This window comes from Taurulus bubalis (genome assembly GCF_910589615.1).
Source record: "Taurulus bubalis genome assembly, chromosome: 12".
NCBI classification, from domain to species: Eukaryota; Metazoa; Chordata; class Actinopteri; order Perciformes; family Cottidae; genus Taurulus; species Taurulus bubalis.
The window spans coordinates 18972457-19114425 of NC_136600.1; the positions used below are offsets into that span (position 1 = coordinate 18972457).

General features: G+C 40.5%; 16 protein-coding genes across 19 annotated transcripts; 8 read left to right on the top strand and 8 right to left on the bottom strand.

The window, feature by feature from the left end:
• Positions 1-1859: 1859 nt before the first annotated feature.
• On the bottom strand, positions 1860-6790 carry dbf4 (DBF4-CDC7 kinase regulatory subunit). The gene is made up of 13 exons (XM_079227305.1): positions 6721-6790; positions 6456-6565; positions 5994-6160; positions 5157-5339; positions 4992-5039; positions 4837-4906; positions 4671-4747; positions 4497-4542; positions 4368-4413; positions 4155-4280; positions 3538-3652; positions 2808-2920; positions 1860-2700 (listed from the first exon to the last, which is right to left on the bottom strand). Exons 2-13 carry the CDS (start codon positions 6514-6516, stop codon positions 1875-1877), a joined length of 1878 nt encoding a protein of 625 aa, XP_079083431.1. The 5' UTR covers positions 6517-6565; positions 6721-6790; the 3' UTR covers positions 1860-1874.
• A 988-nt stretch (positions 6791-7778) lies between these two features.
• slc25a40 (solute carrier family 25 member 40) lies at positions 7779-14949 on the top strand (the record flags this gene model as incomplete). The annotated part of the gene is made up of 9 exons (XM_079227057.1): positions 7779-7878; positions 10230-10289; positions 10380-10486; positions 10623-10690; positions 11031-11155; positions 11915-12198; positions 12345-12426; positions 13067-13147; positions 13232-14949. The coding sequence occupies 9 exons, from the start codon at positions 7779-7781 to the stop codon at positions 13363-13365; spliced, it is 1041 nt and encodes a 346-aa protein (XP_079083183.1). The 3' UTR covers positions 13366-14949.
• A 132-nt stretch (positions 14950-15081) lies between these two features.
• rundc3b (RUN domain containing 3b) lies at positions 15082-23296 on the bottom strand (the record flags this gene model as incomplete). Of its 3 annotated transcripts, none has more annotated exons than XM_079226956.1 (11): positions 15082-15257; positions 15336-15442; positions 16170-16316; positions 17452-17609; positions 17965-18139; positions 18397-18477; positions 18895-18984; positions 19118-19203; positions 19569-19702; positions 20193-20308; positions 23202-23296. In XM_079226956.1, 11 exons carry the CDS (start codon positions 23294-23296, stop codon positions 15112-15114), a joined length of 1335 nt encoding a protein of 444 aa, XP_079083082.1. In that variant the 3' UTR covers positions 15082-15111. The 3 variants fall into 3 exon arrangements, with proteins under 3 accessions (XP_079083082.1, XP_079083080.1, XP_079083081.1); XM_079226954.1 differs by having other exon boundaries at positions 15336-15457; XM_079226955.1 differs by having other exon boundaries at positions 15336-15444; positions 16166-16316.
• A 4109-nt stretch (positions 23297-27405) lies between these two features.
• On the top strand, positions 27406-45270 carry abcb4 (ATP-binding cassette, sub-family B (MDR/TAP), member 4; the record flags this gene model as incomplete). Its single annotated transcript, XM_079227306.1, has 27 exons — positions 27406-27470; positions 27630-27699; positions 28480-28639; positions 28726-28774; positions 28897-29088; positions 29507-29678; positions 29845-29969; positions 30526-30697; positions 30806-30919; positions 33546-33656; positions 33749-33874; positions 34181-34384; positions 34475-34645; positions 35141-35302; positions 35415-35603; positions 36581-36727; positions 36847-36951; positions 40252-40329; positions 40496-40579; positions 40747-40950; positions 41048-41148; positions 41283-41423; positions 42071-42227; positions 42331-42528; positions 43135-43341; positions 44027-44173; positions 44828-45270. The coding sequence occupies 27 exons, from the start codon at positions 27406-27408 to the stop codon at positions 45023-45025; spliced, it is 3849 nt and encodes a 1282-aa protein (XP_079083432.1). The 3' UTR covers positions 45026-45270.
• Positions 45271-45614: 344 nt separating this feature from the next.
• crot (carnitine O-octanoyltransferase) lies at positions 45615-54936 on the bottom strand. The gene is made up of 17 exons (XM_079227856.1): positions 54875-54936; positions 53877-54016; positions 52123-52247; positions 51847-52028; positions 51602-51726; positions 51371-51479; positions 50696-50789; positions 50432-50557; positions 50220-50321; positions 50015-50098; positions 49804-49911; positions 49574-49704; positions 49358-49481; positions 49174-49252; positions 48404-48497; positions 47646-47765; positions 45615-46846 (listed from the first exon to the last, which is right to left on the bottom strand). Exons 2-17 carry the CDS (start codon positions 53989-53991, stop codon positions 46726-46728), a joined length of 1839 nt encoding a protein of 612 aa, XP_079083982.1. The 5' UTR covers positions 53992-54016; positions 54875-54936; the 3' UTR covers positions 45615-46725.
• Positions 54937-55592: 656 nt separating this feature from the next.
• Positions 55593-57210, bottom strand: acbd7 (acyl-CoA binding domain containing 7). The gene is made up of 4 exons (XM_079227088.1): positions 57102-57210; positions 56298-56415; positions 56143-56205; positions 55593-56046 (listed from the first exon to the last, which is right to left on the bottom strand). Exons 1-4 carry the CDS (start codon positions 57111-57113, stop codon positions 55973-55975), a joined length of 267 nt encoding a protein of 88 aa, XP_079083214.1. The 5' UTR covers positions 57114-57210; the 3' UTR covers positions 55593-55972.
• Positions 57211-58079: 869 nt separating this feature from the next.
• rpp38 (ribonuclease P/MRP 38 subunit) lies at positions 58080-58937 on the top strand (the record flags this gene model as incomplete). The annotated part of the gene is made up of 1 exon (XM_079227307.1): positions 58080-58937. One exon carries the CDS (start codon positions 58080-58082, stop codon positions 58935-58937), a length of 858 nt encoding a protein of 285 aa, XP_079083433.1.
• A 4579-nt stretch (positions 58938-63516) lies between these two features.
• On the bottom strand, positions 63517-68257 carry nmt2 (N-myristoyltransferase 2; the record flags this gene model as incomplete). The annotated part of the gene is made up of 10 exons (XM_079227308.1): positions 63517-63705; positions 63794-63964; positions 64065-64173; positions 64301-64471; positions 64564-64680; positions 64770-64861; positions 65211-65329; positions 66106-66247; positions 67587-67704; positions 68148-68257. The coding sequence occupies 10 exons, from the start codon at positions 68255-68257 to the stop codon at positions 63517-63519; spliced, it is 1338 nt and encodes a 445-aa protein (XP_079083434.1).
• A 4109-nt stretch (positions 68258-72366) lies between these two features.
• On the bottom strand, positions 72367-88628 carry fam171a1 (family with sequence similarity 171 member A1; the record flags this gene model as incomplete). The annotated part of the gene is made up of 9 exons (XM_079227224.1): positions 72367-73926; positions 74253-74370; positions 75153-75267; positions 75545-75661; positions 78550-78726; positions 79358-79516; positions 81285-81377; positions 82111-82338; positions 88520-88628. 9 exons carry the CDS (start codon positions 88626-88628, stop codon positions 72367-72369), a joined length of 2676 nt encoding a protein of 891 aa, XP_079083350.1.
• A 2480-nt stretch (positions 88629-91108) lies between these two features.
• On the top strand, positions 91109-93507 carry LOC306744895 (H-2 class II histocompatibility antigen, A-U alpha chain-like). Its single transcript, XM_079227596.1, has 4 exons — positions 91109-91245; positions 91402-91665; positions 91754-92035; positions 92148-93507. The coding sequence occupies exons 1-4, from the start codon at positions 91188-91190 to the stop codon at positions 92267-92269; spliced, it is 726 nt and encodes a 241-aa protein (XP_079083722.1). The 5' UTR covers positions 91109-91187; the 3' UTR covers positions 92270-93507.
• Positions 93508-94270: 763 nt separating this feature from the next.
• Positions 94271-96818, top strand: LOC306744934 (H-2 class II histocompatibility antigen, E-S beta chain-like). Of its 2 annotated transcripts, XM_079227640.1 has the most exons (5): positions 94271-94328; positions 94567-94718; positions 95654-95935; positions 96049-96159; positions 96545-96818. In XM_079227640.1, exons 1-5 carry the CDS (start codon positions 94315-94317, stop codon positions 96568-96570), a joined length of 585 nt encoding a protein of 194 aa, XP_079083766.1. In that variant the 5' UTR covers positions 94271-94314; the 3' UTR covers positions 96571-96818. The 2 variants fall into 2 exon arrangements, with proteins under 2 accessions (XP_079083766.1, XP_079083765.1); XM_079227639.1 differs by lacking the exon at positions 94271-94328 and having other exon boundaries at positions 94471-94718.
• Positions 96819-99790: 2972 nt separating this feature from the next.
• On the top strand, positions 99791-100772 carry LOC306744330 (SPRY domain-containing SOCS box protein 4; the record flags this gene model as incomplete). The annotated part of the gene is made up of 2 exons (XM_079226948.1): positions 99791-100547; positions 100642-100772. Exons 1-2 carry the CDS (start codon positions 99806-99808, stop codon positions 100770-100772), a joined length of 873 nt encoding a protein of 290 aa, XP_079083074.1. The 5' UTR covers positions 99791-99805.
• Positions 100773-102052: 1280 nt separating this feature from the next.
• On the top strand, positions 102053-111976 carry msh5 (mutS homolog 5; the record flags this gene model as incomplete). Its single annotated transcript, XM_079227309.1, has 24 exons — positions 102053-102151; positions 102238-102361; positions 102493-102573; positions 102854-102907; positions 103038-103159; positions 103268-103377; positions 103689-103724; positions 104020-104102; positions 104217-104262; positions 105673-105811; positions 105937-105999; positions 106092-106220; positions 106316-106388; positions 106539-106648; positions 106793-106873; positions 106985-107072; positions 107174-107241; positions 107937-108055; positions 108284-108410; positions 109185-109334; positions 109632-109706; positions 111048-111194; positions 111467-111604; positions 111704-111976. 24 exons carry the CDS (start codon positions 102053-102055, stop codon positions 111974-111976), a joined length of 2535 nt encoding a protein of 844 aa, XP_079083435.1.
• A 10568-nt stretch (positions 111977-122544) lies between these two features.
• On the bottom strand, positions 122545-131522 carry l3mbtl1b (L3MBTL histone methyl-lysine binding protein 1b; the record flags this gene model as incomplete). Its single annotated transcript, XM_079226990.1, has 20 exons — positions 122545-123986; positions 125087-125149; positions 125388-125560; positions 125658-125722; positions 125826-125927; positions 126677-126871; positions 127401-127500; positions 127746-127860; positions 127944-128054; positions 128161-128246; positions 128489-128565; positions 128892-129043; positions 129137-129228; positions 129318-129453; positions 129544-129648; positions 129760-129854; positions 130164-130215; positions 130433-130749; positions 130895-131078; positions 131412-131522. 20 exons carry the CDS (start codon positions 131520-131522, stop codon positions 123858-123860), a joined length of 2460 nt encoding a protein of 819 aa, XP_079083116.1. The 3' UTR covers positions 122545-123857.
• A 2789-nt stretch (positions 131523-134311) lies between these two features.
• LOC306745207 (putative transmembrane protein 244) lies at positions 134312-135825 on the top strand. The gene is made up of 6 exons (XM_079227959.1): positions 134312-134347; positions 134682-134767; positions 135179-135252; positions 135340-135465; positions 135553-135597; positions 135695-135825. The coding sequence occupies exons 1-6, from the start codon at positions 134315-134317 to the stop codon at positions 135787-135789; spliced, it is 459 nt and encodes a 152-aa protein (XP_079084085.1). The 5' UTR covers positions 134312-134314; the 3' UTR covers positions 135790-135825.
• Positions 135826-136553: 728 nt separating this feature from the next.
• Positions 136554-138411, bottom strand: sgk2b (serum/glucocorticoid regulated kinase 2b; the record flags this gene model as incomplete). Its single annotated transcript, XM_079227958.1, is given in 10 exon segments — positions 136554-136729; positions 136824-136843; positions 136846-136962; positions 136965-137037; positions 137125-137156; positions 137159-137322; positions 137605-137717; positions 137968-138099; positions 138182-138250; positions 138337-138411. Coding segments are annotated over 10 exon segments (933 nt in total). The 3' UTR covers positions 136554-136591.
• Positions 138412-141969: the final 3558 nt, after the last annotated feature.

Here is a 141969-nt window from a genome sequence, read left to right on the forward strand (position 1 = left end):
GGGGGAGGGATGGATGGGAGGAGATGACCGGGGACACCTCCTTAAAACACATCAATATCCAGCGGCTCACTGCAGAAACGCCTAATGCATAAATATGAGCGCGCTCTGGAGTAGGGGTGGTGAAAAGCTGCGGGCCTTCCGCCGACTGGACCGATGGGTGGAAATCATCGCCCGCCTACTCCACCTTCCTCCTTGTTCAATTCCTTCAGGAGCACCATTCCTCTCCAAACCAGCTTGTTGTTATCATTAATTACTCGAGCATCGGTTAAAAAAAAACGATGAAATAAATATATTCCTAGTGTCTGGCGATATTGTTTTTGTGGATGTTTTTTATAATTGTTTTTCCCTATATGGCACAATTGATAATGTAATTCCTGTTTCCAGTTCTGACAAAACAACAATCAGAAACATGCAAGACATGTAACATGAAAATCATGAGCCGTTTCTCATCGACACTCCCATATTGCACATGTTTATCCTCAACAACCATTTAAACTGTTAACAGAGCAGCTTCAACAAAAACATTTAGTTTAGTTTAAAACTAGACCTACAAACCAGATGACTAAACCTGAAAGAAAAAAGATGAGCGTGTGAAAAGATAACGGATGGACGATTGTATGTATGAGGGAGGAACAGTTTGAGCACAACATCATAAAAACAGTAGCACATTATAATCTGGACAAGAAGAAAGAAAAGAAAGACAGTGGAAATTCAGTTCTGCCTTTTCCAGTTTATTTGCATGCTTGTACTTCAGAACACATTGTTGCGCAAGTCTTTTCCTTAAAACCACACAGACTCTCATTTGACCCAGTGCATCAATTTGAGAGCCGTGAGAGAACAAGGGCACTATGCTAATGCAAGAGAAACAAGGAGACGCTGAGAAGGCAGGAAAAGTGCACTTAGGAACAATCCTAAAATGTCACTAAAACATCAAGTATACCACACAGACGGTGCATATGCAACTATATGTTATACGTAAACAATCAGTTCTCTATGTCTGGAAGATTCAAACCACTGTTCTCCAGATTACTATTAATAAAACTGCCTTTTTTTAATAGGATGCTCCTTTTCCCTGCAACAGTATATACAGTGGAAACGACTGCATGTGCATTCACACAGTGAAAGTTAACACATTTTCAAGTGGCAATAAAAGTTCTCAAATTTGTGAGCATGTTTAAAATGCATCTGTGTAAAAAGTGGCCCCTTTAATAGTTTGCGATGGGACTTTATAGCGGTGGGATTCTTTATTTTCTGCAGCTGGCATTTTATTCCAGTGTTTTCTAGTGGAATTTTCTCTACTTAAAAATAGTTTGTATACAAACTAAATTTAAGAGTTAAAATTCAGAGGCTGAATTTGCTGTGCATTTGTTCCCATTTCTAATTTAAATAACAGAAGTTTTCAGTCTCATCTCAAAGGAATTGTAATTAAACAAGATAAATTAAAGAAATATTTTAAACGTTTACCAAGATGTGGATTGTTCTAAAAAGGGGTATAATTTAATATCAAAATGTCAATACATTTAGTATATTTTAGACACATTTTTACTCTTGGGAACAATATAGTCAAATACTAAACCAAAATACTTTGGCAGCAAAAGAAAATGTGCAAAATACAATTGTAACCCCACTGTAAAATATAATTATTCTGCTGGTTTACCTCTTTTTAAGTTGTATATCTTAAACAAGGCTAAATACCAAATCCACAGCTGCCCTACATCTGATAAGACATCTGATAAGAAAAAATAAAGATGACTCCGCTGCCTTCCGACTGACTGTTTAGTCAAATTGAAATCTAGTGGCTTGTACAGTCCATGGCACAGAACATGTTTCAAGTATTGGAAAAGGCAAGAATCACCCAGTTCATTTCTCCCGTACTAGTCCTCAAACCCCAGGAAGGCCACATCCATGTCATCAGTTGGCTGAAAAAGCTCCCAGAGTTTGAGCAAGGAGTTGTCTGGAATGTCACTCGGCTTTACGCTTTCGACCACTTTGTCCACTTTGTCCACTTTCCGTCTCTTGCGTTTATAAACTCTCACCCTCCTCTGTATTTTCCGGACCGGAGAGAAGCAGTGTGAAGGAAGACTTTCTTCTCGTCTTTCTGAGAGGTTGTTTCCAGTCATTTTGTCAACCAATGGGTTTCCATCCTGAACAACCTCAGACACTGAGGAATCTGGTTTCTTATCAGACACTTCTTGTTGATTTGTTATGGCGTTAAGACATTTTAAGGAACCTTCAATCTGAACGTTCACATTATGAAAGCAGGAGGTTGAGCTCTTCACGTCTTGAGTTGTTGTTTGCTCCACCTTGTTGAGCTGAGGAACTCTGGAGGCTAAACATTCACCTCTAGAGGGAGCTGTTTCCATCCTGGGCTCAGGAATTTCAGCCTGCCCAGCCTTTTGAGAGAAAGAAGTCAAAGATTTCTGTCTGCACATCCGTTTACGTGCAAGAGATTTGTGCTTGTATCGGTCTGAGTGAGTGTAATAGCTCTTCCTCTCCCTGGGAATCAGAGGAGTGGAACCAGGAACTGATCTGATTGTTAAAGTGTGTGTTGAGTCAGATCCCTCATGCCCATCGACAGTCTGATGCAGCTCTTCTTCTTCTTTAATAATCTCGGCTTCATCAAGATCTCCCTCGAGTCTTTGCACAGTATTCCCACATGGTCCAGGAGCAATCAGAACCGAGGAAACACTGCATTTTGGTCTAACAGGAATCAAAGAAAAGACTTTGTGAGTAGAGTGGAATAAAAGGATAAAAACATTAATTTACAGATATTTCTTTCCTGTGACCATATAATGTTGATTAGTTACCTTTTATTTGTTGTCTTGATGTGGAAGTTGCAGTGCAGAGTTGAAACCAGTTTGTCTACCACCAAGTATTCGTCACTCTTGCAGAAAGCCTTGTGACGTTCACTCTTTAGATGCTGAGTAAAAACAGAAGCATTAGATTAGATGCACTGGTTAGCACTGTTATAGTAACATCAACGGGTTTGTAAAAGACTACATATAGTCTGGAGGTTTTTTTTTGTATTTACTAGGTTGCCATACAACTTACATATCACTCTGTTCTATGTGTTAAAAACTGAGCATCAGCACTTATAAACTAGAACGTAATTATGTGTGCGAGGTTACCAGCTACTGAGTTGTTCATTAAAAATTATTTTATTTCACATGAAGCCAAAATAATGTCAAAACATATCTATTCTTTGACGATTAGGTATTCAATGGAGTGTATCACGGTACAGCACCTGCTGTTAGTTCAGAATGACGTTGCTTAAATTTATGCTACAACTTTTTTTTAACTGATACATTTAATTACGCTGTGACCCAAATGAATATTGTGGTTAGTTCAAATAAATAAGGGGAAATATAACAAAATGAAATAAGAAAGCCTTCTCCATATACGCATTCAAAAGAAAGACAACAAGGTAGTTGTGCTCATGAATGTTCATATTGGCCCTACTTTTTTCAAAGCCCAGCAGTATAAATTATTGTTATGGTATTGCATTGACAGTTTTCACTTTTACATGCAATAACTTACCATTGTGACATTCTCATATTTGAGCATACAGCATTCGCAGTAGCCGGCTCGTTTCTTGTCCTTGTTCTTTTTTCGGCCGTTTGCGAGCTCTTCACTGGCTGAGGCTTTTGCACCTCTGATCCCAGAGGACACAAACAAAACAAAACTAAGGTGAAAATGGTTTAGATGTTATGCATTTTGATTAATTTCATCCATTCAATCTTGATGGGTAGCTCCAGGGGTTCCAACTTAGAATTGTGCGGACAAGCACTGTTCAAACCCACAGTCAATTCTACTCGAAATCCCAAAATATCAAATTATACAGAAATGTGTGGAAACACAGTGTAGTAATTTATGGAAAAAACTATTCCTTTTAAACAGTATGGAAAAGTGTAGTTACTTTATTTTCCACAATGTGTCTTTTTCCACCACATTGTCTGAATTAAAAACAATGCAACACTATTAACAAAGAGCCAACGTTATTAACGGAACTTCAATAAACAACAATACTGTAAAAAATATAGATTACTGAAAAAAACGAGAAAAAAAAAACGTTTGCAATAGATCGTTTTTGTGAACGTGTGACATACTGTCCACATTAAATTAGCTCAAAGCAAAGCAGAGGAGAATCACGAAACCTGCGTGCCGGCTGTTTGTTTCCAGGAAGAACCTTGTCCTCGACACAGAAGGGACTACAGGGAGGAACGGTCTTCAGGTTGAACTCGGGCATGTTTGGCATCGTGAGGTAGATCGGTCGGTAATGTCTTCGAAAGGGAAAATAAACATCTCATAGTCAATAGATGTAAACAACTCAGAGACAGTGCAGTTTCTTTTAGTTTTCTGTCGCTTACCTGCTTGAATCCTCCACCTTGACAAAAGGTTTACCGATTCGCCCCCCTGGAACAAACATCATTCATAGTCAATCTAAAGTTGAGCATGCATTTAAATCAAAAACAAGGACTGGGTAATAACTACATTACCTTTACATTTCTGAAAGCTTTGCTTTGCTGCTGATTCAGCTTTGACCTATGAAGAATAAGCATTTAAAAACACAATTTTACAATGTTAAACAAATATTCTTTAAGATTACAAATCACAAAATGTCATTCAATCATTCCAAAAATTAATTTAAGAATGGAAACCTGTAAACCTACACTTGTTTTGACAGCAGTGGTAGCAGGACACTGGCTGCCGACAATCTTTTTCTTCTTCTTAACATATGCGATTATATCTGAAAGTGACATTATTTTAATTTATACATTCAAATTAAGAATTGGTTGTATCAGTTTGTTACATTATCCACCATTATTGACCGCATACCATCTATGTAGAGGATTTTCACACCCCACTCCAGAGCATTTGACAGGATCTTGTTCATTTTCACCCTCTCCTAAAAGCAAACAAATGTGTAAAAGCACAGAAAAGACACACAGTAGTTACAGTTCTTTACTAAACTCAGTCTTGAGTGAACAAACCTGCTCTTTCACAACTTTCTCCACCAAAGACCTCCCTCTGCTGGGAAACTGAAAGACAAAAAAATTAAATTAAAACAACGATCTAGAAAGGAAATTCACAGACTGGATGTGAAATAGACCCAACAACATGTCGGGACTACAGTGGATAAATGAAAGTGAACTCACTGTGTCTGTTTGGCCCAGAGACTTGCTTTTGACGCTGACCTGGTTTGATCGAGGGTGAGGTGAACTTGGGTCCGAGTCTGCGCTGGGAACAGGAGCGTCCTGCCTTATGCAATGCACATATCTAGCCTCCCTCTTGTTGGATACCAGATATTTAATTTCCTTACTGAAGAACTTTTCAACAGTCTGAGAGACAAACAAGAGAAAACAGGATACAGTTTTTTAAGAAAGCTTTGAGACTTGCAGAGTAACCGCTGTAAAAACGGTATATCATCAGTGATTTACAGTGTTGGGAATCAATCTAAATAAAAAATGTTGTACTAATCGAAATGTGTCCATGACAGAGTATTGAAATCTGGCAAGCACAAAAGCTGACATTAAATATCTTTTGAGTCTGATTTGTAATCTCATTTACTTAAATCAGATATTTGCTATGCCACTAATATTGTAAAATGTCAAACAATACCCAGCCCTTGTATCTTATTGCAATCATCATTAATAGCATCATAATGAATAAAAGATAAATGTTTTAAAATAAACAATAAGGAGGTATATACAAAGTTAAAATTAGTTAAAGGAAACCACACAAGAGCAACTAAAGACAAGATGTAAAATCATTGTTGTTGTGTAATAACAAACAAAAAAGTCAATCTAAATCAAATGCAGGCAAAAGTTGGGTAAATCCTGACAAAGTCAGCAGGGCTGAGAGGGGGTAATATAACACTACTTGTTGTGAATAACTCTGCAACTCCATGGCACAGGAGAGATGACAAAGATTCAAACCTTTCTGACAGACAAAAAATAACATAGGCAAAATGTGCTATGTTTTTTTTTTCTCACCCCTCCCAGGTCTATGATGTCATTCTCCAACATCTCCGCTATCCTGTTTGAGGGCAGATCCAGGTAAAAGACTTTCCCAGCAAAAGGTTTGGCTTGAGCAGAAGAGGACACACATGTTGGCTTCGCTTGGCTCAGCATCGCCTTGTCACCAACGCTCACCCCTTTTCCTACAGAGGAAACCAGGAAGGTCACAGGATGAGGGACAAAGGTGGACTAGTCCCCTGGTTTATATATCAGCTGAAGTGCTTGAATAAGTGGCCACTACTCAATATAATTGCCAATCACATGAAACCATTCATTTTAATTACTGATTGATCATCAATTGAATCGTTAATCCTGTCAAGTATCAAACGTTTAATGGGAGCTGATCAAGGTAACCCTAATAGTTTAACACTACGTGTCAAATTTAGCAAAGGTAAACTAGAAAACACGGAAACGAACTAAATAATAACATTGACGTACTTTGCCATTTGGGTCCTGTGTGTCTCTGGATGCGTTTCGGCTTCATTTGATTATCTTGCATTGAGAACAAATGTGTGTTTGTTTTGAAACAGGAAGTCTTTGTTTGTCCCCTGTATGTAAACAAAGGAAGGGTTATTTACAAATATAACCTAAAAGACCAACAGGGTCAGACAGCTATGCTAATATTACATGAGCAATGTACCTTTACACAATGTGCCTCAAGTTAACTTAGTGTTCCCAGTTTCTAAACGTAATTCTGACTCACCGTCTTCACGTGAACGTCAGTGCTCCGGAGGACTAAAGGACAGCTTGTTTTGCTCAACTTACGTTACAATATTTCGTAAACTGAACTTTATAATAATAATAATAACAAGGATACGTTCGCTACAATAAAGTATGCATTGACAGGATATTTTACACCTGTTTAGAGTCCGTTTACTTGGTCACTGCTTCACAAAAAGGTATATTTCCCGCTTTAAATCCAATGGCGGAGGAAGTCCATGTTGCCATGTTTGACACTTTCCCGTCACGTAACCACTGTCATATTTAAAAGTATTAAGTTACCAACTTAAACTCACATCCATTTTGTAATAATATAGAGTTCAGATTGATTTTCTTAATAAAAAAAAACACGTCCGTCTTTGGTAAATGCTTCTGTCGTCGTTTTTGTTTTTACGGAAACTCTTCATGCCTGGCAACATCAGAATTGAGTAAAACCTCCCTTTGAGTTTGAATGTGATGTTTCCGCATTACTGTAAACAGATTAAAATAGAACATTTTAAGTTAAAAATGTCGAAAATTCTTTTTGGTTTTATAATAACATGTGTAATTATTTTGTATATCATTTATTGCATTTTATGTAACATACAATTCTGAAATGTCCTAGAATATGCTCAGTTGAAACTAATACTGGCCTGTATACGACAATGTCAACATTTAGGCTAGCTAATGTTTTGTCGCGTGCCTGCTGGTTATACGAAGCAGCTAGACGAGGTTACACCCCCTAAACATACACGTGTTCCCGTTTATACCTATAGTATATTAACTGTCGTACTGTCAGGAAGCCTGAAGGTGATGTGCTTCTTACGAGAAGTCTTCGTTGATGCTGAGGCGCGTTAGCAGGTAAGAAGTCAGCTAAAGTAATTAGTTACCAGAGAGCTCTTTTCTCCATGTAATGTTACAACACCTTTTATATCGTCATAACGGACTACGTTTCAGTGACCGCTAATTAGCTACTTTGGCAAAAACGGTTCTTGTTGACATGCTAGCGTGCTTGTGATACATAAGATAAAACCAGTGTATTTGTTTTTGTAAGAATACAGTATGAGTGGTCCAAGTCCTGCTCCTGCTGCCTCGGATGGCATAACTCCACTCCAACAGATGGTGGCGTCCTGCTCCGGAGCGATCCTCACGTCTTTGTTTGGTGAGATACTAGAGACTATGTTTCAGTCATGTATAACCTTTGTATTTTTATTTTTTATTTTGGTTATAAGAAGGAAATGAGAAAGTATTTGCGTTACTACTAATCATTTAGTACATTTCTCATTTTCTTTCTTATAGACAGTCTCTGCTCTTTTCATGTCACTGTTTTATACTCCATTCATTCAGTACGTTACGAAACTGTAATATCTCAGTTGACATTTTATTAGATGTTAAAATTAATAAAATACAGTCTAATACAATACAAAACCGGTTTAGTGATGTTGACTGATGTTAATGGTAGTTTTTGGAGAAGACATGTCCCTAACTGAGCAAACACCTCTCTGAATAGTGCAACAGAATTCAGCAGTACCACAAACTACATCCTCCAAAATAACCACACAGTTGAAGCAACCCCGTTTCATTAAAGCCTTCAGGTGGGATTTATGTATTTATTTTTGCACAATTCAAACAATACAATTAAACAAGCATACCAGAGATGAATGGATATCACAGTGCAGTGATCACTAGCCTTATTTGAAGCCTGCACCTATATAATATTACAATTTTACAAAATTACAAACATAAACTGAAATATGCATAAGACAGACAACAAAAGAAAGAAAAGAAAAGAAAAGTTGTGTGTGTGTGCGTGCGTGTGTGCGTGTGTGTGTGTGTGTGTGTGTGTGTGTGTGTGTGTGTGTGTGCGCGCGCGCATGTGCATGTGTGCATGTGAAAGTAAGCATGGCTTGTGTTTGTTCAAGGATGTTGGATTATACCCCTGCGGTCATTCCTAAGCAATGGTGATAATAGCTAATAGTCCCCATGGGGGAAACAACTATAACTGTAGAGATAACAGCTGAAACAAGAAATACATGAACACTAATACATAAACAACTCTTACAAAATGGCAATTAGACTTTTTTTTAAGGCAATTTTTTCAACATTTTATTGAGGGAACTGTTTTTGTTAAGTGGGAAAAGTCATTCCATACTACATAAAGTACTTGCCCAAACTATATTACATTATGAAAGAAAGATACATTATACTGTAATAAAGAATAAGGAGACAGTTTGCAGAGACAAGATGTCTAACCCTCCTTATGATTCCAATAGATGATGGGTTTTCTGCTTTAAACAAAGGAATAACTTTGGCAATTTTTAAATATTCTGGCACAACACCTGTTTTCAAAGAAAAGGTGAAGATGTGAACAGGTGGCTGCAGTATTGACTGTTTCACCTGTTTGACAAGAAATGCAGAAATGTTGTCATGGCCAACTGAAGATGGTTTGAGATCGTCAATTATATCTGGGGGCATGGAATAAAATCCAGTATATTCCCATGGCAAGCCAGAATATCGTTAGCTAATTCCTGATCAATATTTAAAAGAATTCATCACATTTTTGAGCATTAAGGCTTGTCAAGAGAATTGTCACCATCCAAAAAGACTGAAGGAAACTCTTGGGTAGTCTTTTTTTCTTTGCAGCACCTGATTTATTACTTTCCACGTGTTTTTTAATATCTTTTGAACACTTACGAAATGTTTCACTGAAATATTTACTAATGGTATGGGTATAATTATTTCTACAGGATTTATAAGCACCGTGAGTAAGAGGAGTGGGAATTGAATGATATTTTCTGTACAGTTTATTTGTTTTCTTCAGTAGCTTCAGTAAATGTATTGTGAACCATCATTGAAACTAAGTCTAATAACACTCATAAACTTCTGATATGCCAAATCAGCGTTATTTTTCACATATAAATCAGTAAGGTCAGTAATCAATAAGGGTTGTTGTATTTGACTGCACTAGTTGTATCTACATGGGCATAATAATCTTCAAAATCTTAGACTTAAGGGACAGCTATCAAACAATACATTTTTGCATTTAAAAACTTTGTTGGAAAATTCAACCCAGAAAATAAACAATAAGTGAACATGAATGTGGTGAAAATAATCACGTGAATGTTGTAGGTTTTTTTTCTTTTCAAAGTTGCTGTTGCTGTATCAAACCTTCAGAAAGGGGTCGTGTACTACTTTGCATCAAGTTTAAAATTCATGAAAATATTACTGTGCTGAAATAAAGGAAACTTAAAAGGTTGCCTGGAATGTAGTAAACACCCCAGACATCAGTTTTGCTTCTGATAAAGTTGATGGTAGTGTGAAATACAGCTAAATGGGATTTGTTACAAAGGTCTAAAACACTCCTGCCATGCGGCATTGTACCTCACCTGGCAAACTGTAGGGACAGTGTAAAACACGTACGAGCATTGGTGTATTACAAATGCACAACATTTACATTTTTCAACATGTGTACAGTGTATCTAATTTCATCATGTTACATTTTCCTTTTTTTAGTTACACCATTGGATGTTGTGAAGATCAGACTGCAAGCACAGGAAAATCCCTTTCCCAAAGGTACTATGAATATAAACTGCGTCGGTCTAGTATTGTGTTTAATACAGTAAATAGTGAATGACTACATATATTTTTCCCAATATCTTTCAGGGAAAAGCTTTGTCTACTGCAATGGACTTATGGACCACATATGCGTGTGTGAAAACGGCAACACGAAGGCCTGGTACAAAGCCCCCAGTCACTTCAATGGCACAATGGTAGCCAGTTTACTACCCATCCCACCAATAACTCTTTACCAAAATACCAAATATAAAGGACAGAGGTCAAGGTCAGACAAGTGGCCTAGCTTGTTTGTCTTCCTACATTGACTTCACACTCTGTGTGTCTCTGCAGGACGCCTTCGTCAAGATAGTACGCCATGAAGGAATAAAGGCATTATGGAGCGGTCTACCTCCAACCCTGTAAGTGTGAAGGCTTCTGTGTCTCTTTTTATTCCCTTGTTGCACTTCATCCTTCCTGCTCTCCTCTTAGAGCCCAGCTATATAGAACATGTGGTTGGTCGACAGTCATTTAGCCTGTAGCGAAGTGAAGTTGTACCAATTAGTGGCAAACCACCCAAGGTTTTCTTGAGGGCTGATTACCAAAGATTGATTGATGTTGAATATCATCTTAATGACATTTTCTTTAATGAATCACATTGTTAATTAATTTATCGGTGTTGTTTTGTGGTTGACATTTTCCCAGCTTGGAATAATCTTGATTGAATAATATGTGGTTATTTTCCATATGTGTTATCTGCAGTGTGATGGCGGTCCCTGCTACAGTAATTTACTTCACGTGCTACGACCAGCTGTGTGCAGTGCTGAGGGTCAGGATGGGAGACTGGGCTCAGGAGGCTCCTCTTCTGGCAGGAGCGATCGCAAGAGGTGAGCTGACTGGTGTCGCATCAGGAGAACATTGCTGAATACAGCTCTCTGTCACACAATTGTTAACATAAATTACTGTTGATCGTCTGCAATCAATTATTGTTCAGAGAATAGAACGTGTCCCCTCTTTGTCAAATAGTCGTTTCTGTCTAGTCAACTAAGATTTCATTAGTTGATTTAGTTTTTTTTTTCAGGCTTTTTTTATGCTGAATTACTCATTTCCAAGAACTGTCTGAACGCTTCTCTGGTAAACACAATATGTAAACATCTATGGTAAAACGCAAAGTGCTTTTTAATGTGCTTTTTTCCCCAGTTTTACAGATCTGTTGATTTTAAATAAATCAATCGAAAAGTCGACAGAATCATATGAGTGTCAGTCGACAAAGGATTTATTTGGTCAAGGACAGCCCTAATATCTATATCAACTACTTGGTGAAAAGGTATCTTTTGAGTAATTAGAGTTCCTTTCACAATGGAGTATTTTAATAATGCTGGTGGTTTCATTTTCAAATACATTTTCTAGAGAGCAACCACCCATACTTTCTGCCCTAATACACTATATTTCACATCGACACAGCTGGATAGTAATTAAAAAAGAGATACACTCTTCTCTTCAATTAAAATGCTCCACCAACGTCTTCAATGGTATGATTTTTTTTCAATCCAGCAGCAAGTGAAGATGTGTCTTTTTCTCTCTGCTGTGTGTGTGTGTGTGTGTGTGTGTGTGTGTGTGTGTGTGTGTGTGTGTGTGTGTGTCAGTGGGTTCATCGACAATGATCAGCCCTCTGGAGCTGATCCGCACGAAGCTGCAGTCCCAGAAGCAGTCTTACAGGGAGCTGACTGACTGCATCCGCGCTGCAGTGCAGTCAGAAGGCTGGCTGTCTCTGTGGAGAGGTTTGGGGCCCACACTCCTCCGAGACGTTCCCTTTTCAGCCATGTACTGGTACAACTATGAGAAGAGCAAGAGCTGGCTGTGTGAACGATATAACACCAAAGAACCCACGTTAGCAGTTGCCTTCATATCTGGAGCGGTGTCTGGCTCTGTAAGTGCATCCGCCCCTCGTCTTCTCTCAAACTGCTCAGCATTCAGCCTTTCAGCCAGTAGAAACAGAACTCTGCACAAAATATCATAATTAATAAGTAAACATATTGTGATTGTATGATTTCTACATATTTCCATTTCTTTCAGATCGCGTCCACTGTAACGTTACCTTTTGATGTCGTGAAAACGAGAAGGCAGCTGGAGCTGGGAGAGTTACAAGCAAAGAACTGTAATTATGGCATTATTCTTTCTTGTTAAATTAATTCATAAATGCCTCTGAAGATTACAAATGTCATCAAAATGTCAGTGAATTCCCAACCAGGGCCACGTTTTACTCTAAATGGTACTTCTGCAGTTGTCAGGGCGTGCATTGAATTAAATTAAATATATTTAGTATAGCCTTTACAATCTGTACACATACCTCACATCGGTGCAGGAAAAACTCCCACAAAAAATCTTTTAACGGGAGAAAAAAGGAAGACAGAAGTGCAATAGATGTGATGTGTACAGAATGAGCAACATAACATAATTAGAACACATTCAATGCATATGACAGAGATTCATTGTCCATGAAAGGATTGTTGAGCTTGTGCTGCCTAAAATTGTGGCTGCATTTTTAGTCTTGGGTTAAAATACGTCAACATCGTGAAGCCCTAATGAAGATCTGGTTTACGTGGCACTGTCATACAGCGTGGAATAAGAAAAACTGTAATTGAAGGGATTAAATGAGTTCAAATCAACACACATCTGACAGGGCTGTGGAGCTTTGTCCGGACAGAAAGGTTGTCCTGACACTTCATCCGACGCGGTCCGTTTTTGAATGGATGTAATGTGTCCTTTGATGTTTACTGTTGTCTTCGTCTCATCAGTGTCCTACCAGGTCTCCTCCTCCACCTTCAGCGTGATGAGCAGGATCGTGGCGCAGGGCGGCTTTGGCGGACTGTTTGCAGGTAGATACTGTTGTGATATTTTCTGAGTCAGTATATTAGACCAACATGGCATGTAATCACTCTTATCGGTTGTCTCTCTGCTAGGTTTCCTCCCAAGGTTGATCAGAGTGGTCCCGGCCTGCGCCGTTATGATCAGCACTTATGAATTTGGCAAAGCCTTTTTCCGCAAACACAACCAGGAGAGGCTACGCGGGCCACTGCAGACCAGGAACACCTGATGGTTTGCTTCAGTCATTTCTCTCCAAACCAAACACAAGTACTGATAGACTATACCTGGAGGGAAAAGGGTAATGTTGCCAAATTAAATACACAAGCTAAAATTGACTTAGAAAATTTATTTCTACGAGATTTATATGAAATTACTTTTATTAATATTTATCATTTGATATTCTATGATTTCATCTTTACTGCTACAAATCCTGTGTGCACAACTGAAAAGAAATAATGTTTTGTCTCAGTGTTCAAATCCCATGCTTTCTGTTGCATTTAATTAACAGCCAGCGGATGGCAGCTACGGTTTTGTTAATAAGTGATTCTTCAGGTCCCGAATGTGTCTGTCTCTCTGGGATCATGGACAATAGAGATGTAACATTTATTTTATCAAGTCAGTGTATCCTCCCCCGACACCGATGGAGGATCTGGATGTTTTGGAACTTCCATGCCGATACCCCTGTTCCCTGTGAATATGTGTGTGACAGAGAGACGAAGCCACGAGTGTTTTTCAGTTTGACTGAAACGTGAACCTTTCGAAAATGTGACTTATTCAACATACATACCTACTCTTTGGAAATTATTTGTATTCATTGACTTCATACAAGCATTCTCACCACACTTGTTCATTGTGGACAAGAAACTCAAAGGTCACGAGGAAATTCTCACTGTTTTGGGTTAAGCGCAGTTTATTCAAAATGTCGAATAAAAAGGCAAACAAATCCAATAAAACATCTGCTCCGCATCTGTGCGAAGTCATGATTCAGTGTTGAGGTACACGGCTAGTCACCAATAATAATAAAGATTTTACTGATATCACGCAAAGCTGTTGTTTCTTATTCTCAAAAACTCTGTTGCAAGATTTTCTTTACTGGGTCGTAACCCAGGTCATAGTTCTGTGTTTTAGGAATGATCTTTGTGGTAACTAGCCATTAAAATACTGCATTTCAATAATGAATGTGACTAATAACAGGATTCTGTGTCTGATAAAGCTGAACTTTTAAGTAAACCTAGCAATAAAGTGTGAATAATAATCGTGGGGATTAATACCTGAGAACAAAACATATGACACTGCATTATGCACGACATTGACAACATAACCCTGACCTTGACACCTTACACAAAATGTGACAGCATTATGTAAAACATTTGATGACATAATATGACAAAAGTGAAAGTGCGTTAATACAAAATTAATCAGATTACTAGATTTAAAAAAAAAAAAGTTATATCAATGCAGTGGCAGAACATAATAAAAGACGAATAATAGAAGATGATTCATAGTGACAGGAGACTGATCGAGGCCATCAGTATTTTGTGTTTTCTCAGAACTCTGAACTGATCTACAGTCAGCATTGTGAGCATGCTAAGATCTCCTGGGAAACCTTAGTTCAGCTGACTTTTTACTCTAATTTATTTCCTAAAATCTTCCATAGATAAAAAAAAGTCAAAATAATGTAAACACATTGATGAAGTAACAGAAGGAGATCCTCTATAAAGAGTCAAAGGTTGTTTCGTCTGAACGGTACATTAATCTGACATTATTCAGTCTGATGGAGCTGCTTTTGAGTTTTAATACAATTCAAAGTACATGCTACACCTGATTCTCAACTTGTAAACCTGACTTCCATCTGTTAAAGCTCTGGGCTCCATATTCAGAAAATAAATGTCTCCAAATCAATATCACCTACATTTAGAAAAGTTCCTGGATTATCCGGCCCTGGAAAAGATCTGTGTGTTTAGCTCTCCGTTCATTAGGAGGGGGTGAAGCCTGGACTGCTGATCTCTGTCGCAGGACTGGCCAAACACTCGCTGGACTTCAGGCTGGCCAGAGACTTGTAGCTGGCGACTGAGGTCAGGGAGCCACACAGACCTCTTAGAGACGGAGTTTCCTCTTTACCTGAATGACAAGATACACGTGATCAATACTCGCATCACCCTTCTGGAGACCGACGCTCACTTGTAGGAGACAACGTACCTTGGTGATGCCAGTGTGTGCCGGTCGGCCTTCCCTCCAGACTCCGTGTGTGTGAGGGTTCAAGAGACGACTGGGAGAGACTCATGTCTGCAGACAGCTGCTCCAGACTCTGGAAACTCTTCCTGCAAACAAGGGACAGAGGATCAATAAACACAGAACTAGTACTAATACAACTAGTCAATCAATAGTACAAATTATAATAATTGATTATTGAGTTTAAGCAACTTAAAGAAAATTTTAAAAAATGGTGGTTGTTTGATGGTTCTTTTGAATCATGTTTAAGTTAAAGTTAGAATCATTATTTAACAACATTACTTGTGAAGCAGGAAGGAGAAATCCCATCACTTAAGATGTAAGTTTACTAACCTGCGCTCAACAAAATATAAACAGTGGGCTTCTTTTTACCTATTTATAAGAATTTGCTTTTAAATAATCTAATCTATTCAAATGCTAATACAAATTGTCTGAGCTACTGGACACCTACATTTCTGTGTCTGTCCGACTATCTATCTATCTATCTATCTATTATTCCATCCACCCACCCACTTATCCTTCTATCTATCTATCTATCTATCTATCTATCTATCTATCTATCTATCTATCCATTCATCCATCCATCCATCTAGTCCCTAACTGACGTGAAGATGGGACACCAGAAATTGCCAGTAGTTGATTAAGATAAATTATAAATGAGAAAACATCTCTATTCCATGTCTTTACAATAGCCAAAGTTGTTTGTGAACAATTAAATCATTAATTATATATAACTTGGATTGAGCCATAATGAAAGTAATAATTAGTTGTCAGCTGGAGGATGTAAACTCATCTACATACTCCTCCCACTGTCCCGTGCTCTTCCTGTACAGCAGCGTATCCAAGGCAACGGCGTTGGTATCCAAGGCGACAGGAGATGGCCACTGATTGGTCAGGTGGGCTGTTAACTCTTGCCTGGACTGCAAATCATTGTTCTTCAGCACCGTCCTGAAGACAATAGAAGTCCAGAGACAATTCATTAAATTAATAAACACTTCAAATAAAATAAAAAAGGAGTGAAGTCATTAAATGCAGTCTTTTATGGGACAAATAACATAAAAAGGCTTTGCCTGGTACCTACTCTGAAGCTTTTTATTTTTATCTACATTTTTATTCTTCATAAATTTGATAGACATGAATTTTTAGAGTTCTGCAAAAAGCTAAAAATAAAAACTAGAAAAGCTAGAAAAAGGTGTCACCATTACATATACATATTTGTCACATTAGCAAGTTTATTTGCAACTTATTTAATGCCCCAATACATATCTTGGTCACAATTATTTAATAACCAAATGTAAGGGAAGTGTTGGCGTGAAACAAAAATTGTAAAACAAAGAAATTCCTGCCTAAAACTGAATAGAATTTATGTTAAATTTGATTGTATTTGTATTAGTTGTTTTAAGCAGGCAATATAGTTTCATTGTAGCTTTAGCTTTTCTTAAAATATATTGTTTTTATTTAGTTTCAGCTTACAATGTTTTTCACTGTTTATTTTTGTTTTAGTTTCAAATTTAGCTTATGATAATAACCCTGCTCCAAACTGCCTTAGAAGCCCAAACTATTACCTGCATGTTTCACTCTGTAAATACTCTCTGACTCACTTTGTCATGCTCAAAGTTTCTCTGTGTGTAGTCACTGACTCTTGCTCTGTCGATGCTGCATGTCACTTTGCTTTTTGCATCTGAAAACATCCAATGACTCATCACAATGACTTGAGAGCGCAACTTCATTTTCAGAGATCGTGACACCAATCCTCTCGACGGACTTTGTGACTTACAGTAAATGAGTTAACCCACGGAGAAAGGGTAGTTTCACTGATTAGAACATACTGAGACACAACATTGATGCAGCCTTTCCTTTTGGCTAAAAACAGCAATTGATTCAACAACACACAGATAACAAACCACCTGCGACCTCCGGGCTTCTTGCTGTGTCCTGAATGTCAAACTCACAGCTGGATCTGCTTAAAAGTCCTCTCCACCTCACAGTCGGTAACCTCACATGCAGTGACACACACACACACACACACACACACACACGCACACACACACACACACACACACACGGAGCAGGATGAACTTACAGTTGGTCCTGCAGTTCCAGTACGATGTACTCAAGCTGCTCTTTCTCCAGTGTGTGGGAGAGGTGTGTGTCTGCTAGGCTCTGCTGAAGAGCTTTGTTATGAGACACAGCCTCTGACAGCTGGGCTTCTCGGAGGCAGACCAGCTCTTCCAGGTAACCCTGAGAAAAACACGCACACACCCACTCTGTTTTCCATTTGTGTGTCTAATGCCATTAAGGCACTGCTGTGTGAATACAAACCTAAGTTCTTTGTTTTTGGCTAAAGCTAAATAAATAACCGTAGAGGACCACTGTGGCAGCTCCATCATCTTGAATAACAGTTGATGCCAAAGAAGGAAGAAACATTACAGATGTTGTATAAGCAAGAAACCGTATTAGGCTGAATTTGTGTTTGCTAAAAATAAATGGCATTACACAGTTTGAGCCTGTAATGACATGGCATCATGGAAAATGTCACATTTGCATGTATTAACATCCAATTTTTTTATCCCAAAATAACTCGTATTAAACACACCTTCTGCTCCAAAGCCATTCGGTACTTCTGCTCAAAGCGTTTGCACTTGCTGACCAAGTTGCTCTGCTCTGTGAAGATGGAGGCCGCGGTGGCCATCTTGTCGGGGGTGCTGCTCTCACTGCCGCTGCTCCCCAGAGTCCTCATCTCCTCCTCGTCACTGCTGATGCTGTTAGCACTGCACAGGGAACCAGCGTGAGCCTCATACTACTAGTACACATCCAGCCGCAATAGGCCAAATATGACGAAAAAAAATATGTGCCCCCCCCCGGACCAAAGCTGGAGGCTTTCATAAAACTTTTACACTATTGTTCACAAATCCAACGCAAATAAAAATGTAAATAGAAGGATAATGTAAATCCCACTAAAAACGACCTTATTGACCCCTGCTTTAGAGTACACTGATGATGAACTGTGTGATTTGACCTCACATACTTCTGAATGTACTTCAAGTAAGGCGTGTAGTCGATCACAGCGGGGAAGCTGCCATCCAGACTCTCTCCTTTCAGGCAGAAGCTAAAAGAAAGGATGAAAAATCAAAGCACCACCTCCACTTAGACAAGATTTACAGCTTTAAAGTACTAGTAGTTAATTTCTGCTGACTCCGCGATTATTTGTGTCCAATTAAAGGCGTTTAAATAGTTATGCAAACATGTATTTTATATTTCTAATCAACTTTGATAACTTTTTTTTATAGCTGTCAGCGACCGCTTATCTGAAATTGATGTGAACGTCACAATAAAGAACATGATACTTGTTGAAAGACATTTTCCTTTTAAGCTTTTAGATCAACCTTAACATTTTTGAAATTGTTTCTTTACCGATGACACCAAAAATGCATTTCTAGCAGAGAAAGCTACACATGGACTGTGCAACTGGGGGACGAGCAGAACTGAAGAGTTACAGCAAGAATTAGCAGAATGTGATTCGTACCTGAAGTCAATGGTGTGGAGTCCAATGAGTGTGTCTGCTAATAGCCCCGCCTCCTCTCCCAGCATGATCGCTCCATCCTCGTAAAACCTCCTGCAGTCAACACATGAGCACATTATTAGTATTAATTCAACTCCTCTAGATCTAGTCAACTGGTGTGTGATAACTAAATGCTTCAGATTAATTGTAAGAATATCTAAATTATGCTGTAACGTGCTGGTGAGACCTTGTGATTTTTAAGTCCTTTAGTGCAGATGAGATGTATTCTGATAATCTCTTCTCCATCAGGACCACTCTGATCCATGCCCTGCCCTGCAGAGAGAAATAAGACACTTTTAGTTTTAGTTTTAGTTTGTGTGTGTGTGTGTGTGTGTGTGTGTGTGTGTGTGTGTGTGTGTGTGTGTGTGTGTGTGTGTGTGTGTGTGTGTGTGTGTGTGTGTGTGTGTGTGTGTGTGTTATTCTCCCCTACAGCCTGTGTGAGCTGATGTCAGGACACTTAGAAGATGCTTAGTGCTGTGTATATACTGAAATTGCTTATATGTTTCTAATTATGGCTAAATTACACATTTATTTAATCAAATGCTCCGTTTGACTTTCTGACATTTAGAGCTAAATGAAATTTTCTTCATTGCTGCCTCGGGAAATGAAATCCGTTCCCCAGAAGGTTTTATCCTCACTTTAGCTCTCGATGATCGCACATTCTCCATGCTCTCGATGCTTCGGATGCAATTATGAGGGACTTTGCTGCAGGCGGCTTTTAAGTAATCCCAGAAACTCCGTGGACTCTCATAGCCAAACCAAGTTGTCTGACCTGAGAGAAAGAAAAGACAGAAACAGAGGTTTTTACGAACTTGAATCTGCATTTATAATGCTCTGAATTGTTAAGATGCACAAAGCAAGTTCGTCCTTGTTACTCAACTGGAAGTGGATCATAGTTGAAAGTTTTTTTACCCATAAATTACATTTAAGTGATGTAAAATGTGCAAGAATTGAACTTAAATTAAGTTTATGGGGGTAAAAATGTAAAGAAAAGAGTTTAACTTTCTGGGAGTGGAGGCATCAAATATTGATCTTTAGCAGGTCAGTGTCTATTCTATAGTATAAGGATAATAAGAGTATACGGAGTCTGCTGCTCATTTCCTGCTGAGGACCGTTATCACAGATCAACCCTTTTTTTTTATCTCGCCCCATTTTCCTGTTGTGAGAAAAACTATATTTAAGTCGTAGTATAAATCCAACACATATGTGTATCAGTTAATTACCTGCATGTGGATGAGAAGAGGATTGCTTACGTTTTTTACCTTTGAGTCGATGACTGAGGATGTGCTCCAGGATGGAAACAAAGTTAACGAACTCTGGAGATGTGTCGTCTATTGTCTCAAAACAGGAGCGGTCCAGCAGCGTCTTCACTGAAAACCTGAGGCAAGACAAGATGCACACACTTTATTTGAGCCTGTAACTTAAAGGTCTATTTTTTCCAAAGCATGGAGCTTTACAGGGATTTAGCAATACCAAAAGGTCAAAAGACACCGCATTTCAGTTATAAACAACAAAAAGTCAGAATATCTTGGCCCCTGCTTTATGGAAGCGAGAATAAATGTATAATAATCTATCGAAATTGTTCTACACCGACATCCAAGTGTGTCCAAAATGACAAAATACTTTTTTTTGTATTGCTGTCTGATGCCCGACTGAATGATGTCAAAGACGAAGACACACTCTGACTACTAGTAATGCACATTTACCAAATGCACAAAACAACAAACAAACAAAAGAACATCAATCTTAATGGACATAAAACAACAAACGTAAAGTTGATTTTTTTTTTTACTATTGATTACTAAATGAGTCTGTCATTACAAGCGATTAGAAAAATAAACACACATGGCATCCACAGTTAAAATAAGGCTTTGATTAACATCCTGTGATGAAACAGGTCATGATGTGCTGCCCAGTGAGAGTCATGTGCACTGACGACTAATCTGGTTTCAACTGATGGGACAGGAAGACAGGAGAGGTAATGGACAAGGCTGCGTGCGCTTGTTGCTTAGCAGCAGGGTGACCACAGAGGGCGTGCCTCCAGTGAAAGACATTGAAAGTGGAGAGGTTTCATCTTATTTCCATGAATAGGGGCAGGTTTGAATCACATGCCATGTACATTAACTTTCAGACACTTTGAAAAGCAACCCTGCTCTACACAGCGATTAGTGAATGGTCCCTTCTGGGCTACAGTAGTGAGGTAGTGAGTTGGTAGATATAAAAGGCTCATTCAAATGTCACAAAAACACAACAATTCTTATTTAGGTAATAAGAAAACAAATGTACTCATTTAATATTACATTTCTGCCAATAGAGCCAGCTAAATGCTTTAATAGTACGAGTAACACGACACCTGTGTTTTTAAGTGAAATGTCTGCTGCTGTGCTTTTGTGGAGCTGCACAGACTTTTACTTTACTTCCCCCTGAGATGACAATCCTATTTCATTAATTCATGGGCGCTTAGATAGATAACACCATACAGGCTCTTCTAAAGCACTGCTGCTCTGCTCTTTAGCATTCAGTCTATAAAAACATTTCCTCAGTTCTTTACTGTGCATTCATCTACACAACAGCTTTTTACCACTGAAGCTGTGTTTTTGATGTTTACCTCCATGTTATTAAATGATGGAAGATGAACATCCCCGCTGTCCTGCATTGGTGCACTGAGTTTGATGACTTCAAAGATACTCTGCGTTTAATTCTAGACGGTACAATTAATTTTCTTTTCTGCATCTATAGAGAGCATGAGCTCTAAAAACAACCGGCATCTTTTCAATGGCAGGTGTTGACGGCTACTGCAGCAGCTAGACTCTGCTTTCCTCTCACACTCACTTCCAGCACCAATCTACACTTTTCTTTTCTTTTCTGCCATCACTTCTCTTCTCCCTCCTCCGCTTGTACCAATCAGCGAGTTGATGGCTGGTGAGGAGGTAGAAAGGACCCGAGTGGTCAGCAAGGAGCACCTGCGTTACTCTCCTTTTCCATCTGTTCCAAGTGACGTGAATGGATGGAGGCATACGCGTCAGGCACCGTTATGCCTGAACAATATATTTGTTCTTCTGTTAACTGAGCAACTGGAACAGGTGATGCATTACCAGTTTGTTGTACACTTTCTTGGTGCCAAATTAAATACTAAAACAATTAAACCTGCATATCTTTCCTTTTTCTCTGACCTTTTCTGCTCCTCTGTCTCAAACGCACCGCAGGGACTGTCAGTCAGAAACTGACATCTGCCAGCAGCTATGAGAGGACCACAAATCAATACTCGGAGCACTTTTCCCTTTAGCTGACAAAGAGAGGAGGAGAAACAGGTTTGTGCACACCTCAGCATCTGTCAGCCATGTTCCAAATGTATCAACCAAGCCTACTTTTCAGAAATCCATTGAGGAATTAATCACTTTAACTGGTGCAATATAAATACATTATAAATACTTTTATTCCGTCTGTATATATAATATTGCGATTGTGGATTCTTTCTTCTTTACTGTTTTTATTACTGTTTTTACTGTTTATTCAGATTACTTGTTTTTTATTTTACTATGCATCTCTTGTGTGCACTGCTGCTGTAATCCTGCAATTTCCCCACTGCAGGACTAATAAAGGATTATCTTATTTGACATCTAATGAATTTCAGGCAAAGAAGTTAAAACAAAAATGCACTTAATATCGATCTACTTGAATGATGTCCCTGGTAGTGTTAAGGGGAGTCCTAACTGGCTTTAAACCATCAATAAGAAAAATCGAAAAAGGTACATATTATATTTGCAGTTACACAAATTAAACAATTTCAAAGAAGAAGAAAAAAAATAGTTTTTAACAATTGTATGTGGTCCAACATTTGTACATTTGTATTGGGGTGGGGTTGTGATGGTGGAATTTGAACTCAAGACCTGAGCATTTCCAAAATGCTGGGCTTAATCCTACACTGCACTGGGTATTTAAAAGTGAAATGTGATTGTGCAGGATGCTGGTTGTGGGCGTGAATGAGTATTTGTGTTTGACTGAGTGAAGGAGATGCATCATGTAGCTTACAAAACACACGAAAGAGGCATTCAGCCGGGGTCAGTCAGCTGACATTTGAATGATGAGTGTTCTCTGATGATTGAATGCTTTTCATTCAGTGCAGATACAGAATTAATGTATTCTGTGTGCATTGGAAGTAATCTCTTCCAATCCGGATGGAGACCGGGTTTGCAGTCCTGTTCCCCAAGCTAAACCCGACATAATTATACGCATATGAAATTATGAATAAACAAATCTGCAATTCCCACCTGCACACCGTGAGCAGGTTCCTCCTCTCCACCACGGCGCTCCTGCCCGCTCCACGCCTGCGGACGACATGCAGCCCCACGCCAAGCGACGCCATCCCCGGCCCTTGTCCGGGCCGCTGCGAGCGGAGGTGGTGCGCAGTCCCCGCTCCGCTCGCGCTACCGCAGGGTAGGTTTGGGCCAGCGGTCTCCGTCAGCTTGGAGGAATACACTCAGCTGAAGGAGGGGCTGAAAACCACCCTAACCTGCAATGCGATAGGACTTCCTGTTGGGACTTTAAAAATAAAAGCTCATACGGCAGACCAGTGTCTGACTCCACATCAGTAATACAATACAAAACTTTAAAAAGAGTGTCATGTAATATAATAAAACATTAAGAATGCAGACAACTTAAAGACGTTCGGCTATGCCAGCATAACTGAAAACTGAAATTATTTTAAAAATGATATTACACAAATGAGCTGTCAGTGAATTCTGTTGTGTCACCATATTACAGTCCTGTGTTTTGATAAATAAATAAAAAAGTCACATTAGGATCATTGATTGTGACATTTAACTGCCTTTAAGTCATCTTGAAGGAGGGGCGCATCACCTAGAAGCCTAAAAAAAACAGTCAATTCTGTCTGGGTTCCCTCTAACATCAGTGTCAAACTTTCGGGGTCGGTTGTCATCAGTACGTAGTCAAAATAATTAACTAAATAGATTAGATATGAAAAAATATGCGATTGGATTATAGTTACATCTTAAAGGAGTACTTGAATAGATTATAGATTGTCTGTCAAATATACTTATATATATATTAAAAGAAGTGCAAATATAGAAACACACTATAGTGTACTGCAAATGCAGGGATCCTATGTTTGAATCCTTTCTGGATTCACTCACATTCGTTCAAGCGGAGCGGAATCACGTTCATTATCTCCAACAATAAGTCATAAGAATAACTCAGTAAAGGTCAATATATTTACAATGGTGTCATGTGTTTCCTTTAAAGACTTTTGACATTGACCTCACACCATAGAAAAAGCCACTCCTGTGGTTTGTTAGATTCACGTCTCTTCAAGTAGTGTTGTTGTTTTCAAATCTCACAATTAGGTAGATCCTCTCGGACATGGCACTCATATATATATATATAAATAGCAATATAACAGCATTGAAAATACTATTTTCAGTTGTTGTGTGTCTGTGGTTTGTTTGCACCACATCCTCATACACTTCACAGGAAAGTTAAGAGCAGGAGTATCACAGGATGAGATAACATGGGGTGAAGTCCATCTTAATTGTACTTTATAGACACTATGTCAGAGTTCAACAAGAGATTAAACCATGGATATACTATTCCTATTGTAGTCTGGTTGTTTTAAAAAAAAAAAGGCCACCACGGTTGCTGATGGTTTGGTTTAGAGGCGTTTCCAAACATTGGAACCCTTACAATGGCACAATTTCCAACACAAACAGAACACAGATACTTTCTCTGTCATACGACTATTTCCTAAACCATAGACAAAATATATCATACCATTCATCTGCATTCATTATCGCACGACCAAAACCAGCCCAGTCAGCGACACCTTCCCAGTAACCCTCCTGATGGTATTCGCCTGGTGCCTCAGTGACGGCGTCACTACGCCCCCAAGCGGTGGGATGTGTAACAAAACAAAGTAATAACAACTTGACTCCTACAATTATCCTCCTGAGACCCGGCAATGCATTTTTGTACACTGTAGTGCACATTATGTTTTTGCTAATTCCTTTCATACTACACATGCCACTCTATTGAGTCCTGATGTTCCTTAAAGAGGACAACCATAGCTTTAAAATTACATCACATGTGTGGGAATGTGGCATTGCCAACTTTCCTTGGCAGGTCTTTTCAAAATGGCAGCCTCCACAACAAGCACATTTTATGGAAAAAAGAAAGGTAAGCATTATGTTCATATGTAACATGTTTTTTAATGTTATATTTGGATTGTTTTTAGTAAGTACACATCTAAGGAGAAAGGGAGTGAGTTTTCAGAGCTGAGCTTATTTGTTGTCATAGGAAAAACAACTAATTTATGAATGTACACTGTAGTGCACGTCAGGACTTTGTACTTTTTTAGTAGAGAACTTCATGACAGAGGCAGAAAGCATCCTTAACCGAATCATTGAGGGAGATTCAGACCTTTTTATAACATGTTAATTGTACTAAATTGTAGAGTGTGCTTTGTATTTCTCTTAGGTTCATGCTGTGTTGGGCAGAATACAGATGATGGAACCCAAATAAGCCGTAGAGACTGCAGCCACAGCAGTACTTCCAGCAGCACGTTGACGAAGATCTGTCCTTAACGATGTGCTGTTGTACACTAGAGTGCACATGTCATGAAATTGTAATAAAGTAATGCTAAAAAGTGTGTTTTTTACCACCCCAACACTTAATTTATTAAAAAATATATATATATTTAGCATATTTGTTTTCCTGGGTCTCAGGAGGATATGATAATGCAACTCTATTCGGCGATGCCTGTGTCTTCTTTGTGGTTGTAATGGTGCGGCCCATTGCTCAATGAAGGTTACTCTACCTTTAGACAACATTGTGGCTTATGTAATGCAGTTATGTCCCTTGTTAAAGTGGCATATAGTGACAGTTATTTCACTTGTTAAGTGTCACATGACAGTAGGATGACAACAGAGGGTCGTCAAGCTCGGCCCTCATGCTACAACACAGACCACACACCTCATGCTTTCATTGTTGATCTTTGTTTCGGAGCTCCGTTTGAGTAAATTATGTATGTTTGTTACATCATCTGTTGTGTGGAAGTGGTTCTTGTTACGAAAATAAACTTTGGACTTCACCAGAAAGAAAGTGTGTGGGCTGTCGAACATTAACCAATCTATTTACATAATAAAAGTGCACACACAAAGCCTATTTCACAAAATAAACAAATAAAACACAACTGTGCTTGCACTCTCACCTTTAGGGGTCAATCTCAGAACAAGTGCTCACAGTTAAATGTGTTAAGGCCCAAGGAGTAGGATCCACTACATTTCCGGTCTGGACACAATATTCTCATTAGCAGCTAAACTGAGGATGTCCAAAATCACTGGGTATTGTCATAGAGCTGAGGAGGAGTTTGAAGGTTGTGTAATTAACCTTTTGGGTCTTGACTTTAATTCAATCATTGTTTACATTTGAGATGATATACATATATATGTAAATATCATATTTGATGATGTGTGGCGTACTATTTCTTGACCGGATGCAGTGACTTCGCAAGGTGGATAGAAGCACAAAACAGTCTATGAAACCATAACTTCGGTTTTAAGAAATAAATACAAATAATGAATGGTTTGTTAATTTGAAAACCTTTCTGTAATGTTTTTATATTTTTAAATCCAGCCATTATTGTAATTTAAATGAGAGAATAGCATTGCTTTATTATTAGAGTATTAATTCATTATAATTCATCCAGTTAAATTTGAAAACTGACAATATAATGTATATTGTTGAGATATTATTCAATTGAATTTTCTTTTTTTCATTTGACAGTCAGTCGTTGATTACAGACGTTGGCTACTTCAGTATATAAATCATAGCGCAAGTTAGACATTATTGTGATGTTCCGGGCTGGAAATTCTCTCTAACTGGACCTCGTTGATCATTAATTGAAAACGCCTGTTCTATATTATACTCTATTTGACAGGTTAGGTAGAGAGTGGTCCTACTTATCCTCTACTTCGCCAACAAAACGACCTTAAACTATTCCCCACAGCGCGTAAACCGTTCTTTCGGTGAAAGATACATTATGACAGGGAAACAATCTGCCGTTTACCGGTTTAAATCAATGATTTCCTAATTGGCCGTCAATTGTCAGCTGACAGCGGGAGGAGACAACCTTGACGCTATGTAAGGCTGGTCCGCGACAGAGTGACTGTCAGCCCCCGGGATAACGGTGTTCAGGAGGTCCGGAGTGGCGAGAGGGCGAGAGGCTCGTGCGTGTGTGACGTCGACTGACAGCTGGAGTGGGAGTGGTTGGGAGGGAAACATTAAGGTCTATTCCTGCGTTGACTTTTATATGTAAGATTTCCGCTGTAGGAGACAGTTTATACATCTTTGAATCCTGATGCTGCTTTTTGATGATTTAATCAGTTTGTTTTTTATTTAATCTCAGAGAGGATCATATAAGTAAGTTAGATTGAGACGTAAGTCTTTAGACAACAACCAGACATGGATGTGAAAGACGAAATGGACAAATTGCCTGCGGCCAAACACGAACAAAACGGACATTTAAGGTAGGCTTTAAATTCTCTCTTTCTCTGACTAAAACATCCAGAGCGATGTTTTTTTAAACGGCGTCAACCCATATGCTCAAACCTTAATTAACAGGTGAAACAGTTATTCTCTGGGGGGGTGGGGAAATAGTCATGCATCATGCTTTTTATATTCTACAGTAACAGCAAGGACAATGAAAAGGAGAAGGAAAAAAAGCCAACGTTGCCCATGGTTGGCCCCGTTGATGTGGTAAGCTCAGTCATCACTGTGATCTATTTCTGTCAGAAACACGTGTTAATGCAATGTAGTTATTCTTTTAAAGCAGTTAATGTAGCTTTATTTTATTATTTTGACAGTTATATTCTTTCTCCAGTTTCCCACCTTCATATATTTAATCAGAAAGGTTCCATCGAGATACAACATCTCTTCTGCCAGGGAGTCCTGGTCAAGATGGACAGCAACATAAAAAGTTGCATTTCCAAACAGAGAACAATAATATTTCAAAAAATTACACCGAAGACAGATTTACCTAGCTCTGTTTGGGTGATTGGAGCTATGAGCAGAATTGTCTTTGTAATATGTTAATTACTAACATGTATTGTGGCAATTTTAAATATTGCTGTCAACTGCAATTGAAATCGTATATTATGTTTGTTTGAAACAACAGAAAAAAAGCAGAAGCTGCATTGATATTTTAAATGTCTTTGAAATCAGCCTACAGGTTATAGCAAGTAAAGACTGATAACAAAAGTAATGCTGTATGGCTGTATGTGGTATGATCATGCATGTGAGCATCAAGGTTTGTGTGAGTTTGTGAAGTAAGAGGAGGAGAGGACGGGAGTGCGGCACATCCTCCTTTTGTTTGGGTTTGACTCCACTTGTCCCCTGCTGTGAGAATATAATAACTGCTTTCAAGTCCCCTGATTGCGTAATTCAAATTGTTTTACACCTCACAAATTATCAGGAGCAACAGATACTCATTTCTACTGTTCTGTCTTTCCTAAACCACACTCCTTTGTATGAGTGAAGTTTAGGTTTGCAAAAGGCTTGGACATTGTCATGATCCTGGCTGGGTTGGTCTGTGCCATCGCCAACGGAGTAACGCTTCCTCTCATGTGTGTTGTGTTTGGGGACATGACAGACAGCCTCGTACAGAGCTCCGGGACGGGACAAATCACCAACAACACCAGTGAGTTTCCAGTTGCATACATGGGGTGGTAGGATGATAAGACAAAACACCATTTACCAATGTTGTGTATTACCTTGTGTCTTTAGATGTCACCTACATACCAAGTAACAGCACCTTAGAGGAAGAAATGACAAAGTAAGACTTGATGTGATCAGCATAAACACAAAGTTGTTGTTGTCGGGTGAAGATACTTTACATTTTCTTCAAGTCTAAGCAGAAGTTTTAAAGTCTGTGTCACAGTACTTCTCTTATTCCAGATATGCCATTAGCTACTCCATATTGGGGTTTGTTGTGCTGGTGGTAGCCTACGGGCAGGTGGCCTTCTGGACCCTGTCGGCCGGGCGGCAGACAAAACGCATCCGCGCGTTGTTTTTCCACTGCATCATGCAGCAGGACATCAGCTGGTTCGATGTCACTGAAACAGGAGAGCTCAACACACGTCTCACAGAGTAGGTAACACACACGTAACACACTCTATTTCATATGCAGCCAAATTATTGTAAAGCACCTTTTTTTTATTAAAAATGCTCAAATATTTGATTTAACATTTGTTTTTTATGTAAGTGAAACATGACCATCAGATTTCCCAGAGCCCAAGTTGACATATTTAACAATTGAACCACACAATATGTTATATACTATCATAGAAGACATAGAAGAGTCAAATGGAAAAGATGGAAACAGTCCCCTTTTGGGATTTTATCCTTAAAAAAACTAAAACAATTAAATAACAATCAAACAATTAATGTTTATCAAAATTAAAACATTAAAGTCTTCACAGTTTTCCCATGACAACAGCAAAATGTTTTGTATTTCATTCCTAATACATGCATGTGGTGAACATTTTGATTATATTTGCATGCACAGTGATGTCTATAAGATCCAAGAAGGTATTGGTGACAAGTCCGGGAAGCTTATTCAGGCCATAAGCACCTTCCTCACAAGCTTCATCATCGGCTTCATCAAAGGCTGGAAACTCACTCTTGTCATCCTGGCTGTGAGCCCTGCACTTGCCATTTCAGCTGGAATTTTCTCGAAGGTAAATTTTTTCTCTGTCATCTTTGTGTTGCTCTTTTAAAGTTTACTTTCTCTTTGTGTTCATTCCATCTTTCTGCCGTTCTCTTGCTATCCATATGTCTTTCATAAGGACACAGCCCCCTGCAGGTATTGTTAACAACATTATGTCTGTCTCCTTGTCTGACTAGTTGCTTGCGACTTTCACTTCTAAAGAGCAGTCTGCATATGCCAAAGCTGGAGCTGTGGCATCAGAGGTCATCTCTGCTGTCAGGACAGTGTTTGCCTTCAGTGGTCAGAACAGAGAAATCAAGAGGTATGTACGATAGTATATATATATATATATATATATATATATATATATATATATATATATATATATATATATATATATATATATATATATAAAACACTTTATTTGCATTGCACATTTTATACAACAAGACAGAACTCCATGTGCTCCACAAAATATGTCAAATCCACATAAAACAGGTGTTTTAAACAATAGTAAAAAAGTAAAGATAGTATACGAATTATATTGTTTGTGGGGTATAGAACAGTATCAATATGAATATCAGTCTGGAATATCCCAATCAAAAGTGTTGCCCTTATATTTTAATGCTGAACTAATTTGATGGAAAGATATGAGACCACATCTATTGTTTTCTATTCAAGCAACACATCAATGCAGAGCAAATAAATCTTGGTTTATAACATCCAAGAAATAACCTCCATAAAAGCTGTAACAGGATAAAACCCATACAAAACCCCATGGAATTAGATTTGTGCTTTTGACTGATGCTGCTATGATGTCATTGTAATCTAATCTATATTTTAAATGTGCTTGTGTCTCTTCGTGTCTTGCACCACAGATATATTAAGAACTTGGAGGATGCAAAGAACATGGGAATAAAGAAGGCGACATATGCCAATTTTGCCTTTGGCATCAACTTCCTGATGATCTACCTGTCCTATGCTCTGGCCTTCTGGTACGGAAGTACACTCATCCTTAAGAATGAATACACCATTGGAACTGTACTCACTGTGAGTAGACATATTATGACACAACTTCTTTAAATCGCTTCCCTTTGAACATGAGGCAGACTCTGAAAAAGAGGTTGCTGTAGCTAACCCTGTTGTGTGTCTCTTCAGGTGTTCTTCGTTGTGCTTATTGGAGCGTTCACTGTGGGACAGGCCTCTCCTAACATCGAGACCTTTGCCAGTGCCCGAGGAGCTGCACATAAAGTGTACAGCATTATTGATCATGTAAGCGATGCTTTCTTCCCCAAAGCACACATGTTAAATATATGTTTTTTTAGCTATGTTTGCTTCTGGACACTTGTCAGTTTATATTACTCAACATGCATCATTGTAATCTGGCACTCTGGGGCGCTGCTTTGATGCAGCCAACAACTCGGAGTCAGATATGTTGGATTTTGCACTAATTGGAGCTCCTGCTGTCAGGTCATCTGGTTGATATTGCACAGCTTTGTCTCTCCCCATCCTGAACTAACTGTGAATGTACCATGAGGTTCAACAAGTTTTACAAATATTGTACCCATATCACACACTCGTATAGCAGCTTCATTGTCATGGCATGACTTTGATTATGGTAAATGGACTGTACTGTGCTTGAATAGCGCTTTTCTAGTCTCATGATGCATGAATAGCCTAGGGTTAAGTGTCTTGCCCAAGAACACAACGACATAGTCTAGCTAGCAGAACCAGGGATCGAACCCCCTGCTAGACCTCATCTTATACCATCAGTGGAAGTTTGAAATGGTCCATGTAGCTTCAGAAACATGCAGCATAACCAGTTTCTTTAACGTGAAACAGAAGTCACTGGCACTTTGCTTTAGCTCAGGGGTGTCAAACATACGGATCCGGCCCACCAGGGGGTCCAGTCCGGCCCGCGGGATAATTGTTAAAATTGCAGGAAAAAAAAAATGCTGATCCACTGATTGAAAAACGGGCATGCTATCCACTAACCCACAGTCACAATTGATTGCCACACTGACATTACTACAGACATTGCCCAACTGCGAGGGAATCTGCAGAGGAGAGCCCAGGCAGGTAAACAGTGGTCTGATGTCTGAATTTTTGGTCTTTATATTTCTAGTTTATGTAGAAAGACCTTAATATAGGGTTTATCATCCAAAAACCTTCACCAATGATTTAAACATAGAGACATATTGTCATTATGTATGCGTTATTATGCTGTGATCTTACTGGTCCGGCCCACTTGAGATCAGCTTGGGCAGCATGTGGCCCCTTGAGTTTGACACCCCTGCTTTAGCTTCTCTATTGTGACGTATTTTACAGTCAAATGGAATAGTGAGGTGTACAGTTCAATACCCGCCTTTCATTGGACAGCTAGTATTTGGGCTAAGAGTTTAGCACGATATGCAGCTACAGAGGACTGTTGGCTACTATTGAGAGGTGAATTTGGAAGAAATTCAATTAAAGCTTTGTATATTGTCAGCAACCCTGAGTGCAGGATGGGTCATCAAACATGTTCAACCGTAACAAGGGCTAAAGATGCTTCAGCTTTCGATGCCACTTCTAGAGTAGTTGCAAGAGTCATGTTGCAAAATAATCTGGGATGTATGTTTAAGGGGTCCCCTATGTTCCAGGGTCCTATATTCTTGATATACACATTATAAGAGATTGTTAAGGACTTTCTTCACACTTTGAATTGTAATTGAATGAATAGAGATGGATGTGTCAAATGCAGTTTGAATGAGGACAATCCATATATCTAATGTGGGTATATCAATGTCTCAAGAAATACGTCTGTAGGTTGCAAGCAGTAGGCTGCATGCTGTAGGTGGAGGATTTCAACATTTGTCCCACATAAATCGACATTGCTGAGGACATAAAGCCCTTAGAATAGTCTCATTAATGTGTTATATTAAGAAGATTATAAACTAGGGAGTATGGGAACATGACAACATAGATACACTCCCACGTTTAGTTTACAGTGTGCCTGTTTCTCAGCACAGATACAGGATATTCCATAGCTAGCTGAGTCCTACGGTCTGCTTAAACAAACAAACAGTTGAGAAACAACTTCAGGCAAAAAAAAACAAAAAAAAAATACAAAAACTCGAAAAGGCAGGGATCATCCAGAACAGGTTACCAGACTACCGCAGAGCTTGCATAGATATCATGCGTGCACCCACATCTACGGGCAATTTAGAGTCATAACAGAACTGAGGCTGCGTGTCTTTGGACTGTGGGAGGAAGCCAGAGAACCTGGAGAGAACACACGCTGACACGGGGAGAACATGCAAACTCCACACAGAAGGCTCGTATAGGGAATCAAACCATGGCCCCTCTTGCAGTGAGGTGATGGGCTCAGCACTGTGCAGCCCTTAGTTAATCTTAATATTATTGTTATGGTCCAAGTTCGAAACTGAGAAGACTGTGAATTCAAAGTCATGGCTCCTAAACTGTGAACTCTCTCCCTTTGGACTTAAGATCCATAGACACATTTTCATCTATATTTATTAATTACTTATATATTGTGTCCTTTATTGCAAAGAAATTTGTGATGTTTGATCTATCAAGGTGCTTTCTAGTTTCTAGTTTATACTGTCTAGTCTTAAATACAGAAGTGTGAGGCCTCAAAGAGGGACATAAAACAGTCTCATTCTTTGTTAAAACACAGAGCTCAACCTTTGAGGGAGAATACCGGTGTGCAGTGAAAATACAAAGAGCCGTGGGGAAAAAAAACAATCTTTCTAAATATGCTCACCCAAACATGGGGCGCTAGCAGCCTTCCTCCCATTGTCTGTTTGAGGTTGTGATAAGAATCAGGTTCTCTATCCAACTGTGGCCAAACCTGAGAGCTGAGTTTTTAGAATTAAAACTCATAAGATTGTCTCAACAGAAACCGACCATCGACAGCTATTCAGAGGCCGGCTTCAAGCCCGATTCCATTGCAGGAAACATCGAGTTCAAGAACATCGACTTCAGCTACCCCTCAAGGTCGAAGACTCAAGTATGTTCCTCTTCGACAGTTGTTTGAACTGTAAAACATATATCGTATTACTTCCACCTGTATCTCATAACCGACATTGTTATCATTTGTAGATATTACATAACTTGTCTCTGAGCGTGAAGAGTGGGCAGACCATTGCCTTGGTTGGGAGCAGCGGCTGTGGGAAAAGTACCACGATTCAGCTGCTGCAGAGGTTCTACGATCCTCAAGAAGGATCTGTGAGTGATATTTCTAAACAACTTCATTCAAAGGATTTATTCAGCAATTGCCACCATATCCACTCTGCTATAATTAAGGACTTGAAAGAGTACTCCACAAATTTAGCATTGCACTCCTATAACATTTTGTCATTTAATAAGAGCAGGTGTCACATAAAGATAAAGATCAAAGTAGTGCTTTTTTTCTTTCTTTTTTGCCTGTATTCACTGTGTCACTGCTAAGCTACTCCTCAGTTTTTTTCAAATACTCATGGCTGTGATTCAATTTTAATTAAGTGCTGTATATGTTTGACTCCTGCACTTTAGGTGACTATTGACGGTCACGACATCCGTTCGCTTAACGTCCGCTACCTGAGGGACATGATTGGAGTGGTGAGCCAGGAGCCCATCCTCTTTGCCACCACCATCGCTGAGAACATCAGATACGGCCGACTTGACGTGACGGAGCATGATATCACGCAAGCTGCCAAGGAGGCTAATGCTTACAACTTTATTATGGACTTTCCTGATGTATGATTGTATTTATAACTCCCTATCTTCTGTGCGTATCAAGAACTCTGTCCACCACCTGCTAATATTGATACTCTTATCGTTGAGCAGAAGTTTGAGACGATGGTCGGTGACCGAGGGACTCAAATGAGTGGAGGGCAGAAGCAGAGGATTGCGATTGCTCGAGCTCTAGTCCGAAACCCCAAAATCCTTCTGTTGGACGAAGCCACATCTGCCCTTGATGCTGAGAGTGAGACCATTGTGCAAGCTGCACTCGACAAGGTAGAAATATTCACAAACGCATTCTCTGTCTCATTCAGAAAAGCTTTAGCTTACTTTGCACTTTTACACTGACGCAGACATGTTTAAGAACTGCAGTCAAAACACTGACTTTCCCCACTAGCACCACCAGCTATTCAAATGAGACTTTATCAAGTAGTAGTGGTTTTCAATCACATACAAAACTAATGGCATTCCCATCAGCCTCAGCTGTACTTGTGTTTAGCCTCAGCATATGTTAGCATACTAACTTGCAAAAATAGGATGATCAACATGGCATCATCACTTTTGTATGTGAACATGCTAATGTTCGCGTTCAGCTCAAAGCACCACTGTGTCTGATGACATCCTCATTGAGCCGCAGACTGTGGACAAATCACTAAAAGATGAAATGTGTCAACTGCAAACGTATCTATCTTCATGAAATGTATGTACAATTCTAGCTCCTTCTTGTAAATGTAAGCTGAGAAAAAAAAACTGACACATCTTTTTGTGCAGGTCCGACAGGGTCGTACCACCATAATTGTTGCCCACCGCCTCTCAACCATCAGAAACGTGGACGTCATCGCTGGCTTTCAGGATGGGAAAGTTGTAGAGCTGGGGACTCACAGTCAACTAATGAAAGAACAGGGAATCTACCATACACTGGTCACCATGCAGGTAGACACGCATGAACACTTGACACACCATTTGGTTGTGCTTGAACTCAGAATGGTCATCTTGATATTGTTTTTTTCTGGGGTTCCCTCCCGTCTCTCTCTCTCTGCCGCAGACCTTTCAAAAGGTTAAGGATTTGGAGGGGACGGAGTCAGAGCATTCTGTGGACAAGAAGATCCCGTTGGCCAAGACCCTTTCTCAGTCCTCTATGCACAGGACGAAGTCCACAAAAAGCACCTCCTTCGCTGCCTCAGAGGGAGATGGAGAGCAGAAAGAAAACTTGAAGGGCGACGGGACAGAAGAGGTGAGCTGTAGTGCAACATCTCTGGGGTTTGAGTGGCTGGGTCAACATTGTCAACATGGTCTATGCAGGGAAAACAATAATATATACTCTCATTGTCCAACCCCACTACATGGAGTACATATATTGTTAGATGCCGAGAAGTCTTTTGACGGGAGCAAGTTAGATTTTAGATTTTTTGTACTTAATATTACAATGAGGGAGAAATGAGGGCTGTCCCCTCTCCCCTCTGTAATGTGTCCTTGCTATCAAATCTTTAGCTTTTTCTTTGCGTTGTCTCAGTAGTTATGATGGGATCTAAAGAGGGGCAGGGAGCATTTAGTCTTCTTAAATGCGGACAATTTATTATGATTTGTGAAAATCCTGCCAAATGGCTGTTCTGAAGGAGTATGGAGGGGCCTCTGGTTACAAACTGAACTTATCTGAAAGTTAACTTTTACCACTAAACACAAGGTTATCTCATATTCACAGTTTCTATTCAGGGTTGTAGTGTTGAACTGCACGGTGGTTCAATGGTGGTTCAAAGGAAAGTTAGTTCCTTTTCCAAACCACCCCGACCTTGGTTAGGATATTTCTTTTTCGACACTAGATAATTTGGAAAGATTACTAAGTGGCCAAAATATGGAGAGGAAAAATGGGACTTCCAGGATTACTCTTTCGTCTCTCCTTCTTAGTCCAGTCTGTTAACTTTGATAGTGACGCAGTCTGTAATCAGGTGAGGCAGATCTCATCCTGAGCAGATTGTATATTGTCTGTCCTTCTCCTGCCTCTGAACTATGTACACAATAACACAGTTGTAAAGATATTTGAATGGCTCTGTACTTTTTCCTCTGTTCCCTAACCGGCCTTTCCCTTGATCTTTCCCCACATTCCAACAGTTCCTTACTAAATTCAGTTCACCACAGTCTAACTTTGTTAATATCTTCCTGAGGAAAAAACAGTCGGAGATGTGGCTCAGCTCTTTCTCTCTCTTTCTGTAGAATGAAGATGTTCCCCTCATGTCGTTCCCTCAATTGCTGCACCTCAACCGTAACGAGTGGCCGTACATTTTGGTCGGGACCATCTGTGCAATCTTCAACGGAGCTATGCAACCATTGTTTGCTGTCATCTTCTCCAAGATCATCACTGTATGTATATACATGTATATTGTATCTGTGTAACACAAACGTTATTCTAAAGCTTCATTATGCAACATTTGTCAGATGTTGCAGAAAGCTAGAAATGATCTGTTTGTTTCTCCTCTCAGGTGTTTGCAGAACCCGATCAAGAGGTTATCAGGCAAAGATCTTCGTTCTTTTCTCTGATGTTTGTTGTTATTGGAGCTGTAACTTTCGTCACCATGTTTCTCCAGGTATGACCAATATATATTTATTTACGGGGGTGTTTATTGCCCTCAAAGGAACTTGATATTTTTGGAAATACACTAAGATGAGAAGATTCTACTCTCATGTCTATACTAGTGGTTCTCAAATGGGGGTCCGCGTACCCCTGGGGGTACGTGAGATTTTTTTTAAATCTATTTAAAATTAGCATCCATTCAAAAATCCTTATTACATACATATATGTATGTATATACATACATATATATATATATATGTATATGTGTATATATATATACACATATACATATATATATGTATGTATATACATATATATATGTGTGTGTATGTATGTATGTATGTATATACATACATACATACATACACACATATATATATATATATGTATGTATGTATGTATATATATATATGCATACATACACATATATATGTATGTATATATATATATATATATATATATATATATATATATATATATATATATATATATATATATATATATACATATAGCGAACTGAATGTGTCTCTGCGGCAAAAGAGACCAGCATGTTAAACCTGTATGACGAGGTGGGTCAAAGAGACCAGCATGTTAAACCTGTATGACGAGGTGGGACAAAGAGACCAGCATGTTTATGACGAAGTGGGTCAAAGAGACCAGCATGTTAATGACGAAGTGGGTCAAAGAGACCAGCATGTTAAACCTGTATGACAAGGTGGGTGGCTTCCTGAAGAAGGCAGAGCTGTGGAGAAGGTCCTGTGCAGAGGGAGATTTCACCTGCTTTCCTCAGGTGGAGGATTTTCTCTCTAGTGAGGATGTGGACAGAGCTCCAGTCAAGATGGTCATAGTGTGACATTTGACCAACTTGATTCAAGATTTTCACTCCTACTTTCCTGACATGGAGGATAAATCTGTACAGCTGGATTGGGTGAGGAACCCATTTATGTTGTCTGAAGCAAACGGAAGCAAGCTACCTGTCACTTATCAGGAAAAACTCCTGGAAGTGTCATCTGACCGTGGCCTCCAGATGAAGTTTGCCACATCCACACTCACACAGTTTTGGGTGTGTGTGAAGCAGGAGCACCCTGACCTGGGACGGAAAACTTTAGAGCAGCTACTACGCTTTGCCTCCACATGTTTATGTGAGACCTCCTAGGGGGTACTTGGCTGAAAACATATTTCACAGGGGATACACCATTGAATAAAGGTTGAGAACCACTGGTCTATACCAGTGGTTCTCAAATGGGGGTCCGCGTACCCCTGGGGGTACGTGAAGGTACTCCAGGGGGTACGTGAGATTTCTTTTAAATCTATTTAAAATTAGCATCCATTCAAAAATCCTTTAAAAATAGTTATTTGACAAAGATTCAATACAACATAAGTGTAAGTTCACAAACTGAATTTTATATTAAGCAGGCTATTTAATTTAATTATCCTAAAAACCTAGAGTCTCCCCCATATCAGGATGGTTTGACCCAACCTGGCACACGCCACCTGTCGTTACCCGTCTATCTATCACTGCCGCCTTAAAACTCAAACAAAGAAGTTGTGGTTGAAGCGTAGCATCAATGCTGCTAAAAACACGGAGGGACAAGTGCCAAAGAAGATTTTGTATGTCATTGTTTATGTTGTCATCGCCTTCTTCTGTGAAAACGGAATGAGCTGGAAATCCTGCAGCAACATCTGCACGGACGCAGCGGCCTCGATGACGGGCAGCAAGAGAGGATTCGTAGCGCGTATTAAAAAATAAAACCCTGACGTGAAGTGGACTCACTGTGTCATGCACAGGGATCGTGCATGACACAGTGAGCATTGGCGTGCAAGAAAATGAGCCCTGTGATACATGACGTTTTGAACGACAGTGTCAAAACAATCAACTTCATAAAGTCAAGACCACGCAATGCAGGCGTGTGTACGTATATATATATATATATATATATATATATATATATATATATATATATATATATATATATATATATATATATATATGTATATATATGTATATATACACACACATATATATATACACACATATACACATGTATGTATATACATACATACATATATATGTGTGTGTATGTATATACATACATACATACATACATACATACATACATACATATATATATATATATATATATATATATATATATATATGTGTGTGTGTGTGTATGTATGTATGTATGTATGTATGTATGTATATATAGCGAACTGAATGTGTCTCTGCGGCAAAAGAGACCAGCATGTTAAACCTGTATGACGAGGTGGGTCAAAGTGACCAGCATGTTAAACCTGTATGACGAAGTGGGTCAAAGAGACCAGCATGTTAAACCTGTATGACGAAGTGGGTCAAAGAGACCAGCATGTTAAACCTGTATGACAAGGTGGGTGGCTTCCTGAAGAAGGCAGAGCTGTGGAGAAGGTCCTCTGCAGAGGGAGATTTCACCTGCTTTCCTCAGATGGAGGATTTTCTCTCTAGTGAGGATGTGGACAGAGCTCCAGTCAAGTCGGTCATAGTGGGACATTTGACCAACTTGATTCAAGATTTTCACTCCTACTTTCCTGACATGGAGGATACATCTGTACAGCTGGACTGGGTGAGGAACCCATTTATGTTGTCTGAAGCAAACGGAAGCAAGCTACCTGTCACTTATCAGGAAAAACTCCTGGAAGTGTCATCTGACCGTGGCCTCCAGATGAAGTTTGCCACATCCACACTCACACAGTTTTGTGTGTGTGTGAAGCAGGAGCACCCTGACCTGGGACGGAAAACTTTGGAGCAGCTACTACGCTTTGCCTCCACATGTTTATGTGAGGCCTCCTTCTCTGCAATGACTTATCAAAACAAAGCGAAGAAGCAGACTGTGTCTGGAGAAGAGAGAAGAGCTTGATCACAGTAATGGCCTCCCTGCCACCAAGACTGACAAAGATCCTCAGTGAAGCACAAGTTTCTCACTAAAATGTAAATGCAAAAGCATTCAGTTCAATGCCATATTCATTCTTGACAGTTTAATAAATCCAACACTGACGACAAAGCGCTGTGTATTACTACTTTTTTTCTTTTTTTACCAAAAATGATTTGTGCTGGTTAGGGGGTACTTGGCTGAAAACATGTTTCACAGGGGGTACACCATTGAATAAAGGTTGAGAACCACTGGTCTATACAATACATTTTAAGGCATACAGTAAGCACCTGGTTAGTATATCTTAGATACAGAACTGTCTTCTGGCTTTTGCTATATGCCAGTTACTCACAAAGGCCAATGTCCATGTGTTCTTATTATGCCCTCTGTCCGTAAACCTTTAACAGGGCTTCTGTTTTGGTAAATCTGGAGAGATGCTGACCCTTAAACTGAGACGCGATGCCTTTAAGGCCATGATGAGACAGGTAAGTGTAACCTTGCCTCTCTTCTCTGCCGGGTTCTCTCCGGGACTAGGTTTGGCAACCTGTCCAGGGTGTACCCGGCCTTCGCCAAATGCCAGCTGGGTTAAAAGATAATGGATGGATTTATTTTCATGAAAAATTGAAAATGTCATTCCCTGTTTTCTTGTAGGACCTCGGCTGGTTTGACAACCCCAAAAACAGTGTTGGAGCGCTCACTACGAGACTGGCCACAGACGCAGCCCAAGTGCAAGGGGTAAGTTGCAACAGCGGGGACACACAAACAGACACACACACACAGACAAGACACATACACACACACCAAATGAACAAAGCTATTTGTCAAAGAATACAACAATGAATCGTCTGAGAAAATCAGTGTTCCAGTCGCTTACTTTGTTCCCATCTTTCACGCCTGCTCAGGCCACAGGAGTACGTATGGCCACGCTGGCCCAGAACGTAGCCAACATGGGCACCTCTGTGATCATCTCCTTTGTGTACGGCTGGCAGCTGACCTTGCTCGTCCTGGCTGTAGTGCCCTTCATGGCAGCGGCTGGAACTATAGAGATGCGGGCGCTTACCGGATACGCTGCTCAAGACAAGAAGGAGCTGGAGAAGGCTGGAAAGGTAGGAACTTAGTATGAGATGTGCCAAAGTAATGTGTTCATTCTTTATTGTTTGTGATAAACGGTAGATATAATGTTTGTATGGTTCGTCTTTACAGATTGCTACAGAGGCCATTGAAAATATCCGTACTGTCGTCTCTCTAAACAGAGAACCCAAGTTTGAGTCTTTGTATCAGCAAAACCTTGAAGCACCATACAAGTACGAGACATTAAACCACAGATCCATCTTCTCCGTGGGATATATGAACTCATATTATACATCTATTTTATTAAAATTGTATTTATTTGAATAGTGACCTCTCTGATGCCAGCTTTCTCTCACTTTCTGAACAGGAACTCTCAGAAAAACGCCCATGTGCATGGTTTATCCTTCTCCCTTACCCAGGCCATGATCTACTTTGCTTATGCAGGCTGTTTCCGCTTTGGAGCTTGGCTCATTGTGACAGGAAGGATGGATGCTGAGGGAGTATTCCTGTGAGTAAGCGGATAGCATGACTTTGACTTACAATTCAGTTTATGATAGAGAAGATGAACTCAACACGTAGGTTACTAAAGAGGAGACGCTTTTCTATATGGCTTTTAATCATAACCCTGGCCGGAAGTATGTGAGAGGCCACTGCGAATGAGTTGACTCCAAACCAAGAGGACGTAGTCACACAACACATCTTCAAAAGACACCCACACACGTGTTGTAATAACGCCAACACAACACAATTTTCTACCTGTTACATAAAGAGGAAATCCAAAGGTCACTTCTGAGCATACATAAAACCATAAAACACAGCAATATTAACTCATTTATACAACAGACATGCATTGTAAATCCTCAAATGTATATTTGATTCTTTCCAATATCCCAAGGTTTCCAAAGACACGCAGGCAGGCTGAATTATGGAAATGTATTGAGGAAAAGTATTTAAAGTGATGCACAAGACATCGTTAAATGTCTATTTGATTTAATTGTTCAATCCTAAAAAACAAAAGTTTAACAGTAAATATTTCATTCAATATCAGAGTGATGTAAATGAAAGTTAAGTTACAAAAATATAAGAGTCCATGAATCTTCCCTTAATACTCTGCTGACTAGGTATAACTAATAAGCTCTTGACTTTCTCTCCCAGTGTCATTTCCGCTATACTGTACGGTGCCATGGCTCTCGGAGAGGCAAACTCCTTCGCTCCAAACTATGCAAAGGCCAAAATCTCAGCTTCCCACCTCATGATGCTGCTGAACAAAGAGTCCGCCATCGACAATCTCTCACAGGAGGGGGAGTCACCAGTAGGTCACATAAAGCCTCACGCATCAAACACAGTTTATGGAGCAGCTTTTTACACACACGCTAACATATCACTCCTCTGTGTCATCTCTCATAAACCACCAGGACAAATTCGAGGGTAACGTGGACTTTGACAGAGTCTTTTTTAACTACCCGTCACGCCCTAATGTCCCCATCCTGCAAGGGCTGAATCTCAAGGTGAGCAAGGGAGAGACTTTGGCCTTGGTGGGGAGCAGCGGCTGTGGAAAGAGCACCACCATCCAGCTGCTGGAGAGGTTCTACGATCCCAGAGAGGGGAGAGTGGTGAGAAAATAAAACACACACACGCAATCTGTGGTTGAATAACACTTTCACCTACTGCCAGCTGGCTAATGGTTAGCTGTCCAATGTATTTATGGCTGCTTGACGGCACTTCTCTGACGAGACGGGGACCTTGAGACTGTATTAGTTCTGTGTAGCATGTGTGTTTATATAGTTACTGCACAAACCATTTTATGTTATCTTGATGGGATCCTTGTTTTTGCTGACTGTCTTCTGTGAAAGAAAACTATACTCATTGCTATGATGTAAAAAATAAATAATAATTATAATTATTTTCAAGTGATGTACAAGAGTTTTTAAAACTAAGACAGATAAATATTATCTCGGCCCTTTGTAACTTCCCATTTATGTTGTTTTCGGCAAGAGCAGGCAGCTATTTTAAAGAATTTTCAAAAAATCTCTAAAAACCCACAGCACATTACCTGCTCAGAATTAATCGTCACACAGACAAAGTTAGCAACTAGCTGTTGGAGTATTTAGCAGCCAAATAGAAAGATATTTTGCTCAGGAAAACAATTATTGGATGTTTTAGACATCAAATCCAATTTATGCTTTGCCAATAATTATTGCTAACATTTTCTTCTTCAGCTGCTCGACAATATAAATGCAAAACAGCTGAACATCCAGTGGTTGAGATCTCAAATAGGCATCGTATCCCAGGAGCCTGTGCTGTTCGACTGCACCTTGAGTGAAAACATCGCCTATGGAGACAACAGCCGCATCGCAACCATGGCGGAGATACAGGACGCTGCTAAAGCAGCCAACATTCACAGCTTCATCGATAGCCTGCCACAGGTAACTGCTGTGATGTTTCAGTAATGCTCTGTTCAGTAATGACATCGCCAGAAATAAAAGGCCAGTGGGATGTTTTTTTGGAGAACAGTTATAATCTTTACAACATCTCACAACAGCATCTACTGGAATACTCCAGATATGATGTCTGTCAGTGTGGTCAAGATTAAACCATAGCAAATAATTGCAATGCTATATTTGCTCAGGCTTAGAAATGTCTATCTTTCAATATTTCATTTCTTCCTCCTCCTCCATACAATCATGATTAACAGGATATGGTCTCTGGTGCTCACAGCATTGAAAAATGATATTTAAAAATCAAACAGTCACCTCTCTTTTCAGAATAAGTGTTCCTGTTGGTTTATTTATAAGGATCCATCATTTCTTAATAATTTCCAAGGAAGTATGCAAAATTGTACTTATTATAGATAAACTAATGTAGACACATTGTTCAAAATGGTACATTTATAATCAATCAATTACAATGAATTGCAAAAAGGGTTTTGAACAAAGTATTCAATCAGAATCAGAATCAGAATCAGAAAAACTTTATTTATCCCCGAGGGGTAAATAAAGTTTTTCACAATAATCACTGTTCACAGTGAGGTGTGCATTACAGCGTAAGCTTTTGTCATTATTTTTGGCAATATATCAATAATGTGCTCTCTCTCTCTGTTTGTATGAGTAGAAGTACGACACTCAGGCAGGTGATAAAGGAACTCAGCTGTCAGGTGGTCAGAAGCAGCGTATAGCCATCGCCCGAGCCATCCTCCGCAAACCCAAAGTGTTGCTCCTGGACGAGGCCACGTCCGCACTGGACACTGAGAGTGAGAAGGTGAGTGTTGGGGGAGGAGGGCTAAAGAAAGTCAGCAGTCGCTAAATAAATCCTCTCCATTAATGATACTAGCACCAGTAAGACCCATGAACAAGAAAATGACAAGACAAAAATGACAAAAAGAAGCTATTTTACTGAAATTTTACATAAATTAAAATTGTAATCGAAAAATGTGTTCAATGTGTTCGCTGATATTTATTTTTCCTCCATAAAATAATGTTATCAACTGACATTGATTCCAAAGAATAAAATAGAAATGCCCATAAAAATCAAACCAGAGATTAGAAACGTATATACTCTCACAGTTTAATAACAGTGTTGCCGTGAACACAAAGTTTACCGAGTGCTCACTGGAAATTTAGTGAAAATGAATCTAAATGGAAATGAATTCATGCATCCTCCCTCATCATAAGAGTCCATGTCAGTGGGGGTCCTGGGCCTTGTTGATGAAGCAGGAAGTACTTGTGAATGATGGCCCGTAGCCAGAGGGCTCGGCCGCAGTCTTTCCTGCCCGCCTCAGGGTCCTGGAGGCCCACAGCTCCTGCAGGGACGGCTGATTGCAGCCAATCACCTTCTCCGCAGAGCGAGTGATGCGCCGCAGTCTGCCCTATAAATGTACATGTGAGCTCAGTGTCGTCATTCTGCTCTTTCCAGGTGGTGCAGGAGGCGCTGGACGAGGCCAGTAAGGGCAGGACGTGTATCATTGTGGCTCATCGTCTGTCCACCATCCAAAATGCTGACCGCATCGCTGTTTTCAGTGAAGGAAGGGTGATCGAACTGGGGACACATGAACAGCTGCTGGCCCAAAAGGGAGTCTACCACATGCTGATCAACAAACAGATGGGCCATTAGAGGAAATAAGAGGACATAGAGAGCAATACTACACCTATTGTTTTACATTCCTTTGTTTCAAGAGGTATTCATGTTTCCATGCCCAGCTTCAGGGGCCTAACTGTTTTTAGAAATGTGACTCTGTAATATTTTAGCCACAGGATAATCTGTCTGACAGCTGTGCCTCTTTGAGTCTCACAGTTTAGTTATGATCAGATCAGCCAAGTCACCTTTTAGTCAAAAAGTTATACTGCTCATTAGTTGTCGCTTTTATGGACCTTTTTTTTACAGAAGATACTTTGACATGCAGGAGAAGCACAGGTTTTAATAGTTATGTTCTACAGTATATGTATTTGGACACATTTTGGACAGTTAATGCTTGAACAGTTTAACCCACAAATAATATGTAGGACCTACATTTGCAAGAATTACTAACCTTTTTTGTAAAATGTGCCTATATGCAATTATTAAAGTTTTATATTCAGTTATTGAAACATCACCTCATTTTAACATCAAACGGGTGGAAATCTTTCAACTTTGTCATAATGTTTGCTACATTTCTAAAATCACATACATTTAATGTTTTTGAAACAGAGACATTTGTTTATTTTGGATTTAATTTGCGTGTTTAAAGGAAGTACAATGGTATTGACATTTTGCAATTTCCAAAGCTTTAAATGCAGTGGAAATGTGGAAGAAAACATATCACAGTGTTTAAGGTTCTTTTATGGTTACAATAGTCATCCTAATATAAAGTAATGTGAACATTCAGCCATCTTTCACTTGACAGAGAACACAAACAAATAGGCAGCTGCATAGTGTGCAGCCCCTATAAGGTGCAGTGGCCAGGTATAAGGCAATAATCAGCAATTAACAAAGTACTGAAGTAATACAAAATAAGGTGCAGCACCTCAATAGATTGGAAGGCAATGCGAGTTAGATATTGTAGCTCCAGATTTGATTAGTTCAGGCATAGCCCTCCGAGCTGTGGGCCCATCTGGCTCCCCCTACAGCAGCTGAGGAAACGCTGCTCTTCAATACAAACTGCATTTTGAAGCATCTATTTCAATCGGAAAGTGGAAGCTTGCAAAACATGGCAGTAACGTTACTTCCAGCATAGCTAGCCAGTGGTAGCCGACTTTATTCAATGGATCCTAAAATAGATTCAAGATTCAAGATGTTTTTACTGTCATATGCATAGATAGCACACAGTTATTATATACAATTAAAAGCTTATTTAGCTGGGTCCTCCTAACACACAGAATCAGAATAAACTTAAGTATTAAGAAATAGTGATGGCAAATACGGCCGTCAAAGTTCACAACAACAGGTTGTCCTGTGATCTCTATTGCACTACACGCGTTACCCTGTAATTCAAATTAACTAATATACAGAGTCAGAATAACTAACAAAACAAACACCAAGAAATCAACTGATTTCTTAGGAAAATGTAATTTTTTTTTTCAATTTCAGTCCAACTTTAAGAGCTCAGGACTGTCACACATGTCTGTAGATTTTCACCAATCTAAAAGGCAAATTAATTCTATTTCACTTATACATAGTTTGTACGTGTTTAATTGGAATGCCTTTCATTTCATTTAACAGAAAAATCTAAGGTTGACAGTCAAAAGAAATTTAATAGATGCCCAAGCCAGTGGCTATCACTTCACAGTACCGATTCTGTACCTTTGCATTGATCTTTGCTGAAAACAAACACGACATCATAACTGAGATGTGGTGGCCAGGAGGAGCATCTCATGTAAGGAGCTACTGAAGTTGTTGAACAGTACCGCAGCATCCGTCTCACGGCAAGATTTCCACGCCGAGATGGAGACCACAATCCTGGAAGGAAAAAAAGACGTGTGGATATGATTGCAGTTTCTGAAACTGCAGGGAAGTTCTACACAATTTCAAACTTGAAATTAACTTCAAGAAAATCAACAACGAAAAAAAGAAGCTTTGATTTTGGCTTGACCAGCAGCCAATTGTAAATTAACCCTTTGTTTGTATCTGCCCAAAGGATGTAACATTTTGTAGTTACAATTCAACGGGAACCAACGAGAACATACTTTTTGGCTGGTTACACATGCCAGTCTATAGATTAATTTATAGTCTACATATAAATTAACAAATTGAGCTGTTCGGGCAGGATGCACCGTGGCGAGCTCCGGGTGTGTGTATTTGGTGATGTGTATGTCGCTCCCAGGGGGAATTAAAGAGCAGGTAGGAAGCAGACAAATGAGTATTGAAAACGTTTCAATTCAGAATCTACACGTTAACTGATTTACTTTTTTGATCAGCCTTTATAGAAACCACCAATCAAACTATTTAAAACAAACAACAGCGGATAATGATCGGAATTTAAATTGAATAGATATAGCGCTTCAAAAATGTGGCACCAATTAGAGAGTCAATGGAGCACTGCAGTGAAAGGAAGCGTCTCTTATATGTCACGCCATTTTGTGTGTTTATTTCTATTTTTTTATAATTAGTTAGTTAATGAGTGTCGGGCTACCAAAAGCAAAATCAACAAGAAAGCTAAGATCCCAACATTGAATTTTCAACATCATAAATCATGACAGTTGGAGCCACAGATTTTCAAAAGAAGAAAGAGCATTCTGGAAACATGCTGTCTGCCCACCTGTTATCTCTGATACGATAAAAGAAGCCATAGCCATGCTGCACCATGGGAGCCACAGCCCCCAGAACTGTAGTGTAGCCCACCAGACTGGTCGACAGCACAAAGTTACCACCACCACCACTGCAGGAAAAGACACAACTCAGTTACAGGGAGACAGAAAGAACTCCCTAACAATTTACAATCTAATGCAATGTCTTGAGTCTGCTTCATAATTTCTGTATTGCAGTTCAGTTCATCAAACAGAACATTTATCAGAATGTAAAATCCAGAAGTATTTTCTAACCATCCCGTAAAATCTCAAATCTTTCACCACTATCAGATTTGAAAAGGTTAGTAAGAGAACAAATCTGATGAGAAGAATAACCATGAAATGAAAAAAAAACAAAGAAATAAAGGATATTAAAGATCAACATATCGGGATGATTGATTCAATATGCATCCCATTGATGCCACTCACTTCTCCACATTGAGGCATAGAGCTTATTAATTAAACATTGATATCAGATCAGTACTCGGTCTCGGGCGATACCTAAAGTCAAACAATAGTATTCAGAAATAAAGGGATTTCCATACTAAATCAACAATGATGACAGTAGATGAACACATTTACAATAAAATACATGCTTTAGTTACACCTGTGCTTTTCCTGCTATGACAATTTAACTGTATACTTTGAAAAAGGTACTCTAACACCCACATGCACACAAGGATACAACCAGTATGGACAAAAAAACATTGATTAGCTTTGAAGACAGTACCTCCTTTTATAGACGGGGTCCATGAAGAGTTCTGGAGTGGGTCGTCCCTCCTCTTTGGCAATCAGATACAGCCCGAGAAGATGCCGGTCAAAACCTGGTAACGATGTCATAAAATGACAAGTTAGAGCATCTTTAGCTTCTGTGCTTAGAGCGTTTCATAATGAAATAGAATATTTTAGCAGTGTACAATTATGAGCGGGATTTAAATAAAATCCTTTGCATTTGATTGAACCGTTAAATAGACCACACACCTCCCAATAGTCTCTATAGGTTGTAAATTGATTCATGGATGGATGTCATGAGATAAATGGTTGACATTTGTTGGTACTAGCTTACATAAATAAACTTTATATTGGGTTTTACAGGAAGATTATTAAATTTTGATATAAAAATACAAAGACATGTATTATTTTGTAAAACTCATTCCACATATTGTTAGATATCCTTTAGATATCCTTTCGGTCCCACAATGTGTTGAATACAGTTTCTTCTATATTTATATAATTATTTATAATATTCTAAATCATGCATTGTTTATATCCATGTTTGCTTTCGGGCAATCTTCTTCTTCTTTACTGGCTTTTTGGTAAATTATTCAATTTGCTTTGGAAAAGCAGAAAAACAATGCCAAGATGTAAATGGTGCAATCCGAATGCTAGCTTCAAAATGCATCTCTCATCTTCCACTTTGTTTTAGAGAGTGTTTGTATTTTATGGGAACAGTGAAATATAGGAATATCACACAAGTACATATTTGTAAAGTGAGCCAACCTTTTCCTTCCTGGGCTTCAGCCATCAGTTGGTTGTGTTTAAGTATGGCGAGCAGCATGGTTTTCCTCTTGGTATCGATCTGGCAGAAGAATGTTTATGTAACATGTCAAAGAAGAAAAGACTGCTTCCACCTCCATACTGTGTGATTTTTCCACAGTGCAGGGACAGACATGCACACACTCACATCACATGTGGGGTCCATCATGGCGTTACACCAGGTCACAGCCTCCTGGGTGCAGGGTCGCATCGTCTCCGTCCTGCCGTGGTAGAACGTGCGAGTCATTGCAGTCTCATAACAACTTCCTGGCCTGTGAGGAGAAAGAAGAGACAGTCGGGGCCATTCACCTCACATACTTCAAACATCTGTAAATGCATTGCCATATTTAAAACCAGTCTGTACCTTTTGTGCATTTTCTGGTAGGCCAACTGCTTTGCTAGTTGAACAAAGGTGTCTGGATGCAACTTCTTTTGTTTGATGGCTGCTTTTCCAAATGCTGTGAAGGCGTAACACACCATCTGCAGGTCCTGTGTCTATAAAACCAGCGACAGAGTGGACACCAACACAGCTGTAACTATGGACATTTTGCATCAGGCCTTTTTTCTGTAGTTAAATGTTAAATACTGGCTCACCGACTCAAGGTATTGCTGTTTGGCGTCGCGGATGTCACTCTGGACTTTTCCATCGACAGTAAACACCAGCTCTTCAGGACGGGGTACGAGTCTGACTGCGTCTGAGCCCTACAAAGTATAGACATGTGTGAAAAGTGGACGGATACATTCAAATGAATCAAACAAGAACTATTCAAATGTATGTAGAGAATAAATAGGAGTCAATGTTTACCTTCCATTTGCCTTCTGTAACTTTGATTTGCTGGTCCAGATACCAACTCATAGAAACCAGTACCATGCCATCATATGGTGCATGCTGCAAAACAATCTCAGTAAGATTTTTTTGCTTTTGGACAGGAACTTTCCCAGATGAGCAGCATGACCATCTTGATTACAAAAAACGTGTCATACAGGCTGGCGAAAAATGATAAACTCACATCAGAAGAGGTTCCAAAAGTGCCATTTGCGAACGAGAGGGAATTGTACGATTTGTCACCCCAGCGGATGGTGGGATTGCCTGTAAGGGCTTCCAAGGTCAACTGTGTTCAGAATTTCAAAGTCACATAATCAGACACTCAACTCTTTTCTTTTTGAAAACAATAATCTATGTTATGAAATCTTTAGTTATTAAACTTTGTGCAGCGCATACATTTGTGTAGTTCTCTGGAGTGGAGTAGGGCTTCGTTTCATCCAGAGATAAGGCGAACAGGCTGCTCTGGATGGTCTCCAGGATGGTGGCATTGTGTGGATCAATGTTAATTAGATGCTCCCTGGCCTGCAGAGAGAGTAAATGCTGACAGGACTGAAAGTATCCACAAGTATGCTTTTGTGTTATGAGAACTTTTTCACGAATGTGTTTTAGAACTTATTTCCCAAGATGACCACCAAAGTCTCCAAACTTGAGGACCCTTACCAGCGCCCAACGAGTCCTCTCCTCTGAGGTAAGAGCAGCCACTCCGTCTCCCTCTGGCTCTCCCTCACAGCACTCTTTCACATAGCTGAGCTGCCTGTGCGCACATACACAAACAGCAAAGCCCAAGAAGGAGAAAACAAGTTAACTCATTTTTCTTTGAGATCATAGATTACACTAATAGTAAAGTTGAAAGATGGACTAACCAATGAAAAATAATTAACATATTTAAGTGAATATTTAATTAACCTGTTCTTAACAATTTAATTTAAAAAATGGGTTATTTCTATCAGTCAAGTCCTGTGGTGCCGCAACAGGTGTTTTTCTTTAAAACTGTCACTTGATTATTCTATATTTTATAGGACAGCTAAAGATGCTGTGCTTTGTGATTATTGTGGTTAAAATATGTTCTTGCCTCTCTCTCACATCCCTGTTGGGAGGAGCTAAGACACAAGATAAGAGACATGAGGTGCCATGCTACTCAAATGGAGAGAAAGAGAAAGAAACTTATTTGGGATTATTAATGGAATGTCATTTTTTCAAACTGGGTGGTACAATGTAAAACGTTCCTCTACGTTTTCAAAAGTTAAACTCACAATGTGAGCAGGACTTGGCATAACCCTTAAACAGGAAGCTTATTATTTTGAGTGGTGTGTGTACTTGTGTGTATGTCACGACCTCAGTAGTTCTGGAGGAGTGAGGATTTGTCCATCACAGACTGCGTCAAATGTGAAGATCCTTCCACGACATAATACTACCAAATGGGTGGGGCATGGACCCTCACGCTCTGTGGCACAGCATAACATGTACACAACGATGATCTGTCAGCCGAGAAAGTGTGCTAAAGTGTATACAGGGTAAGGTACAGGGTACAGGGAAGATCAAAGATAAGAACCAAGATTATTCTACCTGTCTTGAAGTAGTTACGAATGGTATCCTTCTTTACTCCAGGTATTTTGCAGGTGCTGAACAGCATTTTGAACTGGTCCATATCTAATGGTAGTTTGCCAGATTTCTGGGGAGGCAGCCTTTCCCTAAAATATGCAAGCAAAAGAAAAAACAACACATCACATATATATCTGACTTCTTGTAAAAAGGAGAGGAGCTTCTACTTAACGCACCACAAAAACAGCGCTTGTAAAGAGGTGTCTTACGTGCGGATGAGGTTCCAGTACTGTAGTGTATGCCATGTGCTAATACTGGCCCTCTGCAGTTGAGTTCCCTCTTCAGGGGGCCAGCAGTGCTCCAGGTAGGGCCCCGGACCACCAAAGTTCACATTCAGCTGAGAGGGAATGCGGACCTCCAGATATGCAGAGTCTAACCACCATTCTTCCAGCTAAATAATACAAAATAAAAAAGTAAAACATCCACGACTCCATGATCGATGGCTTGTAACACCAAAACAAGGCACTAAACGCTCCATTACACACCCAGTTCTTCTTGGTCTTGGCTCTTTGCAGAAGTTTCTGGTGCAGCTCTTTGCCAACACCCTCTTGAAATTTCCTCACAATGTCCACTGTAGCCTTAAACTCTTCATCAAATGCAAATGGCTGAACTGATGAAAAACATGGCAATTCAAAAAATGTCAAGAAAGAGCACCAGTTGTGAACATTACGCATATTATGTTGTAAAAGCTGTGGATTTAATTCAGCTAGAAAAATATGTAAAAAATGCTTACATATACAGTTAAAATGAAAACACACAACAATACAAACACAGCATACACAACCAACATAAAACTTGTGTATGCCATTACAATATTAAAAGTTAAAGAACAAATTAGATTAGAAAGAATGAAGGTGTTCTGGGGAGAAGAAGGGTTGCACCGAGGACACAGATAAATCCCCAAAATGTATGTGATGAATATAGATGAATGCCATAGCATAAATTTATCAGCAATGAGCAATAAAGGTCATGTTGAATTTCCTTGAATTACCGTATTTCATCTTGGAAAGAGCTCATTGCAGGGTGGAATATGGACTCCAAAAATGTAAAATGAAAGTATGCTTCAAAAATAATCCGAGGCACACTGTAGCATTTATGCAAAATTAAAATGCTGGTATTTTATATGGCAATGTGTATTTAAAATGACCAACGCCTTGCGACCAACACGTCAGCAGTAGCTTGCACACCTACAGTATGTTGTGTTAGGCCCAATTGGAGTGTCCCCCTTAGGCCTCAAGCCCTGATCTCTCTGGACTTTACTGTTGTCACCTGTTAAATGGTTGAGTGTGAGAGGCTGTGAGGGCTTGAAATGGTGTAAATATGAATGGGACAGCACTTTGCTGCAACATATCACGTTGCCTTGCCTAACGTCAACAAACTATTGTGGGTATTTATTTTATACTTTATGTCTTCCAGGCTCTTTCCTCACGGGATGAGAGGTCATTTAAAATGATCTATTTACTAATTTTTGTCAAAACAGCTTCAATAACAAAACAAAATGTTTGATGAATAAATCTGTGTAATATATATATATATATATATATATATATATATATATATATATATATATATATATATATATATATATATATATACATACATACATACATACATATATATATATATATATAGTATCTGCTTGCATTTCTCTGATTTCATGTGTTTTTATATCCCATCTTTAATACTTAATGTTTTTGAGTAAATTTACTTTGCCGTCTTCTTTGTTTACCTTTTTTTACGTCTCCATGCTTCCACTGGTAACTGTGTGTTAACCTTACATTGCTATGAATTATGGGTAATTCCATTGAGCAAAGTCTGCATCTAATGTTGACTTACAAAAAGGGTTCAAAAAGGGTTCATAATGTCTCCCAGTGTCCTCAAACACTCGACAATTTGACAGTGGGACAGAACTAAACCCTCACGGACTTTGGGGGAACGCGCCTCAAAGTCCGTGAGTCCGTAAGAGTGGAGATTGGGATTGGGCCGTGCACTAATGAGTAGAGTGGGAAGGTGGTTCTGTTTTTGACCAATGTGCAAGCCAATTGGCCAAAAACAGGGAAGTGATACGTCATCAATAGAAAAAAAGAAAGGAGGGGAAGAGAAAATAAAGGAAAGGAAAGGGAATGAAAAAAAAAGTACAGTATTTTCTTGAGTAACGCTAAATATTTGCAGTTTTCATATTTACAAAATCTTAAACAGAACTTGTTACTCGTCTGGTTGTTCGAAGTTACTATCCTACCTGCATTCAGGTACTTTGAAAGGCTCATCTCTAATGACGGGACAGGCAAAGGTGGCAGGCTGCTTTGGTACTGGAACGTCCGCTCTGCCAGAGACTCTGACAAGTTATTATCCATTTTTTCTTCCTGGATAGAGTTCAGACTGGAAACACAAAAACATTGTCCTGAATCAGATGTTTCAGATGTAACATAGACAGGAAAATTAAAACCAAAAAGCAGTCAATTTATGTTCTATGGAACTATTTATTCTTAAGAGAAAAACTAATGTTTCTTTGAAAACATTGACAATAATTACCATGTAAATTGTGCAATTGGCCAATATTTGTTGTGTCCATATATCTACATACTTATATATATGTAGTAATTATTTGTTAAGGCCATTCATACAGATTTACACTAATTCATACATCTAACAGTCACCGATCAGAGTATTGCTCAATCTAGTCTGGTCCACACGTGACCCCCGAGACCGACTCAGGGGTCACGTGAGACCTTCTCAGGGGTCATGTGTGGACCAGCCTATCAGACTAGATGCATACACACTGGACAGGAGTTGTGAACGTCACTTTCACCACAGTCTGTTTAGCATTTAGCATTCACGGTTACCAGTAGTTATCCCTCTGACTGTTACAACAGTTGTATTGTGGAAGATTAAGTCGCTTTAGGCTGTGTTGCTCCCGTGATCTGCACCGACGCGAAGTAACGTTGAGTCTTAAACGCCACACTCCACACTTGCACAGGACTCAAACATTGTTGTTGTAACTTGGCTTAAAGCGCCCACAACCTAACGTCACGTACCTGCTTGCTGAAAGTTGATTTCAGAGTTTTAACGAGCATACGGCGGAGACGAACTTAACTGTTTCTAGTCAGCTAGCGTTAATAGTGGCGAAGCTCTGCTTGTCAACAACAATGTTGGACATGCAATTTCACGTTAAATAGGGTCAACTTGATGTAAAAACGATGTTCCTAGCTTTCCAACGCAGTGCATCGAAATGCTAACCTTATTAATGACGTGTTGACTTGAGCTTCCTGCCTCCACGCGCAGGTATTGTTGTCCGTAGCCCCGCTACCTTTACCCCACTTCACCCCCACGGCACTGTCCCGGAACACCGAAGACCGCACTGCGCATGCGCGGCAAGTGCGGGTGCTACATTTCATATCTGTAAAAGAGGTGAGGCGAACGACCGGAATGGAGACAATGACACTTTAAACTAAAACACTAAGTGTACATTTATAATTATTGGGAAATATTGATGAAAATAATTAATATTGATGAAAAATAATTAAGGTGCAGAAGCTCTCAACAGCAAAGCAAAACAATTATACAGCCATTAATATGGACATCCTTGACCTTTGGTCTCTTTTTTTCATGGTTTGGACTAAACCCAATCAAGCAGAATCCTAAAGAATATCTTAAAAAGTCTTAAAACAATCTCATGTACCCACATTGAAACAGGTTCGCTTGCTGAAATCATTCCTCCTGTTCTTACAGGTCATACAGTCTACTGTTCTGAGCTGCCAGTTTATTAGGTAACCTTCGCTAAAAAATAATGGTGCGATATAATAGCCCTGACAAAGCATATCTTCATTAAGGTTGTAATGTTCAGTTTTTGTTGAGACTGTTTCAGAGATGTGTTGAATCAAATGATAATTTTGGAGGCCATAGTTTGTGTTGCTTGTTGAATTGTATTTATAATTAACAACAAAACAAAAACATTATACAGAGGTTTTATTTCCATGTTTGACAGCATTCAGTTTGTTTTCTTCAGGAATCAAGCTACATATCATAGTGCATGTGTATACTGTATATTACTGTGCACATGGGGATTACAAGAATAAACTACATACATGAGATTAATATTATAAATTATTAGAAAATTATATATTTTTAACCTTAAAATGATACATGTTACTATTCTATATAAAAAAGGACAAATAAATCACAGCACATTTTGAATTACACATAATCCTGCATAATTATGGCCTCCGACATCAGAAGGATACTTGTTATAGAGATAACAACATTTCTTCAGTTATTGAGTTAGTAGACATTTGCTCATTTTTGCATTAATTTTGCCTCTTCAGTTGATTGCAAGCCTTACATGCCATATGTACTGATGAGTTCCTTTGCAAGTGTAATGTAGGCTGACATGGCATCGTCCTTGGATATTCCTGAAAGAATACAATATTTGCGTTAAAAACACCAGTATTAAATTGTTGCTTTTTTGGGGTTACTTTTTACATCTACACACATTTAAAAATTGTTACCATTTCTGGAGTTCCAGGCATCCCACTTGGCTTTTCCTTTCAAATCCATCATTCCCGGTCTATCTACAATTGTGATGGCACACAGTTGACACACATGTTTAGTATTCAGGGAACATTGCATGTAAAGGATTCTGTGTTTCTGCTGCAAGTCATACCGGTGTTAATATCTCCAGCTACTGCCTGCTTATAAAGTCCATACAGGTCCAGCAGCTCCTGGTCCGTAGGCCTCGTCTTCACCTTCTTCACATCCTCTGCCATCTTCTGAAACTCTGCCTGCAGATATTATGAAGTCATTCCCTGTATTTCTGATAAATTATCAGCACATATATCCATGTATTCTGCTCTTTGCCAAGTCTGACAAATAAAACAATTTAATATATGTAGTGCAGCAGAAGTGTGTAGTAATCACAGAATATAAGAGTGTGCATATTAATCAGTGATAAACGACACTGAATAAGAAATCTCAGCATAGTATTCTAGTCATGCTGCAGAGCTCGGGAGACCTATTGTTGCACAAGTTGGAGATAAACAATGGGCTTTTATTCAAGACTCTAGGGCTTTTGTCCCTGAATAATCTACTTTACAAAAGATCTAGGGCATAGCAGTACAGATATTTAGAAACACTTCACACAATTGACAAAAACCTGAAAACCCCTAAAGTCACAGTGTAGATAGTTAGATTATTAAATTATGTTAAATGCAACAAACATCAACCTCTAACTCTTAAGTATTGGTCGAATATTTGTACATCTTCTCAAATAAATTGGAGCCAGATCCTGTAAAGCCTACTACTACTAATAATTTCTTGTTTAGTCATACCATACTGTCAAAGATGGATGACCCGACATTCAGCACATGACATAAATGTCCTGTCGTTACAACCGTTATTCATTTCATAGCGATAATGCATCTCCAGTATACTTCCACTGAAATGGAGAGAAGAGCAGTAAATATTTTACCAGATTAGACATTTTCGCAGATGCAGCAGCGCAGTTCAGATGAATGTATTAATCCTTTCGGCTGGATGTCTCTGATTACAGCACAGCTGATCAATGCATAATCGCCGAGGAGAGGCCTGCAGAGGAGGGCATATAGCTGCGGAGGAGCTGATTGGCTGCATGCCATCCTCACACACGCGCGCGCGCGCACACACACACACACACACACACACACACACACACACACACACACACACGCACACGCACACACACAATAGAGAGAGAGAGAGAGAGAGAGAAAATTAGCAATAATAATAATACATTAAAAAAAGGAAATACTTAAAAGAATAACAATAAAGATACTTCTGTTTTTATTGAGTCCCTTGTCATTGTCGTGAATGTCGCACTGCCGTGGACGCTGGTCGGCGCTATGGATGTTTTGTTTAAATAAAGTTAGTTCCATTCAAACAAAATGGCGGCGCCCTGTGGTCCACCCGTGTTGTTGGCCTGATGGTGTGAACGGAGCAATATAACACTTGTGCCGCATTTGTAATCAGGTAAAGGAACTAAATGCCCTTCTTTGTCAATCTGTTGATGTATTTATAAGAAGAGTTAAACGTTAAACTTATTCTCCTTCCTTCAGAGAAATGGGTCATTCAACTTGAAATAATGCACGTTATTGCCTACAACCACACTCATAACAATGGGCCAATATTATATAAATTCTAAGTCTGTCTTTATTTTATTGAGAATTATTATGTGCACTGCCCAGCTCAAGCCTTATTATTTTGGCTGGACTGGTATTGATGGAAGACTTTGAATCTACTCCAGAAACATTTTGGATGCTAATTCATTAACTTTGTTTCTTAAAGTGAGGAAGAAGTTAATTGTATAGTTTGGTTTTGGTGTGTCTGTAATTTCTTCTTATATATACACACACACACACTTAACGTGTTTCTCATTTACTACATGCTTTCATGTCTTCATTTCAGAGGAGGTATGGCCGCTGCAGGAAAGCCAGTTAAAAAGGAAATCAAAAAGTACATTCCAGTCAAGACCTCCTTCACTTCACCATTCACTCCAAAATGGGGCCCACTTCCACAAGAAGACATGCAGTTCATCCTGAAAACCTTAAAGGATAAGCTGGTTTCCACTGGTTTGGAGAAGAAGGAGGTGAAAGTGTTTCGCCCATGGAGGAAGAAGAAAAACAAGAAACCTGCTGCCACATCAGAACTTGTTGCCCAGGTGAGCCAGGATGGACAGGTCCAGGATTCTCCCAAAACAGTGAGCCAGGATGGGCAGGTCCAGGATTTTCCCAAAAATGGCTGGACAGATGTGGCAGCTAGGAGGCAACTGGCCATTGGCGTCAACGAGGTCACTAAAGCTCTGGAGAGGAACGAGCTCAAACTGTTGCTTGTGTGCAAGTCTGTGAAGCCGCCACACATGACGGATCATCTGATCGCACTGAGTGCAACGAGAGGGGTGCCGGCCTGCCAGGTGCCTCGGCTGAGCCAGTGTGTGTCGGAGCCCCTGGGCCTGAAAAGTGTCCTCGCTCTGGGATTCAGACAGTGCGCCTCCAAAGAAGACGAGTTGTTCACTGACGCTGTTGAGGCCATAACACTCCGAGTGCCTTCAGTAGATGTTGTATGGCTGCAAGGTGCAGCACCCAGAGTAACACCTGAAGACCACGTTGACATGGAGGAAGTCGACGAGAAGAGGGGCCAGAAAAGGAAACTGGAGAGTGAATCTGAGGAAGTCACAGAGTCTGCGTCCTCCTGCACTCTGCAACCGCTAAAAGTGAAAAAAATTGTTGCTAACCCTGCAAAAAACAGACAAAAGTCAAAGCCAGTCAAATAAAACAGAGACTCTGTCTAGATAATAAAAAGTGCATTCCTATGTTTTTACTTGTATTTCACCTCCAGACCCTGAAGTTGGGATCTGATGCTTTAGCGCATTCACATAAAACTACTCACTGTTTTTAGATTTGTGAAAGCCCTTTTCAAACATTCTGGGCAGCCATTGGTTTGTAATCGTATTTACGAAGATGTGAAACTTGCTTGAGTTAATTTCAGTGAACTAGAGCTGAAACACGTAAATTCTGTTTTCAGCTTCTCCAACATGAGGATCTGCAGCTTCTTTTTTTTTCTTTTGAAAGTTTATTAAATGTCTTTGGAGTTTTGGACTGTTATACATACAAAACAATTAAGTTGAAGACGTCACCATGCGTATGTTGAACACTTTTAATTTTTCTTATTTTATAGACAACTATGCAATTTGACAGAATAGATTATGAATATAATTGTAGATTGCAGCCCGTCAACTCTTTCATTATTTGTTTGAATGGTCAACTTCTTTGAAAGCAAGTAATTCTGTTTCCATACTTCATTGAAATGAATGGACACCAGTAGCAATGTGGGGGGAAATAATTGATGGTGTGCTTTGGAGGATGGCCAGATGTTTACATGACTTGGAATACATTGATTTAAAATGTGTAAGGACCCTGGTATGATCCTTTTAAATTGACGGTTTTCTAATAAACATTTAATTGGCCAGAAACTGAAATCAATTAAATTGATATTTCATATTTCTGAAAATGATGTGAGACTATGTATTTTTAGTAATATAACAAACATTTCAGACTCCAACATTTAAAAACTAAATTAGGCCAGAGTTCCCATTGCCCCCCGACATGTTAAAAAGAAGTGCATTACTCATGGAGCTTTTTTAAAGTGAGTTTATTCAAACAAATATCCATGCTGGTATAGCCGACGTGTGTGTTTAAACAGATTGTTATTTGCATGGGGGTCATGTCTAAATGATGCTGGTACAATTTCTTCAGCTTTTTCACAGCTTACAATGGATTTGAATAAAAATATTGTTCTTCAGTTAGAGAAAGCTGTATGTCGTTTCAAAAGTACACTCCCCACCCCAAAATCTTAATTAAAAAACAAAACCTTTTAAATAAGGCAGGTACTTCGGGTGGAGTTGTCACTGAAGGGGGTGGCTAGTAACATCAATGCTAAAAATGATCACAGCAGCAAAACTGACATGCTCAAAGTTCATTCAAACAGCTGCAGGCAACACTTCTGTGACACAACCAACATCCATGAGGCACACTGTTGACTCAATAACCCAGTTTGTGTTAAACGCCGGTAACATTGGTCTTTGTCAATGTAACTCAATTAACCGTTCAATGGTAACAAAAAATAATCTTTGAGCCCTGAAGCGCGGACTCCATTGGTCGTCCTTTCTTGCTAATATATATATATAAAGGGATAAGAGGGAAATAACATTACATACAGAAAAAGTACAACAAATGGCAGCAGCCTTTACCGCTCGAGTTATGCAGAGCCAGATGAACAGGAGCATCAAACAAAGTAACAAACTCAGGGCAAGACAACAATTCAAAAGCATTTTAACCTTTGAGTACACCAGCAGCTCCACCACAGAACGAGTGGTGTGACAACAGCTTTTCATCAAAGATCTTCATCTTACTGGTAAATGACAAATACTCCAAACCCTCAAATCTGTTATTTAACAGGGAAATACTGGAAAGAAAAAGAGGAATTATGTCTTTAGACATTTTGCAAAGTACAATTATAAATACCAGGACCGTTCAAATCATTTTCATTTAGCTGCACAACACTAAAAAAAGACCCACAGTATATTTTTCAGACACACAAATACAGTATCATAAAAAAAAATCCAGATAAGTCAATAAAAATGGACCTCAGGAAAAGCTCAAACTTCAAATGTATGCGGATACTGATAGACTTGTTTATTCAGCCACTGTGTCCTGAAAACATGCTGTTAAATTATTACAAAGACACTTTGAATTTTATACTCAAGTTTTATTTAACAGAGTTTGACTAACATCCTTCACATCCTACTGCAGGCGAGGGAAATTATGGTTATGTTATATTAAGAGAAAGTGTTTTATTTCTGGTCAATCAGTTGCTTTTTTAGGACACCTCATTCACTGCTTTGTAAAAGTATTAGGTCGTAGTTTCTCTGAGTGGCAATGAATACATTGACAAAAGACAACTGACCTGCTTTAAACAAGATTAATGAGATTTTTGTTTTTACTTTTAAGCAAGTAAGCAATTTGTATGTTATAAAACTGTCTCTAGACAGAAACCAAGAATATTTAGATATATCATTTATTCTAATCAAATCTAAATCAGACATTACACAATGGGTATTCGTTGTTGTTTCCTCGGCGTTGATGCTGTAACTCTCACTGCCCATCCTTACTTTTTTCCACTAGTGTAACCTTTGCTTATTTAACAGCCGTAGTACCTGAACACACCGTTCACATGCAGAGAACCCTGAGCTGCATGAGTCCATCAGTGAATATAACCAAACATGTGGTGTAGATGTTCTATTCAAATTCTACTCTAGAAATAACTTTATAACATGAAAACCGCTCACGTCCTTCGTGAAAACCAAGGCTGTACCGCAACCCGTTTGTTTTGAAATCTGACCCTTTCAAAGAAAAAAGGACCCGTTTGCTTTTTACGGAACTCAAAAATTGTGCTTCATTGATGCAATACATTCTTCATCAAAAACCACTTTAAACCCACGTTATCTGAACAAACTCAGTGACATCTACACTACCTATGAGGAAAATACTTTGGATCAGCCCTCCCAAACCCCAAACTCACACTACAGGAATAAATATGATCTGGCTTTAAATGTACAGGTAACTGTATATTTGAATAAAAAAACAAAACAATGCACCAGTTGGATGAGTCCTCCCATGAAGAGACAGTTTTTGTGTATATGTTTCATTTGACAGTGTTTGTGTGTGTGAAAAGTTACAATATTTTTCTTTTAAATGCTTGAGGGAGAAAATGTTTTTATACGTCAGCTATCACAGAAACATGTTCTTAGCATTTCTAAATTCTACTGAGGCCCAAAAACAGCCAGCAGAGAAACATCTGACCACAACGATATGAGAGGGAGATGGAAATAAGATCTCTTTAAATACATTGAAGACCCTCTTATACTGCAGTTGCAGTGGGGACACCAAAACGTATATATTGGTATTGTGGTCATGTTTACTTGATTATCATTTACATAGATCAATGTCAGTGAAATTAAATGACATGCCAGTCCCTTGTAACGAGGGGTCCGCTCAGGAAGAAGAACTAAACAAAACACACAATGTCAAGGCATCCTCTTTTATGTCAAACTGGTATGTCTTAAACGTGAGGGTGCATGTCAGGAGCGTTGTACTGTATGAGTATCTCAGGCATAGCATGACTTCACATTCAGGATGTTGATGATTTAAGAGTTTTCACCTCCGGGTGAACTGAGAATGTTCTTGAACCGTCTCCCAGTCTCCAGGTTAGTTTAACTGTTGTAGTTCTCATTGTCTAGCTCGGGCTACCTGTATGTCCAGGTAAGGAATAGCCAGAGGCCGCTAACGACCTTTTGATCAGTGTTTGTGGAGCAGCCATGAAGAGACCTGCTACTGAAGGACGAGGCCAACCTGAAACGCAGAGGGAACTTGTTGTTAAATGAGTTTTGACAAAAAGACGATGCTCTTTCAAAATAGATAGCGGAGGAAAATTCCATCTGAAATCTCTATATATTTTTTGTTATTTAATATCCACTACTGATGTTATTACATGCGATAGTTCATTCGGTGTTCACATGCTGCCAAAGAACCTCCAATTTAGAAACTATTGAAGGTTTTTCTTTTCACGTAGGGAGGGACTTTACACACAAACCTAATGAAGAATTTACAAATAACTGGTGGCAAATGAACAATATTCATTCTGCAATACTGCCAATATCATTACCTCTCAAATAGTCTCCTTTTTGCCTCACTTTGTCCCACTTATTACACAATACTACTATCCCACCGACTACAGCATTTTAGTAATTAAGTTGCAGAGGTTATACCATTTCAAGTTTCCTATAAAAACACTTTTTTAAATATAGACAATTTACACTGCCAATAATGTCTACAACATAAATCTCGGGAAAAAAAAAAGATCTTTATTGGATCTTAACACCAGATTGAATTGATTGTTCGCTCAGACAAATCATTCTGCTGACCTTATCAGGGTCCATAGGGGGACATTTCCAGTTGTAGAGGTAATACTGCAGATTTCCATCTCCTATGCCAAACTTGAGCTTCTCCAGGAACACCTTATTCTCCATTAGATCCAAGGCATTGAACACATCAAAACCTTTCTGTAAAACACACAGAGGAAGCAACGAAATAAATATCATGATGAATCATACTGTAGCAAGAAAGTTTAACTATAAACACTGTTGCTGATTTATATATTTAAGGCCCTGGATTGTGCCCTTTTTCATGAATTTGCAGTTCTGGAAGCGTCCTTCTTTTATCCTAAATTTGAAGTGAACTAATAGTACCATAGAAAAAGTGTGTTATTGGTAGTGGCATGTGTTTTACAACAATCTACAAATAGTGTAACTTTACCAGCTTGGCCAGGATCAGTGCATCATTCATAAGGTCCAGTAGTGGGGTTTGTGTGTGAACGTTGTAAAAAGAGTAAGCAGCCTTCAGGCTCCTATGGAGAGGGTGATGCATCACAGTCGAGGGCAGAGTGTAGAAACTAGTGAAATCTGTCAGTACACCACCGGCACCCTGAGAAGACAAAGACACAACAACTGTTAACCGATCAAAGAATCAACAGACCCTCAGTATCTTGAGGATAGAAACTCATTCCAGTTACCTCTACTACAAATGTATCAATTATGTTGTCCTGGGGGAAGAACCAGTGAGCCACTTCCTCTTCTCCCATAGAAGGTGCAAGCTGGAAACGTCGGAGGAATTTCTGTAGCAGTTCAGTGACCTGGCGGATGTCACGCCTCTCCATCGGCCGCAAACCTGGGGTCTTAGTGCTCTATATGGGGTAAAGAGAGCAAGAGGAAAAGTGGAAATAAGTTCCTAGCATTAATAGGAATTGTAATGAAAGGTGCAGGGCTGGCAGGTTTACTGTTTACATCTGGTAGTCTGTAGAGTTTCATGGTTCTTTGCAGGGTCATGTTCCTGCTCAGGTGGGAGAATTTAACTTCAACAAGTTTTCTGGGGTTCAAAGAACGATGCCAATACCTGACACAGACAGAGAAAAGAGAAAAAAAGAAAAGCATAAGAGAAAAAGAGTGAATGAGTATTGGGTTTTAATTACTTTCTGACACTGTGTTTGATGCGTTTCATGTCTGAATACTGCATAGCATACCTGCATGTGGACACAGGTTTAGGCAGTACTACTCCTGCTGTGTATACAGCCTGAAATATTCCTTCTATGTTCACCCTCCGTGTGATCTCTCTGATTAGCACCGGAGCGACGCGCTTTGAGCGCAGCTTCTTATGAACACACAGGAAGTTGATTTCAACCATCCTCTTCAGTCTAGAACAGCAGAAAGAAAGAAGATGTGCATTACAGTGAAGTAAGTGCATTACAGTGCATTAAAATGTTTATGATCAGTAATGAATGCTCACGTGTCGTAGATGCGTATATCTGCAGGGATGGCACTGATGAAACCAACAAGCTTCTTATTTGAGGACACTCTCACCCCACAATGCCACTGTGGTAACCAGCCGGGTGGACGCAGAGCCCTGAGAGGGAGGAGGCGGTGAGTGGGAGAGCAGTTGACTAAACATCAGAAAAGTAATAATCAAGAACCACATCAGACCTGAAAGCTTACCATTTGAGAAAGTTTGGTGAATAATCAAATCTGAACATGTTGTCGTCATCCTCCACATAGTTTTCATTTAACAATGTGTACAACTCCTTCAGCTGAAAAAGACACAGCAAACAATTAATTTTGTGTATCATTTCTATAAATTGTATTTTATCATTGCAATGATTTGTCAATTAAAATCGACCATAAGAAAATTAATTGGCAACTATTTATTCAAGCAAAAATGGAAAACATTTCCCACTTGGTCTTATTATAATTACATTTTAGACATTTTAGTGCGGACAAAATAACACATTTTATAAGTCATCTGGTGCTATCTACAATATTGTAATGGCCATTTTTCATGTCTATTGACCTTTTCTAGACAACTTCCAAATTTACAAACAACTTAATCAAGAAAATAATCAGCAGGTGTTTAGTGTCTGAGTCAAACACAGTACTTACTACATCTGCATTGCTGAGATCCAGAGTATCCCACATAAAGCCTTGAGGTAAGGAATATGGCTCTTGTCTAATGTTGTCTTTGTCTTCTTCTATGGGCCCATGACTCGTCACCACTTCATCTGTAAAAAAATAAATAAAAAGACCAATGGATTTCCATGACCTTTCACCAAATTTCCATGACCAAACATTTTGTGAAATCTCGGTGTATACATGAAAAAGTGAGAAAATGTAGTATTTAAACTAACAATGAGAATTCCAAAGCATACAGTGTACCTTAAATGACACAAATGAATGAGAGACAATAGTTTGATTAAATGAATAAACATTTATAGATATACTCAGCGTATGCCTGCTTATACTCAGCGTCTTTCTTTTAAAAGCATATTCATTATTTCAAACTCAGCATAAATGAACGACATGAACATATGAATATTACACATTCTCATGACTTTTCCAAAACTTTTGGGAAACAGGTTAATCTCATACCACTAAGCAGGTCCAGTGAGCATTCCTGGACCCCCACTGAACTTAACACCTTACATGCTTTTTGGACACGGGCTTTGAGCAGCACAGACTGTGACGAAATAAAACCAATAGATGGCACTGGTGCACAGGCACAGTGTTCAAGGATGATGATGATGATAAATGGAGTCTCTGCTAACAGCTGAAGTAACACTGTTCAAGTTAGGGAAGCAAATTAAGCAATTTCCGTAATTATCAACAGGCCAACCTGATGATTAATATGAAGTCAATCATTGGAGAGGTACCAAATGCATTAATTTTCTCAATAAATGCTCGGACATGGACTATTTTTGCAGCACAATTAAAATAAATGTGATATAAATCAAATAAACAATGCTCTTGCTCACGCTGTCTAAGTTACATAGGTACTTACTTAGCTTCGGCACAGGCTGGGTGTCCCAGAACTGGTACTTGTGCTTGGCTGCCTCATCAATGCTCTTTGCTGGACCCTGGCAGGACAGCAGCTCCATGGCTCTTTGGATGTCCTGCAGCTTCTGAATGGGCAAGCCAGGGTTCTACATGAACACAAAAAAACAAAGACAGTGGGATTTAAGTATAAAGAAAACATAAATTAACTTTTTCCTGCATGTGTGACATGACATGCAGCAACATGGAACACAGTTGCTATAAATGATTGAATCCCCTAAATAATTAAAATGAAGCCATAAAGACAACAGATGGCATGTATGAGATGTATAACACTTTCAAATAAAAACCCTGCCCTTGACAGGGGATGTGCTCGACACCTTTGACTGTTCACACCAGACTATTGGTAACTGATAAATACAGGATCATCACTGCTCACAAAACATCAATGTACACAACTGTAATTCAGCGCATGTCCCTGTCAAACACTGATATTGTTAGTACGTTTACATGCACACTAGTAAACCTGTAAGTTTTATCATCATCATAATGGATATGGCGTTTACACGGAACATGAGAAGCCAGGTTAATCGAATCCCAGTCAGCAAAATCCAGGTCTGTGAAAGGGAAGGCATTTGATGTATTCATGGTAAATTGTAGCGACTACTCATTTTTTGGGGCAAAATCTGAAATTTCATGAATGAAACTTTAACTCTGCGGAATTTGTCCCTTGTGCCCAGAATTTTAAGTATTTTGTGTGCGTGTGCGTGTGTGTGTGTGTGTGGACCCAGATGTGTCTTGTGAATGTATTTAAACCTCTCAGCTACTCTTTATCATTTTCCAATCTATTTACCTGGTCTGTTGATTTTCTTCATCTTCAATTAAAGAGAGGAGCAACTATTTAAATTAATCGTTTACAATACTGTCAGACTTTCATTTCAGTGTGCATTACATTGTTTAACATCATGTTTTAGGTTTTAGCCTCTCAAGCACCTGCCCACATGACAAACAGTGATTAAATACTTGTAGAAGGTGTTAAATGTGCAACAATATCCCAGGTTTGTATTAGAGTGCTCAAGGAAGAAAACAGTATTTTGGGTTCTCATAACTGGGATATGGGCGTATTCAATGTGTACATGGACAAGACATAACTGGAATTAGTAATGTCTCAGCATTTAAGGGATGCTTTTACTAAAGAAGTCACGACCACATTCAAATTAGGGTTACCCCAGTAGCTGTATGATTTCTATAGACCATTAACACAGTCTAGCCCCAGGTTGGATAACCCCAATTGATACATTCACACTTCTGGCAAACAAACAGGGTTGGGTTGCTAGTGTGCAGAAAGCCTTGTCTGCGTTTCCACTCAACTAGTCCTCGCACCCTGTTCACCGTCAGCCTGGCAGGTGACTCCACCAGGTTAGTGGGTGATGGTTTGGGATTTGCCATGAAAGGGTCTGTGCACATTTCACTGGGTCATCTTCGCACCTTTATCTCCTGAGAGTCAGAAGCCGAGTCGGATTTGGCTCCCCCCGAGCTTGGCTTCTCTTTCTTCCTCTTCTGCTTCTTCTTCTTCCTCTTGGCCCCCAGGTCTCCCCCTGGACTCCTGGACGGACATGGACACAAAGACACGCCATTAAACGGGGGGGTACTTTGCTCGACGAAACTAGCCGACACGCGCAGCCCTAGCGGCCGTTAGCTAACGTTAGCTACCATAGCAACGAATGACAGCTGAGCTAGCCGACCGATGGCTAACTAACGGTTCCTCTGAGCTGTCACCGTGTCGTCCAGTCAGTCGCTGGCTGAGAGGAGGAATTTGTGTTTTGAGGAGAGACGCGCTTACAACAACTAAAATATCAACACCACATTTAAGTCATCTCCTCTCCTGTGGTTACTGGCTGGAAATGACGGCCTGGCTGTGTTTGAGTCGGCCAACGTTAGCTAGCTTGCCGTGCCCGAGCGAGCACACACACACAAACAGGCAGCGCACAGACGGGCTGAAATAACGTTCCTGCGTCTCCCCTACCGGAGCGGACAGGCCGCCCTCACCCTTGCATATGCTCGTTCTCCTCCTCGTTGTCCCCGTCTATCCCGCAGGTGTCCTGGTCGTCCAGCTCCAGGCTCTGCTGACTGGCCGCGGATTCACTGTCCTCCGCCATCATACAAATGTTTAAAAAAAAATTGTCAGCCACAGTATATGATAGAGATCACGGGCAACGGCGAGAGATGGAAACACAAAGAAAGTGCCGAAGGAAACCGCACCGCCTAGAGGCCGATGGAGGGAAGACTGAACTAAACTATACAGATTTACGTGGAAACGATCCAGTTTAACTGTCATCTCGTTTTTTTTCTTCTTCTTTCAGTCTGTGGTCATTTGATTCAACGCAACTTCATGAAGCAATATGCACCACGTGAGCTTAAACATAAATCTACAAGACAGGATCATAACATCAGATAATAAAACCTGTCTTAGATGTTTTATTTTAATGGTTCAAATTCCCAAACAAATTGATACTAATCAAATTACACAAAACTACTGATAAAGTGAATATAAGGTTGGTTTCAGGGACACAGGACATTTGCTTGCTTTACGCCGATGGTATTCCAGCTTTGCAAGGATAACAGATTTATATCCATTTAATCTTTTCTTAAATAATGGGGGGAAAAAACAAGGCAAATGTGTTTTGCTCACCATAGCATTACCAATGTACCTTTTTCAAAACTTAAGACCATGGTTACGTGGTATGAAGTATAACATACTCAATATAATTGTATTAAAACAATGGGACATAAGTTACTTTAACAAAACGTAGAAACTACTTCAAGAAGGCATCTTCTCTGCCTATATCAACAAAATTCATGAAAAAAGATTGTCATTTTAGCATTAACTATTATTTATAATATTCTTTAATATAATGTATTGTAAGATCAAGGCCTTTAGTGAATAATATAGAAAAGTGTGATATTGCCAGCACTCGATTCTTGACAATCTTCTCTTTGGAGGAGGGTCCCTCAGGAAAACAACATTTTATTGATAACATGACAAATTGAGGAGATTTAAACTGCAATTGACTTCTTTCATGTTTGTTCAGTCATACAAAACACAGATATACAAACACACAAATCATTCCAGTTTGGCGGTTTATTCAGAATAATAGGCTTCAAATATAATGCACGCAACCAAGTTACACACTCAGGATGCTGTAATGCAACTCCACCCTCCATCTGGATGTTGGTGTGGGATACGAAGAGAGAAGAGGCCATTCACAACACCAACTCGCACATCATTTTGACCAGGTAGAGGAAAGGAAAGAACTATACACACACTGTAATATGATTGTATGACTATATGAGCCTTGAGTGGATGTATGTTGATTATTTGTCAGCGCTCCCTCATGGACACACCATCTGACACCACCACCACCACCACCACCCAGGCGCACATAAAGTCATTTGAGAGAAACATTCACCCTCTAAAAACAAAAATAAAAAAAAATGCACTTAAATGACCTGCGGTTTAGCTTCACATCCAATCACACACTTAGCTTTATCTAGCCCCTACTACACTCAAACTTTCTGTAAATCCTGAACTGCTTACAAAGACAGATTGGTGCCTTGCTGATTACTGTCGAGGATTTTATGATTGCAGCAGCTGGTAGACATTTCCAGAGATGTCTGCAGTGTAGCTTGTAATACGCTAGTGTTGAGCAAAGTTTACTGCATGCTTTCTTTCACAAGTGGGAGAGAAAGGGAGGGCTGAGGTAGAGGAGAAAAGATGAAGGCAAAAGAAGGTGAGAAATAAATAAGGTAACTGTTCAACAAATTCGATGTAGATACAGGTTGTTCAAAAGGCACTTGGAACATGAGGAAATGGTAAAAAAAAAAATAAAAATAAAAAATTGTGTAAGTGTAAGGTGAAACAGCATGCAAAAATAGTTTGGTTTCAGGAAAAAGCAGGCTTGTTTCTGTATCTCCAACAATAAGGCAGGTGAAGAAGAAAATCCCATAACATATTAAATACAATAAAAACAGCCTATTTTTAGGGTAAAATACTTCATGTTGGCAATTTTAAATCATAGTGATAAAAATGACAAAAAAGGCAAGCAGCCGTATAAAAGTGATGCATAGCCTTAAGAGCAAAAATAGGTCAGTCAGTGGTTTAACAATTACAAAACCATTCATATTATTACACCTCACAACTCTTTTGGGTGGAACTACACTTTTGTAGTGGTATTACATCCTTTCCCACCAGCATAGTGGTGTCACATCATCTGTTGCAGTGCGGATAGTGGTTTAATTTCTTCAGTCCAAAACACGTCACCCCCGCTGTAGCTCATGGAGACAGCCAAACAGCCTTCTGACGGACTAGACTCATTCTAGCAACATACTTAAAACCATTCAAACTACAGGATTCACATGTTTATGTCGGGCCTGATTCTTGTGCAGAAATACGCTGAAACACCTTTACGGACTGCAAAAAGAGTAGAATCACTTGCAGTATTTTGCACAGCTGCGACACAATCTTAAAAAGTAGGGTTGTAATCTAACTTTAAAGTATAGTGTGTTCTTTACAGTCAGAGGGCTGAGGCCAATATGGCTCGAGAAAAAAAGGATCCTGTAGTTTTTAAAATTTGTGAGAACCTCCCATCATTTGTTTCTACAACAGTTCCTTTCTGGTTACAAGGCTATATATAAAAAAGGCATACATTTGTTGTGCATAAAATATTGAAATTTCTATTTGTCTCCCTCAGGTAATGTGTACATCATTCCTGATGAGTGGTCTGTTTATGCAAAGCGTCGTGAGGATGGCAAAGTGGAGTACAACAGTGGTAATTTCATAATCATGGATCCCCAGTGCTGAAATGTTTCATCAGTGCTCTATTCAGAAAAACAAAGGCTCTTAATTTAAAATGGTGATATCCTTCACGTTATGCTCTGGGAAGCGGGGGACGTCATGGTTAAAGGATAGGTTCACATTTGTATCCGTCTCACAACACTGACATGCCCTACAATCTACAACATTTGAGTTGCTGTCATTGTTCCTTCTGTCTTCACTGGCAGCAACAAGATCCCGTTCTAAAGTGATTTTAATATAAAAGATGGGGAAAAAAATTCAAGGTCCTTTTTTTGCATTTGCAGTGTATCCATGCATGTTCAGACAACTATAATTGGATTACTTTGACACCAAAGAAAACTTGAACACGTGATGATTCTCAAGAGTTAAAAGGAGAATCTTTTTGCTATGATTTCTAAGTGATTTCATGGATCCTTTATTCACAATGGACATTGGAAATAACGAGATGTTACTACAATTAGATTACAATTTAGATTTCTGACTCAAATTGCGTCAGTTTACCAGTTTTAGAGATTTTAGGTATTTGTTTGTATATACGCTAGTTATTTATGTTTTATGCTTGTATTGTTGCTAGAATCCTTTTTGGACTCCATCCATCCATCCATCCATTATCAGCCGCTTATCCGGGGTCGGGTCCCGGTGGCAGCAGGTTCAGCAGGCCGACCCAGGCTTCCCTCTCACCCGCAACACTTTCTAGCTCATTCTGGGGGACCCCGAGGCGTTCCAAGGCCAGCCAGGAGATAAAATCCCTCCAGCGTGTCCTCGGTCTTCCCCGGGGTCTCCTACCAGTTGGACGTGCCTGGAAAACCTCAAATGGGAGGCGTCCAGGAGGCATCCTGACTAGATGCCCGAACCACCTCAGCTGACTCCTTTCGACACGAAGGAGCAGCGACTCGACTCCAAGCTCCCTCCTGATGTCCGGGCTCCTTACCCTATCTCTAAGGGTGAGCCCGGCCACCCTACGGAGGAAGCTCATTTTAGCCGCTTGTATCCGAGATCTCGTTCTTTCGGTCACGACCCAGAGTTCGTGACCATAGGTGAGGGTTGGAATATAGACCGACCAGTAAATGGAACTACTTGTCAACTGTATATTTCTCATGCTTTTAATAGTTGTAGTTTAGAATCTTGTTAGTCCTTTTAGTTGTAGTTTAGAATCTTGTTCATGAATCTTGTTAGATTGTTAGTCCTTTTTGGACTAACAATCTAAAAATAGTTTGTATTTCTTGATTTGACGAATTCAGACTGCTAAAGCAAAAGGAAAGAATAATGACTGTGGATTTCTTGCTTTAGGAAGGCCAGTATTCACAGGAGAAACAATTACACCAACCAAAAATACTTTCAATGTACATAAGGGCATGTGAGCATTTTATTAAGAAAAGATGAGGTCCTATCCTTGAAGTGGTCATCTGTGGATCATTTCATGTTGAAGGCCAGCAGGGGTCGCTCCTCTCTCTTCTGCCAAGGACTCTTCTTCTCCTCCTCCTCTCCATCCTCGTGTGCTGCATCATCATCAGGAGAGACTGACAGCAGCGCATGATCAGTCCTGAACGTCTCTCCCTCTGGTGTTGGCAAGGGAGGAGGAGAATCAGGGGATGAAGAGGAAAGTGAGGGCGGTTCTTCTTGTATTTGTACCCCTTCCACATCCCCCTGGCCCTGATCCCCTCTCTGACCCTCTGCTTTGGCTGACAGGATCGGTCCTGTTTTACTGTCCTGTGGGCTGCACTGTGGCGACTCCTCCTCGCTGCCTCCCCCTTCCAGATCATCCACATACACCAGCTGAGTGTAGGCCATGGCTGGAGCTGGGCCCTTCGACCTGTAAACCTCTCTTTCCTCCCGCCCTCCGTCTCTTCCCTTGCGGCCCGCTCTTGGCTCGTTCAGGTCCACGCCGGAGTCCAGACTGGCATCGTTGCTGTTGCTGTTGCCGCGCCTCCCGCCACGCCTCCCACCACTGCTACTACCTTGCGGACCTCCTCCATTTGGCGTGTTGCTGTGACAACCTGCCCGCTGGAGATCGATGTAAGAGTGGCGAATATGAGCATTGGAGCGTCCGTCAAGTGAGACAAACCAGGCTCGTGGGTGAGTCAGAGGCTTCCCTCCTCTTAGCTCCATTAAAGTCTTTTCAGCCCACAAGGTGTCCTCAATGTTTATTTCCACTAGACCCGTTTCCCCAAGAGCTGCTGGGATAGACAGAGACTGTGACAGGCCGAGCCGTTCCCCGTCACCCTGCTGGGTGGGACATGGGGCACAGTTCGTGGAAGTTTGCCCCAGGGGCTGCTGGGAATGTGAGGCATTGAGCTCAGCCTGGATGGTCTCCAAGTCACTCTGCTGGTCAGTCTGCAGCAGGAGGGCTTGACCAGACAGAGGGTGCTCCCCTGGCAGGCGCATGTAGTGTGCCGGGATCACCAGCGTGGGACGCACCCTCGGGTAGCCTTCTCCTCCACTCAGCAGGTCCACAGAGCCGCAGCAGAGCAGCTGGCCCGGCCGGGAGAGCAACGGGGGACTGGGACGCTCCAGGTGGTCCACGGAGCGGGACAGAAGGTAGTCGGGAGCTCTGCACTCGCATCCCTCCCCTCTACTGGGGGAGTGAGGAGGAGAAGAAGGGGAGACGCAATCAACAATCCCGACACCGCTCAGATGGTTAGCCGACACCTGACCGTGATTGGCGGATGCATCTGAAATCGGATTGCTGGATGAGCAGACGGAGGTATATGATTGACGGTAGCCTCCGTCGGTTCCGCATGAGAGGGCAGCCTTTAGTTGGAACGTCTCCACAGACTGCAGGTAGTCTCTGCTGCGAGGCGTCAGATTGCAAAGAGATGAGCCGTGGTGGCTGTTGCCGAGAGAGGAGCGGCTGTGTTTGCTGTGATGGATTAGGCTGTGCTGGCGATTGTCTTGGTGCTCATATGAGGAAGGCTTCAGCATTGGCGTGGTCATGTCGGGCTCAGTCGCTGTAGAAACAAGTTCCAGCTGCACCTAAGGGGTGCATCATATACAATTGTAACACACTTTTTAAATATACTTGATGTAAAGTAAGATATGTAGCAGACACCAACCAAGGAAAACATCTTATCTGGTAAAGTAATCGTATCACAGATAAAATACAAGGGCATTTTTAAAACACTATCAATTCTTCGTAGTTTGAGAAATATTTTTTTTCTGCCCACCACAGGAATGTTTGATGAAGGATTCCCTTCTAGGCTGGGCAGAGGTGACACAGGGAACCAGTATTTCCTCTGATGTTCACTACAACAGTGCATGTTGGACTAGCGATTGAACCGTTCTCTGTAAGTTTAACCGACCTCGTTGCTGATGAGGTTCAGGTGGGACATGGAGGTCGCTTGGTCCCTCTTACTGCCGTCCAGACCGGAGGACAGTGTGAGCTTGCGGTGAGACCCTCGAGGCTTCAAACAACGACGCCTGTGCAACACAGAGACACAACAGAGATTATGATCAATCAGAAGAATCCGTTTGACTTTAAATTCTTTTCATCTGAACAAATAAACCCAGGCACTGAAATTGGATAATTTGTACTCTGCTTTGTTAACATTACATTTGCTAGTCACTACATATCTTCTGCTTCAATCAAACCAGCTTATGTCACATGACCTGCTATGAATAACTTTCAATATGAATTTTGAGCAACTGAAGATTGGTTAAATGGACAAAGAGGAGGAGCCACATGCTGAACAATATAACGTTTTAACAGCTCATTGTGTTCATTTTACAAAACTACACTAGTACATTTAGAGGCTAAATGTTGGCGATAGGACAGATAGTTTTCAGACGTGTCACTGGATGCTGAAGGGATGCAAAAGGACGTTTCTTAGCTGAAGGAAATGTATTTCGTACTGATCAGAGACTAAAATAACTTTACCTCTAGTTAATGTTAAATTAAATGTGTCATACAAGCAACATTAGTGTTCATGGCATTATAAAAGATAAAGACAATAATGCGTATTATATATTTAGTATACACTGGACAAAGTCAAGTACAAAACTTGTAAAGCATGTATTAATGAATTAGTCAGCTATTGTGCATTCACATGGTCCACACAGCCAGCCAGAAGAAATGACTTGTATTATTGTACAATTTTGACACTGTTAAAATGTTTCCTTTGTTTCCTCGTTTTTGGAGACACATCTGGCAACTGGCAACTTCTGACAGGCTTTAATGTTGCTGTGGAAAGTGTTTCACACACCTGCAGTAGTACAACAGGAGGCAGAGCAGGCAGAGCAGGATGAGAGCCATGCCTCCCAGTATAGCCAACAGGAACACTGTGTGGTACGTGCTGATGTCCTTCGCAAACACTGGACCTGTTGGTCAGACCAGAGGTCATGAAGAACATTATTTTTTTATGAAACAGCTTTTGCTCACTGTAAAAACAAAACAGTTTTATTATTATGTATTTTTACCAACCACAACATTTACGCCGGTATTGTTTTTCACCTTGTAAAGCCTCAGACATACTTTCTGCACACGCGGTTTTATTTATACTACAGTTGAGGGCCCGTGACTGTTTGGCATTTCACGCAAGTGCATTTTTTGATCCACAAAATCTGTTTTGTAATCGGTGTCACAGCAATTTCTCACCTGAATGTAGAGGGGACATGGCGGCCACCCAATATCCCAGCTGAGGAGCAATGTAGGTCAGACTGAGCTGGTTGCCGTCCCGCTGCACGTGACCCCAACTGCTCTTTATCCATGCACCTTCACACACACACACACGGCTTGAAATTTAATTTTCCAACAATTATGTTGTATAAGAAACAAGTGTGCCCGTTCACAGAGTGCATTAGAGGCCAAGTGACACCTCATAGGCTTGCAGAAACCTCTCACAAACAAAGCAGCACTCAAGTTTAAGCTATTTATGTTTAAAAAGAAAAATGTGTTACTGTGACAGAAGTACGATCAATCAACAGCAGGATTCACCAAGTTAAATGCAAGACCTTCCAATAATTTTTTAACACCACATATAATGCAATTTAACTAGAGTATGAGAGTATAATTGGAAAGCAGTAGGGGCAATATGGCCAATAACTAATTATTTATAATGTAATTTCTCAGCAATGACTAGCTGTATTTAACATGAACTCCTAATGTATTTAACATTAACTCCAATTAATCAAATTAAAACATTGTCAACAAGCATAACAAATATGGATAACCTTTTTTCTAACGAGGAGCTTCCGGACTACTGTAACTAGCAGTAGTGACGTGTTGAATGTTTGCAGGTCTGATGGTATCGATAGAAACGAAAACCTTTTTTCTAAACTCAGATTGCTAAGCAGTGTGAGAGGAGTGTATTTTGGCAGTACTTAACTCTCCCACATGGAGGCAGCATGCTCAGTCAAATGTCACTGAGAGACTGAATAGGAGCACAATACCAGCTCCAGCAGTGTCAGGACCAAAAAACACACACAATAAAGCCAGAGTCACTGATTGATTGGCTCACAGTAACTCTGCTCCAAGAGGAAACATTCAGTCGTGCCTTCACGCTTCCCCTCCTTTGGGTCGCAGGGCTTACATGGTGAACCACTTTGTTTATTTCCAGTTATACAACATCAAGTGGTCAGGAATCTGAATCGATCTTTTGGAGGGAGGAAATAAAAAACAGGAAAGGAGAAGAAAACAAAGAGAGGAAACAAGAGCGAACAAAAAGGAGGAATGGAGGAAGAGATGAGGGAAAGGGCACAAGAAATAGAGGCAAAGAGAAACGAGAGAGGCTGTGACTCAGCAACACACACACACACACACACACACACACACACACACACACACACACACACACACACACACACACACACACACACACACACACACAGTCTGTTTCCACAGGGGAGTCCTCTCTCTCTGTATGACTGACCTGTCATAGCGACATTTAAGGACTCTGTTCCCACGCCTCAATGCAATACACTGCACTGAAACATTTACAGAATAATGTCAATACAGCTAGTCTATTACTGCAGCTTCTCGCCCACTCATGCTAAGTCCACAGAGCTGACGCGAGGGTCTTTTTGTAGTCTGCTCATCTGAGGAAGCTGATTTGCATCATCAAACTCCTCTCAGGGTGAAGGTGCGTCTGTTTACGAATGAAACACGCAAACTGGTGAACTTGATCTGTTTGTGCATGACATAATTTGCCTCACATGTTATACAAGACAAACAGGTTTTTGTGTGCGTCTTCCATGGGCACACTCTGTAAACACAACTAAACTGCTTTACTTCTTTGTGAGGGAGCTTTTATCCGCCTGAAGTATTCTTCCAACCAGGCAGAAGAAAACTATGTGTCAGTTTTCTGTCCTCAGTTTAACACACATATATAGATACATAACTGCGCACATACTTAATCAGTTCTCTCTATGTTGTGTTACTTATTTGGTGGGTTGCTAAGGAACACAAGATGTAGCCCGGAGAGAGGGGTCCGGGATGGAAATACTCGCTGCTACAGGCTGTGCGTAGGCTATGTGTGTGTGTGTGTGTGTGTGTGTGTGTGTGTGTGTGTGTGTGTGTGTGTGTGTGTTTTTTCTCAGCTTTTATCAAAGCCCTTTTTATAAGCTCTGGATGTTGATACTTTGAGCACTTTAAACAAAGCCTTATCATCTTTAAAACCATCACAGTGTAAAGATCGTTCAGATTTTCATCATTTATTGGGTCAATTAAAATGTTCCTTGCTTAGCAAGAATTTGCGGGTCTCATTACACATGCAGTTAGGAATAAAACAAGTTTAGGACATTAGATGTATTTAATGTCAGTGATCAAAGTGTATTTCTGCTGTAGCAAAATGGCCAAAATAAACTCAGTTATCGCAGGTTTAATAGATTATTCAGTTTCACTACCATGCGATTAATCGACAAAATGTTTTAGCTCAAATCACCCAGTACATTTCATTTCACCAGAAAAATGTTAATAGGTCCGGACAGAGCACAAGCATAATGTACAGTAGATCTGGAAATGTGATCCTAATGTACACAGAGAAGGATGTTTTGTTTTGCAGACACATCTGACTCAACTGATGATCTAATCACCATCTTTCAGCTCTGCCTGTCCAAGAAGAACTGGGTGTGTCACATTGCGGGACGTCTGACAACACACACTCAAGACTGCTGAGATAAACAAAAGGGTACAGAGAGGCTTGAAGGGTCTCTGCTGTAGGAGCCAGCACCGCAGAGCTCTTTGTTTAGCTCAAGATTTAACTGAGCTCCAGCAGATTATATATCCACGGTCCAATCTTGTGATGTGTGGCAATATTTGTGTTTTGATTTGCAGACTAATGTGGAGCCGCATGTTGGTAATATTGTCATGGACTTATGAATAAATTCATTCATCACTCAGATATGCAACTTCAAAAGGTTGTGACCTCGCTGCACTGTTTGGATATGCACATGGTTTGAGTTAATGCTTCTTTTCGGATAATTTCCTAAATCATTCAATCATGGAAGTGTACCTCATTTACATAGAAGTGATTATATAACAGCACTGCACTTTTAAAAGGGTTATTTTTCAGATAACTTAGCGGAAGGTACTAACGTGGATATGTAGATGAGAAGACTTTATGCTGAGAGTCGGAAAGAGCTTTGTTGTTACTCAGTACATACCCAAGCGTGGGTCAAATCTCCAAGCAGGGATGTGATCATTTTCCTTCAGGCCACTGTCAGCCGGGAGGGGGACGGAGACTGTGATTGGCTCATTCACCTGCAGCTCCACTCCGTCGCTGGCCAATAAGTGAACAGAGATGGCTGCCACAGGAGTCAACTCAAACCTCTTCTCTGTCCCTGTGAGGGAAGCAGAAGAGTATAAGAGAGGAAAATGCCGTAAAAATGAGAGTGGGTGGGAGGAAGGTGCACGGGAGGGGGAGGGCGAGCAGAGAAAGGAGTCAACATGAAAAGGCATAGATAAAGGAGAGTTGTCAGAGAAAGGACAGACAGGAAATAAAACAAAACAAAGGGAAAGACAGGAAAGAAGGAAACCGGATGGAGAGTGAAAAAGCTGAGAGGGTGGAAAGTGTCACAAAGCACAAGTATGCTTGTGTTTCCTGGAGGGAAAAGGTACGTGCTGTGGCGAGGGGGAGCTTTTGAGGGGCATTCAAGCTGAAGGACACACAAAATCATACAACACACACACACACACACACACACACACACACACACACACACACACACGAGACTGCCTAAAAGCATGCAGGCTTGTGTTAGACAGAGAGCACACACAGGGGTTATTGTGTTTCAGGAGGTCAGATAGAGAGGCCTCTCTGGGGTAAAGTCTCTCTCATGTACCACTGCTTCTTCTGTTCTCTTCACTCCCCACACCCTCTCATCAGCTTTCTCCTCTGTCATCTGTGCCCGACTCTCCTTGGCCCTATTTCTTACAGGCGAGTCTATTACCAGCCGCCAGTTCGAGCCTCACCTGTGCCGTTGCCGCTGAGGACCTGCAGGTGGGGAAAGTGCTGGATGTGCGAGGGGGAGCTGGCCACGGTGAGCAGAGCAGTTAGGTTGGCGTAAGATGTGTTGGAAGGAAGACTCAGCGCTCTGCGCGGGAAATGAACACTGGGCTGAGGCCTGAAACCTTGAGGAGTGACAGACAGAGATGTCAGAAAACATGAACATGTTGAATTAATATCTAGTGTGGTTTAAGTTTCAGTTTTAGACACATTTCAAAAAGCTTTTGAAAAGAGTATTCTGGCATATTGCCCTTACTTCTGTCGTAGATGGTTGGGATATTGGGTAATGACACTTGCAGACACTAGCCCTGCCGTTATTTGGCACAGTGCCAGTGATTTAACACCGTGGCTCACAACCCATGTGATCATGCATCAGGATGACGTACGGCACAATAATCAAGGAACTGTTCATCATAACTTTTTGTATTTGTGAATAAACAAATCTGGTCTTTTAATTTACAAAATATGATTTTACAAGGCAAACATTTCTAGAAGAATTAAATGTTCAGACAAAGGCAAAGTTATAAATTATGTAATTTAAGCATTTTTGTTCAATCTGTAAAAATGGAAAATGGAAATTAAACATTAAAATATGGGAATAAATCAGAGAAGAATTAAACTACTACGGTTCCCGAATTAAATTAAATTAAGAAATCTGGAAAACAATTACATTAGGTTTTTTTTCCTGGCAGCAGGAGTCCATCTTGCACACGGATGTTGTTTCAAGATGTTTTACAAGTCAATTCTCTACTCCTCGTTTTCTCCTAATGCCTTTTTAGAAATGTAGCCATCAAATTAGGTTTAATGGGGGCAACTCTGCATCAATACAGTAGAGTTAAGGCCTCGCTCGACTTTTTCCTCTCGGCCAGTGTGATGCTTCTTTCTTATATTTTTCTGTGCAATTAATAGCTGCCTTTTCATTTCTCCCCCTCCAGTCTCTGCCAGCCATTAACAAATTATACTAAACAGTGAAAACTTCATTTAGCTGGACTCAGCAAGGTGATGTCATTGTGGTTCGACCGTAGCGGGTGCACATTCCTGAGCAGTGAGATAAACATCCAGCTGTATATGAGAGTTCACTGTGTTTCTAGTTGTACTCAACATGAAATTTGGCTCTGTAGTATGTACATCTTTGAACTTTTTTCAGTCGGAGGCTTGGTCTTGAAGTTCAGGTGTGAGTGTTATTTCCATTCTGAGAGTCTGTTTTGTGAAAGGAAATGACCCCGTTTCTGTTCTCTGTGCGTTCCTTTCCTCAACTCTTCTTGTCTTTTTCCCCTCCACTTTCCTCTCACCTCATCTGTTCCTCCTTCTGTTGGACACTGCTCTGCCCATCCCCCCCTTCTCCCCTATTCTCTCCAACTGCTCCACCCACAACCCCATTTTCCAGCCCGTACTGTATCATCCTCCTCCTCCTCTTCCCCCCTTTTATTCTCTTTCCTCGTGCCACATGCCAAGGTTTATCCCTCCCCTGGCACACAAGTTCACAACATTGTGACAAACAGTGTGTCGGACAGAGGGCAGAAAACTCCACTCCACTTTGACGCGTGCTGTGGACACTGTGTACTCTAGACATGTTAATGCCGTCTGTAAATTTATGAGTCTGTGAAGGTTTTTTTTTTTTTAGTAGGACGAAACAGCTGACACATTAAATGACTCCCTTGTTGGTCAGTCACACAAAAGACCCAGCACACAAAGAGGCTGTATTGATTCTGCCTGAGTGAGAAAGCCTTATCTAATATAATTACACACACCGTAACAAAGAGGCCGACTAACAAAGACAGACTCATGATTTATATTTGTGCATGGAGGATCTTTAAAATGTATAATTAAAGACACACACACACACACACACACACACACACACACACACACACACACACACACTTACTTTACCTTGTACGCCTGAAACAATCTCCACAACATCTTCATACACCATCAGAGTGGCAGCTCTTTCTGGTAGCAGGTCCAGGCTGATTGATGAAAAGACTGGAAAACAAATGAACTTTACTACAAGTGTACATACTACATTAATGGACAGAATAAATACACAATCAGACAAACAAAACAAACTGCAGCAATCTACCTGGCCACTTTAATGATCACTATCAGGCATAACAAGTCATTAAACCATCTTTATAAATCTTTAATAGTCTTGCTTTCCATCCCGTCTGCTGTACAGGACACAAGTCTGACCCAGCAAACTGCCCTTCTTTCTTCTTCCTTCCTTCCTTCCTTTCACTCCTCCATTGTTCAGAGCTGGTAAGCGTGATAATCCAATTGGCCGTCGTTCCGTTGGCTCATAATAGCTCCCCCCCTCTCTAGTCCACCTCCTCACTGCAACACACTCATATACGTACTTTACTACCTCCTCTTGGGAGGTGTTCTGTGTGTAAGTGTGTGTGTTAGTGAAAGGGAAGCTTAAGCAGCCCCCTCGCTGGGTTTGGGCATCTATTGTAATAAATTAGTAATGGAGCACTCCACTCAGCATTAGCTCTCACACCTGGCATAAAATCACACTATTTCTTTTCCACACTAACATACACACATCAAATTGGCTGCACACATGGAGATCAATAATCTACAAGCAAACACACTCTGAATCTAAATGTGGGTATTCAATAATATCTATCATGCATTTGTTCAAAAATATCTCACGCGCACACGCACACACACACACACACACACACACACACACACACACAGACACACAGACACTTACCAGGTAATCTGGAGGGAGTCCAGGGCACAGAGTTTGGCACATATCCCTGTTTGGTTGCGGTGACGACCAACGGTGTCCCAAGGCGGTAGGGGAAGCGCAGGTAGGTGTTGCCGTCAGGTGATGAGGTTTCCGTGGTTACAGAAGTGTGGTTGGCGAAGAGCTGTATTGCGGCTCCTCCCAGGGGCTGGTGAGTGCTGGCATCGCTCAGGTGAACCTTCAGAGTCACCTCTGTGGACAAACGGAGTGTTTACTGAGCCGTGTATGCGTATATACACGAGTGTTGGTGTGGACAGACGAGTGGCATTCAGACTTAAAAACACAGAGGCGGTATAATCACTGCCGTCTCAAAGAGTCGTCTCTCTTTAACTGGGTTTGTTTCAGTGCCAGGCGCCTTGTCTTCAATCCATAACCCGGCCAATTGCAAAGAGATGGCCATTTCCTGGACTTCTGCCAATGTCACTTCCCCTCTAAAACAATGGACCATTTCCCTCTCTCAAAGAAGCCTTAACCACAGGGAGAAAACAACGGTATATATAAACACCCTGTGTAAACATGAAGACGAATTAAAGACACTCGACACACACTGCCTGTTGATGATAAACTAAAACTCACTACACACTAAAAGCGCCTATATACTGAAAACTAACAGTTCACAGCATGTGGATCTAATTAATTAAAAGGTCTTCCGATCCCATCTATAGACAAAATGATAAATTGAATATAAAATCGATTAGATCAGTGGCTTATTCAATAATGAAAATAATCATTTGATGCAGCCCTAAAATAAAACCTGCAACATCTATTTGTGCTGCTCTCTCGTTGTGAAAATGTAGCAAAACAATAAACAGGTTATTGCCATAGTGCCGGTAATCTGCCGTTACATAACACATAACAGTTAGGTGGGACACAGGAGATGCTGTTGCATGGATGCTACTGTGGATCAGGGATTGATGTTATTAAGGGTAACGTTTTGTTACAATTATTGAAGCATTCGTTTGTGCTTCACTTTAATGTTGCAGCTGATAAGGTGGGGCTAATTTGAATTACTTTCATATACTGATGAGTAGCTTATCCCTCTGGGGATCAATAAAGTACAATCCATAGAAATGTATGTTCTTATCTGAAAGATGGCGTCAACGACTCTGGAAAAATTATATTTGAATTCAACACACAAAACACAACACAACACAGAAAGCTAGCGGGCCGTGTGGAGATATTTGCTAAATTTGACCAAAGGTGTATTGGATAAACATAGCTGACTGCACCTTTGATCTATAATATACATTATATGTTATATATTTAGTATTATTAATATAAAATCTGCAAAGTAACTATGTAGTAACTAAAATTATCAAATAAATGGATGGATGTAAAAAGTTATCTATATATACACACACACATAAATAGTAGAAATAAGTGAAATTATGTATTAAGTGGTAGGAAATGTTAATATTCAAATAATGTGCAAGGAATTCAAAACGGTACAGTACTTGAGTAAATGTACTTAGTTACTTTCCCCAACTGCCGAACAAGGTATGCCCACATATATTTACCACAGAGAGGCAGGTCAAACTGAGGTTAATTATACCACAAGCTGGAAAACAAATTTCAGTTTTATATTCCAAAAGGTACAATAAAATCAAATTTGGTATAAAAACACTATAATTGAAAATCTACACAAAACCACAACCTATCTCTCCGTCTTTGCAAACACAACCGCCTAAACCCTGTTTGATCATTGGCTGCTGGTTGACCCACGGTGACCTTTCAATTTAGGCTGAAAGGGTTTCTCCCTTCACCTAAACATGCCCACCTCCCCCATACTCACTGCAACTGAATTTCATCGTAACTCTTTCTTGTAACCCCACCCTCCGTGACACACACACACACACATACACACACACACACATACACACACATACATACACACACACACACACACACACACACACACACACCCCCCCCTGGCTAGACTGATCCCCCTGCCCCCACTCAGAGATCCTGCGGTCAGCGAGGAACTACTATGACAGATCTTGTGAGAGTTCAGCCTGAGTGCAGCAGGCTCAACCTAAAAACAGAGCGCTGCACCAAATGATACCTTTGCATGGGTGGGAGTTAGGAGGTTCGGCAGAGCAACGTGTCAATTTCAAACCATACGCATCATTACCCTGAGAGGTCTAGTGTGACTATCTGCTCTGTGGCTGCTTTCTGGCCCTTCACTTCATTCCTCTCTGTTATTACATTTGCACTGTCACGGCTAGAGGACTAGAAAACAAAAAGACGTCTGAAAGAAACTTCCCATTGCATTAAGAATTGGTGTGCGTGTGCGTGTGTGAGTGTGTGTGCGTGCACAGAGAGAGATCATGACCTCACTTCCTGTCCCACTCCCAGTGATATGTTGTTAGGGGTACCAGCTGTGCTCACTTTAAAAAAAACTCCCCTGGGAGACTCCAGATTGACAAATGCAACAGTCCCCCTCCCAATCCTCATCCAATAAATCACTACTGCGATGACATCATTGTTAAACAAGCTAGGAGTCTTCTCTCTGCTCCAACACACAGGAGGGAAGATGATGTTTGACCTGAAGAATGACAGAAGACCTTGATTCTGCAGATAAACCAGCACCTTTATAACTGTCCCTCTGTGTATTGACTCCTTATCCGAGTGTGTCGAGTACCATATGGAGGGTACAGGCATCAAAGAGAGTTTTGCCTGACCAACGCTGTGATCTCAGACCAATTATCCCAGACAGCAGCAGCCAAAGCAGCATGGTGGTTGAGTGTGTCTGAATGCAAGTAGAAAGATAGGAACCCAAGAGGAGAAAACGGGGAAGACAGAGTGGAAGAGAGAGTGTGTGTGTGTGTGTGTGTGTGTGTGTGTGTGTGTGTGTGTGTGTGTGTGTGTGTGTGTGTGTGTGTGCGTGTTTTTCAGCCCACTAAAACTTGAATTAATGTGCATTTGGGGCATTAATCAGAGGTTACAGGGCGGCGAAGCGTTTCTACACCATAAAAGTGAGGTGTGATAAACTGGAAATGCCTGGTATGGCTGGCATCCGTGGGGTGTGTGAGGGGGTTTGGTGTTCGTCCAAACAGAGGAGGGGGGAAGCAGATGCTTTCTGCACACGAGGCTGATTTGAAAGCTTGTCCACAACATCCAGTAGAACCACGCCGCAGCTCAGTGGACTGACTTTTCACAAGTTACTGGAGTTCCAAGTGGTGTCAATGGGAAAAACTAAATTATTTTGTTTGTAATTATTCTGTTTTTGATGTGGATTTTCAGTAAGCACATTAGAAAAAAAAAACTTCAGGGGAAATATTCTGAAAGATTTTTAAGCTTTTAAGCTTGAGGTTAAAAAGATGGATAACAAACAAAAGCCAAATGCGACAAGTACAACTTAGTTTGTGAGTCAAATGTTACTGAATAGACCAACATTTGAGGCTGATAGAATTAAAGAAGGCTACAGTCTCCTCATTACACGTTCATATAGTTGTTATATTTTAATACAAATGTAAAATGCCATATTTTCATATATCATATGTTTTCCACCATTTAAGGGTTAACTGGCACTTTTTAAAATTACTTCATCTCCACACCCCTATTCCTTTTCATCTTTAATGACTTAATGGCATCCAACTGGAGAAAATGCTCAACAATGTCAAATGGGTTTGGGTTAGAGAAGGTAAAATCTTCAACAAACCACAGTGATATACTCAGAAGAGTGAGAAGACGGTAAGTGCAAACATATTTATCACGATCTGAAGCAGGAGCGCATGGTTGATTACGAGAATAGTCACATATTACATTAGTATTTTATCATAAATGTATCCTTAAAAAAAAAGCAGTGCAGTTAAGGATTAAAGTATATGAAAACTACACCAATGCATGTCAACAATGTGTAGTGTGATTATAGATGTAAAAACTTGATCAACCACAGCAAAAAAAAACAACACATGAACTGAAGCTAATTGTTTACCGTTCAGAAAAAAACAACAAACATCTGATTCTCAGTGTGGTGGTTTTCTAAAACAAGAAATAATTAGGCCTCTTAAAAACTTATGGGAACGAAATGAAGAATACACAAAAGGTCAACGCAATTAAGAATGAATCATCAACAGGGACAACGGGAAACATGTCACAACATGTGGAAATGAAGAAAGATGCGCGCGCGCGCGCGGACACACACACACACGCACACACACACGCACGCACACGCACACACACACACACACACACACACACACACACAGTGAACTGCAGCTCTGCCACTATAAGTAAAGAAAAGGGCTATCAATAGGTGTTCAGTGTGCTATTTGACCTCATCTGGATTAAAAGTGAGATTAGATAGCGACAGTCGATCCCATTAACTCAGCAGGGGACGCAGCAATTAGGCAACATTATCATGTCTGTGGCTGGAGAGCACATGGACTTCATCTTACTACAGTACATATTCCCATCCACATAATGCATTATACGCCATTAACGTTTCTGCTCTTTGGCTCAGTGGGTCATTGTCTCCCCTCCCTAAACCCTACGCTTTCTCATGACCTGGTGTATCTTCCCCAAAAGGGATCTACTGTTGGCACTCACACCAGCATCTCATGATTACAATCAAGTTTGGAAAGCTGGTGACAATACGATTGGATTGGTCTACTTCCTGAAAACCCTCGTCCAGCTTCAGCCAATGTTTGTCTGCTAGAGATGCAATGCCATGCCTATTATGGGCAGCAGTAATGCGAGTGAGATCTATATCTGCGGGGAGATTGTCTGTCTGGCTCCACTCATCTATGTTGTCTGCTGGACAGACCAGGAGAAGTCCTCAGTATCGACCTGAGCATAACCTCCCCCGGGACAATTGAAGGTCAATCTGAGACAGTGAACACCAGAGAAGGAGAGTGAGAAAGAAAGAGAAAACAGAGAGCAGAGAGAGGCCTGGACAGACTTTACCTTGTTCTCTACCAGAGCTTGTTGTTGTGAATTTAGCTAATTGTCATGATCCAGAAAATGTCCGATGACAATCTTTGAAGGAGAACTACTTAAAAAACTGATGACCTGATAATGAATATAAAATATCCAAAAGGGACTTGATAGTTTTGAGATTACTTTTTTAAAAGCATTACTGATTTACAGCATCAGTTACTGAATGTTTACATTCATACTTGTACTGTAAAGTAAACAGTCGTAGTGAGAAGACCAAATGTAGGCCTAACAAAAAAGACAATGTGTACGATGTTTGCATGCAAGAGATAAAAGTGATGGATAAAAACAGATGTGGCTCCACTTTAGAAGATAATATGACAGGGAAGCTTTGAAGTTCGTGACTGAATGAGCCCCTAACAGATTATTGTGATTCATGCCGGCTTTAAAACTTTGAATGGCTCTGCTGTTGTAAGTGACAGGATTCCTTGAGAATACACTGCTATCTGCAGACACTAGACACTTTACAAACTACACTTATGCCTTTAAACACATTTTTATTATTCTTTTTTTTATTTTTATCAAAACACTAGTTATGCTTGGTATATATTTATCACTTAGCAGGGCAGATTATTTTCTTTTCTTTCTAAGTTTGTCTATAAAATGTCAAGGAATATTAAAATAATAATCAGTTATATATCAAATCCTCACATTGGAAAAGCTAGGGCCAGAGAAGGTTTGGCATTTTAGCTTTAACTATTAATCAATTATCAATATTGTTGATTCAGAATTCTTAAATATAAACAAACATAATGTTATGTATAGTCAGCTGTCATGCTTTGGGGGTTTTGTTGGTTGGGTAAAACAAGTCATCTTGGGCTCTGGGAAATTGTGATTTTCCACAATTTCACAACCGATTATTTGAATAATCAAGGAAATAATCATAAGTTGCAGCTCCAGCACAAAGACCAAGTGTAATGTTTAAGCTTGTTGGACACCTGAACCAGGTGGATGGTTGCAGTCACTGACCCAAACCTAATTAGCACACAGACACAGCAGAACAGCCACCTCCTTCCACAAAGTGCAAAGTTCAAACAGTGCAAGCCCTTTAAGGTCTACCACATGGTCCATTATGTGGTCCATCCTCCCAGATAGACGCTCACAAAGAGAAAGAGGGTTCTCTGAAACGCAAAAATGACAAATGCAGCAGCTGGACTCACTCCTCTGCTGCCTTATTCTGGACAATACGAGGGCATGTTGACAGTCACTGACAAAGTAGTGCACTAGATATGACTGCACCACAATGAAAACAAATGATGTATTATAAAAACCCAGATAACAAACATGTCAGAGAAGTTTTCGTGCTTTCCTTCAGCCTCCAGCTAACTTGCTAAAGCTAAGTTCAGGTCACATCAGCACCCAGGCTGGTTAGCAGCAACATTACCCCCCAACATGTCCGGATAACTAGGCACTAAACGCATTAAAGCACTTTTACCCTCCGTGGCTGCGCCCTCCGGTGACGTTTTGGCGTCCGCGCTCGAGCCGAGGAGTCCCACCAGGAAGAGGACCGCCGCAGCGGCTCGTCTCCGGTCCGCAGCCCGCATCGTTGCAGATGTGAGTATCAAAACAAAAAAACAAAAAAAAGTAGAAGCCAAATCTTTTTTTTTTCCAACTCACTGAGCGGCCACATCGGCGCACACTGGGTTTATTCCGCAGAGTGAGCGACTCTCCATGTTTAGCAGCATCAGCCTGTGAATCCGTGCTTCCCCCGAGCCGTCGTGCATCCCTCGGCCCGTGTGCCGCTCCGTCGGGTTTTGCTTTTTTCATCGACTGGTCAGAGAGGAAGACAGCCCCCTTTCCTCTGAGCCACATGCCCGAGAACAGCACCAACAAGCGGCTCCTTCCTCTCACTTGTGCGGACCTCCAGCGCCACCTGCCACACAAAGAATGGACAGTTTATTCCATCTTTTTTTTTTTTTTGCTGCTCAGGGTCATTTTGTTATTACATTCTCCTAATGTTGGGTTTAAAATGATGGAGCCCAAAACTGACGACGTGTAGTCAAATATTTAACTAAATGATTCAATAGATAATAGTGTTAGTCAGATAACTAAAGCGGGGAATTAAGAACAAAAATATAGAGCTTTATATATTTTATGTATAGCATTCATTTCCATTAATCAGTTGATAAAATCAATTCAAACTTTATTATTTCACAAATTTAATCTTTTCACGCTATACGTATTCATTTAATTAGTAATACTATGTATTGATGTATTCGGTTTTATTTTTGATTTGTCAGATAATCTTTTATTAAATAATGTAATAAAAAAATAGAATATATCATGAAAACTCCAAACTAACATAATGTAAAACACTTATAATAAAATAATAATGTTATCAGACCAAGTCCAAAGTACAACTAAATGTATCAATAAATAATATTTTAAGAAAAATAAAGCTTTAAAAATAATTTCTTAATTTGTCCTTCACCACTAATCATCAGTGTATAGTATAAATCAAATCTTTTTTACATTTACTTTTCTTTTTATATTTTATTTATTTAATTTGTTATATATTTATAATATTATTTATGGTGTATTTGTTGTAACCAGCACTTTTTTTCACATTTATCATGACACCCAATTTTCCATCAAGCACTTTACAAAACACTGCATTCTGGGAAATATGCTGATCTTGTTCCTTTACAAATGTAATGCAACACAGGTGTTTTCAATCACCTTGTTGATTAGACCTCTACTTAGGTGGAAGTTGGGTGGAGCTTTATGAGAAGAACTCAAATCAGACCATTTAAGTGAAAACACCTGTGTGGGCGTAGAATACAAAGGGGCTCTTATTTCATTCAGATCATTAGCATTTCAAATCAAAGGACTGTAAGTCAGGAGAAGTTATGTTTTTAAGTTCTTAAAAGGTTCTAAAAGTTAAAACTACAAAGCTGATTTTTCTTGAAATTAATCAAACGTGTGCACCACATTTCTGTGATGTTTTTTAGTTTGCTAGCTCTTATTCTTCCCAAAACATTTACAAAAACCATAGCATCTTTAAATGAGAAGTCATAGCCTGGTTTCAAGCGTGTTGCAAACAATATTAAATCAGTCACACATGCTCAAACATCTGGTCCACATGCCCTCGCTCTGTGCTTCGTCTCACTCTGCACATGAACTGCTTTAATTATTAGTTCCCTTCTGTGGTTTTTGCTTGTGACATTTATGTTTGTTGCACAAACATGCAGCCTGCTCCTCCTGCTCTCATCTAAGGACCTCTTGCTCCATCTGCAGCCCAAAAAATAAACTGCTAGCGAGAAGTAGGTATGAAAAGGTTACCTGTTTCTATGTAAATTATTCGGCAGGTTGAATTTTGAACCTTTTCATTATTAATTAAAGGAAACAAACAGCTTAAATGAAATCCTCAATTCTTGTAAAAAAGAAAACAAGATTTTTGTTTTGGTTATCACTTTGGCCCTGTCTTGTTTGTATCTTTCAGGGGTGTCTTAATTTGTTTGTTTTTACTGAAGAGTAACCCAACCACCACCTCTCCTAACAGCTGCAGGTGTTCTTTGAGAAAACAATACAACCTTCAATACTTAGGGTAACTTTGGGTTTGTGACACCACACATCTTTGCGTCACACAATTGTACACATTTCTTTTTTGATTTCTCACTATTGTTTTTTCTTTTGAGATATACTAATTTAACGTCTTCTGATTTCTAAAATCTATTCAAATGAATAAACCATTGCTCATAACATTTGTAATATATGTGCATTGTGCAATCTATAATGAAGGATTGTGAATACATTTTACATCACAATCCAAAAAGGTTGGGAATGAAATATCTGCACGACTTATGTGGGCAACACTGTCTTTTCACAACTGCTGCCAAATTTAGAAATAATCTCTCTCCTGCTAAACCGGTTAGACTGGTGGTTCACATGAACATTAATATAACAAGGAAGTATCATAACAGCACTAGTAGTGCTTCCAATAACTCGTGAATACTTCGATGCAGGTCCGTGATGACTTTCCTTTAACCTTCAGTTTCCCTGTTTTGCGTATGATCTGGTCCTGTACATATGAAGTGCAGCTTGGCGAGATATAAAAGTATTTTTTCCAGACTACTCCACCGGTGAAGACCGGCAGCTCAGACATGAAGCGCTCAGCTCTCATAATCCTGATGATCAACAGATTCTGTGCCTTTTCGCAAAGTAAGAATGAGTTTCACATTTAATACTTGGTTTTCGTAGCATTAATAAGCTACTTATGGAAACCAAGACAAGATCAAATAGAAGCTTCTTGCTGTAAATCTATGTCCTTATAGGTTTATACATGTTTAATTTTCTGTATATTTCTACTGTTTCCAGTTCCCCATGAAGTTCTCTATGTTGTGGGCTGCTTTGAAAATGGGACAACTGAAGCTCAGTTTGAGTTTGATGCAGAGGAGCTTCTATATGTGGACTTTGACAGAGATGAGGTTGTTTACAGTATACCCAGATTTCTTAGTGACGACCCAAGCAAAGTTTTTAAGAATTACAAAGTATTTCGAAATGCTAAGAACAACAAGCAGGTGTGTGTAACAATTGTTAAAACCTTCAACGTGGTGGAGAAACATCCACCAGAAGAAATGGGTATGTTAACCTCAACATTTCTCTCTGTAGTGATGTGATTTTGTGTTTTTGATATGATTTTTAAAAATGCTCCTTTGACCCACTAAAGACCCCCCTGAGAGCACCCTCTACCCTTCAGAAGAAGTTCAGCTGGAAGTTGAAAACATCCTCATCTGCTTTGTGAATCATTTCTACCCACCTGAGATCAAAGTCAGCTGGACCAGAAATGGCCGTCTGGTGTCGGAGGGGGTGTCACTCAGTCGATATTATGTCAATAATGACCAAACCTTCCACCAGTTCACAACCCTGACCTTCACACCAAAGGAGGGAGATATTTACAGCTGTACCGTTGAACACTTGGCTTTAGGCAGGCCTAAAACAAAGATCTGGGGTAATTGTTTTCATCTAGTGAAGCCACTTAAATATTAAAGTATTACAATGATTTGTTGTTAAATACTTTTTTTTGCGTCTGCAATGATGCTTTTTTTTACTTTCCCCCACAGAACCTGACTTCAGTCATCTAAGTCCTGGACCAGATGTTTACTGTGGATTGGGCCTGACTCTGGGCTTGTTGGGAGTCGCAGCTGGAACATTTTTTATGGTTAAGGGACATCATAGACAATAATTTAGAAGATAACCATGAGAATATACACATGCAATCTATGATGAAGGTGCACATGCATTTTACACAAACTCATTTTCAAAATGAAATGCTGAATTCATAAGCCATAAAACACACCTACTCCACTATGTACACTCAAACCAAAACGATCAATATTTAAGACATTACTGAATGTCAGGAAGGGCTTTGGATTTACACATTGTATGCAAAAAGGTCTTCTAGTCTTAACCTTTATAAAACAGACCGATTTTTAGGCCTCTGCTCGAAAATTGCATACCCAAACTAAAAAGGGTGTATCTCTATTTGAATAATTTTGGTGTTATAATAAAATGCTACAGATGTGATATTTTTTTAAGATGTGTAAGTCTATATGTTACTGGTTACGAGTAAATGAAGATGACACACAGCAAAAATGAAAAGGTTTTAGGTTCGCTTAAAAAAAAGGGCAGTTGTAAGGTCTAAACCTCTCCCAAATCATAGCACAATCTTTGAATATTCTCTCTGCAAAGTTTGACTTTGATAAAGTGAAGCAGAACAAAATTAGAGAGGGTTTAGTACAGAGAGAATTCAGGCGAATGCCCATTTCAGACGAATGCAAATGCCCATTTTCTCCAAAATGGGCATTTGGGCACATTTGGAGACATCTGTGCCATTGGATTTTTCTCATATACCAAATCATATATTTCACTTGTATATTACTTATTGTGTTAAATACATTCAAATACAGCTGTTTTGGTTATGTTGTTTAATATGTTTTATTATTATTTACAGTTTTAAATAACAATCTTTCAGTTTTTATTTAACTTCTTTGGAATACATTTATTGGCATTTTTGTTTGCCTTGTCGTTGTCGTTGATTTAAACATTATCGCGTAACATGCTGTCTGTTGTCTCACTGTTATCTCTAACTTTATTAAACTGAGGTTTCATTTATACACTAACTTTTCTTGACCATAAAATAACCTTCATTTAATCAGGTAATCATATTCAAGATCTCTTTTGCAAGAACGCCCGATATGATATGATGTGGAAATGATGTAATGAGGCTGACTTTGCAGGAGACCTTTTATAAACACAAATGACAGAAAGTAGTTCCCTTCTTGTTGCTAGTGAAGACCAGCTTACTTTTTCATATGTAGTACACAGTAATGAGGACGATATTTATCTCCTGTAATGAAACGCAATGCACGATGATAAACTGCATCTAATTGTTTAAGATATGAGAATTAAATATATATTCAACTGACAATATGGTTGACTGTAATCATTTTCCTGTCCTCAAGTAAAAAGCAGTGATGAAGATAAACCAAGTTCACTTTCTTTAAGAATTGTACAACTTTGAGGTGCTATATTTCAGAGGGAAATATTCTACTTCACTACTACTACTACTTTAATGGGGCAGCTTTGGTTACTGTTTACAGATTACATTTCCCTTATAAAACAGTATATAAAGGTACTTAAACTAATCTTCTCCTCCACAAGCTATAACATTAAAATGCCATGTAAAATATGACTGGCCATTCTGCTGCATAATAACTACTTTGACTTTTGATCATTTAAATATTGTTTTCTGATAAGACTTATTTGTTCTCAAGTAACATCTTAAATGCAGATCTTATACTTGTCATGATGTATTTTGTATTGCAGCATTATGGCAATATCTGAACCACTGGCAACATGTTAAAATGCTAAACATTAATACATGTTTTGTGCTTACTGCTGTCTTCTTAGCACTCACTGAGTTAGTTCAGATATAGGTTAGATTTTTGATTGTGTTTAGATTTTTTGAACGTTCATGCAGTTAACCACTAAAAGTGCTGTTAGCTGCTTTAATTCAAGATTAAATGAAAATTAGTTAGTTTATCCACCAATGCTGAGTCAGAATACTGGACACGTGTGTTGCCACACCTGTTTACATGAATGGTGCACAGCACTTTTACTTCCTCATGTTTTCAGTGCGAGATAAATTCACTTCGTCTAATTTGTCTTTTCCCCATATGTAATCATGCGTGTTCACAGCTTCTTTTCTTTGCTGTTTCTGCTCCTTTTATGTTCAAGAGCTGGTAAGTAACCTAACATTAAAATAGAAGCTGTTATTGTTTATTTGTGTTGCTGTTCACAACAGCACTATTACCTATCAACGTGTGTGAGAATTTCTCCATTAGCTAATACTTGTTGGCTTCATGTTACAGAAGCTATCTTTGGTCATGGTTTGTGTCGGTGCCAGTATAGTTCTTTAGATGACGTCATTTATTTGGAGCAGTACTACATCAACAAGATGCTTCTGCTCCAATACAACAGCACTTTGGGAAACTTTACCGGCTACACAAAGACAGCAATAGATATTGCAGATCGCTTCAACAAAAGACCTACTTTCATGAGCAAAATGAAAAGGAAAGAGGAGAAATGCAAAAACCTCATCCCATTCACATTGGATCTCCTTTCAAAACCAGGTGACTTTGTGTTTTGAAACTCTGGTAAGGCTTTCGATGACAGCCTGCAAATTATGGTGTAGTTGTTTAGTATATGTGTGGTATCAATAAAATACTTACTGGGCACATATAGCAGGACAAATACAAGTGAAAAATCTATATATAATAAGGGGTTAACAACTTTTTAAGAGGGAGAAATAAACTAGTGTGCACTAAGTGCATGCAAGTATTTTCTAAATTACTGATTACTTTTTAATCCATTTAATAATTATGAGATAAAGTAACGAACTGAATTGATGTATATTGGGAAAATTACAGTATATGGAATAGTTCATCATATACATGTTTTTACCAGCTTTCTTTAAAAAAAAACATTCATCAGGTGTCTTCCCCAGGGTGTCGAGCTGAAAATATTCATGGGTGCTTTTTAAAGAAAGTTGGCAAAAACATGGACATGATGAACTATTCCGTAAACTGTAATCTGGCCAATACAGTTAGTTACTTTATCCCATAATTATGAAATAGGTATGCAGTAATTTCTGTAACTAAGGAACCGATCTATCTTATGTACACTGGCACCCACATACCCAGTGTACATAAATCGTCATGTGATTTGTTTTCAGGCTTGCTCGTATGGCCGGGAATCTTTTGAAAACGATGCTGAAACGCCTGTGTGGACGTATACCGTTTTTGTTTTAAAACCCCGGTTTTAAATGGAAACGTATTAGTTTGGATTTAGCCTTAGTCTGTCTTCCGCCCTAGGCTTTTTTCTTCTGCCTCCCATTGATAACCATGAAGTATTTAATTGGAATATTATATGAACAACATATTTACACGATAATTTGTGGGCTGTTATCTTAAGTATTACCAAAACCCTTAGCATTTTTGGTGCTGTATAAGTGACAGTTATGCTGTTTCACGCCAACGTGTTTGTCTATTGCTTGTCTTTCCCCAAGTGGAGCCCTCCGTCAAGCTGAGGTCAGTTGATGCAGCAGGCAGTAAACATCCAGGCCTGCTGATCTGCAGTGTGTACGGCTTTTATCCCAAACAAATCAGAGTGACTTGGCAGAAGAACGGGAACAATGTGACATCTGATGTGACATCCACTGAAGAGCTGTCCAATGGGAATTGGCTCTACCAGATTCACTCATATCTGGAATTTACACCCGGACCTGGAGAGAAAATCACTTGCATGGTGGAGCATGCCAGCCTCACAGGGCCCAAGCTTTATGAGTGGGGTAAGAGAGTGACAGGAGGAGTTCTCATCAATAAAAACCTAACAGAGACAGTAGACGACTTCATATTCAGTTTTTAAATCTAATATAATGTTTTTGAAAATGTTTGTTTTCAGACCCAGCAAATAAGTCACAGAGGAACAAAATTGCTCTCGGGACAGCAGGGCTGCTGCTGGGTCTGGTGTTTTTAGTTACTGGACTGATTTACTACAAGAAGAACAATGCTGGTGAGAGACAAGATCAAATGAACCAAAAAAGGACACAGTGCTACAGTGTTAGCAGCTGAGTCAAAGAGATTGTGGAGATAAATAGTATCTAAAGACTACAAAGACATAAACAGAACATTCTGCTTTTGATGCCACTGTAACATTGCATCACTGTTGCCTGACGCGCAACACATAGACATCCCTGCATTGATGCATTTCTGTCAGAAAAGATTCATAATTTCATCATCTTTTAAATTGTAGAGCATGAAAGTCAACACCAACAGTAATTATTTTCACAAAACCCATCAGAGTTCATGTAGAGCCTCTAGTTTTCAACACTTTGCAACACCAAATTATTATGACTCAAAATCAATGAGTGACTTTCTTTTTCTTTTTCTTATTCTAGGCCGAGTATTGGTGCCAACAAGTTAAGGCGGACTGCCACTTTGGCTGAAACATATGTTATACAAGCCAAAATGTAAAATAATCCAACGGTGGAAATCTCACCAAAATGGCAGAGGATTGAATAAATAAGAAGGTGTGAAGTCCCACAGTACAGGAGGGTGATATGATGTGTACGATATATAGAGGAATACTTTGTGTTGAATGGGTAAATCTATTAAAAGTAAGCTTTTAATGAAGTTTGAGGAAATAGTATATAAAGAATAAAAAATATCTTGTCAAAATCTTCTTTTGAACTGTACACATTGTCATAATTTAAGAGAACGTACTTGCTGTGCTGATGCATACTACAAGATAAAGAACAGTTTCCAGGTGAGAACCAAGATTAAATTAAATCAAATGAATCTAACAAATGATAAATAACGATTGCCCCGAGCTTCTTAATTTCGGAACAGGACAAACAACAATGACGTTGCCAACGAGTTAACATAGGTTATGGTAGTTTGCATTTAACAGCTGTCCTGTTAGTTTGTTTAAAACTATCTGCGTCAATAAACTGTTCTACAGGTTTTAAACACGAAACAGACATCTGAAGTCAGAGAGGCCTGTGGGGTTTTGTACGAGGACCATTATAAAATCCAATCTTTATGCACAGATATCCTTAAATGACTTACTCTTTGTCATGTTAACATTTAAAAAAAAATTGTTATATTCATCAAAACCCCAAAAGCACTGTTACAAACTTACTGTACATGACTCACTTCCCTTGCATGAAAGTAGGTCAGGCTTGTAGGCAATGGAGCCCTCAGTCATGGCTGTAGCCCTCAACAAGGTTGAAGGCTACAGCCAGACTGAGGTCAGCAATGCCCACTGCTGAAGTGCCCACAAGCTTGACCTACTTTCATTGCTTAAAAGTATGTCAGAATTGAGGGCATTGCGGCCCTCAGTCATGGCTCTAGCCCTCAACAAGGCTGAACAGATTGGACACACTAACCTTGTTTACTACTCACACAAAATAAAGAGAGGGAAAAGGATTGGGAGTAGGAATCGGAAAAGCAACGCAAAAGAAAAGCAACAAAAACTGACTTGACACATGCTGCATGGGTTGTCTTCTGCTAGGTCACACTACAGGGGACTGGTTTACTTTCTTACTGCCCAGTTAAGTTACCATCCTTATTGTGTTCATGTAATGTGGTTTGTATGTATATATACATATATGTATATGTATATATATATGTGTATATATATATTTGATCAATCACAACTTTGTTTTATGCATGTGTTATTGGAAATGTATACACATGCTAAGTTTAACAAACAGATTCGTTCTAAGTTTTTTCTTGTATTTTAAATGTTCTCTTAGGTACCAACATAATGTACAAAAATAGCCTACAGGATTTATCAATAATAAATCGAGAATAATATCATTATTAACATATGCATTCTAACCACCACAACTAAAGCTATTTATCTATCTATATATATATATATATATACGTATATATATATATATATATATATATATATATATATATGCATACATACATATATATATATATATATATATATATATATATATATATATATATATATACGTATATATATATATATACATATATATATATATACGTATATATATATATATACATATATATATACGTATATATGTACGTATACATATATATATATATATATACACATATATGCCATTTTAGTCATTTTGTCCATGTTTTCTCGACGACAGCGTCCAGGGTTTAAATCTCCCATATCCCCGTTCCTCTTTATGCGCATGCGCACTCTGTAATAATGAGTCGATTTGGCTTCTATTTTATTTTCCTCTTCTTGCTAATCAAAAGCCCGAGTTTGATCCTTTTCTTGTGTTTCGCCATTTATGTTTACATTCATTACAGAACGCGATAAAGAAAAAAGAAAAAAAAAGATAATTTGAGGGGGAAAATAGATACGAATTGATACCAGCTCGTGTTACAAGACGGCGGATGTACAGCGTTATCACCGTGGTTTCTTTTCAGTTTACAAACACGTCACGAGATATCTCGTCCTTGTCACTGCGGCTCTGCCTGGCGTCAGTCTGAAGTGATGGACTGTGCTGTTCCCGTCTCGGAGGTCGGACCAAAAAACTCAACCAAAACACCGGAGAGGGCGTCGCGGTTACATTACCGAGCCGCGATAAGAGGCGAGATGCGCGATAAGAGGCCGCTATAAACACACAGATACAGAGGATGTCTGCAAACAGCCTGCGCTCAACGACCAGAGAGCGATTCTGCAAAACAGCCGGTAAGATTTAGAGACACTGTTTGATTTTAATGACCTGCTGCAACAGGTGAAATAACCTAAGACACCTTAAATGTGTGCACGTGGAGACTTCCTATCTTCTGTTACTAATCCACTTATTTATTTGCTCCACTTCATGGAGTTCTAACACACCATATATGTATATCTAACTTTATTCTACTTTACATCGGCCAGTGGTGAAAAGTGAGAACATTTTGATACTTATTGATTTCAAGAGATTCAATATTTTATTTCATATGTATACTCCAAATACACTACATTTCAGTGGAAAAGATGGTTCCTTTAACTCCACTGCATTTATTTGACAGATTGGCCAATGTGTGAGAATATACTTTTTTTTTTACACAAATGCAAAATTTCAAAACCCTAAACAGTGTATAAAATATCTGCTGGCCCAACTACAACATTAAAAGATTAAAAGCCAATGCATCAGTGATGATTAACCAATCAGTTAATACATTATAACTCTGACAGAGACCATGTTCCCTGAACAGGGAGTGTTTTTGATTTAGTACTTAAAGTCAATTTAGCACTTCCATACTCAATTGCCATTTTAAATACTTAATGTATTTTCCAAGTGTATCCTACTTTTAATTCAGTAAAGGATTTGCATACTTCACCCACTACTGAATGTACCTTATTCTACTATAATTACCTATTATGCTGTCTTCTATTGTGCATTATTCCACCATACTTGTATTAATAAACAATTGATTCATTCATTATTAAATTATCTTTTCTTTTTAGGATAAAAGGTCAAACTTCTATGTAACTTTACCAACTAAAAGTCACATTTTATTTTTCTAGGGTACTATTACCACATTAACTGTAAAGTTAACTGACTGGAGCTGCAAGTAAATACTTCTTGTATAATGTATAAACTAGTGCCTTGTTGTCTTCCCCACAGTTCTTCTCTGACGATAGCAGTGACCCTGCCTGTGTGTTCAGCTCAATGGGTGGCTTACTGTCAGTTTGGCTGTGCAGCAGGGCAGACAGCAGCCCTCTCTCCTCCTCATCAGCTTTCCCCCCTCTGGCTGTCGCGACATCCTCTCGTCTTGCTGTCACTCTGAACTCTTTCCCGGCTGCTCCAGACAGTCGCTCACACTGGAGCTCAGTGCACTGCTCCCCTCACTTCCGGCTGTCTGCCTGCAAACAGGAAGTGACACGTTCACCTGTTGAGCTGAGCAGCGACGGGGTAAGAGCAGAAATGGGGGTGAAGAGTGGGCTTCATGTCTGGGAGCTGCTGTGGAGCCCCAACCACAGAGGTAGCCATGCCGTCATGGGCATTTCCAGGCAGATCTGTCCCCTGCAGGCCTCAGGCTACAATGTGCTAATTGGCCAAGACTCGCAATCCTGGGGTTGGGAACTCAAAACCAATCAGCTCTGGCATGCTGGGCAGAGTCTGGGACCTTACCCAGGAATGGAGAAGAGATGCCACTCTGAGGCTGTAGAGGATTTTAGGACACAGTCTTTCACTGCATCACACCCAAAGACGGTACAGACACCGCTTCCCATCCCTGAGCGCGTCCTGCTGGTCCTGGACGCCGATGCCGGGACTCTGGGATTTGTTGTTGATGGCAGCTTCCTTGACGTTGCTTTCAAAGACCTCCCTCGTGGAGTGGAGCTGTTCCCAGCTGTGAGCAGCGTGAGAGGAGGATCCAGCATACGACTACAATACCTGAACGGCGCCACGCGTGAGTATTACGTTTTTTACACAGATTGGTTAGATCTACATAAGTGGTTCAAACACCAAAACTAATATTGTATCTCTTCCTATCTACATCCCAGGTGATCCCCCTGCCTTGATGGATCTATGTGGACATTCAATTCGACAGTTTTTAGGGCAACAGAGGCAAAGTCAAACGGACAAACTGCCTCTACCCCCTTGTCTCCAGCACTACTTGCTTTCTACTCATTAATGTACACCTATTCATGCACAAACACAAACAATAGGAAACATTTTGTCAATCACTGAAGTTTACCAAGAATTTCTAGATAGATTTTTATCTGAAAAAGGATGTAAACACTGTCATACAAATGAATATATTATTATATGCATTTCACTGAGGTTTAAAAGTATTAACAGTGAGCTGGGGGCATTTTCTTTCTGTTTCTTTCTATAATAAATTACTCCCATTTGAATTCAAATTTGTCATTATTACTGTTTTACAGTTTCAATTATTTTTTGAATGAGAAAAACATAAACCACATTCAGGAACAAGAACTAAATTATTATAATGAAGAAACGGCGATTCTATGGTTCCCAATAAACACAGAAGTCTTTATGAACCCACATCTGCTTTCACTGACTGTATACACACGGAGGAAATGATGAAACAGGCTAATGCTGGTAAAAATACATATTAAAAGAGTCATGATTAGCTTTACTCCTAACAGATTAAGAAGTGGCCAGATAACAGGAAATTAAAATTGTGTTGACGCTCTCGAAGGTCAGAGAGATTTAAATCTTGACATTACACTCAATTATACAACTAAATGAAACCCATTGATGCCTCAAATGACATGAAACGGTTGCTTCTTTTATTCATTAAATAATTACTCCGAACAAAAGTATGAATGAATTACATTTCAGAATGAATCGATATTACTCAATGATAAAAAATAAAAAAAACTGCATAAATTCAGTTGCAACTTTAAATGAGCATCTGAAATTAAAGATGACTCAGACACATAGTACACACTCAGTCTAGCAGGAATGGAAAATGATTGAGTGGCAATATGACAAAGGAACCGAGCTGCGCTGGAAAACTGTTTATTTTGAACGTCACTTATCCTGACGCTGTAAAGTCAACGCTACTATAAATAGACCCGTAAGTGACTGATGTGTGTCAGCTAGCTAACTTCCTACAGCGTCGTGATTTACGGTAGTTAACGCCGGCGAGCTCGGCTCAAGCTAACGGTAACTAAGTGAAGTTGCCCGGCAACGGTAACTAACTAATGGGTAACGATAACTAACTAACGGGTAACGTTATCAACGGTAACTAACTAGCGGGCAACGGTAGCAAGCTACTCGCCGAGCTAACATTAAATGGCGGACATGTTGGTCAATGTATTGCCCTCAACTGATAACTGGCTAAAAAATGTGTTTCAGAAAGTTAAATGGAATAATTGTGTTTAAAAAAAAGACTGATTAAATTATGAGCTTTATTATTATTTTCACTGTTCTTAACCAGTGGTTATGACGGAACTGGAAAGTCTGAGAGGAGGAGGAGGAGGATTGAACGTTGGACCACCGGGCATAAATGGAGATGAAGAAGAGGAGGAAGACTCACCTACGGTAAACTCAGACGTCACACCGGCAGAGTAGTAGCTACATAGTTGTAGCAGTCATATGCACACTGTATGTTTTTTTTGTATTCCCAGGTCTTACTCAGTGTTTTAGCCCAGCATGGACAGATGGGCCTCTGCTTCTATGACAGCAAGAACTCCTCTTTACGCTTCATGAGAGACACTGCGGACACCTACGAGCTCCACCTGCTGGCCAGAGGTACACAACACACCGCCTGTTTCTCACTGTCAGTCTCTTCATGGTTCTCACGTATTTTCAATAGCTCATAAATAATGATGGTGTCTAGAAACTGATCGTTGTGTATCTCGTACCTCTTTCTTTGTATTCAGTCATCCAGGAGGTCGGCCCTCATGTCATAATCACTAGTGCAAAGCAGGAGCACTGCATGACAAGCTTCCTGCAACAACTTGGTGAGTGTCGGGATACATTATCTTGGCACGGGACAGAAAAATACCACACACAGAAAATGTTGTTTTGGCATGATATGAGACAAGAGTAGATTCTGGGTCAAGGGAATTAAATAAGATTAGGGATGCTTGACCCTGCAGCCAGATAGTGTGATAAGAGAGAAACATGATTGTATGGCTGTTATACACAGCTTTAAAATGCTTTTACTGAGATTATAGGGACACAATTATGACATCATATTTTTTCATTTGTTTTTGAAAACTTGCCTCTGTTGTATCCCAGGTTCAAACCCTGACTACAAACCTGAGGTCGTTACTTATCCATATATGGACTTTGGTAAACAGACGCCCACCTATAATATCAAATATACACACCAATTTTAGGCAGGAATGAATTTCTTTTGCTTTAAAATAGCAGAATTTTCCACAATGAATGATTGATTTTGAGTCCATTTTGAATGTTGCAGGTCTGGAGGTCGGTAAGCAGAGGTTACTTTCAGCCCATCTGCCTTTCCTTCCTGCCTCTATTTCAGACAGAGACAAAATGTCCTACCTCTCCTCCTGTTTCTCCTTTGACTCACCCCTGATGGTGAGTCAGCTGTCTACACGTCATCCTATCCATCATTCCATCGTTGTGCAGGAGCTGACTCAAAACACAAAATCGTTTGTGTGTGTGTGTGTACATTTGTTGGGGAAGCTGAGGGCAGTGGGCGCTCTGCTGAAATGTCTGGACAGGAGGAGAGTGGGAGTGGAGCTGGAAGACTGCAGTGTTGGAGTTCCTATCCTACAGTTCAACGCCTACACGCTGTAAGACACATGTAGCTTTGCGCACACACACACACACACACACACACACACACACAAACGTAATGAGGACCTTGAAAGAGTTTTGTCAATGACGGAATGTTTTTTTTAACCACTTTGTATTTAGTGACACAGATTTTAATCTGTGAACGGTATGCATTTGTGGCATTGTGTTTCATATTCCATATCTTATACCTTATTTACAGTATTATATTTTCTCTATACAATCTAGATGACCATCTTGTGAGATGCAGATGTTTTCATGAATGAAAATGTTACTTCTCTGAAATGTGCATTGTTTCTTCCCAATATAGTAAAGGTGTGGTTTGCATTGACCCAGATACCTACAGGTAAAATTGTTCTCTATTACATAGATTAATTTTACCAGACATATGCATGTCCCTTAAAGCTGACGCTGATCTCTGAAATGTCTTGTTCATTGTTCCATAACTACAACCTACAGTGCAGCTGTGTAGTACATTTTAATTTGACTATTGCTTGTGGAAGAAGTATTGCTTAACCAGGATCTTTCATTTTACCTTTGCTCTCCTGACCTATGGTGTATACTTTCTTAACAAAAGCAAAACATGTAGAAAGAGACAAGGGGTGGTTTAGAAATCACCATGGACTTTGTATTTGTTTCAGTGTACTGCAGGTCTTCAAATCAGAACTCCACCCGTCGGTGTACAAGCTGCATTCAGGTGAAAAGGAAGGACTCAGTCTTTATGGTATGTGGCCCTGAAAGTGTCTCTCTCTCTCTTTCTCTCTCTCTCTCTGTCTGTCTTATCCGATGGCGTTTACAAGAAATACATGTTCAGTTAGTACATGTTTGTCTGTTGCAGGGATACTAAACCGCTGCAGGTGCAAGTTTGGCTCCAAACTGCTACGGTGAGAAACACCTGTGTTGTTTTATTATGTAATTTATCAACAAAAAATTAACAAAAAATGATGAAGAGGCCTTTACTTCTTCAAAAGTGAATATAAGTATTTTATTACATAAGGCTGTTGTATACATAAGTCCTCCGTATTAAGTTAAACTAAACTTCACCACCATGCTGTGTAACAGTATTGATGTCAGATACCTGTTGTAATGCTGCAGCACCACCACTACTAAAACTAGTATTATGACTACTTCTAATAGGCAGGGTAAGTTTATACCAAATTAAATATAAAAAGCCTCTGCATCATGTACACACGACAATTGTACTGAATATACACATTATATAAACATAACTATCTGTTTAGAATTATCATGTAAAATGAATTAATTTCTGTGTATCAGTTAAAAATATTGTTTTTGTCTCAGGTTTGCGTACCACTGCTTGCATCTATGGCAACAATATAAATGTTTTAGCTTCTCCAACATGATGCTTCATGTGGTATGGCACAGTCAGAAATATTTTGGTGATTTTGATTCCATGCTATGATTATTGTAGGATTATTGTAGGATTTTTCTTTCCATACACACGACACCTGGTTAACGCTGGTGGCTGAGGCAGATAAAAGATGGAACGTTTACTAGTTTGTACTATTTCCTTTAAAAGCACCAGAAGTGTTAGTGCAGTGGTTCTTAACCCTAATTGGAGGTAGTGAACCCTGCAAGCTTCATCAGTGCATTCACCAAACCCTTTGTAATTGAAAAAAATAAATATGATTTCATCAAAACATAGGTATATATTTTGTTAGTGCACAAAATGAACCATGCATCAGTTGCACACAAAATCACTGTGTTCAAAGAACAAAACCAACAAAACATGAATTTCACACAAAAACATAATTCAATGAATATTTATTACAAATCAATGTGACTTTTGCTGTTGCCTTTCAGATACAAGTTCAGAAATGCAAGGCTTCACCTTGGCAAGTGCCACTCTCCTTTTCTTAGTTTTCATGTCTACCAGCCAGCCGGGCAGGTAACCAGCCATACAGCTAACCAGCTGGCAGGGCAGGAAACCACATTCCACGAAAGATCGTTGTCTCTGAAGTCATCCACGAGTTTCTTCACATTGACTAAAAATAAAAATCTTCCTTTATCTCGTCGTCTTTCATATAGCGCACAAATACAACAAGCTGTCTTAGATTGGAAACGCCGGTGGAGTCGAGTTGGAGGCTGAATTTAGCTGGGCTTGAAATCAGATCTGCAACTACTTGAGCAAAGGTGTCAGCGCTCATGTGAATCGGGCTATACTGTGTGTGTCTTGACCCCTGCCGAACCCCTGAGAGTGACTCGCCAAACCCCTGGGGTTCAATCGAACCCAGGTTAAGAACCACTGTGTTAGTGGGCTCCTCTCCTTTCAGCCAGTGGTTTCTGCGGCCAACACAGGACCTGGCCGTGTTACACAGGAGACAGGAAGTGATACGTTTCTTCACGTCACCTCGGAACTCTGATGCCCTCAGCACCCTGCAATCCTCGCTACGCAACATCAGTAACATACCAGTAACTATTCTGACTCATGATCTTTTCCCCTCCCACATCTGTGATAATCTATCCCTTTCCACCTGAACCCCCTGAACAAAGAAAGTATGACTCTGCCTGAAGGTCTGTGTGCTTGTGTGTGTTAGACTCTTCTGCGGAGGATGTCTCTCTCTCACACCAAAGTGTCCGACTGGCAGAGTCTCTACAAGGTTGGAGCAACAGTTTTACCACACACACCTTATCCGTTTGACAGGGTCTGTTGGATGTGTGTGAACATGTTGTGTTTGTGTGTGTTTGTCAGACAGTGTACAATGTGGTGTGTATCAGGGACACGGTGCGACACCTGCCTCAGTCCATTCATCTCTTTCATGATATCAGTGAAGGTTTCTCTGATGACCTCCACCATATTGCTTCCCTCATCAGCCGAGTTGTGAGTTTCACACAAAATCTCCTGGCGTTTGTAGTCAGTAGTTTACCATTGTTTTGCAGTGTTAATGAGTCTGATTGTTGATTTGTAACATGTAGGTGGATTTTGAAACCAGCATAGCTAAGAACTGCTTCACCATCAAACCGAACGTGGACCCAGCAATCGATGAGAGTAAGTGCCTCCATACTGGACTCAAAGCTGGAACAGTCACATTACAAGTGAAAAGGCCTGATCAAATCTCACCATGTGTTTTGAGCCTGTGTTGATACGTTTGTATGGTGGCTGATTTAAAGTCCTAACCATGCTCCCTCCCTCTGACAGAGAAGAGAATGATGGTGGGGTTGTCTGACTTCCTGACGGATGTAGCCAGAAGAGAGCTAGAACACCTGGACGCTCGCATTCCCTCCTGCTGCGTCATCTACATCCCTCTGGTCTGAGCTTCATGTCGACGCAGCTACCAGATGATCTTTCAAACAATACCATTTATATTTACACATCTGGCTTGAGCCCACATTCTACTGTATAACTGGTGGAAGCACTCTGGTCAATATGTATTTGTTAAATTCTCCTTACAGATTGGATTCCTACTGTCTGTCCCTCGCCTGCCTAGCATGGTGGAGAAAGAGGATTTTGAGATAGAGGGGCTTGATTTTATGGTTTGTGTAGGATCTTGTCAACATGTATTTTTTGGTTTCTTTTGTTTGTGATCTTCAAAATCACAAATGCCATTGTGCTGTAATATTGTTTCCTGTGTCCATGTGTGCTAGTTTCTGTCAGAGGACCGTCTGCACTACCGCAGCCAGAGAACAAAGGAGCTAGACGACCTCTTAGGAGACTTGCACTGTGTCATTAGAGGTTTTTTGCCTTCTTACTAATAGAAAAAGTTCCCCTGATAGCTGTGTACCTGACGTTGTACTGCTGAAGGCTTTCATGATTGTACAATTTCTGTTTCTCAGATATGGAGACAGCAGTGATGACACAGTTGCAGAGCGCAATCCTCGAGAGGAGCGCCTCCCTTTACAAGGTCGGTGTGCACTTCCAGGTCCCAGTGTTTCAAACATGATCCCACGATGATGAAATGATTGTGTCCATGAAACTTATTGTTGTTAATGTGTGCAAGAGGAGTTGGTTCTGATTAGGTAACATATTTTCCTTGGTTGCATATGATTATAAAACAGGTGTCTCTACGAGTTCTTTTTTTAAGTGATATTTGTCTCATGACTATTGCAGAGTTTATTGTTATTTTTTAGGGCAGAATGAGTATTAAGTTCAGATGATGAATAATTGTTTTTCCAATATTATAGCCGTTGTTGTTAAAATGTTGTAGCTATTTTTGCACTTAGGCAATTACATTTTTTTTTTTAAACAATCAGTTTCATAATAAAAACAGATTGCAGGGTTTAAAATCTCTCTTTTGAGAATTTAACACTCACACTCCCTCACTGTGGTTACAATGGATTCCCATAACAGCAAGTGTCAAAAACACAAATGAAATGATCGCACTGTTCCTGGAACACGATGCACTTCTTTGTTGTTTATCTGTAGGGTCAGTACGTTCCAACTACTCACATTGCTCACCAAGATTTGACTAAATACACAGCCGCTGTCTCTTTTGTACATGTACAACTAACACTCTACGTTTGTGATCTCTTGCTGCTCTTTCAAGTCAAAACGTGTCTGTTCAGGGCAGTCTGGGTGTTAAAAGTGTGTGTTGTGTAGGTTCTGGATCTCATTGCCGAGCTGGACTGTCTGATGGCTATGAGCACCGCCTCTCAAGAGTACGGCTACACCTCACCCAAACTCGCCAACCACAGAAAGATAACAGTCACACAGGGCAGGTAGGCATTCACACACTAGATGGAAACAAGTATCCAGGTATGCCCGTTCGTCATGTGATGTAAAATGTTTCATGAAAGTACCATGGGAAGTATCATGTCATGTAAGCTAATCTAGCATTGGTTACTTATCACATACAGTACACGCGCACACACACACACACAAACCTAAAGTTCTTTTTTGTGACGACATTGCAGTACAGGACTGATACATGTCTGTATTTGCTCTAGACACCCGCTGTTAGAGCTGTGCTCTCTTGTGTTTGTGGCCAACTCCTTCCAGAGCTCAGAGTCGCAGGGCAGAGTCAAGATCATCACCGGCCCCAACTCATCTGGCAAGAGCATCTACCTCAAACAGGTGGGACTGTCAACAAAATAAACAATTGGTTCATCTCAGTCACAGTCACCATGCTAAACTGCTTCTGGTATTGACTAGCTCTAATATACTCTGCCTTTTGTGTAACTGTGAAAGTCCAGTGACTCGAGGAAAAGTGGTAGAGAGTACTTGTTAAAAGAAATCTACATAATTACACATAATCTGCTTTCAACATCTGTTTCTTCAGCGCCTATAGCTGCACTAGATAATAGTAACCTCAACATTTAGTTAGATAATGACATGATGTTCAAGATTTATGTTTTCCCTTTCCTAACTGTCTGACTGATTAATTATTGGTATCAGAAGAACCCTTGAAGCTGTAATTTACTAATTAATCAGAAAACACTTTTAGAGCACTATAATTAAGAAGAAGAAATGATCCTTTTATTAATCCCCTTGGGGAAAATTGTCTCTGCATTTACCCATCTTTAGTAATTAAGGATCAGTGTGCTGCCATGAGGCCCCCGGGGAGCAACTGGGGCTTCAGTGTCTTGCTCAAGGACATTTCGACATGCGAACAATGGGGAAACCAGGGATCAAACCGGCTACCTTGTGGTGTCAGAACAACCACTCTCCCCATGAGCTACAGCCGCCCCAAGGGAGACAATAACGTTTCTTAATGAGAACGTCTTCATTTTATACTTTATTCGGAGGAGCTTTGACTTCTGGACTGATGTGACTCCCCTCCCACTTGTTTAAGTTCACACTACAGCACTTTTCATCCAACCCTGACTTGTTCTGATTTTACTTTGTCAGGTTGGTCTGATTGTGTTCATGGCTCTGATTGGCTCAGACGTGCCCGCCAAGGAGGCAGAGATTGGTCTGGTGGATGGGATTTTTACCCGCATGCAGAGCAGAGAGTCTGTGTCTGTTGGCCTCAGCACCTTCATGATAGACCTCAACCAGGTACCTAACACACTCTCACACACACACACACACACACACACACACACACCTTTATGCACCCAAGCTTATGCGTGTGTCTGTGTGTGTGTGTGTGTGTGTGTGTGTGTGTGTGTGTGTGTGTGTGTGTGTGTGTGTGTGTGGGTGAGGAAATAAAAGATCTGAACTTCCAATGCTACTGTCCTCCAGCTACACTCCCACTCTCCACCTGTCAAGACATTTTTATAGAGCAACTGCTGCCTGCAGCCAACACACACACAATAAAACAAAATGTAGTATCATTGTGTCTCTATTCTCCAGATGGCCCATGCTTTCAACAGCAGTACTGGCAACTCTTTGGTTCTCGTCGATGAATTTGGAAAGGGAACTAACACAGTAAGAGAAAATTGTTCCAGCACTTTGTGAATTAAATACATATGTATACACATAACAAGGACAAACAGTGTCATTATTGTGTAGCGCCTGAAACCAATCCCAGCCAGGATCATCCAATTTAGAGCTGCAGCACGAACAGACCTTCAGGTCAGCCCAACATGTGCCACCCATCAGGAAGAAAACAGCAGCAGCTGTTCAGACCAGCAGATATTGAGGCGTTAATGTGCGCCATCTACATGTAAAAGAAGTTGTGCAACCAGCAGGAAAAGACTGCTATTTTTCATTTAGGTTCATAAATACTTTTTTTTATATATATTTTGGCAACTGGGTTATATTTCCTGCTGGATACTAGGAAAAGTTCAAGTTCACTCTGAGTAACATTATCTTCGCTGTCCTCTGTCACTGTTGCCAGGTTACTCTGTTAATGCTGCAGTGCTCTGTAACGGCTGTCAACTTAAAAGGCGATAATATGTAAATGATGTGTCCACAACTTGTTTTCACTGCTCCATGTGGCCAAATACAACCTGTTATTGCAGGTTTAATCATAGATTAATTAAAACAAATCCCCAAAAACTAACATATGGTGCTTTAAAGCCACAAACTCAACTATATTTCTGTTTCTTCTAAGTACTATTTGTACTGTCCGCTGAATGCTTGATTTAAAAACCCCAAAAGTGCACTGGCATAAAAACAACAGCTTTACAAGACAGGGTAACGCTCCGGTGCATGTGTTTAAATTCAAGCAGCTAAAGCCTTCTTTGCCTGTACGTGGTGTCAGGTACCATTTATCCGCAAGGCCTGCTTATTTTGTTGCGAGTTACACCCCTTCCCCATCTTTTCTATCTTTCTACTGTACACTATCAGAAATAAATGCAAAATGCGGCACGAAAAAAAGGTCTACATCTGTAGATCTAAACTGCTGCTGCTGTTGCTGGCCCTTCCCGTGGGTGTTTGTGGAAAATGTGCAACCTATTTATATGACAAAAGGTTTTTTCTTTTTTGATTAAAATGTAGATACATTATAATTACTTACAGGGAGAATTTATATTGTTGTGTGCTCACATGTACTCATCAATACATTAGCATCAGATAAGGTGAAAAAAAAATTGTAATACTGTTGCTCTATCATAAAGAAAGAGGACATTTGGGTGGGGGACCTTTTTAATCCAGAGAACAATGGACAAGAATGTTCTCTTAATTGGTTTATTTGCAGCACCAACTCAAGCTCAGGCCAGCAAGGGTTTGTGTAAAGAGCTTAACCTGTATTAAGAAGGTTGAGTTTGACCTACAGGAGCTTTATCCTCGCTCAGAAACAACCAACTGCTTATTGTTCCCCTTCAGGTGGATGGACTCTCTTTGTTGGCTGCATCGATCTCTCACTGGCTGAGAAAACCTCCGGTGGATGTTCCTCATATCCTGTTGGCTACCAACTTCCACAGTTTGATGCAGCTGGGCCTGTTACCCTCCTCTGGCCTGCTATCTCTTCTGGTGCTGACAGAGACTCAACTGAGCTTGCATAATGATGAAATGTAGCCTGAAGCATTTTGTGATTGTGCTCAGTCAGGTTTCATGATAATAAACTAATGTGCTGCAGAAAACCTCAAATGACCAACTAGCTAATGAGACACTTTTTTTACCTCATTATTTTATTTATTGTGTGTGTGTGTGTGTGTGTGTGTGTGTGTGTGTGTGTGTGTGTGTGTGTGTGTGTGTGTGTGTGTGTGTGTGTGTGTGTGTGTATGTATGTGTGTGTGTGTTAGACTCTGGAGACAGCAGTGGACGGGGATGAGTTGGTGTTTCTGTACCAACTGAAGGAAGGAATCTGCCAGTCCAGCTATGCTGCCAACATCGCTACACTGGCAGGCCTGCCAACTAGCCTTGTGCAGAGAGGAGTGGAGGTAAACACACACACACACACAGATATGCAGAAGCATGATCACATAGACCAACTGTGTGTGTGTGTGTGTGTGTGTGTGTGTGTGTGTGTGCTTGATCAGGTGTCTGAACTCTTCAGGACGGGAAGACTCATCCAGCGTATTGACAAAGCATCATCGGACGAGCAAACAAACCGGTTCGTTAAACTTCAGCTCCACAGAATGACAAAGGAAAACCAACAATTGTATGTGAAACAGATGTGTGTGACCGACAGGTGCAGGTCTTTGGTGGAGGCTTTCCTGAGCCTCGACCTGGAGGACAAAGATTTGGACCTTCAGCGCTTCATGAAAGAGGAGCTCCTGCCCTCTGCTGGGGAGCTGCTGAACCACCACTGAACTGTTCGGCAAACATGTTTCTGAAGCTCTGTGGTCAGTTTGTTTGTTCGCCATTGACTGTTTTCAGCTAGTCTTGGGAGACGACTTTAACTGATGTTCCACCTCTAAATACAATCATTATATTACAGTATCTATTACAACTGCACGCGTTCTTTAGTTGAAATGCCATGTTAAATATAGTACAAACAGATTTGCACTTTGGTTGGATTAAAGTCTTTATAAATGAATGAGTTCATGCCATAAAATAAGTAGTATTTTCAATTTCAGGAAACAAAATTCTGTCAACATAAACATGACAACATAAATAAGAGCAGCTTGTTTACTGTGATCCTGTTGAGGCTTCAGAGAGGTGCCAGGTTGTTAGGACGGCCACAGTGAGATACAAAAGTGTGGCGATTGGAAGTTTGTGCGCTGAGTTGCAAAAGGGAGTGTTGCAGCAGTATTTGGTCATGACAAAGATGGTGTTGTTAGAGAATAGCTCCACAGTGGTCTCCACGTCACACTCGTCTTCCTTCACACATCCCAAAGTCTTAACATCCAGAGTATCAGCTGTGAAGACAAGACGGTTCGTTTTCAGTGTAACATCTCCAGGTAAATAAAAGTTTTCCCTCATAACATTTGCACTCTTTCTCTTGCTTAGATGTTAATTAATAGACGTAAACTGATTTGGCATTGTCTTATCCAACACACCTGCCTTCCCTCGGCCCGTGTAGCAGCGTTCGCCGGCGCTGCAGTTGGTTTCGGTGGTATAACAGGCATCCCAGAAGCCCAGGTCACAACGGAAACACTCCAGAACCTCTTCATCCTGTACAAATCCCACTGACTCCATGAGCTGCTCAAGCTGCTCCTCTTCCCCACCTGAGTCCAAGAAACCGCACAGAAACAGGACAGTTGGATACAGTAGTTAAATTTGAGTTTTAACACCAGAAATTTTGAAAGAACACGCTGACAAATGAGAAAGCCACAACAAGATAATTAGGGGGAAAAATCTACTTAATTATTGTTGCCATATTGAGTAAAACTGACAAACGTTGTCTCATTTAGATTGCAAACTTGTTTTGCAAGAAACACCAAGATTACAGGATAAAAAGATGAACAAACAAGCCAAGGACAAAGAATATGCACTTATTAACAGTTTAATGGATGAAAATCTTTGAATTATTCAGATTTCGAGACATTTACGTAATGTGTTGTTGGACACATTTATTATTCAGGGGGTGCTGAATGTGTGAAAGTATTGGAGCGTTGTTGAAGGACATCAAGCCAAACTGATGAGGCACATTCTGCCGAATACTTGAGCATCTCCCTCTCTGCAGCAGCCTGGAATCTGTTTCTTTGAGTGGATAACTTGTGTTTTTCAGGGTGGGGTCCATGTCTTAGGGCAGCATCATGTTTGTATTAACCAGACAGATACTGGAATTAATAGAAAGAGTTGGCAGCAGAACGTTGTGCAGGAGTGGAACAAACCCGTATTATTCCTAGCGCCATATACTGCACAATCCCTCAAAATAACATAACTTGTATCACACAATCGCTCTTTAAAATGCAGAGAGGCTTCTTCCTACAATTAATAATTCATTGGCAGTGTGAAATATGTGACAAAGCACAAACACTTTTCTCACTGCTTATCAAATGTGACTGAAAATCCCTTTATAGTTCAAGTCGTGACTTCAAACTCAAGCTATGTCGTTTTACATTCAAATAACTGCGGAGTCGGTATATTTGGACACAAACGGGATTATCCACGTAGTTTTGGATGTCACAGCATCTCTCTGTCCGAGCCCAGCACTGGCTGGAGAAAAGGGCTACTCTCCATCTCTGGTTTCAGTGAGACTCATAATCCTTATCCTCTCTCATCTTGTTAGCTAGTGCTAGCTCAGGTGAACGAGCAGACAAAAGAGTAGTGAGGTTGGGTTCATTATAAGAGCTTAAACATTACTAAATCGGCACATTGCCAGTTTATCTATCTGGTGCCAAATGCAATCGTCCTGCAGTAGATCCGAGCCGTGTGATCGTGTTGTCATGCTCGTTTTTTGCTGACAGAGGTTTTGATTCAACAGCATGTGGACATTTTGGAGAATAAAGTTTGTTGTGCTGTTGAACTGTGTTTCTATATTTTCTTCACCACATTTATTAAGCGGGAGTGTGAGGGTCAGTGGTGCAACGGATCATAAAACTCTTGGATCGGATCACAGATAGGATCAGCACAAATCCCTTAGTTGTTTGATTAAAGCAGCTGGTGAACAAGGCTCCAGACTATAGGATTGTTTTATTCATGTTGAACTGCTCTGAAGTCAATAAACCATCAAAATGTCTAAATGTTATCCTTTTATTGTTACAGTAATTTATAGTGTGTTTTTTCTTCTTCATAAAAACACAATTCAAACGATAAGGAAATTAAAGAGTGTATTTCTATGGATTAAAACAAATCTTGTTATTAGTTTAATGATGTATTACGCTGCTTATAACTTGTGCAAAGAGGTCATCATTAATATCTATCTATGTGGTTGTGAAAACATCTTCACACAACTCAATTTATTCAAGTTTCTCACCAAAAATCCATTACATGTGAACACATGATATTGTTATAATTCACCTTTGCTCAATGCTCATTTTCACTGAACAGCCTGAACGCATCATAATGTCACCGAGCGGAACCTTCGTTCTGTTCCTGACCATTTAAACATTAGTTAGTTACAATGTAACAATATCAGAGATATTAGAAAAGCATACATGCCGATGCTTTGATCGCATATTTTACTGAATATCGGCGGATAACAATCGTCCGTAAAACCTTATTCCACACCGTGACGGTTAACCTTAAACTGTCACTAAGTGGTTCATGTGGAAGTGCGTGGGGTGATCAGTACGGATCAACAACGGTCTGTTACACCAGGAGGAGGGTGGAATAAACTGCAGCCTCCAAAACTACTGTACACTGTTTACACATTACAACCGTCATGAATTTAGGATCAGAGCTGCAAAGCTTAATCGATTGAAACACAGAAAATGTAAACACAATTACATACACAATATTCTGGTAAACAATGCATGAGTAATTTTCAAGCAAAAATGCCAAAATCGTGATGATTCCAGCTCCTTAAAGGGGAAGATTTGCTGCTTTTCATTGTTGAATATTGTTGTAATTTGAATTCTTTTGAGATATAGACCAAACTAGACATTACAGGGTGTCACTGTATAGACCGTATGGACATGAGATATAATAAGCTTTAGTGATATTACACAAATCAAGTAGTCTATTCATTTGACATTAACATTGTTTAGAAGGTAATTCATAATTTTGTGAAAGACGTAATAATCTGTCACTCTTGAATAACTGTCAACCAGAAACAAATACGATTATTTTAACCATAAAAGTTCTATATCAACAATGTTGTAGGACAGAAGACACTGTTGAGGTTCCTCTACTAAAACGTCTTACCTTGAGCAGGTCTGAGCATCATGATGGCCAAAACACAGAATATTAGTCCTTTCATTTTGAGCGCGATACTTATTCCATGGACTGCACCATGAGGACTGCTAAGGAGACTGGAAATTGGATTAGCTCAGGAATAGATCTGGTATTTGCCCTCACCCCACAGCTGCTAAAAGGCTGAAGTGAAGATGGTCGAACAACCAAAGTTTGGGGGGAATAGCTGCAAATTAGAAAATCAACAGGTGTGAGATGTGAAAGTGTGTCCACCAGAAAGATTCCATACCACATTTAATGTCAGAAAATGTCATTTGGTTTATTATCTTGTTGTACAAGAAGATACAATGTGAACGTTACATACAAAACCAAGCTGGTAATTCATCCCTCTGTTTTCATGAAGTGCTGAATGCCAGATGTGGACAAAGGTTTAAACTCCTCCTTGGTGGTGGAAAACATTTCCATCATTCAGCTGATGTTTCTCCCTCTTTTTTTTTTTTACAAAGACTGTTTAACTGAATGCCACTTCCAGCTGTAACAGGTCTGGAATTTTATTTTTAAAAACACTTCTTTAAAATGTCATTATCCGGTTGGTTGATCCTCAGTCACTCTCATCTTTTATACCAGAAAATGTTGATCATAGCTCCTCTCTCTCTTAAGGAACAGAGAGTGTCCTGAGTCAGCGCAGGGTTAAGCAGCTTACAGCCTCCCCTTCCATCTGTATAGATATGTATCAACACACAACACATTAATCTCTCGGGGGGGGGGGGGGGGGGGGGGGGGGGGGGGGGGGCGAGGGGGGGTTGTTATATCCTCAATGCAGCAAAGGGGGGGAAAAAAACATTCGTTGATGAATTATGCAACAACACTGTTGTACACCTCAAGGGCTTCTTGTAGTCTCAGTTGCTGCAGTGTTGTTGTGCATGTGTGTCAAGACAATGAGATTCCCTCTGGTCAGTTTAATGTCAGATTAAAAGAGGATCGATGCCGGAAATTAAATGATATGATCCAGAGATATGAAGATACCGGAGCTAAAGGATTGCTGGTACTGACAGAGCTGAAATGCAGTTAATTATTCGTCGGAGGGTTTGTGGTTTTTCTCTAATAGTCGAATAGTATTCACTGTGATAGTAAACTCAGTAGCTTTTGACAAATCATCAACTTGAAGCAATTTAAATACATTTCTTTACTATTTTCTGACTACTTTATAATTATTTGGGGGGGGGGGGGGGTGTATTTTGTGTTTGATATAAATGGAATGGACGAAACATTACAAACACTAGCAGTATAAACACTACCACAAAGTGGGAAGTCTCTGAAACAGTAATCTTCATGAAGATAGGATTTATGCAGGACTGTTGAATTTAGATTAAGATGGGCGAACCCTGCGAAACTGGCAGAAAGATTTGACAATAGTTGTGAAATGAATCTGCAGATGAATCAGTAACAACCTTTGGTGGAAGCTCTGACATCCATGCAGATCTTTCCCTCTAAAAGTAAACACACCAGAGCCTCTCTCACAGTGAGGACTCCTGTATCTGTGAAAGAGAGTGTTTCTGAGCGATAAGTGCGAAGGACGCTGCTTGCAGCTCTGTTGCAAGATTCACTGACGATTCAGACACATCTCCCCGACTCATACCTGCTACTAAAATCCAGCATCTTAAAACAGCGTAATGTACTGACACAAAACCTTCAACTGTGTGTGTGTGTGTGTGTGTGTGGGTGTGTGTGTTTGTGTGTGGGTGCGTGTGGGTGTGTTGTGTGGGTTTGTGTGTGTGTGTGTGTGTGTGTGTGTGTGTGTGTGTGTGTGTGTGTGTGTGTGTGAGAGAGAGAGAGAGATGGGAGCTGTTTTTCATGAGTGAAATGAATGGTTGCAAATTACTGAACGCTTCAGTCGCAGTCGTCATCTGGATGGCAGGATCCCAGCATGGGCCCAAACAACGAGGAAATACTCTGCAGTCCTAAAGCACCTATAAAAACCCTCAGACTGATCCCCTGCAATTAGAGGCTGGAGGAGAAAATGCTGGCGATAATTAAAATCGTACCTCCTTTAGCTCTCAGGCTGTTCAAACATGCTCGCTTTTCCTTAATTGGACCCGGTAACATTTGTCTCTGCATTGTTTTGCTCTAGTTTGCTCTAGTTCGCAGAAGCCAACGAGTGAGATGGAGGACGGGGGTATTTGAATAACGCGTAGGAATGGGATGATGAAGCGAGAGGAGATGAAAGGTTGGGATGGTGGGAGAGCGAGGCTTCGGTTACACGACTCATACGACCACTTTTCTCAGTTAAACTGCGTCAGAAATAACTGGTAACAGCCTCACCAGATTCAGATTGCTTTTTCAGTCATTGCTCTTTTCTTTCTCTCCACCATCTGATTGGAATGCTTTAAGATCTCGCCTCGCCACACTCGAGAGAAGGGAGAAAACGGAACAGCTGTGGCTGTAAATGCAAAAAAAAAAAAAAGTAAATGAATTACAGTAAAACACTGAAACTTGAGTCCACACTTGCATATGTACAGAGCAGCAGCTGGTATTTATAGCGGCTGTAGGTGTCGAAGGAGAGGAGTGTGGCCTTGTGTGCTTCCCTTGTTTATACCGAGACACAATTTCTTCAGATAAAGAGCAGATAACAGTGTGTGTGTGAGATTAGATACAGACTCATTTAAGAGCTTATCTGGCTCATCCTCTTAACCAAACTTCTCCAGCAAGGAAACGTAAACACTCTGCGTGTGTGTGTTTGAGAGAGAGAGAAAGAGAGAGAAAGAGAGAGAGAGAGAGAGAGAGAGAGAGAGAGAGAGGGAGAGGGAGAGAGAGAGAGTGAATGAGTGTGTCCATCTCCCAATACGGCACCCAAATACGCTTTCAGCAGTCCTCCTCACGTCCAAATATGGTCAAACAAGCAGTGTTTTTTTGGATTTTGGTCACGGGTGAGTTCAAAGACAACAAGATGGCGAGTTGACATCAAACATCATCGCTCCCATCTTTCAAACATGGGTGAGTCAGGGAACGCTTTCGCAGACAGTGACTCAGAGTCACAGCGCCACTCAGAGGCACTGAAACACACCGGCAAACATTGCATCTGTTTCTTGAGGAATGCATAGTCTTGTCTTAAGTGTGTGTGTGTGTGTGTGTGTGTGTGTGTGTGTGTGTGTGTGTGTGTGTGTGTGTGTGTGTCTGCACGTGAAACTTCCAAATTAATCTCATCATGCATATTTTATGAGACAGTCGAAGTTGAACCGATGGGATGTTCAGTGTTGAGGAAAGCCTGTCTGTAAGTTGGCGTTTATTTCACTGGAGTTGAGAGAGTCTGAGCAGACGGAGGAGTGGGAGACGGACGGGGAGGGAGGGTGAGGGGTTGGCTCCTGGTGGTGCAGAACTTGGGCCAGCAGAGTGGCCCTTTCTTCCTTCTTCTCCTCCTCCTCCTCCTCCTCCTCCTCCTCTTTACCTCTACCTCCTGCATCCGAAGGAGGCGACTGTGAAGACCTGCTGCTGGTGTTGTGTGTGTTTCTGTGAGATGGAGGAAGAGGAGCACCACAGTTCTGGTTTGAGAGGGGGAGTATGTGGGTCGGAGCGTCCCAGGATCCCTGCTCTCCGTCTTTACACTCCCGCTCGCTGAAGCTGGGCTGCTCCTGCGAGTCCTCCCAGCCGTCTCCTCCCTTCAAATCCTCAAGGTCATCGGGCGTCTCTCGCTTGTGGACTTTCAGGTCCAGATCCCGGTTCTCGTACAACAGCGTGGCGGCACAGATGAAGATGAACAGGCCCACTCCCATGACCACGGGCCCAGCCATTTTCATCCTGTCCACGTAGGTGCTGTCTCGGCCAATGAGGATGAGCTTCGGAGCTGCGGATACGTAGCCCGCCACCGCAACAGCCATCCCCACCAAAACCACCACTGCGCCCAGCAGGAGCCACACACCTGGGCCAGAGCGCAGGTGCAGTGAGGTCTGGAAGACCTTGCCTTTCCTCAGGTGTCTCTGGCATGCCGGGAGGCAAACAAGTGATGACTGGGAAGAGTGGGAGGTTGCGGGGCTGCAGACAGGACCGGCTGCTGTCATCCTCTGGCTTCAGACTGAACAGAGAGGAGAAGACACAGGAAAAGAGGACTTAGCGGAAATACACAAATGAAGTATACAGTGTGGCATGCTGCACCAGAGGGAGAGCACCGGGGGTGTTGGAGAGAAGATAGTTTACTCAACAGGAAATAGCTGCTTTAATAAGACATGTGGCGGAGTTAATGAGATGCCAACCTCTCTGCAGCCCCTCCAGTGTCTCTGTGGAGCCACTCGGAGACTCTCCACTCTCTCCACTGCCCTGCAGCAGCTTCTCTGAACCCGGACTGAACTGTTATGGAGACTCTCATTCATGATCACGGGAATAAAGACGACAGATCCCTCTCGGGACCTGGTGATTTCACTTCGCACATCTCTTGCAAACAGAGTCACATTCCTGGGGTAATTGCTCCAACGGACCTTCATGGTATAATGCAACGTGATTCAACAGGACGCAATAAACGTAGACGACACACTGACGTTCTTTAAGTGCAATTTACGCATGCATCTTTAATGGTATATTTTAATTCGTGACGCTCAACAGCACTGTTGCTGACTACATAAATCCACTGCGGTTAAACTGTGTACTTTAAAGCAGTCAGTATGAAATCAGACCGGGTACTTGCCTGGTTTTGGACGTATATCCGAAGCAGAAACGGGCTACTCGGCATCATCCAAATAAATAACCCAGAGTTGCGTTATTCCTCCCACTCCTCCGTGTGTTGAATCCAGACTTTCAACGTATTCCTACAAACATAAAGACGTTTTTTTTCATCCTTTTCTTTACTCTGTGAGCCAGCGTGGCGCGCAACAGCGGGCACTGCGGAGCCTGGAATGAAGCTTTTATAATGAATACAGTCTCTCTAAAAGTGGTGCAAAGCCGCTCTTCCTCTCCGTGTCCTCGCTGCTTGTGCGCCTCTGCAGCCCGTGTTTTCATTTGTCTCCGCGTGAGTAGAGGAGGGGTCGTGGGAATCTGTGGCTGGCGCAGGCCAGTCCCACGGTGAGCGCAGTTATTCTGAGGGATCACCATCAAGTGGAGAAACTGAAGGAGCTCCAGAAACCGAGAGGATGTAGAGCAAATACATCATGGATTCAGAAATGATTATGTACATTACGTTTGTGTGTGTGTGTGTGTGTGTGTGTGTGTGTGTGTGTGTGTGTGTGTGTGTGTGTGTGTTAGGGTTCATTAGGGTTCCCATTAAATTCTGTATGGTATGCAAACCAATTGGCAGATGCTTGAATTTCGCATCGATTTTAAAGTCTGTTTAAAGTATTCGGGAGTTTTAGTGCTAAACTGGAAAAAAAAAAAGGTTGCATAAAACCTTGTATGGCTCCAGAGGGAGCTGCATGCTGAAGTCTGGTAAATTGCGTTGGTTGGGTCTAAAGACTACAAATCCACATGCAGGCATAGAACATAGATCGTAGATCATAGAACACATAGATCATAGCTCATAGAACATAGTTCATAGATCATAGAACACATAGATCATATAGCTCATAGAACAAACCATGATCATAGAATATAGAACATACCATAGATCATAGAATATAGAACATACAATAGGACATAGGTCATACTCATACATACACTCGTGTTTAAGCGTGCTAAAAGTACACGTCGACAATAGTTACGAATAATACAGTTATTAAAACAGGTGTGATCAACACAGATAATAAATAATTATGTCACAATATACAGGGTGGGACTGCTACATAAAAGCCCAAAGTCACTCTCAGCCTGGTCGCACGTTTAAATAAGCATGAGCCAAAAGGAAGGGATTTTAAATGATCTGAAGTTCTAGAAAATCCACAATTAAATGTTTTTTTAAGTTAGACAAAAACCTTTCCAATGTAAATGAGTATTTGTATTTAATAAACCTGATCTCAATATCGACATATTGAGCAAGATAATTAGCTTGAGGCTAGCCACTCGAGGCCATATTAGCCGCTACTCGCATAAAAGACCCGAAACTCTCAGAGCAAACTCTCAGCGATAGAGTTGCATTGTGGGTAATGTTGGCAGAGGGTTTTGACAGAGGAAGAATGTTTAAAATAAAAAAGACTGGTTATGATGCATATCATTTTTTTAAAGCTGTGTGTGAGTCGATGCTATTTCCGTGTGGTAGGCTTCTCTGGTAGGTTGTGACCTCTATCGTAGTCTTATTGGCATGGAGCATGTTTGTTAAACAGGATGTTGCAATATGGTCACGACCCTCAAACTCGCTGGTTGTGTATTTCTCATACATGACCCCCAAACCAGTAGACTATGTGGTACGTATTGCTCTTCACCCTAAAACAGCCATGCATGTATTGGTTTACCGCCCCGAAGCAACAAGTGGAAACTCACCTGAATGCTGGTTAGCGGTCTAAAGTGTGCCAGTTGCACCTGTTGGCCCATATAACACCAGAAGAACACGAAGTTCCGCTACATACATTTGTGTTTTTTTACTTTTCTCTAATCTTTTTTTTTTGCGTGTAAAGTTTAATTTAGGCCATTTAGGCCTCAAACTGTTATTTAAATGAACCCACATGAGAAGTTTACAGGAGGATATCACTTTCTGCTAACTGCTAACACTCCTACTCATCTGAAAACTCATGGAGCTCCAATATATCTTAATTTGAAAAATTACAGGCCTAACAAATAACTTAAAGTGAAGTAAAAAGTGCAATTTCACCTTAAATCTTAGTGCAGCATAAAATGGAAAGACCCAATTAAAAGGCAAGCACCTCAAGAATGTAAGTGCAGTACTGTACGTTCCACCCCTCACTTTGATGCTTAACTTTTACACCAACACAGACAAGATGTACTAAAAGTGCTCGCAATTCAATTTGAATAGCTGAGCTCGCACGTAAAGAGATCTTCAAGTAAACTGAGGGAACTCCGTCCGCTGGTGAAGAACAGTTAAAAGCGCCAGAACAAAAGCTAGCAGGGAGACCTTGAGTTGGGAATCTTTTGCACATAAAAAATGCATTAAGTAGTGTGGATATGTTTTCCACGACTCTGAAGAATTAAACAAAAACAGTTAAAGAGCACAGTTTTAGATGATCTGTGTGTGGTGAAGTAATTGAGGTTAAATGAGGACAGCAGCCAGTGTGCATCTCATTTATTTTCACCCATTCACACACTTTCCATCAAACAGCCACAGCTTACCCCAGAGCCAAAAACAGCGTACCATTACCCTTTAAATTAGAATACATAAATAAAAGCCGTTTGCATAAAACAGTTGCTGATGTACACATTCCAACTTGCTGAAGTACACGCTGATTTACAAAGACACTGACAATGTTTCTTTTGTTTCTTTTTTTTCCTCAAAATCTTTGTATGAATTGAGGCTCGTATTTTTCAGTTCACTGTCACAAAGTTCTTCCCCGTGGACAGATGTCAAGCCTTTGCATAACCAAGCAGGAGTAAACTCTGTTAGGGACAGTTCTTTTGTAGCTGTATACTATGTACAATGGTAATGAACCAAACAAAACAATAACAACATAACAACTAAACGCTGTTTGTTTTAACATTCATATTCATGTGCCGTTCCCAAAAACAACAAAGCAGATGAAGAACAGAGCTAGTTTGTTGTCTCCTTCCACCTTAAAAGACTGCAAGTTTCCTTGATTTAACATGTAGCCCTTAGCCCTGCTTGTCACACAACTATCATCCGACCAGAAAAGCACCAGACAGGCTGGTGGGAAACTATGTTCTCGTTTCTCAAACACTCTTCGTCACATTTGCAACACACACGTGCACACACAACGTCTTTACCATCCCCCCATTCAATCTAAGCTTCAGCCAACTCGAATCAAACTCTAATTTGCCTCCAGGCCTGTGGAGTGGCCCACTTTCTCCATCTAGAGGAGAAAGTCTGAACTACATAGTGCTTCTGTTCCACTGGGTTTCACATTTTTAAAAACTCCCGCCACCTCACGATTGTATTTTGCAGCTTTAAAAATAAGGTTTGACAATTAAAATGCAACAAAGCACAAACACGCTTGTTCCATCTGCTCTGAGCCACATTACAGTTCAAATAAAACATGAAATGCAACAGAGCCGTGACCCTAAATCCAATTAATAAACTGTACAATGTTAAGGAGCATTAAAGATGCTTGTAGTTCTTTCTTTATCTTCTTTTTTTGTTATGATTGAGTAAACAAAACACAATATAAGTCGAGGAATCCTCATGGTATCATGTAAAACTCTCCCTCAGGTTGATCAGTACTGTCCACAATGGAGAGAGGAAGGAGTGGGGGAGGGACGGACGTTTTTCTGTGATGATGTGTAGCTGCACTGTTGCAGAGCTCGACAGAAGAAACCCGTTCTGGCTGATTTGATCAAACGTCTTATAGCCGAGCGTTGAGGAAACCGGAGCTCAGGGGCCGGTGAGGAGGAAATGATTCCTCGTCAGTCTTACTCTTCATCTGCGTTTTTCAACATGAGGATGGAGTTGTAGATCTTCAGGGCAGGTCCCAACTTGATGACCAGGATCTTGACGATGTCCGCTTGGGTGAGCAGCAGGAAGGCCTCGCCGTCTATTTGCTGAAAAGAAGAAAAAAAAAGCTTTGCTCCACATCACTGCGTTTTAGATTCTTTAACGGAAGTCGATCCAGGAGAGCGCTGCAGGAATGACGCATTCTTGGAGGCCAACCCTGAAAGTTAGCATCACTGTGGCAAACACATGTTTATGATACTTACACACTTTGTTCAGCATTATTAATTGTCACCACCATTTTCATAATGTTTGAAGCTTGAATGCCATGGCCAGAAGTAAAAAGCTAACGTGAGGCTATAAACAAACTACGCCACGGTCACATGAGTGAGAATAAACACAACGAGGCGGACTTGTCAGCATGATGACATTTTGTAGTCTCAGACATGGAAACGCTTCAGAATTCACAAGAGGGGTATTTACTGTTGAGTTTTATAGTGTAGGACAAAATGTCTTAAGCTTAAGCTTGTGTTTAACCACAAACCTTATTTCAGTCGTCTCACCAAAAAACGCCTCAAGACACCCATTGACTTCGAGAAGAGGGAACTGGAAGTGCAGTTTTGCTGACTCATCTAGGGTTTTACGACTCATTCCTGCACCACTCACATATTTACCATCATTAAACCGCTGAGACAACATGGGAACACAGCACCAACGTGTCACCTGTGAATTTGTTCACAAACAACTGCTTATTTAGACATCCAGACATTATGGAGCGACATTAATATATTTGGAGTTTTAACTGTTCTTGTTCTCCACCAACTCTGGAGGGAAATGTCTGACTTCAGCTGCTAAATGCTTCACTGTGTTCACCAGCTAGTTGCTAACTCTGTCTTTTATTCATCTTTTTTTAAATCACAGAATACACAGAGTTGGCAGCAATACATACACATTGAATTTATTAAGTCAGTGCCAATTAATTGATTGGTTAACTGACCGATAGCATCTCAAACCTACGACACAGGCAACTTGTAGGCATCGTCTTTTTTTAAGTTGTTGACATTTTCCACACTATAAGATTCATCAAGCATTCTAAACATATTTTGTATCTATCTTTAATTGAACTAATCAGCATTTTAATTTTAAGTCTTTAAGTCAAAGAGTTGTTCGGTAGGTCGCAGTCTAAATAGGAATTCTAATAAGTGCTTACCTCTGTTTTAAACGTAGCAGCATGTTCTTTACATCCTGGAAGTCCTTTGACAAAAGTGGCCACCTGATGAAAATAAGAAAACAACTTTGTTTAAATCAATAAATGTTGATCTACTAATCAACCTGCGTGTACAACCTGTGCCTTTATTGAACTGACAGGCAGAAAGAGAAGCTCTCCTTGAACAATCATGCACAGTTGCAGTTTCCCTGAACAACTACATGCCTTCATGTTGGATGTGTGAATGAGGAGCACGTCAGCTTTTCATGTGCTGGCGCAGTGCGAGTGTGTAAGCATGTCTGACCTCCTCAGCGCTCCAAGTGGCCACTCTCTTGGCAGTCAGCCCCAGGACCTCCGGCAGCAGCTGGCAGTGTTTGTCCCAGCAGAGAGCCACCCGGTGGGGGGGAGAGGCAGAGAGGCCAGGGGAAAACACAGACTCGTGGAGGGCTTGCTGGAGAGAGATGGCTTCTGGAGAGGCTAAGGAGAGGGAGAGGAGGGAAGGCAGCAGTCAGTGGGAGCGAGTTGGTGGTTCACATGCTTTATTGCGTGTCATTTTACACACATTCACACGCACCTTTACCGTCGCTAATCTCCTCTTTGACGTAGTGCATTTTCAGGTATTTGGGAACTGGAGCAGTCCTGAACAAACATACAAGTTAGAAGTCATTCTCTAATACAAGAGAAGATCTTCTGCAATGAACTACAGCCGCACAAGTTGGGTGTGATGGTTTCACGACTGTACCGTTTAGGCCTTGTTCCATTGTGGCTCTGCTCACTGGCTCCACCCGGTGGCTCTGGCTGAGCGGTACGTCCTAAACGCTCAGCCTCCACTGCCAATGGTTTCCTAGCAACACAGACAACCCGCTCAAATACAAACCAATGAAAAGAGTGAAAGGAGTTCCCTTGGGAGTGTTAGTGACTTTAAAATATACAATGTGTAAGATCTGGCCAGAATCTTTGTTTAAAACATTCAAATAAATGAACTAACATTATACACAGAATGTGAAGAGGTTACATTGTTAACCTTATCCTTTAGTCCCAAGTCCCAGCCCATCCTGTCTTGTAATACCACTTGTACCTCGAGAGGTGATAATGAGTCACTGTAGCATCCAGTCTTCCCTCAGTCCAGAGAACAAAGAAGTAGCACTGAGATCCATGTCCTGTGGGCTTTTTGATTGTTTGTTTAAATCCATAGTGTCAGAAACGTCTGAACTTAGGAGTCTGCTCCTAGGGAATTGACTCCGGATCAGCAACACAGGTGGACCCCCCGGTTCCATCAGCCAGCAGTGACTCCTGGCGTTGAGATTTTTGCTGGCAAAATTCTAGTTGCTGCGGGCGCTAACTAAAAGGTTCTTCTCCCAGGGCTGTCAAGTGCCAACCACTACCCACAAAGCGAAAATACGAGTTGTTTCTCGTTTCTGCCACTATCAAAAGAGTACATGGAATGTACAGCCCACCTAGTGGCACCTACACACAAGTAGCTAACGTAAACACAGAGTACCAGAGGTGAAATGCTGCCCTGTATCTCTTTGGAGCTTCTGACCAGCCATTACACATTGCACCTTTAAAATGTGTTCATTGACAGCCGCAAACCTGTTCTGGGCATCTTCAGCTCCTTCCAGCTGATCGGGTGCTGAGGAGGCCTGTGTTGTGGTGTTTGTATGAGGATCGGGGCGACGCCCCCGTGGATGAGGGCCACTGACGGCGAGAGGTCGTTCTCCACTGAGGCGGTCTGGCAGCAAGCCCTCCTTGTTCAGATTCATCTCCGAATAGGGACAGCTCACCTGACTGCACACACACAAAAGACACACAACTTTATCCAAGTCGAAAACAAACTGCCGCATTTTACATTTGATGCTCTGCAAATTAGCAGGCTACATCAAATCGGAGTAAAAACACAGCTAGAAATCATCTTAAAGATTCAGAACTCCCACACACACAAGCAACACATTTACACTGCAGGCAGCCCACACAAGTATAATCGACATTTAAGAACATTGACTCTTTTCTTCTCCTCCTGTACCGACAACATACACAGTCCCCAAATATTGTTCAAATGAGACTTAACTATCGATGTGCTGTTTGAGCAAAAGTAATAGGATACGGCATAATATATAAATAATAATAAGTAAACTGAGGTTTTCCTTTAATTTGACGTTCACATACTGAGACAGAAAATGTATTCAGAATATGTCGGCTGTTATAATTAAAGAATATAAAATATATTTACAATGAAGAAAGTGATTTGGAAAATAATCTTAAATGTGCCAAACGACATTAGGACAATAGGAGAACGTCAACAGTATGTTCAACTAACGTGTAGTGGGTTCCATAGCGAGGTCCTCGAATATGGCCAACCCCGTTGCATCCTGGGGTGGGACAACCTTGTCCTGGGGCAGTCACTAAATCACTGGAGCCTGAAACACACACACACACACACACACACACACGCGCGCACACACAATTTTTCATAAAACTATGCAAACAACTGTAAGAAGACCATTTCCATTCATTATAGATTCACCCAGAAGTTAAATAAGCGGAGACAAACTGTGCTTACTGATCTGTTGAAATTACAATGTTGCAGCCTTCTTTTTAGAAACCTCGACTGACCTTGCTGAATATCAGCCAGGACAGAAGAGTGAGTGTGAGTGAGTCTCACCGTTAGGGTATTGCAGCGGGTGTCCGGTTTTCTGAACCCACCCCACAGGGTGCAAATCAGGGGAGTCTGTCTCCACCCAATAGTCATATTCTGAGCTCCAGCCATCAAAATGAATCTAGGTGAGCATTAAAAAAAAGTTAGACAGAAGCGGAGCACAGAACATGTCGAAAGACATCCAGACGAGGAGACACGATGTACCTTTAGTCGGTGGTCCTCTGTGTCTGCTATTGTTGCCACACGGATGAGCATGGGGTTCCTCTTATCCACGGCTTCCACTTTCATCCCAATCTGGAAGCCATGTGGAGGTCGCTACAAACACAGGGCACAACAACCGTCACATGACTATATCTATACTCCCATCATACATATTATCAGGCTGCGTGTACTTGTATATCTGTGTGTGTGAGAAGTGCACCGGTTTGAAAGCGCGAGCAGGAGCAGCCTGTGTGCCCGTCTCTTCCAGGTATTTCTCCCATGAGAAGCTCTTGGGTTGCTTATATTCTGGGGAGAGGGAATTAGATCCATTAGTTTCAGTCTTTTGACACATGTCCTGTGGATGAAACACTTGTAACAATCTGGACATCCACAGGAATTAACAGTGGCATGCATTTCACCATTAAGAATTGAATCAGCAGAAGCTACATTTGTATAAGCATTTATTTCAGATGTTAAAGATTCTGCATTCCGTTGAGTATATTAAAATAATTTATACTGACCCACGTGTGTCTTGGTCTGTGTCTTACCAGCTGGCGTGGTCAGAGTAAGCGCAGCGTCTTCACAGTATCCTACAGGATGGATGTATGGACTGCTAGCGTCACACCTTGACAAAAAGTAAAAACTAGTAAACAAGTACACAATAACAGCTCAAATTGACACTATTTCACTTCAGATCGGTTCAGGCTGCATAAACGCTGTAGTTATGCATGTTTGGCCATCTTTTCCAGACATTTTGTCCAATTTTCAAACTTGTCAAGACCTGGTCAAATAGCTTTCCATACTCTCCACATTTTAAGTACATAGGCACTATGCTGATGTTGTAGAGACATCAAAACTAGCGTAGATTTCACCTGGATTTAAAGCAATCCTCCAAGAAGACTGGAGGATATCTATCATACCCCTTCTTTCAGTCTTAAACCAGGCTCTTACCAATAATCATATGTGTCATCCCAGTTGTCAAAATGAATGAGCAGCCGGTTGTCAACGACAGCAGCAATGGTTGCTACACAGATCAAAGATGGGTTCTTCCTGTCAATCGCCTCCAGCTTCATCCCGGCTCGAAATCCAGACGGAGTCACAGACTGAAATAGACAAAATAAACATACGATAAACCCACGATATAAATACAATCGGATGGCTTGAGAGTACACAGGTTGTGTGTGCTTAATACTCACAGTGTTGAGACTCTTGAAAAGGTGTTTTGGGGCCAGCTGACCCCGACAGTTCTTCACATACATGCTCCAGCTAAACTCTCCATCCTTACAACCTACAAGACAAACACACTTAGAAAATGTGTTTCATAAAAGCATGGATATACGTGTCAGTTTGTGTGTGTGTGTGTGTGTGTGTGACTACCTTTAGGCAACAATAACTTATGCCCATTCTTCTCACACCAGCCAGCTGGTTTCATATCCCACGAATCAGCGTTGGCCCAGAAGTCATAGCATTCTGGGTAACCATCAAAGTGGAGCCGTACCCTATAGCCTTGTATCTGAGAGGCAAAGGGACAGTCAAATTCTGATTTACAAACGGCGATGAAGATGGATGTGGTCTAGTCACAAACAACTATTAGCACACGTACCTCTGCAACAGTGAGTACACAGAACAGGGACGGATGAGACGGGTCCAGCCCCTCCAGCTTCATTCCCACTTTAAAACTGTTCCTGCTTTGAGGAAGTGACTGGTGCTGCAAGACAAATGAACACCATAGCAAAGTCAGACCAAACACACAAAAACATCTGGTTATACTTTTTATGAAAGCATATGAAATTGGCCAGCATATGTGGGGGGAAAATACCTCTTTGAATAGTTTAACAGGAGCAGCGACAGCCCTCTCCTCTTCCAAGTAAGAAGGCCAGCTCCATGCCCGTTTCTTATTGGCTGGGGCAGTCACTAAGGGTTGGGGAAAAAATTACTCAAGTATTAAATCCTGAGGTTGGTGCATGAGGGCCACCAGCACATTCATGAAAAACCTACAGATGCAGATACACCTCCCCAGTTTGAGCCTAACTTAATTTAGATTGGCTCAGTTTACGTGACAATTTGCTTAAATTGTGATAATTTAGTATAATAAAGATGTTGTACCTTTTAAATGCATACGCTTTAATTTAATTGTGTCGTATATAGTGAGCCTGTAAATGCCTTGAAGTTAGTTAACCATGACACTAATTTGAAGATTTTCTAAGCAGCAGTCTAACATACCCAGTTTGGCAATTTTGGCACCTCTCTTGCCTTTGGTAGCTTTGGCCTTTTCCTACATAAGGTGAAACGAAAGAATGTGTCAATAATCAGAGCTATCAACTTTTTCCTCACCAACTTTCTCAACTTAGAGATAAAGAGATAAAATATCAGTATTACATTTTTTGTATTTGAAACATTGTTGCACAATCTATTACAACAAAACATCACAGAACACTTGTAGCTCTGAAAGAAAACAGCACTGGAGAACAATGTAAGACTTTGCTCCCTACCTCTGGTTCCTCTTGGTTGTCTTCCTCTTCATCACCAGAATCCATATAGATCTTCCTCTTTTTGCGCACACGCTTACCCAGCCGCTCCCCATCAACTGCTTGACTCTCCCTCGCTTCTCCTGGGGACGATCTGCCACTGGAGGGCTGCGCGCAAATGGAGCTACAGAATTTGCCCTGAAGGAGGGCGTCTCGGGGAACACGGCCACCACAGGCCCGACACCTGGACAATTCCCCATTTTGGCCCATGTCTGCGCTAGAGCCAACCTCAACAATGGGACCAACTTCCACACTAGGGCCCTCCGTACAAGGACCCTCTTCTAAAGACAGAAGCACAGGACCGGGGGCTAGAAGACAAAGTAGAGAGAAGGGCTGAAACTGAAGTTTGGAGCATTAAAAATAAACACTGCCATTCTTTACAATAATTATGTTGTAAGGGTTAAAAATGTGCTGTCATACCTTTACCTCGAGATGATCCTGGCTGACTCTGATTAGCTGGAGCTGTGGCTTTGCCAGTCTGCGATTGGCCCTCTGGGGGAGGGGTAGGAGTGTGAGACGGAGCCCGGTCCAAGGTCTCAGGCTTTGCCTTCAGCCCTTTGACCTCTGGGTCTGTGACAATCTCAAGTGTCCCAAATTCTGTCATGCGAAACTGAAAAATACAAGTGAGTTAGAGACAGATTTGCTCATCAGGGTGTCTCACAGGAGATTGTTGAGCAGTAGTGGTATGTCACCTCTAATTCATCTTGTCTCCTGAAGAATGTAGTTAGAAGAGGAAGCCTATCTATTAGTCAGCATTTTTTTTATTTTTATAAAATGTATTCTTTTTTTTAGACAGTTAGCAAAGGTGGTTTTAATTTAAGGCAACGTGTCTTGAACACAACAGGAAATCCTGCCCTTACAAATCTGTGCGGGGATAGAGACTCATGCACACACATTCCCACAATCACAGATGATCCTGGACAGGAACTCATTTCTCTCGTACCCTGATGTCACTGCCTGGCAGCGTGGCAATACCGTCCTTCCAGTCCAGAGCACCCATCATATCAAACTCAGCACCCTGGGAGGGGCCATCACTGGGTGGTGTGTCGGTCATTCCCACTCCTATGATATCCCCAACCTGCATGGACACAATGACAGTCACATTAAAGACATTGTTATATACTGACACAAAAGCATCATAGCGGACAACAATGCAAAAGGGGTTTAGCAGAAAGGTTCAGTCCACATCTCTGATTTAAATTATGACATTGATATCCGTATATTGGGCCGACTGTGCTTCATTAGTATAGTGAAGCAGACCCCCTGTATGGTTTTACCTACAAAGTGTTCCCAACGACAAATGCAGTGTCTCCCTGCACTTGTAAACAGCATTACCAAACATCACCGGTAGATGGCGACTGTGTGCTGGCTTGCAGGATACACCATGCACTTCGATTTCAGACAAAACAGTCAATAATAATATTGTTTTGCTGGTCATCTAACGGGGCTATTCGTGCACAAACGGTCGCAATGGGATGAACCTTTATCAGGATCATTTACAAACATGAGAAAAGATGTCTCAACTTGAAGTTAACCACACAAGTTCATCTTTTCCTTGTTTTAACAGTATCTCCTAAAACCGGCCGTGTGCCTTGCTATGAACAAGTGAGAGGGTCATTTGATTATCAATTTTAAAAGGAACACTGTTTCCTGCGCCGACTGGACAAACTTAAAAGCGTTTTAATCCGACTAATATTACGATATAACGTTTTAGTCTTGACGCATGTTCAACACCGAATTAAGGAGATATTTTCTGTTTGCATGGCGGTCATAACCATGTGAAAAGTAAACAACAGCCCGAGCTCGTGGATCTGGATTCAGTTTGACTTTGCATATGATACCTCAATTTTATTCTCGCCATAAATAAAGTGTGTGTAGGAGCGCCCATGATTAGCATTCGTCTTAGACAAAATGGCGGAGCATAGGAAGAGGCCACCAACACGTTTAAACTATGTAAATTACTCAAGTTACCCATTTAAACAAATCATGCAAAGGCGCTACGCGTCGAACAGAGGCGCGTGCTTGCCGTGTAATTTACTGGCTGAGTGTTTTCCGTGCCTCGAGTTATTTTCTTCACTTTCCCCTTGTCACGGAATGTCAGCTGCTAGCTAGCGCTGCCGTGCAGCTAGCAGCCAGCTAGCTCCCCCCGTCCATCTGAACGGAGGGCTGTAGCCGTAGCATTGTGACTGGATGCAGCCAGCTAAGGACGATCTGTAATAAATAAGTTTCCCGGATAATAACAATAGGAAAACGCATTTTACAAATTGCCAATATTTCGCCCAACCCCACACGACACTTACAGTTACAGCGCGCTGCTGTTTCCAGCTTCAACAATGTTGCTTGATTTATTTCTTCAATAGAAACTTGAAAGAAGAAAAAAAAAAAACGATTTATTTTCGCCGTTTTAAATCAGAGTGTAAATAATGTGAACTAACGCTAATTAGCCAGACGAAGGCCGCTTTTTCAAATTGTGCCACTGTTAACGGCAATAAATGAGTATTAACGCCCGTACTGTTTAAAAACGTGGAACTCACCTCGTTTCTGTTTTAACTCTTATTTAGAGCTGGATAGAAGGATGCGCATGCGTGCAAGATGCGCTGCCTGACAACTTTGGGTGTCGGAAAAGTTCAGTTTACTATCGGTGGTCAATACTCGGCCTGTTTACACTTATAACACGCCCTAAACTCCGTTCAGTGCCGATAAAACGAGTCACACCGATAGTCGGGAGCTCACGTCCCCCCCCCCTTTCTGCTCACAAGTACCCCCTCAGAAGTACGGCTGTGTCACCGGAGCGCAGTGTCTCCGTGACCGTTGGCGAGCGGTTAGTTGGTCCGGTTGTCCAGTCGGCGGTTTTTCGCCCCAATAACGAACCCGCCAGTCTGGTCAAACTGCTCATTTGTGTGTCACATTGGATGCAATGCGAACACAGGCGATTATCAGTTTGTACGCGCCGGTGCTAACTGTGGGGGTTTAAATACTCAGGCCTGTACAAAATAAAAAAAACACGAAATTATATATTTGTTTTTTCACCAAAAACGACCCAAATACGTTGCTCCACAAGAGTCAGGCCTGATTTGTTCCTTAAAACGTATGTGCTGTAGTGTCGGCTGCTTTGTAGGAGTGCTTATCTTCACCTGTGACGGTGAATGAAGTCGCACAGGAACGGCTTAGTTTAGCCGACTCAAACCTGTGAGAAACACTGCGTTTAACCTGCGTTTAACCCGCTAAATCACTGCTGCGGGGTCACGTTTGGCCGAAATTCAACATCCAAGCAGTCGGTGTGTCGGACTGCGTGGTGGCATAACTGGAGGTTTGCGTTATGGCTTTAACGTGACAGCTAATCCATTTCATTTAATAGTGGGGCTACTACGGCTGCTTATTCCTTCCTGGTGTTCTCAGATTGAGTTGAAGTATTTGTAGAGTCGCTAATAGTCCAAACACTCACGTTGAACCACATCATCTCCAGCCGTCTTGCTCACTCCCTCCCACATTGGGCGGTTATGCTTTCTCCGGTATAATAATAATAAAGCTCTTGATTTTATTGTCCGTTCTCGACATAATATTTGATGAAACGCACCAAGTCTAAACACACCTCGCCGTCGTATTAATGGCTACATATCAGCTAACAGGTACATAGAGAGAAAGTATTTATTCCAGTCAACAAAGGCCGCCCTGATACGAGTTGAGATGAGTTCAGGGGACGACGGTGGAAGCGGCGGCGGTGCTTTGTGTCCCGTGTTGGTCGCTAGATGGCAGGAGAAGTCCAGTTTTCAAGAGGATTAACGGGCTCGTGAATCGTGCTGCAGCCAGCAATTATTTAGTAATATAACAAGGACGAACCATGAGATGGCATTCAAAGGCAAAGCGGTCGACTCGAAGGTGAGAGATCAGTACGTGTGTGTCATGAGTAACGTCTCCGTGAACTGTCAGTCGGTGGGGATCGACTGATTGTGGAAATCAAGTGCGATTATGAAATGAATATACTATGACAAAGCTATGTTACGTCTGAAGTCTACGTTTTGTTGTTGTTGTAACATACGGATTATAATCCTAACTGTAAAAAGCAGGGTTTGCAGCAGATAGAGTGCCTGTCTGCTGCAGCATGTTAGCATGTCGGACCGCATCGCTTCAGGTTGGTGTTCACGCGGAAGATGTGCGTGTCGCCTGGTACAACAACTGAGATGTTGTAATGTATTCTGTCTCAAACCCGCAGACCGTGCTCTCCAATCTGCTGCTATGTCTGGTGATGTTTTACTCTCTTTTCTACATGATTGGGAGCGTGTGTTTCGGTGCCTTCAGGTAAGAATCTCTTACACGCATGCGCACGGGCGGTATTTTTTTTTTTTTTACTGGTTTTGTAGGCAAAATATGTCACGTGTAGTCCGCAGTTTGTTTTTTGGGGGTTGTGGGAATACGTACACAATGCACAGACAGCAGGAAGTCAAGGGGGTTAATAGGGTCCAAGCTGTTTATATCGCAGGGGGTTAATTTGCTTATGGATCCAACTTTGCAGCAGGTGAGATTTACAGTAGTAACTGTATCTACACCATGTGGCCGATCTGGAGCATCCATTGATCTGTTGCCAAGTAGACAACATATAAGGCTGAATGTTGTAAACACTTTGCAGTGGTTTAACAGACTTTCTTTACATTTCTGACAATAGTTTACCTTCTTATTGTTCATTTAATCTAGTTCTAACTTCTCCTTTAGGTTGGATCACTTTGACGGATTGATTCCATTCGACTTTAAGACCGAACCTGCTGAATCCAACTCCAAATACTTGGGTGAGCACCCTAAATGCAGCCACCATCAACAATGGGCGTGAACTTTTTTTTCATTTTCTGTATTTTTCCGCTGTTTATCTTCCTCAGTGAACCTCCTGTCCTTGGAGCTCACCTACTTTTGCAGTGGCCTTTGTTTTGCTGCAGTGGTGAGGAGGAGGGTGTGGGACTACGCCCTCACGGTCACTCTTCTTCATGTAATGATCACCAGTCTAGGTGAGCGGAACTCTAATGATACATCTATCTATGGACACAAATCGGTTAATGTGTTGTGAAACAGCACCTTTTGTTTCCATGTTGCAGTTATGTTGGAGTTTCCCATGGTGTGGCAGTGGTGGCTAGCTTTAGGTAAAACAAAAATCACTAGCAACTTATCTGTTAATTATTGATTTTAACTTTAGGAGTTCAATTCTTTTAGTTGCTCTACATTTTTGCTGTTCCACAGGTAGCGGCTTATTTCTGATGATATGCAACGGCCAGCTGATAGCTTACTTCACCTGCCAGAGTGACCAGAGCTACGCCTCCTTCAGCTTCTACTGACAGACAGGAAGCTACTCTGTGTATGAACTGTTTCTCAAACAGTCTTGTGGAGTGATGTAAAAAGGATCAGACCAGATGCTCTCATCCTGGAGACAGCCATCAGGTTCTCAACAGGGATGGAGCTTTTTGTGTTCGTCACTAAAAAAAGAAGAAGAAAGTATCCTTGGTTGGGGGTTCAGTGTCTTGCTCATTGACACTTCGACATGCGAACTATGGGGAGACCAGGGATCGAACCGGCTACCTTGTGGTTACAGCCGCCCCAAAAGACTTCTTACCTCTTCCTCACCAGCCCACATCAAGTCATAACTGGGTCCAATTGGTGTTCAAGTGTTTCCAACACACTGGCATCCTTAGGTTTTATGTAAATACCAATACTCTCTGCATATTGCTTGTGATACACAATGCCTCTGTTACTGTGCAGGATTTTAAAGCAGCCTGTGAAGTATTTTCAGAAACTTTTGAAACGGGAAATTGCAATACATGTTTGTAGTATATTTTAAAGATGAATGTTACGTAAAGCTGCTTGAGATTAAGTGTTTATTTTTCCATTTTCTTACACATTAAGGGAGCTAGGACTTGTGAAATAGTGACCAGCCTATTTCACATTATGAACTGATGCTTAAAATAACTTGTTACATAAAATATACTGTAATTTAGTGAGACATGCAGTGTTAGTGCAAGAATCCTTTGGCATTTAAAAATAGACTTTGATTTAACAATTTATGACATAAAAAAAATAAATATTTGAACTAAAATGCTCCCAGAGGAATTGGTGTTGTTATGAAACCGTCTCTGCTGCCACCTACTCCACTAGGTTCATGAAGGAGAATCCTGGGAAGGCCTTGCTGGTCCTGCCGGCCTGACACCGCTCACTCACAGAGGCATTGACAGGTTGTCGCGTGAACTCTGGGTCAATGTAGCTGATATCACAGGGACCAGTCTGGAGAGTCGAGAGGAATAAACACACACTAGACTACACTGTCAATTGATTCAAAACACAGATTGCTCTCCATCCATTTCTGAATCCCTCCTATAACTTCTGGGATGAACGGCATCGTGTTTTTTGTGCACTTACAAGGTCATGGCTCACACCTATGCGTTTGGAGACATCTCTTTCCAGCAATCCCTCTAAGAGTGAGCAGGCATCCAGAGACCCCCCCCCCCCACCCCCCTTCCACTACGCAACGTCAGAGGAGCGTGAAGTATATTGTCAAACATCTCTGCTTTGCTACGACTGTAAAATGGAGGCTGAGAGAACGGACAGGGAGATGGAGTAAGGAGAAGATGCGGAGGAAGGTGATAGGATGGAAAGATTATTTCACCTTCTCAACTCACCAGTCCATACAGCATCTCAAACAATACAGTGCTGGATTGTATGGGTGGCCTTGCAGCACCTCTGGAGCGAGGTACTCAGGAGTCCCACAGAATGAATGCATAATCCCACCAATGGCAACCCCTTCTTTACAAAGTCCAAAGTCAGTCAGCGTCACATGACCCTCACTGTCCAGCAGGATGTTCTCTGGTTTGAGGTCTCTGGCAGACAGATGGGACAGAAGTGTTGGTTTAGTCAACAGATTCCTGCAAACATGTATTTCAACTGATATTGCTGTTGTTTGTCTTTCAATGTTCTCTGGTTTCACCTTGATTTCACTTTACTGTTTATTTTTTAATATGGTATTGGAGGACATTGTTTTTTGTTATCAAAGTGAACATTTCATTGGGAATTCCCTGCATGAATCAATTAAACATGAGCAAAGAGTGAAGAAAGATTGACTTTGCAATGGCTTGGTTATTTGTGTGTGTGCGTGTGTGAACCTGTAAACAATGTCCAGAGAGTGGAGGTAGCCCAGGGCCATCACCATCTCTGCAGTGTAGAAAGCAGCCCTGGTTTCAGGAAAGGACCCCTCTCTCTGAAGGTGGTAGAAAAGCTGAGAAGAAACAGATGAGTGGTGGAATTTGTTTAACTAAATTGTATGAGTAGGCTTCAGAAATATGTTGCTATTTCTTTTGATTTAATGCTTTATATTTGTAAAAAAATAATGACCCAATATATGATACCAAGATTGCATTGTTTTGAACCTTTTGAATGGTTATGGGCAAAGTGAGACTGTCAATCATTTCAACCCTGTTTTTGACCATACCACAGTTGACAGAGAAGTAATTATGTTTATCACACACCTCGCCACCATTAGCGTAGTCCAGAACAAAGTAGAGCGTGTTTAGTGTCTGGAAAGAGAAATGGAGCCCCACTAGGAATGGATGTTGTAGTCCCTTCAGCAGCACGCTCCTCTCAACCATCACATGCTGCTGCTATAGAAACACAACAGTTACAGTAGATACAGTGGATAGATGGATGATGATAGATAGATAGATAGATAGATAGATAGTTTGCCTCTTTTCTTTTGACAATGATCTGTTTCGGAAGCACTTTGACACCATAGTAGCCTTCATGTTTTTCATATTCTGGCGAGCAGCACCTGTACACGTTTGAGCGGTGTCATTCATTTCCCAACACAAATCTCAAAAGGACAAATACAAAAATGTACAAGAATAAAAAAATCCAACCTTTCGAAAGCTTCCTTTGCCGATAACTTTGAGGTAATCAAAATCTGATGGTTTCATCCTGGTTAGCAAGACCGAAGAAAACGGTCACATATGTGTTCATAGGCATACTGTTGATCAGTAATTACTTAATTTGTGGTTAATACATGATTAATAAATGAACAGAGCAGTTAATAAGCTATAATAAATGCATGATTTAAAATGTGTTTTTGTTGGAACCACACATATATGTAAATGAACCATGCCACTGCTAAATGTCGTTGACTTAGGGAAGTGGTCAACTCCGTCTTTTGTCTGTCATCCTGTAGGTGGTAAAATGACTCACTGTGAGGTTTTTGTGTTCACTGAGGACAGAAAGGTCAGGAGGTCAGATTTAGTTTCTTTAAAAAACAAAAACCTCTGTACTCACCACTGTGCCTCTCTCGTCCTTCTCTCTTCTCATCCTGCTCTGTCTCTTCTGGGTGTCCAGACTTCAATCAAGAGGTCAGAAACAGTAGATATATTTTTAGACAGTAGATGTATAAATGTGGGTTTTCTTTGGTTTTAAAAATATCCACTTCAACCCAAACGTAAAAAGCTGTAAACATGATTTTCTTTGAGTACTTACTGTTTGCAGAACTGTTGACTGGAAACACATTTGTGTAGAAGTCACTGAAGCCAACTTTCTTCGCCTTGAGCAGAGCGTAAGCCAAGCAGGGGGTTAGCTAGTCCCTGACAGAAGAAGTCAAAAGATGAAACGATATTTAGCGTTAGATACTTAGTTAAGGCCTTGAATGTGACACAACGTTACTTTAATTAACTTATCGGTTTCAACTTAAATTTTACTTTAATATAATATTCGTATTCGTTTTCTAATGTCTTCTATAACGTTAGCTAACCGTTACTTTTGACTGTATTAGATGAACTAACTTAACGTAAATACTTTAGGTAAAACCTTTTAACGTAAACAACGCCGGTAAACAAGATATCCTTAATTTACCTGAGAAAAATGACACAAGCCCTCTCATTTTGTCATTGCCTGAGAGGTGTTTTATAAACTGACACAGAGGAGAGAAGAGTTTGGTTGGTAGTAAAGGAGCGCTGCCTTGTCCCAAACTTTCCACGTATGGCTGCTCTGTTTAAAGACCACTGACGTAGGAGACGCAACTACCTCCACAATGCTGCGTTAAAGTGCCCTCGGAGATCGGACATGGTGACGCGTGCGCACACGAGCGACTTAAAGGGAAATGTTTGCCTTTTGTATCTGATCTATAAAGCATTATAAACTATCAATAAATCCATTAATTTGAGATTATAAACCTTTCATAAACGGTGTCCTTTTTGAACGACGCACCTTAAAGGGAAATGTTTGTCTTTTGTATCTAATCAATAAAACATTATAAACCAGCTTATAAACCCTTTATAAACGGTGTCCTTTTTTAAGGGTCACCAAATTAATAGGCCTATATACTCCTCCTAACCATGCAATATATAGTCCACATTTACTTAAATAATACCACAGCGTAGCACATGGTGAGTAGCTTTAATCCATAGTACAAAGGGGTCAACAAAAACACAGAGAAGTAGGCAAAAAGTAAGGAAATACTGCAGGTCTTGAGGAAACAAGTTATCAACACATGAAGGCAGCGGATTTAGCTTGGAGCCTTGTACCCACTCGGTCGGGGAAGGCCCCAATTGATTTTGACCATTTTTTCTTTCTTTCTTCAGTCCTCTTTATTTGTCACAGTTTTGGGAACAATGTATAACACCAGTAAGTTTAACAGTGGGCCTACTCATGTAGGCTATTGCATTAATGTGCTTGTGTGCTAGCCAATGTGTAGAAAAAGATCAACACTGCACAACACACATTATTTTTGTATGACCAGAGATTTGCAGCTCACACTTTTCCTTTGAACCTTAGCATAGTTAATGGGTCATGGAAACTACACTACATGCGTAAAGTCATGACGGCATTCCAGCACATGACAGCCTTGTATCTGTCCTCCTGTCTCATGTGGCTGCTGCCCACCTGAGTAAGGACAGAGCCTGTCCACGCCATCACAGACCTAGTTTCATGCTTGTGATATATGATGAAACCCAGGGGCATCTAACATAGTGGCTGGTTGTTGCATCAGTTGCATCAGTTTATACACTCCAGACATTCAGACACAATTAAATTCAAATAATCATATTGTTAAATTCATAACTTTATATTAACATGTGACTATTTAATTGGAAAATATGCCGTATTGTCTTAAACTGGATGTGAGCAATGAATGACTAGCATGGTATAAGAATAAGAGGGTGTGAATCAGATAAGTGGGACATGAAGTGCAGATACTGAATAAGATCACGTTTGTTTCTGTGTCTGTTTCTAAATTGGGAGCTGCTGATCAGAGTTGGTACAGGGCTTCTTGGTTACTGTGACAGAAAGCTGATCCTTGAACAACAGCAGTGGGGAGGTCCCTCTCTGTTACAGTGCAAGCTTCGCCCTGTCGCCCCAAAGCAAACTGGTCTCTGCCGGTCTGACACCTCACTCCAACGGCACTAGAACTAGCTGGGGCTGTTTTTTGCGTCTCCAGGCATGAAACAGGTGACACTGAACACAGCGCATACATCTCTGCAGTCTAACAGCATTCCCACAAGAGAGGAAACCCAGCAAAGATTCAGCAGATCAACCAATGTCACCAGAAAGAACAAACTCGCTGCTTCAGCATCAAGCCAAACAGGAGGGGAAAGTTGAACCACAGTAACCTATGACTGCAGAATGACACCTAATACGCTGTGTAACTTCTAGTTTCAATGACATATCCATTATTATCAGCCTTCATCCTCTCTTTCCTTCATTATCTCATTCCAGAATAAAAATAAAACAAAATAAATGACGTTCATAAATGCCTTCAACATGTTTTTTTTATAGGGTGTTACAGATTATACGAGTTATTGGGTGTGTTTTATTCATCAAGTTATTTTATACAGTAGCATGAGCAGTTCATTTTTCATGCTGAACACACGTGACAGCAGTACTTATTCTGTCCTGTAGATGGAGGCAGGAAAGCAGAGCATTTCTTATAGTAGACTTAATTTATTTTTTAATGGGTATTTGTATCTTCAGAGACAAAAACAAAATGTCCATCAACCTGCTGTCCGTGAGCAGCTTTTTTTTTCCAATCACATCAGTTTAGCATCAGAAAAAGCTACATGTACATATTTCTCTCTGGCTTCTCTTGATGTGAAGCTCAGTGTACTTCACTGAACTTTGAAGTGGTCACCCAAGAGAAGAAAGCAGGATCCAACACCTATTTATTAACTACCTTTGAGAGCAACAGCAGAATAACAGTTGATTAGTTAATGATGATTGATTTCATCTACAATTATTTTGATAATGAAATAATGCAATTGTTACGGCCATTTTGCTGAGTCTTTTCTGATTTTTTACAAACAAAACAATCAATCCATAAATGCAGAAAATAATCTGGAGATGAATCCGTTTTATAGTTTTATATGTGATTATTATATACGAAAAATATGCTCCACCTCAACCAACTAAAACAATACAATTTTGCTTTTACATTAATGAATGAGTTTTAATAATCTAATTATATATATATATATATATATATATATATATATATATAT

Excerpts from the sequence above, each read along its gene's own strand:
- dbf4 (XM_079227305.1), bottom strand. The coding sequence starts at position 6,516 with ATGCAAGATAATCAAATGAAGCCGAAACGCATCCAGAGACACACAGGA. Across the intron at positions 4,543-4,670 it reads CCACTGCTGTCAAAACAAGT|GTCAAAGCTGAATCAGCAGC; the intron begins GTAGGTTTACAG and ends TATTCTTCATAG. Across the intron at positions 2,921-3,537 it reads AATATGAGAATGTCACAATG|CATCTAAAGAGTGAACGTCA; the intron begins GTAAGTTATTGC and ends GTTTTTACTCAG.
- crot (XM_079227856.1), bottom strand. The coding sequence starts at position 53,991 with ATGGATAATAACTTGTCAGAGTCTCTGGCAGAGCGGACGTTCCAGTAC. Across the intron at positions 49,482-49,573 it reads TACCAGAAAATGCACAAAAG|GCCAGGAAGTTGTTATGAGA; the intron begins GTACAGACTGGT and ends TTCTCCTCACAG. Across the intron at positions 46,847-47,645 it reads TATCGTATCAGAGATAACAG|GATTGTGGTCTCCATCTCGG; the intron begins GTGGGCAGACAG and ends TTTTCCTTCCAG.
- acbd7 (XM_079227088.1), bottom strand. Across the intron at positions 56,206-56,297 it reads AGCTGGAGATATTAACACCG|ATAGACCGGGAATGATGGAT; the intron begins GTATGACTTGCA and ends TCACAATTGTAG. Across the intron at positions 56,047-56,142 it reads TGCCTGGAACTCCAGAAATG|GAATATCCAAGGACGATGCC; the intron begins GTAACAATTTTT and ends GTATTCTTTCAG.
- LOC306744895 (XM_079227596.1), top strand. The coding sequence starts at position 91,188 with ATGAAGCGCTCAGCTCTCATAATCCTGATGATCAACAGATTCTGTGCC. Across the intron at positions 91,666-91,753 it reads ACATCCACCAGAAGAAATGG|ACCCCCCTGAGAGCACCCTC; the intron begins GTATGTTAACCT and ends GACCCACTAAAG. Across the intron at positions 92,036-92,147 it reads GCCTAAAACAAAGATCTGGG|AACCTGACTTCAGTCATCTA; the intron begins GTAATTGTTTTC and ends TTTCCCCCACAG.
- LOC306744934 (XM_079227639.1), top strand. The coding sequence starts at position 94,544 with ATGCTTCTGCTCCAATACAACAGCACTTTGGGAAACTTTACCGGCTAC. Across the intron at positions 94,719-95,653 it reads GGATCTCCTTTCAAAACCAG|TGGAGCCCTCCGTCAAGCTG; the intron begins GTGACTTTGTGT and ends TCTTTCCCCAAG. Across the intron at positions 96,160-96,544 it reads CTACAAGAAGAACAATGCTG|GCCGAGTATTGGTGCCAACA; the intron begins GTGAGAGACAAG and ends TTCTTATTCTAG.
- LOC306745207 (XM_079227959.1), top strand. The coding sequence starts at position 134,315 with ATGGCATTCAAAGGCAAAGCGGTCGACTCGAAG. Across the intron at positions 135,253-135,339 it reads ATCCAACTCCAAATACTTGG|TGAACCTCCTGTCCTTGGAG; the intron begins GTGAGCACCCTA and ends TATCTTCCTCAG. Across the intron at positions 135,598-135,694 it reads GCAGTGGTGGCTAGCTTTAG|GTAGCGGCTTATTTCTGATG; the intron begins GTAAAACAAAAA and ends GCTGTTCCACAG.